At 39.7% G+C, this 121,896-nt stretch overlaps 1 protein-coding gene across 1 annotated transcript; it reads right to left on the bottom strand.

Moving 5' to 3' along the window:
• Positions 1–1,070: 1,070 nt before the first annotated feature.
• Positions 1,071–113,431, bottom strand: LOC126183587 (E3 ubiquitin-protein ligase RNF170-like). The gene is made up of 6 exons (XM_049925685.1): positions 113,131–113,431; positions 106,752–106,840; positions 67,948–68,034; positions 50,328–50,404; positions 39,397–39,531; positions 1,071–2,543 (listed from the first exon to the last, which is right to left on the bottom strand). Exons 1-6 carry the CDS (start codon positions 113,295–113,297, stop codon positions 2,262–2,264), a joined length of 837 nt encoding a protein of 278 aa, XP_049781642.1. The 5' UTR covers positions 113,298–113,431; the 3' UTR covers positions 1,071–2,261.
• Between the last annotated feature and the right edge of the window lie 8,465 nt (positions 113,432–121,896).

The raw sequence follows: 121,896 nt of genomic DNA, 5'->3' as shown, positions 1-121,896 counted from the left end.
TAATAATTATACATCAGTGGCAGTTTGTATTTCTAAAATTGGGGAATTAAGATAATTTTTTGAAGGTCACTGGATGTGGTAGTATGCCAATGAAAGACCTACCCTGTTGACAGCTGTGTAACAAGGTGCTCTGATTTATGAAATAAGGGAATTTCCTTAACAGTCTTAAGTCTTCAAGTGTGTAAAAAGGGTTTTCCTTAAACCTCTTATGAGTCACATTTTTTAAGGAGATTAAGCAAGGCATTACATGCCTGGAGAGGCAATGTACTGATAGCCTTGTATCTAAATATTCATAACTGCAGTGTGTTTTCTTAAGTATTGTAGGTATGTTTGATACATATTCCTGTAAAATCATATTGATACATATTATCTCTGAAATAAGATCTACAAGACATAATTTTTTGCACTTCCAGAGATACAGCAATAGCTATTACTATAGTGATGACTGGAATGTTACCTATGTTGGTTGTTTAATGAAAGACAGAATTCGGATGTGTGTGTCAATTTTGGACTCCATTTTGGCGTTATAGCCTCAACTCTTATGGCCAATTTTGTCAGTTGTCTTGATAGATCCTTAAGGCTTGTCAATCAAAATAGAGAGTACTATTCCATTACGATTGTTAATAGTCTACCATGGAAATAGAGACTGGATTTCCTGATCTCCAAAATAACAGCAAGATACTCCTTGATTTTACAGGAATTGTTCAACAACTTGAAGAGTATTCTGTAGCTAAGGCAGTCATATTTTCAGTACCTTCTTAGATTTACACTAGATCTGTGCCTATCATATAACTGCTAGCAACAGTAAGTTTTTCTTTCTTGGCATTGTTGTCATGCACTGCCAGGACTGGGGAAGGTGTAAACTCCTCTCACTCCTCATTCACCTTCAAAATTCTAAAATATTTCAAGAACTGAATCTAAGTATATGATTGGAAAACAGCACATGGTCTAGAACATTCTGGCTATCGGACACAGACAGAAGTTCCCTCTGTGTGTAATCATTGCTATGCACTCAAAAGGCACAAAGTTTTAAAAGATAGGAGGCATGTGCAGAAAATAATGCATTTTCAGTATCTCATTTATTTAATTTATGGTTACAAATAATAAATAAACTGGTTCACAAAACAGATCATGCACCTCTGTTTACTAAACAAGTCTGACAAATATTTACTGACATATTCAGTCAATGAATTTATCATCATGGGAGCTACTCCATAACAACACACACAAAGCAAAAAAAAATCAAACAACGTAAGTCACTTAAAACTCTTCCCTTCATCATTATTTATTTCCTTCTAGTAAACAGGAAATCCTCAACCAAATAATATCACAGTGTTATATTTTTATTATATTACATAATGCAGGAATAATTTACATTTTCTGTTCTGAATCTGCAAGAGTACAACGTTCAGGAGTTCTCTCTGTAACCTTCTTAACCTTTCTAAAGCATTCTGCAGTATCGTCAGTTACTACAAATGCACGAACAGTTTCTCCATCATTACTCTTTCTGTCCCAATTTTCCATACTTAGGGAGAAGTATTACCAATACAGGTAGTACACTGTGGGCCAATAAATTCAACAGTTCTTCACTCTGCTTAGCTATTGCTCAGTTCGTGTGTATTTCAACTTCTATCTGTCATGTGCTACAGGTATGAATCTGCAGAGCAGGAATTCCACCATTTGACATTCGCTCACTGTCAATACTGTTAACTGCATAAGTCAATAGGTCAATAACCATTAATCAATCAATGGTTACACATAGCAAGAGAAACCTTGCCCACTGAAACTTGGTCCACAGTTATAATAAAACGATTCAAGGTCAAGAAAGCGAGAATTACAACAAGATTAACCTCTTACCTCTACTACTTCAGTACATGAGCAGATTCTGACAGCAAAACATAGTGTCATTTCAATAAGACCACATGACAAAACTCCTGAGAGCTGAACATCAACATAACATAAAAAGAGAAAGAGAGAGAGAGAGAGAGATCAAGTATAACTAAAGATATATTCAGTAAATTTGTATTAAAAATATTTAGATGCAATGTATATCAGCTTTAATTTATCACAGTTTTGCAGTTTAGCGTGGATAAATAATATATACATATATTTTGAGCAAACCTATAATAATATTTTGACAAACTTGTCAGATGAAGATTTCAAGTCTCTGTCCCTAGTATCACAATCAATCATGCCAGTAAACAGAACACAGAGAACACTTACTGTAACAGTCTTTATATGCAATAGTAAGTGAATTACAATTAGTATCTGTGAGGCAGGAACGGATCATTCAGAACAAGTCCACGATATGCAACACTTACATACATACACAATAACACAAAAACAAAAAGATCATCAACCAAACCTAAAATGCCATAAACAGATTCAGGAATTATGTCCAGTGGTGACAACAAGTATGCAATTGCAACACTAATGCAGAAACCCATTCGCAACTGGAAGAGATAGAAGAGCCCTCTCACAGAAAAAAAATCTGCTGTGAAGTTGCGGATTAAAAAAGGAATATCTCTGATAAACTCTGGGATCTGAAACAGACACAAAGTAAAAATAATGAATATTAGATCATATATAATAACCACACTATCTTGTGAAGTCATTCTGGAATATGGGGGAGGGGGGGGGGGAGATACTGAATGGCTATCTCTTGTAATACCAGGGCTTCAACTGTATATAAAGAAATATTTCATCTAGAAGTTACATGGAATACAATGCTGTCTTCACAAAACTTTTATGAAAAATACTTCTTAAACAGTTTAATTGGTGGTACAGCTGATGAGGATTTGTGTCTGATAAAGGTAATTAGTTCAGCATGCCCACGATTAGTAGTCAAATTTGTTGAATCTATTCTATTTGTTATCAATATTTTGTATTTTTCAACAAGACCAAAACCCACTAAACCAGCTGATCAAGCCTTATGATGACAAAACTACTTTGGTAAATGTTATTCCACAACTGACTTGATGCAAGAATACTGAACAAACATTGAAACCATCAAAGAAAATTTTATATCCTACTTACCTTTTTATTTTTGACGTATTTCAGTTTATATTTTGTTTCTTTCTATGTCTAATGAATATCCAGAAAAGAAAAGGGCTTTTTCACCTCCCTCTTCTAAATTCATCTTTCCAAAACTCCCACTATCATCATAATCATCTACAGTGAGCTGTTACCATTTATTAGCCTCTCTAACTCATCACAGACTACTTCTCCTTCTTCCTCCTCCTTACGATGTTTCAGTATACCTTTTGCTTATTTTTAAAACAAGCCTTGATATTCTGTCCAAGATTCAATCGATAATGGTAATTCCTACACCCCCTCCAGCCCATATTGTTTAAGAATCAAGCCTACACTTTAATTTCCTCACGCCTACATTCCTCTAAAATAAAATAGATGTCTTGCTTTTAATTTTATTTGGTCTTGATTTTATCACTGCAATGCTGGTAACACAACTACACCTGATCACATGCCAGAACAGCCCTCTAGTCTCTATCCAATATTGTCATTTGGCAGTCAAGAAGTCAGTCGTTCTACGCGTCACGTTTATCTTTGGAGGCACGAGTGCCTGGACTCTCAAAAATTCATGAGGGGGTCTATAAGACTGCTACCTCAGAACAAAAGCTATATATTAACACAAAACTATCACATAACAATGGGCTTGGAGACAAGGAGTGAAAATGAAAGTATTTATTATGATATTGTGACCTTCATTTTAGGATATGAAACACAATATCATAAATTAGGTTATAATTATCCTGAGATAACAAACTTTTCAGTTTTACTGGCCTTACACCAGGAGTTCAGCTCACACTAAAACACACACACACACACACACACACTCACTCACTCACTCACTCACTCACTCACTCACTCACTCTCTCTCTATTGACACTATATTCTTACAAATATTTTATGCATTTGCGGTATGTTTGACGATATTTTTTTTTGTGTAACCAATGTGGGCACACAAAACATCATATATTTGTGATAGTCCATTTCCAGAATCTTCAGTTGTTGGTGAGTAAAAGGTGCCATGGCTTGTAAAACATTATTCTGGAGGGGTGTGTTGCTGACCCTTTTCTCCACATGAGGGTGTACTGTTTCTTATCCTAACTCCTTCAGGAAAATTCTCCATTTATCAGATCTGTCCTCCTGGTAGTTAGGATGCTGCTGTGAAAATAATTATAGGTGCTACATCCATTACATTTGTCCATAAATCAAAAGGCTATCCTCTTGACTGTCACTTGCATTTTAATGTACATGCCTTCTGGTAAAGAGCATCAACTCCTGATTTAGTTTTATTATTGAATAAAATTCTCTCTGGATTCTTTTTACGTTCTTCATCTACCATGGCACCGTGGTGCAGAGAACTGAACTGGATGACACTTTTGCTCTTTTTGGGCACATAACCTACTGTTGTCAAATTGGCTTCAAAACCAAATAGTCAAATGATGAAGATGAAACTTCTCTGGACTATGAGACCTTCATCTCTGATGGAATTTCCTCATCATTTTGTCACTGCTGTAATCTTTTCCTGCAATAGTTCTTCAAATGACAGGAAATGTGCAAAATTTTCCGTTCTAGTATTTGTTGAGATTCCTCTCAATGTCTTCGTTAGTGTTTTCACTGTAGTTGAAGCAACACTGGTTTGTTTTTGTGATCAGACTGAAAAAAAAAAAAGAATTCATTTCCTAAGATTAATATTCTGCCAATTTTTTATTGATAACAACAATGTACCTACCTTCTAAACTAGTACAATGCACATTTTCTTCCTTCTTTGTGTAATAGTCCCATGTTTTCTTAGTGTGACAGTTACACTACCTATTATTGAATCAGGTGGAATTTCCATGATATTGTGTACTCAAATTTTGCTTTAATCCAGTCAGTTCCATCATGACCAATAAAGAAATCAGCACTTCTGTTGGCTATCTTCACTTGAAATGCTACAAGATGCAGAATCATTATCCTGGGGACTATCACTGTCTGAATCACTGCCATCTTCCTGACCAAAAAGAGATGCATCTTCAAGCCACTCAGGAATTTTTGATTCAAAATTTTGATCGCTTTTGCTGAATTCAGATGACGTTGTTTTGCTTCCAACAGATTATATGGAATGCCTAAATTATCTTGCATAATTATTTTGTTCATGAAACTAAACTTACAATCACCTGAAGCAACTGTGGCATACACAAATACACTCACCTTTCAAAAGAATACTCAGTTGTTTGCAGTACTTCCACCAATGAGTGTAGGTGTGCCAAAATGCTATCTCTTGGCAGTAATCTTGCCAAAATGATGTACAGTTCATACCAAAGACAAATAATCAATTACTATTCATATCCAAGATAAATAAGCTATTTGAAGGATGGTTTGTTTGTTAAAGATGTGTTACTCAAGGTACAGCTGTTGCCTGCAACTGTGGCTGGGCCTGCCCACCGTTTATTGCTCAGGTATACAGGGTGGTTCATTGATCATGACCGGGCCAAATATCTCATGAAATAACTGTCAAATGAAAAAAACTACAAAGAACAAAACATGTCTAGCTTGAAGGGGAAAACCAGATGGCGCTATGGTTGGCCCCCTAGATGGCGCTGCCACAGGTCAAACGGATATCAACTGTGTTTTTTTTTTTTTTTTTTTTAAATAGTAACCCCCATTTTTTATTACATATTCGTGTAGTACGTAAAGAAATATGAATGTTTTAGTTGGACCACTTTTTTCGCTTTGTGATATATGGCGCTGTAATAGTCACAAACATATGGCTCACAATTTTAGACGAACTGTTGGTAACAGGTAGGTTTTTTAAATTAAAATACAGAACGTAGGTACATTTGAACATTATATTTCGGATGTTCCAATGTGATACATGTACCTTTGTGAACTTATCATTTCTGAGAACGCATGCTGTTACAGTGTGATTACCTGTAAATACCACATTAATGCAATAAATGCTCAAAATGATGTCCGTCAACATCAATGCATTTGGCAATACGTGTAACGACATTCCTTTCAACAGCGAGTAGTTCACCTTCCGTAATGTTCGTACATGTACTGACATGCGCTGACGCATGTTTTCAGATGTTGTTGGTAGATTATGATAGCAAATATCCTTCAACTTTCCCCACTGAAAGAAATCTGGGGACGTCAGATCTGGTGAACGTGCGGGCCATGATATGGTGCTTCGACGACCAATCCACCTGTCATGACATATGCTATTCAATACCGCTTCAACCGTACACGAGCTATGTGCCGGACATCCATCATGTTGGAAGTACATCGCCATTCTGTCATGCAGTGAAACATCTTGTAGTAACATCGGTAGAACATTACGTAGGAAATCAGCATACATTGCACCATTTAGATTGCCATCGATAAAATGGGGGCCAATTATCCTTCCTCCCATAATGCCGCACCGTACATTATCCCACCAAGGTCACTGATGTTCCACTTGTTGCAGCCATCGTGGATTTCATGTTGCCCAATAGTGCATATTATGCTGGTTTATGTTACCTCTGTTGGTGAATGACGCTTCGTCGCTAAATACAACATGTGCAAAAAATCTGTCATCATCCTGTAATTTCTCTTGTGCCCAGTGGCAGAACTGTACACAACGTTCAAAGTCGTCGCCATGCAATTCCTGGTGCATAGAAATATGGTACGGGTGCAATCGATTTGATGTAGCATTCTCAACACTGACGTTCTTGAGATTTCCGATTCTTGCGCAATTTGTCTGCTACTGATGTGCGGATTAGCCACAACAGCAGCTAAAACACCTACTTGGGCATCATCATTTGTCGCAGGTCGTGGTTGACATTTCACATGTGGCTGAACACTTCTTGTTTCCTTAAATAACGTAACTATCCGGCGAATAGTCTGGACACTTGGATGATGTCGTCCAGGATACCGAGCAGCATACATAGCACATGCCCGTTGGGCATTTTGATCACAACAGCCATACATCAACATGATATCGACCTTTTCCGCAATTGGTAAACGGTCCATTTTAATATGGGTAATGTATCATGAAGCAAATACCGTCCACACTGGCAGAATGTTACGTGATATCACGTACTTATACGTTTGTGACTATTGCAGTGCCATCTATCACAAAGCAAAAAAAGTGGTACAACTAAAACATTCATATTTCTTTACGTACTACATGAATATGTAATAAAAAATGGGGGTTCCTATTTTTAAAAAATGTAGTTGATATCCGTTTGACCTATGGCAGTGCCATCTAGCAGGCCAACCATAGCGCCATCTGGTTTCCCCCTTCAAGCCAGACGAGGCTTGTTCTTTGTAGTTTTTTCATTTGATGCTTATTTCGTGAGATATTTGGCCCGGTCACTATCAATGGACCACCCTATATAGTTTAGGTTTTTATATGTCCTATGAATCACATTTGAAAAAACTTGCTATGACACAAAATATGTCAGCAGGTTTTAAAATGAACCACATTTTCTCTATGAAAACGTTGTTACAAGCTGGCCATTTATATAACTAGATTTTTTTTTCTTAATCTACAACAAAATTTAATAAATATAACCAAACCACATAAAGATACTATCTATTTAGTAATTCTTCTATGGAGCAGGAGGAAATATCAAGCACATGTGGTTTCAGTTTGTGTTTTAATTTAATTTTACTATCCACAAAATTATTTTACAATCAAGTAAATTCTTAAAATCACTCAGTAAGAAACCAAAGATTTTTATGGCTGAATACCTCACTCCTTTCTGTACTACACGATGACAGTGATGTACAGTGTATATCAGTTCTCCTTCTAGTATTATATTTACGAATGTTACTGTTGTTTTCAGAATGTGATTCACTGACAACAAACTTCATAAGAGTGTAAACGTACTGTGAGGAGGTTGTCAGATCCTCAACTGTTTAAAGAGCTGTCAACAAGAGGTTCTGGGTGGACACCACATATTATCTTTATTATTTGCTTTTGTGAAACAAACACTTTCTTCACCAATGAGTGGAATAGGATGCAGTGAGACATTAGTGAATGAAAGTAGGAAAAGTAATTAAACTTTTTCTTACACTTGCATCTCCAAAATCTGATATAATCAGTGATGCAAAAGTTGCACAGCTAACACATTTAAGGAGATCTGCAACATGTGACTTCCAGCTCACGTTCATATAAAAATAAACACCAAAGAAGTTACAAAGATTCTGTTTCATTTATTGATTTACTCTCACACATTATTTCTAATCCTGTGGTCAGGCCTGAATTGCATGTATTGTGTTTCAGCTAAGTTCAGTGACAGTCCATTGGGAGAGAACTAATTGTTAATTTTCAAGAAAATATTACTTACAGTTTCAAGTGTTGGAGTTACTCTATTACGCTTGATTATTATACTTAAACAATGAAAAATCCAGGATGGAATAATGTCAATATTATGAAAAGAATACACTACTACTCACTATATAGAAGAGTCACCAATGTGCGCTCCGACACACACACACACACACACACACACACACACACACACACACACACAAAACACTACTCATTTATCCATCTCTGCTATATGGTGAGTGGCAATCTATCCTTTTCATAATATTGTGATTATTATACTTGTAACAGCAGCAAAGCAAACTACATCTGATTCTTGGATATATAATGGAAGACCATTTATATATAACAAAAACAGTGGACCCAGTATCGATTTCTGTGGCACTTGTAAACATGTAGACCATTTACCAACATGATCTACAAAATCACAATATCTGTGCTTCTCCAGGAGAATACTGTGAACTAAACAATCAAATGCTTTCATCAAGTTACAGAAAAAAGTTGGTAATATTTTGTCATTAAAATTTGTATAATTGGTGAACGACAGGCAGTATGTTCTTTGGAGACCCCCTTCTGAAATCCAAATTGATGCCAACTAAATTTTGAGACAGGTATGCTAAGGTTCTTACACACACAATTCTTCCCAGAGCATTCCACAAGGAGGTAAGTCGTGAGACTGGTCTGTAATTACTAACATCTGTCTAGACAGAATAATAATGACTCAAATTTTTGTAAGAATATTTGAAAGTTTCCCACTAGGAATCTATATACTGTAACAGCTATAAATGACTTTTCTGGTAGCAGCAATTCACATGCAAAGACATCCAATTGTTGATCAAAGGAGAAACTACTGGTATCAATAGATTTGAACTTAATGTTATTTCCAACAAACATGACGACTCTTCCGATCTCCTTATTTTCATTAAGAAATGTACTGCTAATTTATGGTATTCCAAGTTCAGCACAAATGGATTCCTGTATTGAAAGGACGCTCAGGCAGACATAATACATCCAATTACTTTTGACATTCGAGACTGTGTAAACAGACAAGACTTTCTTTACTTTTGTTTTTCAGTCCTTTAAAATTCCAAAGCATGATGATAAGGTTATTCAGACAAGTGTGACCATTTATCTGGACCTATTTCAAAGCAGTCGGCTTGAATGAGGCAACTAAAAAAAACTTGTCTCGCACCTATAATCACAGGAATTCTGCAATTGGTGGCAAAGTCCACACTCCTCCACTCCTCCCTCCCTCCTCCCATGTTTAGCTGTCAGTTCAGATAATCTATCTTTCCCCTTCCTGTTATTGTGTAGGCCATGTCTTGTATAATCCTCATCTCCCAACAGCAGCAACTGGCATAGTACTAAAGAGAGCTCCATCCCAAGTCAATAACAAATCAATCAGTTCCAGATTAACTCACCCGATGGCTTCATTCATCCAAGGTTTATCATGCCACTGCAGAACCTCAACAAAGCCCATGTTTGTGTGTGATGATGTTGCCTGTAGATTCTCCGGGTCACTCCTGATGCTTTATTCTCTATTCTTTGCCTGGCTGTTGCCTGCTCCCCAAATTATCAATCCCTGGTTCTTTTCACTTAGATCCCTAAACAGTTCCTCAATATCCACTATCATATAACCCAGGCTAGCGCTAGGTTTTACAATACTTGTGACCTAGTACCTTAATCCTCAGTTTTCCTGCATATATTGGCCGACCCAATTCCCATACTGCTTCCTAGCAGCAAGACCTTTTTTCTTCCTGAACTTAGTTTCTGACCTGTCTTCTGAAACCTGCAGCACCCTTCTTTCCTCTACAGGTCAATCGAACTTCTTCATAAACTACTCCCTTTTCACCCCTCTCCTGTTATCTTTTTTCATACCTCACTGTCTTCCCACCCCTTGATATGCTATAATTCAATTTTTGCAGCCTCAATCTCTGCCTTAATGGCAAAAATCTTAACCTCTAACTCCACACTCTTCCTGTTTACACAGTAACTACAGATCCATGGGACAGCCTTGTTAGAAATGCCTTCTTTTGTCCCACTGCATTCGCCACAGTGAAACCACAATTTACAATCCCCACACATCAATCCTAAACTATGCAGCATGCACATTTGTTAATCTTGGTGACTACTGTTTTATTGTTAACAATAATTAGCTGGGTTAAGTGAGACCAGTCACTGAGTTGTTTACTGACTGTTTATTTTTTCTCGAAGATCCTAAATTTTGTCAGCTTTTATTATAACTGTTGTGTCATCAGTAAATAAAATTATTTTGTGGGCTGCAATATTTAATATCATGTCATTCCCATAGTTAAGAAGAAGAAATGGTCCCACTGAATTCATTCATTTGATAATCCCCTAATGCAAAAGTTTTCAAATTTCCTAAGGAGAACAGTGTGAAAAGAAACTTCCTGGCAGATTGAAACTATGTGCTGGACCGAGACTCGAACTCAGGACCTTTGCCTTTTGCAAGCAATTGCTCAAGCACAGAAGTTTGGAAGGTAGGAGACAAGGTACTAGCACAATTAAAGCTGTGAGGACAGGTTGTGAGTGTGCTTGGGTAGCTCAGTTGGTAGAGCACTTTCCTGCGAAAGGCAAAGTTCCCGAGTTTGAGTTTCGGTTAGGCACACAGTTTTAATCTGTACGGATGTTTCATATCAGCGCACACACTGCTGCAGAGTGAAAATTTCATTCTGGAACCATGTGAAATGTTTTCGTTAAGTCTAGGAGTATTCCTGTTATTTGCCTTTAGCATCCACAATTTTTGCAAGATTGTATATAGAGTCATATATAGCAGCCACTGTTGGTTTCTTGTTTCTGAAACCCTGCTATGAGTGAGATAATATATGATACTTCTGTCACTAGCAAATAGCACTATTTTTGTTACATCAGTGTAAGATGGAAGGCCATTGATACATAGAATGAATAGAAGTTCTTGCAACAACCTTAAAGTTTATTTGAATACCACAGACCTTTTTACTATGATTGGTCTTTTGGAGATGGCATTCTTGTGCCCTCCTAGAATCTTTATAACTGATCTACCCAGTCAGGTATAAGGGGTGGGGGTGGGGACCTACAGTTAAAAATTTATTCTGAACTGTGGTGCTACTGGAGGACTGAAGTAATCACAAATACACACACAAATCCTTTTTTTCCACATGTGCATTGAGAATCGCATAAAATGTAACACACTTTTTATTTTGTGAACAGTTCACAGAATGAAAATGAGGTTTTCAGTATATAACGTATGGCACTTAAATAACACAACTGTGCAGCATCTCCTACTGTGCAGCCACATGGGACAAGGCTGGTATTGGAATACAGTTGACCTTGAACCCTGTCTGCCTTAGTCTGCTTCTGAGTTTTGGTTGTAGAGCAGTGTGTTAAAGAGAGAGAGAGAGAGAGAGAGAGAGAGAGAGAGAGAGAGAGAGAGAGAGTGAGAGTCGTCAACAGATTGTTTTCATTTGTTAAGGGAGAAGTATGATGATAATACTATGTCACGAATGCAAGTTTCTCAATGGTGCAAACGGTTTTCAGAAGGTCAGTATGAGATACAAAATGAGGAATGCCCCAGTGAATCCACTAGTTCAAGAACTGAAGCAACATTCAGAAAGTTCTGAGGAACAGTCAATGTCTGAGTATTTGGATGATCACAGACATTCGATGAACATGAACAAAGAGACACCAAGACAACTTTTGCATGATGAATTAAACATCTGCGGAAGAATGAAACGTGGATTCTGCATAAGGACAATGCGTCAGTCAACAATGCCATATTTGTGAAACAGTTTTTTTGTGGACAAGAGGATTCCTGTGCTCAAACAGCCTACATATTCACCAGATTTGACTCCTTGTGACTTTGATCTGTATCCAAAAGTAAAAAGTACATTGTTGGGAACACATTTTCAATCTGTTGAAGAGGCAGAAGGAAAACCAGCACACTTGTGGGAGAGGGAGTCAAAGTGGTGACCTACAGCACAGCTTTGAACAATGGAAGACACACACATGCAGTGGTGTATAGATAGGGGAGGGATGTATGTTGAAGGGGATAAAAGTTAGTTGTAACTTCATTTGCAGTAAATCACATTCCTGATACCACTCTCGTTATTTAATTGCCACATCTCATATGATAGCAAACAGAGAGGCATTCAATTTTGTGTTGTACTTTACAATCTTAACTATTGCATCAACTGAGAAATTCAGCTAGATATATTTTATTACAGCCCCCCCTTTTTTTAAAAAACTATTTATGATAACAATTATGTAATCCTTGCTAAGTTTAACTTTGTAACTTTTCCAAAAGTATCTGCAAAATGTGCTCAAAATGAGAGCACACAAACAAACAAGGTTCTCTACCAGCCTCTTTTCATTATATCAAAGCTTTTGTCCTTTTAACTCGTTTGCGTTGCAGAAATAATAAGAAATGTCACATATCAACCTGCCTACTATAACACACACATTTCTACTTCAATATTTTTTTGTGTGCTGGCATGTACATGAATGAGAAGTTAAATAAGCTACTTGGATATGATCAGTGTCACAGAAATTTTGGCAGAACAGTACAACAGTATACGGATCTCTCTCTTCACCACCAATGTCTGTCATGTCACGTATTTGCATACGTTATCAGGACACTAGTGGGAATGGGCTACATGAACAACAGTGGATGAGAACTACATATGACAGAGCACGCAAAGAAGCTGTTCTGGCTATGATGCCTATCAATCCATATGGTGAAACAATGGAACGGGATGTGTTGGCATGGACTGTGGACTCAGCCATTCGTAAGTCATTCTTATTTTGCAACAACATAAATTCCAACCATTTTGTACGTCAATATATCAGGCGCTCTACGGATATGGTTTCAAATGTTGTATATAGTTTTGGCAGTTTGATCAGCAACACAGGAGATGCTATAGTATGTTTTTAAAAAGTGTGCTTCACTGACAAAGTAATAGTTACAAACCATGGAAATCTAAATTTAGATAGCTGAAAATGCTGTCCCCATCAAGGTATGTCAACAACACCTGTTGGCAGCTGAGGGTTTCAATTAATTATCATTTATTCTAGAGAAGCTGCACGGTCATCAATGGTATCTGTTCTTTAGAGAACAGTTACTATCTTCACATATAGAAATCTATCTTGTTTTCATTTGACGTGAGAGCAGTAAATGAAGAGGAAACAAAAAAATCAGTAAATGTAAACATGCGTCACACGGAGACTACCCACCCCCATAATAACTTGGACTGCTCTGCATATCAGAACATCACAAATTTAGAAAAAAGAAGACTTTTCAAAAATAAGTTCATTTTGTAGCGCACGTCATTCTGAAGAGTCAGAGACATAAAACATATATCTTCGAGGAAATGTAAGACATGTTATTTGGCCTTAAGTGTACCGAAGTGCAGTGTCACGCCTCTTCAAACAACATTCTTATACCGCTCTGTGGAACTCAAACGTGTATATTTTGTAATGGATGCCATCAAACTATTTCAGGACAGTGGAAATTAAAATGGCCTGTAGTGTCTCTCCTGCTCCCAGTCGGCCGGTTTGACATCTTGCCCCATTTTAAAAATAAACTAAATAAATAAATTAAAAAATCGCAATTAATACTGGATGGGATTATTTGTAACCAGGAGAACATGAACTCTTCAGAAAATGTGGACTCTTTATTGCCTATTAGCTAATAACTTGCTCTTCTATGTGACATAAAATTAAATATAGGATACCTAAAACCAGTAAAGGCAAGAGATAGGCAAGACAGTACACATTTCTTCAATACTTAGGTCCTAGCGATTGTTCTCTCTGATCTTGCTACAGCTTTACATGGTGCGTTTTCCTTTTTTTTTTTTTTTTCCCCCTGTCATCAGTCTACTGACTGGTTTGATGCAGCCCACCACGAATTCCTTTCCTGTGCTAACCTCTTCATCTCAGAGTAGCACTTGCAACCTACGTCCTCAATTATTTGCTTGATGTATTCCAATCTCTTGTCTTCCTCTACAGTTTTTGCCCTCTACAGCTCCCTCTAGTACCATGGAAGTCATTCCCTCATGTCTTAGCAGATGTCCTATCATCCTGTCCCTTCTCCTTATTAGTGTTTTCCACATATTCCTCTCCTCTCCGATTCTGCGAAAAACCTCCTCATTCCTTACCTTATCAGTCCACCTAATTTTCAACATTCATCTATAGCACCACATCTCAAATGCTTCGATTCTCTTCTGTTCCGGTTTTCCCACATTCCATGTTTCACTACCATACAATGCTGTACTCCAGACGTACATCCTCAGAAATTTCTTCCTCAAATTAAGGCCGGTATTTGATATTAGTAGCTTCTCTTGGCCAGAAATGCCTTTTTTGCCATAGCGAGTCTGCTTTTGATGTCCTCCTTGCTCCGTCCGTCATTGGTTATTTTACTGCCTAGGTAGCAGAATTCCTTAACTTCATTGACTTCGTGACCATCAATCCTGATGTTAAGTTTCTCACTGTTCTCATTTCTACTACTTCTCATTACCTTCGTCTTTCTCCGATTTACTCTCAAACCATACTGTGTACTCATTAGACTGTTCATTCCGTTCAGTAGATCATTTAATTCTTCTTCACTTTCACTCAGGATAGCAATGTCATCAGCGAATCGTATCATTGATATCCTTTCACCTTGTATTTTAATTCCACTCCTGAACCTTTCTTTTATTTCCATCATTGCTTCCTCGATGTACAGATTGAAGAGTAGGGGCGAAAGGCTACAGCCTTGTTTTACACCCTTCTTAATACGAGCACTTTGCTCTTGATCGTCCACTCTTATTATTACCTCTTGGTTGTTGTACATATTGTACATGACCCGTCTCTCCCTATAGCTTACCCCTACTTTTTTCAGAATCTCTAACAGCTTGCACCATTTTATATTGTCGAACGCTTTTTCCAGGTCGACAAATCCTATGAAAGTGTCTTGATTTTTCTTTAGCCTTGCTTCCATTATTAGCCGTAACGTCAGAATTGCCTCTCTCGTCCCTTTACTTTTCCTAAAGCCAAACTGATCGTCACCTAGCGCATTCTCAATTTTCTTTTCCACTCTTCTGTATATTATTCTTGTAAGCAGCTTCGATGCATGAGCTGTTAAGTTGATTGTGCGATAATTCTCGCACTTGTCAGCTCTTGCCGCCTTCGGAATTGTGTGGATGATGCTCTTCCGAAAGTCAGATGGTATATCGCCAGACTCATATATTCTACACACCAACGTGAATAGTCGTTTTGTTGCCACTTCCCCCAATGATTTTAGAAATTCTGATGGAATGTTATCTATCCCTTCTGCCTTATTTGACCCTAAGTCCTCCAAAGCTCTTTTAAATACAGATTCTAATACTGGATCCCCTATCTCTTCTAAATCGACTCCTGTTTCTTCTTCTATCACATCAGACAAATCTTCACCCTCATAGAGGCTTTGAATGTATTCTTTCCACCTATCTGCTCTCTCCTCTGCATTTAACAGTGGAATTCCTGTTGCACTCTTAATGTTACCACCGTTTCTTTTAATGTCACCAAAGGTTTTCTGCGAAATAACTATTACCTCATCAAAGCTCGTCAAACGTTTTGCTACATGAAAAATCCAAATGTCGTTGTCTAATACTGAAAAAGCTGTTAATACAAACAGGACCCAAGACTGTTGTGGTTTCTCTATATGATTACTTCTATTTTGTCACCATGTGCTGGATAAAATGAAATAGGCCTTTCTAATATTGCAGCAATTGTAACCACATCAAATAAGCAAGACTGTTTTGGCAATAATGATCATTTTTATAGTACAACAATATAATTCACGAAGTACCAATACGAAATACCTATTTGGTGTGCTAAATCAAAAAGCTTTATGTTAGTAAATAGTTTCACATTTCATTCATACGCAACAGTTTCTTATGCACGAGACCGAAAAGTGGTAGAACGAAATTTTTGTATAATTTTGTAATTGTTATATTCTTCCATATTTGTGTGATATCCCCATTTCTTCTCCTTCCTCATTCTAACAAACAAGCTCGTCATCGCTAATTCTGTAACTATTCCTACCACTGTCAAAACTCATTCTCTGGTTAACTTTACTAACCCTGCCATTATCACCAGTTTAGTTATCCTGCAATTATTCTCTGGTTAGGCGTTGTTACATGTTCGTGCAATGCTGCTAGCCGGGACTACACGAGAAGATAATACATAATCTTTCTTACCTGTTATTCCTGTTAGTCATTTATTTCCACTCTGGTAGTCTGACTCTATGGGTTTCACTAGTAATTATAACAGCGCCAAACATTTGCAAACCGAATCAACCACTTGAACAAGCAGCAGTTGGTATTCACCGGTTCAGCTTTATTCTGATCAGCTCGTATAGCCCCATCCCATTTTGTCTGTGGGAAAGTTCATTTCTAGATGTGACAAGGGTTTCCCTGGCAGAGACATCATGTTCACTATGCACGCATTCAAAAATCAACTTACAATTCATTCAAAAATCAACTTAAAGGCTGTGTTCAAAAATATCCAAAAACCAGCAGGGGTGTGTGTTTCAAAATCATATGAATAATCGATAGCCCGATGTGTGCTGGATGCTAGGTGCTTTGTAAAACAAGGTTTTTCTCCTCAAGAATATGAATTTTCCCCCTCCCCCCGAAATTGCTGCCAGGTTCAGATACCCCGGTTTGCTAACCCCCCTTCAACCCCCCCACCCCCCACTAGATCCAGGCCTGCTGCGCACGAGTGAATCTGGCAGCTTGGGCATGCCAGTAAAATTTTTTGGGGTACCCCATGTGGTGGGTTGCTGCAACTGCTGTTTACACAGCTAACAGCCACACTTCTGTAGCCAGAAGAGGGGGAAAGTATTACACGTATGCGACTCAACTGCATGCGTGCATGACCCACTCGTAACTGCTTATATGAATCTAATGTAAACAGTTGTGACGTCACGCTCATCGGAGGTAATTTGTTGTTTTGAAGCATTGCACAGTCTTCCTAAAGTCTTTGACATATTTTGCTGTTGGCAGACGCCTGTACGTGCACTGTGTTATTTTATATGGCACATTTACTTAGCAATTTAAGTTTCATTTTAGTGTTTTTTTTCTCTCATTCATGTTTTAATGCTGCAGTATTATTCTGCAGTAGCGGGGTACAGTAATATCCTTTGTTAGAGTATCTGTTCTTACCAGTCAAAATTGCAAAAATTTAACTGAAAACTAAAACAACGAAAAATTCCCAGAATTCTAAAAAATTCCCAGGTCTTTCCCAGTTTTCTCCCGGATGAAAAAATTCCTGAGTTTATCACGGATCTCCCGGTTGTCCCAGGTTGTATACACCCTTCACACTGCAAGTATTAAAAACTGTTAAACTCTGCCAAATTCCTAGTTCACCAGGCAGCTGGAGAAATGTACACCCCTTCTGTTGCTGTAGCAGACAGCGCATGCCCAGTATGGGTGGTTCATAGCCTTGGTTAATGTCACATTGGTAAGAGGATAAAATGGCACAACACAATGGTAATCTGTAAAGGAAATTTCAGTTTCTGTTGATAGTATCTGACAAAATTGTTCACAGTTACTACTTGCTCAAATCTGCAATCCATTTAAATTCCATTATAATTTGCAGTTGTCTCTACAGTATCACTAAGTGTTAACATCGTAGATAAAACTGAATTAAAATCGTCTCTGTTTCCTTCTTATATGCTTGCTGATAGCATCTGTCCTTGTGCGGTTTCCACAGTAATGTGGAATACAATTAATGTCTTCAACCTTGCAAAGAGGACACAAGAATATGTGGTATGCAATTGAAATCACCTACTTCTCCCAAAGACCTACATATGTGTTATTAATTAATTTACTGGATATTCATTCAAATGATGTCAAAATTTCATTAGAAATTGTGGAAATATTGGCAGAAATAGGAAATAAATCTTACAATTGCATGAATTGCAGTTCAAATCATGGTATTTGTGCTAATTAAAGTCCAGATCAAAAATAGAATACCTTCACAGAACAAAGTATACATTTACTGTAATACACAGAAGTGCCAAAGAAACTGATATAGGCATAATATAGACATGTAAACAGGCAGAATATGGCACTGTGGTCAGCAATGATTATATAAGACAACAAGTGTCTGATACAGTTGTTAGATCAGTTACTGCTGCTACAAAGGCAGGTTATCAAGATTTAAGTGAGTTTGAATACGATGTTATAGTCAGCGCATGAGCGAGGGGACAAAGCATCTCTGAGGTAGCGATGAAGTCGGGATTTTCCCATACGACCATTTCAAGAGTTTACTGTGATCGTGAATATAAGAAATCTGGTAGACCATTAAATCTCCAACATGACTGTGGCCGGAAAAAGATCCTGCAAGAATGGGTCCAACGACGACTGAAGAGAATCGTTCAATGTGACAGAAGTGCAACCATTCTGCAAATTGCTGCAGATTTCAATGCTGGGCCATTAACAAGCGTCAGCATGTGAACCATTCAATGAAACATCATTGACATGGGCTTTCGGAGCTGAAGGCCCATTCGTGTACCCTTGATGACTGCACAACACAAAACTTTAAGCCTCCCCTGGGCCCATCAACACTGGCATTGGACTGTTGATGACTAGAAACATGTTACCTGGTCAGACGAGTCTCGTTTCAAATAGTATCAAAAGGATGGACGTGCACAGGTATGGAGACAACCTCATGAATCCATGGACCCTGCACGTCAGCAGGAGACTGTTCAAGCTGGTGGAGGCTCTGTAATAGTGTGGAGCGTTTGCAGTTGGAGTGATATGACTCTGACGGATGACTCATATGTAAGCAGCATGCCTGACCACTTGCATCTATTCATGTCCATTGTACATTCCAATGGACTTGGGCAATTCCAGCAGGACAATGTGACACCCGATATGTCCAGAATTGCTACAGAGTGGCTCCAGAAACTCTCTTCTGAGTTTAAACACGTCCACTGGCCACCAAACTCCCCAGACATGAGCATTATTGAGCATATCTGGGATGCCTTGCAACATGCTTTTCAGAAGAGATCTCCACTCTCTTGTACTCTTATGGATTTATGGACAGCCCTGCGCAGGATTCATGGTATAAATTCCCTACAGCACTACTACAGACATTAGTTGAGTCCACGCCACATCATGTTGCGGCACTTTATGGTCACGGGAAGCCCTACATGATATTAGGCAGGTGTACTAGTTTCTTTGTCTCTTACGTAAAAGTCTATAAATTTTTTGGTTAAACAAAGGCGGGAGAAAACACACAATGTTAAGCACAGTGCAAAGCCTGTTTCATTTTGTAAAAGCTGAATTTGAATTGTATAAATGGAAGAAAGATTTACATGAAGTACAAAAAAATGCTGCTAAATGAAACTAGCCATAGTGTGAAAGAAAAACTGTTCGAAAGATTTAGAACTGCCCAGAAGAGTCAATGTACCACTGCTGAGCAATGAGACTGGGCCCTCTGAATTGCAAATGAGGCAAACATTACTGATTTCCAGAGTTTTTCTACTTGGTTAAACAGATTCAGGAAATTATATGGAAAAGGAAGTCATAAAATTACCAAGTTTACTTAAACTATATGTGTAGAGGAGGTATTATTAATAGATAACACTATGGAGAAAATTCATAGCTAATGTGAAGACAAAGCTACTTGTCATCCCCTAAAATGCTGTGCAAAAAGCCAGCCAGTCAGGTTATGTCCAAGAACTGCATGCAAATCGCACTTTATCATTTTGAGTGGGGGAGGGGGAGAACACACAGAGTCGCTTGTGCAGCTGATGAACGATATGACACATTCGTATACAATGCGATTGGTAATCATCAATAGATTATTGTTTCCACAGCTATACACCTGTCTTCAGGAACCTTAATGCTAATCAGGACCAAAACTTTAAAAAAGGACTGCGTAGTTATGAAAAATCTTATCATCATCATCATCATCATCATCATCATCATCATCATCATCATAGCAAAATATGGAAAAATGGGAAATAATAATTTTCCATATTACATCCGAAACAGAAAATAATTCATCACTTTTTTTGGACCTTTGGCCTGGACACAAGGCAACTCTCTCTTTATGACAACAAAAAGAATGTCAATGTATGTAATTCAGATTCCATCTGGAACTAGTAGTGTGATTCAGCCTCTCAATAAAGAAATTTTTTGACAGTGTCACACTTTCAGAAAATTGTCAGAGAATACAATTTCCGATCGCTCTTTGTCATTTCAGGTTGTAACACTATTATCGATATTACCTATAATTGTCTTACCTAAATTCTTTGTCTGTTTTTATTTAATATGACTTCTGTATAGCTATGTTCTTTGATGTAACATCCATGTAAATGTTTTATTAATTATTTATGATAATTTATGTAAACGTAATTAAGAATGTAATATCAAAAGTAACGTGCTGTTAAAGAATGTAAAAGTTAAAAATTTAACTGTAATATTGATTCATGCATAGGGAAAGTAGCTCTGTAATCATATAAAACTTGGAGGGAAGTCCCTCTACAATGGAATTTGTTAGGTGGGAATAGAAAAGATAGATCTGGTGGTCGAACTGCGAGGCTCCTGTGTGGAATGAGTCAGTCGGTGGCTATCACAAAGGGTGCACATCTTGTGAACTGAAAGAAGTGAGAATAACTGCAAGATTATGTAAGATATCCTTGGATGTGGAAATAATTCGGCTTATTATTAATGACATACTTTGGTTAGTTCTGTACAATGAAAATCCGACATTAAGAAGAGAATTTCCAGAGCTTGTTACACTGGAAGAGCCATGAATTCTTTTGCCACCTTTTTTAAATAGCACATGAGGTCAATACTGCCACCACCTTCATCTGAAACTATCAGTTGAATACTGTACAACTGCATGAACCAGTTATGTGGTTCTGTTTTCAATAATAAGTCTGTGTTCTGTAAACTTTGTGTTGAGTTACCATATTTTATCCTTAGTCATTTACCTAGATAGGGTGCTACCCAAAGTGATACGATGAATCTGAGTATCCTATCTTACTGAACTGTAAAGCAGTTATTTTCCTTAATAGAAGTTAAAAACTTTTTGATGTTGTGTAGTATATAATTATTTAGTGAGCATAAGCTTTGAAATACTCCACATAGCCTTCATAAATGGAAGGTTAAAGTATTCAGTTCTAAGATTCTTCTTACTGAAATAATAATGTTTACAATTTCATGTATCATGTAGTTAACAGTGATTCCCAATCTTTGTTGTGACTAAAGTGTTCAGCCTCAATCTGAGTCTATTGATAGATTAATTGCTAGGTCCCCATGCTAATAGTTGAGACAGATTTAAATGTCGTATTAAAAAACAGCAATAAAGAAAGTGACTACAAATATTCAAACTATACTAGATCCAGGTGTCACATCTTCCACTTTAACTAAATAGTAGAAGTAAGTGAATATTCTTTGAGAATGCAAATAATAATCAGTACAAAAGATACAATTACTTCATAACTATTTCAATAATAGTAATTTTCCATAATTAAACTAACAAAAGACTCTCTTGTCAAAGTCATTAGTGCTCCACCATTAGTATTCATTTACCTATAACTATCATTAGCTTCCAACTGTAATGCACAGATTGTAAGTATTAGGTGAGAGCCAGTTTTTACTGAAACATGTTAGTACTACTACTGTGTAGTTCCCCCCCATGAACCATGGACCTTGCTGTTGGTGGGGAGGCTTGCGCGCCTCAGCGATACAGATAGCCGTACCGTAGGTGCAACCACAATGGAGGGGTATCTGTTGAGAGGCCAGACAAACTTGTGGTTCCTGAAGAGGGGAGCAGCCTTTTCAGTAGTTGCAGGAGCAACAGTCTGGATGATTGACTGATCTGGCCTTGTAACAATAACCAAAACGGCCTTGCTGTGCTGGTACTGCGAATGGCTGAAAGCAAGGGGAAACTACAGCCGTAGTTTTTCCCGAGGGCATGCAGCTTTACTGTATGATTAAATGATGATGGCGTCCTCTTGGGTAAAATATTCCGGAGGTAAAATAGTCCCCCATTCAGATCTCCGGGCGGGGACTACTCAAGAGGATGTCGTTATCAGGAGAAAGAAAACTGGCGTTCTACGGATCGGAGCGTGTAATGCCAGATCCCTTAATCGGGCAGGTAGGTTAGAAAATTTAAAAAGGGAAATGGATAGGTTAAAGTTAGATATAGTGGGAATTAGTGAAGTTCGGTGGCAGGAGGAACAAGACTTCTGGTCAGGTGACTACAGGGTTATAAACACAAAGTCAAATAGGGGTAATGCAAGAGTAGGTTTAATAATGAATAGGAAAATAGGAACGCAGGTAAGCTACAACAAACAGCATAGTGAACGCATTATTGTGGCCAAGATAGATACAAAGCCCACACCTACTACATTAGTACAAGTTTATATGCCAACTAGCTCTGCAGATGACGAAGAAATTGAAGAAATGTATGATGAGATAAAAGAAATTATTCAGATAGTGAAGGGAGACGAAAATTTAATAGTCATGGGTGACTGGAATTCGAGTGTAGGAAAAGGGAGAGAAGGAAACGTTGTAGGTGAATATGGATTGGGGCTAAGAAATGAAAGAGGAAGCCGCCTGGTAGAATTTTGCACAGAGCATAACTTAATCATAGCTAACACTTGGTTTAAGAATCATGATAGAAGGTTGTATACATGGAAGAACCCTGGAGATACTAAAAGGTATCAGATAGATTATATAATGGTATGACAGAGATTTAGGAACCAGGTTTTAAATTGTAAGACATTTCCAGGGGCAGATGTGGACTCTGACCACAATCTATTGGTTATGACCTGTAGATTAAAACTGAAGAAACTGCAAAAAGGTGGGAATTTAAGGAGATGGGACTTGGATAAACTGAAAGAACCAGAGGTTGTACAGAGTTTCAGGGAGAGCATAAGGGAACAATTGACAGGAATGGGGGAAAGAAATACAGTAGAAGAAGAATGGATAGCTTTGAGGGATGAAGTAGTGAAGGCAGCAGAGGATCAAGTAGGTAAAAAGACGAGGGCTAGTAGAAATCCTTGGGTAACAGAAGAAATATTGAATTTAATTGATGAAAGGAGAAAATATAAAAATGCAGTAAATGAAGCAGGCAAAAAGGAATACAAACGTCTCAAAAATGAGATTGACAGGAAGTGCAAAATGGCTAAGCAGAGATGGCTAGAGGATAAATGTAAGGATGTAGAGGCTTATCTCACTAGGGGTAAGATAGATACTGCCTACATGAAAATTAGAGAGACCTTTGGAGATAAGAGAACCAATCGTATGAACATCAAGAGCTCAGATGGAAACCCAGCTCTAAGCAAAGAAGGGAAAGCAGAAAGGTGGAAGGAGTATATAGAGGATCTATACAAGGGCGATGTACTTGAGGACAATATTATGGAAATGGAAGAGGATGTGGATGAAGATGAAATGGGAGATATGATACTGCGTGAAGAGTTTGATAGAGCACTGAAATACCTGAGTCGAAACAAGGCCACCGGAGTAGACAACATTCCATTAGAACTACTGACGGCCTTGGGAGAGCCAGTCCTGACAAAACTCTACCATCTGGTGAGCAAGATGTATGAAACAGGCGAAATACCCTCAGACTTCAATAAGAATATAATAATTCCAATCCCAAAGAAAGCAGGTGTTGATAGATTACCGAACTATCAGTTTAATAAGCCACAGCTGCAAAATACTAACGCGAATTCTTTAAAGACGAATGGAAAAACTAGTAGAAGCCGACCTCGGGGAAGATCAGTTTTGATTCCGTAGAAATACTGGAACACGTGAGGCAATACTGACCTTATGACTTATCTTAGAAGAAAGATTAAGGAAAGGCAAACCTACGTTTCTAGCATTTGTAGACTTAGAGAAAGCTTTTGACAATGTTGACTGGAATACTCTCTTTCAAATTCTAAAGGTGGCAGGGGTAAAATACAGGGACCGAAAGGCTATTTACAATTTGTACAGAAACCAGATGGCAGTTATAAGAGTCGAGGGACATGAAAGGGAAGCAGTGGTTGGGAAGGGAGTAAGACAGGGTTGTAGCCTCTCCCCGATGTTATTCAATCTGTATATTGAGCAAGCAGTAAAGGAAACAAAAGAAAAATTCGGAGTAGGTATTAAAATCCATGCAGAAGAAATAAAAACTTTGAGGTTCGCCGATGGCATTGTAGTTCTGTCAGAGGCAGCAAAGGACTCGGAAGAGCAGTTGAACAGAATGGACAGTGTCTTGAAGGGAGGATATAAGATGAACATCAACAAAAGCAAAACAAGGATAATGGAATGTAGTCGAATTAAGTCGGGTGATGTTGAGGGTATTAGATTAGGAAATGAGACACTTAAAGTAGTAAAGGAGTTTTGCTATTTGGGGAGCAAAATAACTGATGATGGTCGAAGTAGAGAGGATATTAAATGTAGACTGGCAATGGCAAGGAAAGCGTTTCTGAAGAAGAGAAATTTGTTAACATCGAGTATAGATTTAAGTGTCAGGAAGTCATTTCTGAAAGTATTTGTATGGAGTGTAGCCATGTATGAAAGTGAAACATGGACGGTAAATAGTTTGGACAAGAAGAGAATAGAAGCTTTTGAAATGTGGTGCTACAGAAGAATGCTGAAGATTAGATGGGTAGATCACATAACTAATGAGGAAGTATTGAATAGGATCGGGGAGAAGAGAAGTTTGTGGCACAACTTGACCAGAAGAAGGGATCGGTTGGTAGGACATGTTCTGAGGCATCAAGGGATCACCAATTTAGTATTGGAGGGCAGCGTGGAGGGTAAAAATCGTAGAGGGAGACCAAGAGATGAATACACCAAGCAGATTCAGAAGGATGTAGGTTGCAGTAGGTACTGGGAGATGAAGAAGCTTGCACAGGATAGAGTAGCATAGAGAGCTGCATCAAACCAGTCTCAGGACTGAAGACCACAACAACAACAACAACAACAACAACTGTGTAGTTCAAATAAAATCACTGGTACATCACTTGCTAAATTGTGCTACTGTCTTGTATCTTATCAGCAAAACAGAAGTTCAGTATCAAGTAAAGTCAATCTCAATAGTTAACTTTCTTCATGAGCCACGCTAGTACTGGGTACAACTTTGCCTAAATAGGCTGGCGACCATTTCTTTTTACTTAATTACAGTTTATTTTATTACTAATAGAACTTTGATTCAATTAGTGTTTGTTTCGTTGTTGTTTCCTCTCAATAACAATTTTTCCAGAGACAAAAAACAATCTGATACCTTTCCATTATGCACAGTCACAAAAATCCTAGGTGTATTGCTAATTATAAGGTGTATCAGCAGCACAGTATTGTTAAACTTCATTCATTTGTGCATTGTCAGTTTGCATCACCATGGCTTACGTATTTGATCACGCATGCCTGGTACAGAACACAATAAGTGGAACAATGGACATGACCATTTTTTACTCCATCCCAGTTCAGTCCAAGTACTATTATTAATTACTGTGAAGTGCCTGAATGTATTGATTTTTCTTATATCAGGTATGCCAGGTGTAAGGGAGTGTTTGTTTTCATTATTGAATAGACACATCACATTTTTGTGAGGACTACAGGGAATACACAAAAAACTGTTTCAATGTTAGTGAAATACACATTACTAAAAAATGATGATAAGAACTGTGCTACAGGGTTGTAACAAAATATTTCATGGGAACAAATTAAAGTCTGAATTGAGGGATGCCATCTGTAATGTAATATGATACAATGACTTGATTTTGTTTCCTCTACTAGTCACTAGATTAGATGGGTAGATCACATAACTAATGATGAGGTATTGAATAGAATTGGGGAGAAGAGGAGTTTGTGGCACAACTTGACCAGAAGAAGGGATCGGTTGGTAGGACATGTTCCGAGGCATCAAGGATCACCAATTTAGTATTGGAGGGCAGCGTGGAGGGTAAAAATCGTAGAGGGAGACCAAGAGATGAATACACCAAGCAGATTCAGAAGGATGTAGGTTGCAGTAGGTACTGGGAGATGAAGAAGCTTGCACAGGATAGAGTAGCATAGAGAGCTGCATCAAACCAGTCTCAGGACTGAAGACCACAACAACAACTAGTCACTAGTGTAACAATTACATCTGTAACACTTTATCTATTGATATGAACAGCAATTTATTCAAAAAATTAGTTATTTGAAACATTTATGGTATAGTTTAAGTACTTAAAATTCATGAGTGTGCACTTTGGACTTTGCACTACACGGCACTACATTCTCGTCCCAGCTGCGTTTGCTTATTCATGCTTTCCATGCACTAGACAGGAAGGGCTATACAAACCACTGTTGTAAGTGGTTCTTCTCAAGGCAAAAATCAGTAACTTTAACATTTTTTTTAAAAATAGCATTTCTTTCGATGTATTCTTCCTGGGTGAAAAATTTCAGGGTAGGTTTCGACATGTTGGATTGGATCATTCCCTTGCTGGTTAAAAATACATGCTTGCAATGGCAAATAAAAATCCCAATATTCAGTTTCTGATTGTATAAAGCAAAACAACAAACACAGACAATGTCTTTATCTCAATGTACTAAATGGCACAACTCTCCACTCACTTTCTGTGGGACTACATAGCTCTCAACACATTTCACAGTATGTAATGTAAAAAACAAAAAAGTAATGTAAACAACTGATGATTCACACAATCCGGACATGCTGTTACTAATTAATGCAGTCAAACTCTGAAGGTATCTCATATAATTAGCAGAAAATTGTTATAACATTGTGAGATAATAAAAACTATGTAATACAACTTTTGAGCAGTTTATAAGCTACTCTTCTCCTTGAATTCTGTTATTCATGAAACTGAAGATATTATAAGATAATCATAGAGTGAGTGAGTGAGTGAGTGAGTGAGAGTGTGTGTGTAGCACATTATCACCAACAACATAAAGACTACAGACTACAGTCAAACCATGAAGTCTTGCCAAGTACTGAACTTAATTCATTGAGGAGTGTGGTTTCATCGTTGTCTTCCTGAAGTAAATTCCTTTCTGTTTCTGGCATGTAGAAATGAGTCAATACTTAGTTAAAGTCCAATCTCATATTCTGACAAAAACACCAAGGTCACTGACACAGCACTAGACTGGAAACTGTTTCACTTACTGATAGTAAACACACTTTTTTTTATGTTTACAGTTTTCGTTCAAGATGATTTACTCATTGTATCTGGCACATACTTCAACACACTCCTATTACAGACAAATTGTAAGAAACATTTTCCTACAATCCAAGAGCTACATGCCTCAAGAGATGGATGACACAGTAGAATTCCAATTACTTTCTGCCTTGTATTAATACACTTATTTACAGATGACCCTATCACATTGGATATAAGAATACAAGTGATTGGTTGTGGAGGTGCTGGTGGTGGGAGGCCTGCAAGGCAGTAAAAATAAAATCTGATTTTTTCCTACTTTCAATATATTTATAGTAAGATGCAGAAGGAGTGATGAAAAGGGTTTCACCATGCAGCTATTTCATTTAATATATGAAACAGTACGACATGCTATGAAGAAAAACTTCATCTGAGAGAGAGAATAAAATTTATTATTGTTAATGTTTACATGCTGTGAACAGCACACATGGATCACTTACTTAGAGCTGACAATGTTAAAGAGGGAAAAATGGTTATGGCTTTGACTAAAAATCCTTCCCATCATTCATCTGGAGTGATTTAGCAATACCACAACCATACTGGCAATCGACCAGGGTCCTCTGAAATACGAGTCCCGAAAATGAACTGTTGTGTTAATTTGTTTAGAAGAACAGATCTATTATAAGAGTACTTGCAGTACTATGGGGAAAAATCAAACAAACACACACACACACACACACACACACACACACACACACACACACAGTGAGAATGTTACCAATTGGGAAAATAAGCCACACAGCATATCTTTATTCTTCATTCTCTCCTACTGTTCAAAATAACCCATAATCAATATTTAACTACCTCAGTTAATATTTATTCACAGTAATGTTTGTTCCACTCCATTTTGACTGTCCAATGGAGTAATTGGTTATGAATATTTTGAATGAAAACAGTATCTGTAACAAAATTGTTTTTACTAATGACTATTATGTATTTCACACTTGTAAGGCATCATCACATTATCTGGAGACAATAGAACAAAAATTAATATGACAAAACAGTAAATACAATAAGACATGGTTCTAAGCTGTGCAGCTGTGCTTACAATGAACATTAATATTTACATTAACTCATAAAATGTAGTATGATAGGTTTCATCCATCAGTAGCCACTGAACTGCATTAAATAAGAATAAGAAGTGTGGATATGATATCTGGTCATCAAGTGTCTTATCAGATATGTGAAGAACATACAATGCGTTTAAAATTATTTGCGAATGTTGATGTTTCACTGACCGGAGGGGGATATGACGCTGTTGCCCAGATAACGACAGTGGTGAGCTGGCTTTCCCTACCATGCAGCCAGCAGTTCAGCTGGTAAAGTGCCCCTGTTGCCACATCATGAATGAACAGTACCACATGGTGTCACACATTAGATGCATCAACGTTCATCAGCTCTCATTGTAAAGTTGTATTGTGTGGCATTGAAGTGTTGTGTAGCCATTAGGTATTGTGAACAAATTTTTTGTGTTGGCTCTAGATTAATAACACAACAGTGCAGTACATATGAATACAAGATTTGAAATAAAAGTGTTGTCTGAGAACAGGTTCATCAGCTGGGAAGATAATGTTCTGATGCAAAACATTCCTCAGAATTCCACAATAGTAATGGAAAAATGCCATACCAATCTGTTGTGATGCACAAAGCTCCACCAACACAGTGGAGGAAAGTGGATAGTTTGCTCTGGGTACACAGAAATGTTCCACGAGATAAACTGAATCCAGTATGTATAAGGCGAAGTTAGTGGAACTTTTAGTGTTGTACAAGCCAAAACTTCACGTTACCAGTCAATGAGGTACAGTTTAATCAGGCTCCTTCCACACCATGCTCATTTAAATCTGACTTGAGTTATATGGCCCTAGGTGAAAAGTAATGTGGCAAAAAACAAAACCAAGCTTATGCTCACTGTACACAGCAGAGTTTAGAAATATTCATCTCACTAACATTTTAATGCAGTTGAAATTGTGACAGAATCCTGAAATACTCTAATATTAAACTAACAGCTGAGTACCAGTCAGGTCAATAGTTTATGAAACAGCCCATTCTCAGTATAAAGATAAACGTGCAACTTCTTCACTTATATTGTTACAAGACCCATGGCAGTTCTCATTTCACCAGCGGTTGAGAGCCCTCAATAATTACACAATTTCACTGAAAAAATCTGTAGTCACTTGAATATTGTGGTAGATATTGAAGTTTCGCATATTAATCAAATGGCAAAGCACTCTTGTCTTTCATGCTACTATTTGCCAAAATCTTGTTCTGATATCTCAATACCATTTATGAGATATGAGGAATTAATGAATATTTCATTCTAGTTTTTTCACTAATGCACGGTTTGTGACAGTGCTTTACATACATTCTATCTTCTCAAAATTGGAAACAGACAGCGATATCCTTCCACATTTAATATGCAGAAACATGTAACCTAATGCGCACCAACACACAAATTCATAGTGACACCTATTTTTCACTACAAACTAAAAATTTCTTGCAGTAGTTTACCAACTATCAAAATATCACAATAACTATGACCATTAACAAATAGGTGGTTCATCATGAAGCAGACGAATTAAATTATAAGATGTGTGAAAATGAGAATCACTGAATAGTTTCTCTCAAATCATTTGAGAAAGATTGCAGATCAGCCTACATGTGCCGCTTGCTGTTCACACAGTCCAGTGAGCCTGCCAGGTTCTGCACCCAGTAGACCTGGCATTACACTGTGGTCAACTGCTAACACACACAGCACACATTGGAAACCACACTTCCCTCCACTCATTCCATACTGAACTGTCAAAAGTTGCAACTTATTTTCAACACACTACAAATAGGAAGCACACACAGAAAAGTAGAATTAAAAAGGATTAGTGAAGGGTGGTGGGAGAAATGGCATCTAAAGTAGATAAAATATCAGATCCGTTAGGTACCTTATGTGCTTTGTGTGTACTGAAGGAGGCATAGTGTACACAGCTCAGAACCACATGTACAGCATGTGGATGTAGAGTAGAAAACAGCTGACTAAGCAGGCCCATCCAGCACAAGACCCCATTTGGGTATGAGGTGTGCAACTGGATATGCTGTGCTCATATGATGGGTATGGGCTGGATGGCACAATAACTCAAATGTAAATGATGACACTAATTGCACTGCTTAATTTCAACAGTTTAACAACTTATTAAAATACATGTGATATCATTTAAAGCGAGAACAATCCCACTGTAAAGAACTAGCGGAAACTTGCTAATAATGGTTATATGTAATGGATGCGTAAAAATACACAAATAATGTAATAGCACCAGACAAATCAGTGCCACATCCAATAAAGCTTATAACAGTGAGATAAAGTACAGCAATATTAATAAAATAATTGCAGATTCATAAGGGAGTATTTGATGCGGCTGAAGAAACAGTTAGTACAACATATGTGTCACAAATGCTGGAATGTTACAGAGCCAACACATTAATTTATAAATTGCTGTAGTTTCTGAAAGGGTCCAAGAGAACCTTAAATAAAACCATATAGAAGTGAAAAAACAGTAGCTATCATAATAAATGTCCTCCCTGCATTCATGTTGTTTATGACACACAAGCTAGACCATCCCTTATGCCACATCTCTAACAGAATAGGAAATCCAGGTGAACTGATCCCCAAATATACATTGGAATTATTGCATCAAAAATTTGTATTTGAAGATAGTTTCACCATCTGCAACAGGAATGATCTGGTTAATCTGCTTAGTGGTATAATCTTTCCACCTACCTGTACCTTGTTATCTTTCGATATAGAAAACTTATACACAAATGCCTCGTACACAATGATCTTCTTAAGCAATGTCTAACAACAACGTATGAGATTAACAAAAATGCACTTTTATCCTTAGATCACTTACTTCATGTAATTATTTCTCACACAATAATCAATATCACAAGCAAAATGAAGGCCTAGCCATGTTTGGTGGGTTTCGTGGCTGATGTCTATGTCAACCACTTAGAATGAAATTACTTTAGGCACAACTTGGACAGACAAAAGAAGGTCCTTTTCCTGATTTTGTCCATTATAAATGGTTATGTGCGAGATTGTGACTGTGAAAGCAATGGGTTTGTTATTAAATAACTTTTTCTGCTAACAGTCACCGTTTTCTTTCAGTCTTACTTTGCATGGCACATTTTAGGAAATGACTCCCATTTTCAAGTATATTTTCACTTTGTGCTATGCCATTTTTACATAATGTTTTTGATGTGCGAGGTTCTGCTTTGTTTTGCTAAGTTTTCTTATGGTCAATTTGTGCAGAGACACATACATGTTAAATGTAAGTTATTTTTGATATATAATGTGCACTGAAAGATGTGCGAGACTCTGCACAAATTGACCATAAGAAAACTTGAAGTCAACAAAACAAAGCAGAACCTTACACATTGAAAACATTATGTAAAACTGCAAATGGGGATCATTTCCCGAAACGAATCATGTAAAATATGAATAAAAGAAAATCTTAACTGGCAGCAGAAAAGTTATTTACAAACAAACCCACTGAGGTCCTTTTTTATCAGCGATATGTAGATGACATTTTCATTTTCTTTAACGGTTCTGCAACCGGCATCCCATTTTTGGTAGATGACTTCAACTCACTGATCCCAAACATGACTTACTCATGAATTAATGGATAACAGCAAAATTCTTAATTATTTGAATCTACAGTTGCAGATCGATGGGGGTAAAATCCAATTTGATATATTTCATAAGACCATCACAAGTGATTCAATTACACACCCTTCCTTGTAACTCTTACTGGTATAAGATCAGTTACTTCAAATCAATAACACAGTGTATCAGCGAACTTCCGCTATGCCTCTCATCTATTGCTGAGCCACTCATCTATACAGAAAAAGTTAGCTATCCTAAAACATGTGGTTAGCAATGATTACAACCCAAAATTCCACAAGACTTGTCAGTCTCCAGTATGAAACTTGTGAAGATGCTCTTTGCAGGAAACCTGTCATATGGCATTGCTAAACCATTTGAGAAGCAGAGCATGGAAGTTGTTTGTTTCATTTGGTTAACAAAGTTCTGAAATAGTTATACACATAACACACAACCAAGCAAGCAAACAGGCAGGATGTTTAGAACTACATTTCATGAGCACCAACTAAATAAGAGAGGACAAGTTAGGCATCACCCAGTCATTACTGAGCATCTGATATCAAGTGATCATCAGCCTCCAACATTGAGCAACATGAGCATGCTGCATACCACTGGCAAAGAGAAGAAGATGAATTTGTTAGAACAGATGGAATCATTAAACACTAATGTGCTATTAAAGAAAGGCTATTGAATGATCAATTGGTTAGTAAAAACCAGTTTTATTACAGTGTAATGATGCCAACTATAAGATCCCTCCCATGATACTGCTTACCCCCACAATTGGGCAGCATAACTTTTGTTCACTCTCTCTTCTATGCTAATAAGTGTTTTTGTCTTAGCACTTATTCTTTCGTCTCTGGGATTTTAATGTAAATCAAAATTTCTTAAAATGTTTTTACTCTGTTTATGCTGTCCTAAACAACAGGTATGCACAGATGATATTTATTATGTTAGTTACTGTTTTTCAATTCTATGTGGTTTTAGTCAAGGTCCTTTTGGAACCTTTTAGAATATATCACAGTTCATAAATTAATGTTGACTCTGCAGCCATCCAGCATTTGTGATACATACATCGCCGAACATTATTTCTTCAGCCATGTCAAAAGATTCACTTATGAATCTGCAATTATTTTACTAATGTTGCTGTACTTTTGTTTACCTTGCTATTATGAGCTTTACTGGATGTGGTGCTGATTCATATTGTACTATTACTTTTTTGTGTATTTTTATGCATCCATTATGTCTAATTGTTATCAGTAAATTTCTGCTTGTTCTTTACGGTTTGTTAACTGCAATGGGATTTGTTCTCTTTTTAAGTGGTATCACATATATTTTAACAAGTTTTTAAATTGCTGGCATTAAGCAACACAATTAGTGTCATCTGTTATGTTTGAGTCTTTGCACAACCTAGCCCATACCAGCATATCCGGTCACACACCTCATAGTCAGTTCTGGTCTTACGCTGGACAGACCTGCTTAGCCGATTGTTTCCTGCTCTACATCCACATGTTGTACACATGGCTCTGAGCTCTGTACACCATGCCTGCTTTAGTACACATAAGGTACAGAATGACAGTTATTGAACTATACGAAATAAAATCATTGTAACTTCTGAATGGTTTGTGTTAGGTTATTCAAACTGCACAGTAGGTCGCAGGGCATGATGAGAATTAGTATGGCTTGGTTTAGTGACAAAGCTGACTTCCATTTGGATGGGTTAGTCAACAAGCAAAATTGGCACATTTGAAGGATTGAGAATTCGAATTTTGAGATCGAGAAGTCTCTTCACCCTCAAAAGGTGACTGTGTGGTATGGAATGTCCAGTCACAGAATAATCAGTGCGATATTTCTTGATGGCATGCTGACTACTGAATGGTACGTAAAGGTTTTGGAAGATGATTTCATCTCCATTATCCAAAGTAACCCTGATTTTTACAAAACGTGGTTCATGCAAGACGAAGCTCAACCCCATCGAAGCAGGAGTGTGTTTGATGTCCTGGAGGAGCACACTGGAGACAACATTCTGGCTCTGGAGTACCAAGAGGCCCCTGGAATGGGCCTCAATTGGCTGCCGTATTCTCCAGGTCTGAACGCATGCGACTCCTTTTTGTGGGGCTATAATAAAGATGAGGTGTACAGCAATAACACCAAAACCATTGCTGAGCTGAAAACAGACATTCAGAAGGTCATTGACAGTATCGATGTTCCGACTCCTCTGCCGTTCATGCAGAATTCCGCCATTCATCTGTGCCACATCACCACAAATGAACATATCATAACCTAAATCTGAATATTTGTAATGACATTTACACGTTGAATAAAGTGTGTGCACACCATTGTTTGTAAATAATTTATGTTTCTTTTCATATAGTTCAATAATTGTCACCCTGAACCTAACTGGTCTAGTATTTTATCTACTTTAGATCCCCATTTCTCCCACCATCCACCATTAATCTTGGTTAGTTTTACTTGTTCATGTTTACTTCCCATTTAGGGCCTTGTTGTATCTGATAAGAGACTCGATGACTGGATGCTATATCCAGACAATTATTATCCTTAATAAATGCCCTTCAGTTGCAATTGATGGATGAAGCTTATCCTACTGTCTTTTATGAGTTTATGTATGTATTACTGTCCTTTATATGCATGCCTGCACAGCTTACAGCTATGCTTTATTCTATTTACCGTTTTGTCATATTAATTTTCGTTCTACTGTCTCAAGACAATCTGCTGATGCCTTACAAGGGCAAAATGTGCAATTGTAACTTAGAAACACAATTTTTCAACCTAGACTGATTTCATTCAAAATATTTATATACAGTATCAAAAAATTAGTACTGCAGTAATCTCAATTTATTGAAGAGGTCACTGCAGGCACCACCACAGAGTACATTTCAGCAAGTAAACAACCGAGAATGAAATTTTAAAATTATCGTGACAACTTAAGATATTGAATATTTTCTTGAAAACATTGTACAATAAATAATAGAAAGATGATTACTGAGTGAGAACCTCACTCAGCTTTTAATATGTAGTGGCAAATTTTGGTTTCACACAGGAAACTGGAGAGCTCTGAAGTCCAAAAAAATATTAAAGGTGGCTGAAAAGTAAAATTTTAACTGCTGTCTACAGAAGCAGACACGACAACACAACTAAAAACAGACTTTCTTGTTTCCACAAAATCCTCATATGACAGTATAAGCACAACCTGGCAGGTTAAATAACTAATTTCCCAGCTGACAACATATACTGCATTTTCATATCCATCCATATGATGAACCAGAAAACTGAAAGATGCTATCTTGGTAAGACACAACAGAAGAGATGAGTATAAACTGATACCGAGGGGTGATGGAAAACAAGCCAATTTTTTAAAAAAACATGCTCGTCTGTGAAGTTATTGTACTACATCTGGAAAGACAGCTCCACCTCTCCCAAGCGTTGAAGCAGGCATGAGTATTACATTAATAATTATGCTCTTCATGTCAACTCTAACAAACATAATCATTTTCTGTCCCCAGTAGCATAAAACACAGACACTTCTATCGGTACATGGAAATCTTTCTAGATTACATCATCACTTACTGACTTTACAGGCAGAGAGAGTTAAATTTACTAGATAATGTCACCACCACCAACAACAACATAACTTATGCGTACCTTCATCCAGTGTAAGACAAAGATCCTCAACAATTATAACTTATTATCAACTGAATTGGGTTCACTAACAATGAAATTACTGATGGGGATGAAATCAATGCAGATGCAATGAAATGAAATGGTACCAGTGAAAACAGGTCAGAAACACTGAACTTACAATGTAATGAAAATGTTATAACATGTAAATTCATGTTAAGACTGGAACTCAAACACTGATTTCTTGAGCATCCCTGCGGGTCGGACTCAAACTTTTATTGCCACTTATGTTTCCCATTCCTAATGTCTGAATACTACAACCAGCGGTTCTCTACAAGGTATGTGGGAATGGCATCATTGCAAAATAATGGATTTGATGGACTATGGATTATCCTGCCACAAGGAATATGTAAATACGGCACAGATTTTCATTTGTCAGGATATACTCATTAGATTGCCAGTTCAGCATTTCTGAAGGATTTTTCATGTTCATCTTCACTGATATTATCCCCATTAATTCTTTCATTTCCAAGAATCTAATTACATTAATACATATGCCTTGTGGCAGGGAAAGCCACAGACCTCCACTCAATGGTGCTACTCCCACATATCACATGGGAGACACTCTGGTTGTAGTGTTCATAAATCATAGGTGTAACCAACAATGAAAATGAAACTTTGAGTCAGGCCTGCAGGCATACTCAAGGCCTGAGGACATGTTCAGACAGCCTAATGGTTAAGGCAGCCACTTGCAGTTCAAGCAGGAAATCTGGGTCAAAAACCTTCTCTTACATTATTGTCATTAGTTATGACACATTCACAGGTTTACTACTATTTATGAGTTATCTTGTCTCTCTTCCAACTATAAATTTCCATTATGTATTTTCATCAAACTGAAAATATCAGCTGCCCTTTAACACCATCTAAAGAAATAATTTTTTGTCTGCAAGAAGCATAGTCATGTTTTTACTCAATATATTCAACTGCCCTATGTATAGAAGCTTCTTTGGCTTATCATCACTAATTTTACTCTCTTTCTGTACATTTTTGCAATTTTCCAGACCTGGTTGCAAAAGTTTCAGCTATTTCAAATAATATTTCAGCTATATACACTCCTGGAAATTGAAATAAGAACACCGTGAATTCATTGTCCCAGGAAGGGGAAACTTTATTGACACATTCCTGGGGTCAGATACATCACATGATCACACTGACAGAACCACAGGCACATAGACACAGGCAACAGAGCATGCACAATGTCGGCACTAGTACAGTGTATATCCACCTTTCGCAGCAATGCAGGCTGCTATTCTCCCATGGAGACGATCGTAGAGATGCTGGATGTAGTCCTGTGGAACGGCTTGCCATGCCATTTCCACCTGGCACCCCAGTTGGACCAGCGTTCGTGCTGGATGTGCAGACCGCGTGAGACGACGCTTCATCCAGTCCCAAACATGCTCAATGGGGGACAGATCCGGAGATCTTGCTGGCCAGGGTAGTTGACTTACACCTTCTAGAGCACATTGGGTGGCACGGGATACATGCGGACGTGCATTGTCCTGTTGGAACAGCAAGTTCCCTTGCCGGTCTAGGAATGGTAGAACAATGGGTTCGATGACGGTTTGGATGTACCGTGTACTATTCAGTGTCCCCTCGACGATCACCAGTGGTGTACGGCCAGTGTAGAAGATCGCTCCCCCCACCATGATGCCGGGTGTTGGCCCTGTGTGCCTCGGTCGTATGCAGTCCTGATTGTGGCGCTCACCTGCACGGCGCCAAACACGCATACGACCATCATTGGCACCAAGGCAGAAGCGACTCCCATCGCTGAAGACGACACGTCTCCATTCGTCCCTCCATTCACGCCTGTCGCGACACCTCTGGAGGCGGGCTGCACGATGTTGGGGCGTGAGCGGAAGACGGCCTAATGGTGTGCGGGACCGTAGCCCAGCTTCATGGAGACGGCTGCGAATGGTCCTCGCCGATACCCCAGGAGCAACAGTGTCCCTAATGTGCTGGGAAGTGGCGGTGCGGTCCCCTACGGCACTGCGTAGGATCCTACGGTCTTGGTGTGCATCCGTGCGTCGCTGCGGTCCGGTCCCAGGTCGACGGGCACGTGCACCTTCCGCCGACCACTGGCGACAACATCGATGTACTGTGGAGACCTCACGCCCCACGTGTTGAGCAATTCGGCGGTACGTCCACCCGGCCTCCCGCATGCCCACTATACGCCCTCGCTCAAAGTCCGTCAACTGCACATACGGTTCACGTCCACACTGTCGCGGCATGCTACCAGTGTTAAAGACTGCGATGGAGCTCCGTATGCTCGGCAAACTGGCTGACACTGACGGCGGCGGTGCACAAATGCTGCGCAGCTAGCGCCATTCGACGGCCAACACTGCGGTTCCTGGTGTGTCCGCTGTGCCGTGCGTGTGATCATTGCTTGTACAGCCCTCTCGCAGTGTCCGGAGCAAGTATGGTGGGTCTGACACACCGGTGCCAATGTGTTCTTTTTTCCATTTCCAGGAGTGTATATGTAAGCGGTATCTGTTACATACAATTTGCATTTCATTACAATTAACCTCTTCTACAATGATGATCCAATAACCAATCTAGCTGAAATCCCAAATCCTTAAATATTTTTCTATGTATGGACTCAAACTACTTAATATGTCTTCCTGTCAAAGTTGACTGAAGTTTTACCTGTTCACACAGTCAAACATAACATGCAAATGGAAAATCAGTTACAAAGAACAGAACAGTTCAGACGGAAAATTCATCTAAATAATGTAAAGGTAGTCATCCAATTCTCACATAGCAGCAGACTGATTATAGCCTTAAAAGCTATGTGACCCAAAATATATCAAAACTTGTAGTTTTTCTTTCTGTCAAAAAAGGGGGGACTTTCCCCAAATTACATCCTTTACTGTTGTCTTTCTTCATTGTAAATCACAGCTGATTTTGCTGTGTAATACTTTTCATGTTCTATTTTCCTTCATCCTCTCTTTTTAACACACTATCCCAAGTTCTGAAACTAGTGAGTATCATTCTTTTGTTGGCACCAATCTGATATCACCTGGTAGGTAACAAACCATTATGTTTATCTTTTGCTGTTATAAGTTTTCATATTACACCATTTCAAATGTTAATTTATGACAAACTGCAAGTACAACAGCACAAACCCTTGCTATTACTTTGTGATCTGGACACCTAGAAAAATTCTGTATTGATCAACTTACACAACACTGCTTGACAGTGTGCTTTTGCTAGGTTTCAAATATAGGTGGTTCAACCACACTGCATGCAGCAGAAAATACAACATAAATCACAATATGGGACATTCACAACATTTAATTGATCTTTAAACATAAAGTTTTTGTTGTATTGTGTTATAGCAATGATCTTGCAGTGTACAATTTTTCAAACAACATCTACAAACACTGGATGCTTACTGATATTTTAGTAATAAATCTGATTCAAAATGAATGCCATTCACACAAAAGGAGTTACTATACTACGCACATTCTGATTCTCAGCACACCACACAACGTGAAGTCTTGTACAACTTGTTCATAATAAATTAAATGAATTTAACACAGAAATTACCGATCTTGGCACTCCATATGACTGCCTGTTGTATGCTGTAACGAAGTTCCGAATTTCTATACGTCTCTGTGCTAGGTCAGTGCCATCTTGTGCCTGCCTTTCCTCTGGAGTAAATCGAGTCATAATCAATGTCACCTGTGAGAAAAATGAAAAGACAATTATGTAGCAGTAAGATGAAAGTTGTTAACAGCAAAAACGAGAATCATTATGGTAGCAGATAGTCAGTGCTAAACACACTTTCAAAAATTGTTGGAAATAGTTATAACAAAGGTAAGTCCAGGATGGAATAACAGGAATTATGACAGAATGCAGCTCACCACTTTAAGGATTTAATATTGTTGCCATTGGACACAATCTATAGCAGATTAGAAGGATTACAGATAGTGTATGTCAGGCATCACTAGAGGCAGAATCGATGAGTCACATGGTCCTACCCGACCGACAGCAGCATGGGGCTAGGCGAGTGGCTACGGCTGAGTCTTATATAGTATGCGCTATGAGCTCTTTCATATCTTTGCTATCAGCTATTAGGATACTGATCTGGCTGTGGGTTTGGTGTCTTCTGGATTTTGTTTCTAGCATATCTACTGCATCCAGATCACGACAATCTTGGCTTGTTTATGGATTACACAATCGTATCAGGGTCAGACACTTACATCGTGATAAGTTCTTAGGGTCATACCCTATCACGTTTTTGGCAACATGTTCACATTCAGTGCCAGCACTACGGACACAAAGTTTGTAGAACTTTGGCAGCAACAGCAGCTATCCCAATTGCAACAGTTTGCAGCTCTCAGCAATGGCATAAAGAGCAGCATGCTGCTGTGCTGCAGCTCGTGCCATAACAACAACAACATTCTGTGTTTGTTTTATTTTAGGACACAAAAACAACTAAGGTCATAAGTGACCACACAACAACATTCGGTGTCCATGTCGTGGCTACATTCTAACCACCATTCACTGCCTTCTACAAACCTTCAGAAAGCTGGGACATATTCCTTCATCAATTTGATCTCCACTAGTTCTCTCACAGGTATAACACTGGTGGTAGGCAGCAAAGTGCTTTGCTTTTGTCTTCTAATGGCAGTTCATACAAAGCAGTGTAGAAACTGCAAACACCCTTCAATCTTGGTGACTTATCATTCAATGATCTCTGTGTTCTACTAACTGAATACTGGGTCAGCAGACACATCTGATTGTGGTTAGGCTCCAGGTTAACCATGGTCATAAACAACAGGGCCAGACCTATGCAGCACTGGCTGATGACTTGCAGGGTCTTGCTAAGCATAATTTCAAGTGCTAGAACTGTTAACACTCATGTGTGGAACCATTAATTTGAGATGTAATTGTGTACCTCTCACCTGACAGAGAAGTCACAGCTAAAGCAAGTCCAAGTCTAGCCTTGGTGACATGCTTAAACAGGAAAAACGTTTTGAGGTTGCTTCGGCATCTCAGCATGCTTTCACAAATGAAATGCATGTGTGCCAAGCTGTTAGTCACCATCACGAGCAGTGGTCATCTGATGATTCTGACTCATCAGCCTCTAATTCTGCATCTAAGTCTCATCCAAGTTCATAGGCACCCAGATCGTGGGCATCTCTTGAGAGATTTAAGTATATTGATGACTCTGCTTGCCTTCAGTGGTGAATGACATTTTTGCAATGTTAGTCGGGCAGATCAGGAACGTCCTCCTTCCTCAGCAATCACACTATATCATGTACCTCAGAGAAACTTCAGTCCTGTCCTGACTGCAGTAGTGTGCATACCAGAAGCTATTAATTGCATCATGCAGTGGACTGCTGGTCCTGCAGTGAGCACGGTCACCTCGCTCTAATGTCAACAAGTGGCCCACATGTTGCGTGCTCTGAGGCAGCATGGGGACAACACTGTGATCCACACAGTCATGACTGCAGAGCGGGAAGTTCCCCTGCAGACACAGAAGCTCACTTTGAAATTGATGACAGTCCATGGAATTCCAGCTGGACACAGGTGCTGAGATGCGTCTAATGATTCAAGTCTGTTCCCCTCCACTGCAACAGGCCCAGTGCCAGGTCCTGTCTTACTACAGCACGTCCAGGCCTTCCCTCTGAGAACTGTCACTGGTGGCTAAGTGCAAAAACATTGAACACATACTAATCGCCTTTCCTCCAGGGATTCCTATTTGAGTTCCCAAAGCATCCTCGTACTACTTACGTGTTGTTGGAAACTACTGGTAACAAATGTTGCAGGCCCCCTCTGAACTGATTCAATGTTTTCTTTTAATTTGACCTGGTGTGGATCCCCAACACTCAAGAAGTGCTCATAATGGGTTGCATTGGTGTCCTATATGCAGCCCCCTTTACAGGTAAACCACACTTTCCTAAAATTCTCCCAACAAACTGAAGTTGACCATTCAGCTTCCCTACTACAATCCTTACATACTTCTCCCATTTCATATCACTTGCAACATTATTCCCAGATATTCAAACGATGTGATTGTAGTGAGCAGGGCAATACTAATGCTGTATTCGAACATTATGGGTTTGTTTTTACTACTCATCTGCATTCAATCTCATTTTTATAGGTTTCGATCTAGTTGCTGTTCATCACACCAACTAGAAATTTTGTCCAAGTCATTCTGAATCCTCCTACTGTTACTCAATGATGACACCTTCCTGTACACCATAGAATCATCAGCAAACAGCTGCAGATTGCTGCTCACCCTGTCCACCCTATCACTTGATATTTCATGTCAATTACTAATTTCAAATATGCCTTTTGGCTTATACAGGTAATATTGCTCTATGAAAATGCCAGGATGATTCCTTCAAAAGGACAGAGCCAATTTCCTTGCCAAACCTTGACACAATCCGAGGTTGTGCTATGTCTCTTTGATCTCTATTTCATAAGTGTATTAAAATTTAATCTTTCTTTCTTTTTAAATTGGTTTACACTGTCAGTTGGAAAAGTGCTGTTTGTTTGTCTGTGGGCAATTGAGAGGATTACAGCTTGAGAACATATAGAAATGGAACCACTCCCTCCTTCATAACCTTCCTTCACCATGGTGGCACTAGAGCAGCCTCATGCCATGGTTGCACTATCACCCCCTGCAGTTCTCGATCAGGCCTCTTGTGTCACCGCAGTCCTTCACTGGGCATCCTGTGCCACCAGAGTCCTTCACTGGGCATCCTGTGCCACCACAGCGCTGAATTGAGCCTCCTGTGTCATCGCAGTACTTAACTGGGCCTTCTGTGCCACTGCAGTGCTTAATTGGGGCTCCTGTGCCACCGAGTGCTTAACTGGGGCACCTGTGCCAACGCAGTGCTCGACTGGGACTTCTCTGCCACTGCAGTCCTCAACTGGACCTTCTGCTGGGGTCAGACTAAAGCCAATGGTTCTAGATCTGCTGGTGGAAAGTGCTGCCTCTCCACTTCCCATCGCTGGCAATGGCTGGGCCATTTTTGATCATATGTGCAAAATTCAAGGGGGAAGGGATTTAATAGCTGTTGGGATTTAATATCTGTAACAGCAGACACAACTGACAGTGAATCAAAAGCATTACAGTTAGCGGCTGTCAAGTGCCACCACGTGAACAGTCACCAGGTCACATGGTCCTGCCTGACAGCAACATGGCGCTTCGCAAGCAACCACGACTCAGTCTTATGTAGTACACTGGGTAAGGGTGGAGGAAGAAGCTATAGTGCTGCTAGTGCTACCTATAGAAGCATACAGGGACAGGGTGGGGAGATTGTGCTGGAGAGAGGGAGGGAAAGGAGAGAAGGGGAAAGGACTACACAAGTGCAACAAGGGCACAGAGGACTCATGTGAGGCTGTAGTGGGAGCACGGAAGGGTGTAGAGGCAAGTGGGAGAACAGGGACTAGTGAAGGTTGAGGACTGGGTGGTTATGAGGACAAGGGATGTATAACATGGGGGAGTTCCTACCTATGTAGTTCAGGAAACCTGTTGTTGGTGGGCAGGCTACAGAAGACATGGGCTGTGAAGCAGTCAATGTCAAGAACACTGTGTTCTGCAGAATGCTCAGCAACTGGGCGATCCAGCTTTCTATGGTCATAGTTTGCTGCTGGTCATTCATGCCGACAGACTGTTTGTTAGTGGTAGTGCCCATGTAGAATGCCACACAGTGGTTTCAGCTAAATTGGTAGGCCACATGGCTGCTTTCACAGATGGCCCTGCATTTAATTGGGGTAGTAAATTTCTCTAACAGGACTGGAGTAGATGGTAGTGTGAGAATATATGGAACAGGTCTTACATCTACATCTTTAGGTACTCTACAGGGATTTGAACCACAGGGCAATGGATTGGCAGCAGGGGTGGAGTAGGAACAGACGAAAATATTACATATGTTGGGTGGGTGTTGTAATACCACTGTGGACAGAGTAGGTAGGATACTTCTCATTTCAGGACAAGACAATAGGTGGTTGAAATGCTGCCAGAGAATGAGGTTCAGCTGCTCTGTCCTGGATGATACTGCGTCACAAGGGAAGAAGGGAAGGGACAGGAGGGGGGGGGGGGGGGTGCACTCCTTTCTGCCCGGTCCATAGATATATACACAAGGGATGGTAGGTGACAAGGGAGACACAGAAAAGGAGATCCGTTTCTGGACAAGGTGTGGAGATTAATTATGGTCTGTGAAAGCCTCAACAAGACCATCGGTGGATTTGGAGAAGGACTGCTCATCACTGCAGATGTGACAGCCACAGGTGACTGGGCTATATAGAAAGGACTTCTTGGTGTGGAGTGGGTGGCAGCTGTGGAAACTGGGGTTTTTTTTTTTTTTTGGTTTGTGGTTTTAGGGCGCAAAACTTCTATGGTCATTAGCGCCCATGGAAACTGGGGTGTTGCTGGTGGCTGGAAGTACTGATGGAGCCATCTGTGAGGTTTAGATTGTCATTGCTGAAGGTGACTTCTTGGGCTGAGGACGACCAGGTGAAGCGAATGAGGGAGAAAAGGCTGAGGTTCTGGAGGAATGTGGATAGGGTGTTCTCACCCTCAGTCCAGATAATGAAGATGTTATCAGTAGTTTTGAACCTGATGAGTGGTTTGGCATTCTGAGTGGCTAAGAAGAATTCTTCTAGATGGTCCATGAATAGGTTAGCATAGATTGGTGCCAAGTGGGTGCCCACAGCTGTACCATGGGCTTGTCTGCAAGTGATGACTTCAAAGGAGAAGTAATTGTGAGTGAGGATATGGTTGGTCATGGTGTGCAGGAAGGGGCAAGTTCCCCTCATGACTCAGTACTACCCAGGACTGGAGCAAATGAACCATGTTCTTCTGGAGATGATGACAACCATGTGTATATGAGTTGTGTATGTAAGAATGTGTGAGTGTTTTTCTAAATTTGAAGGCGAACTGTGTCCAATAGCTTACTCTACCTCTAACTGCATTTCTAAATATTGCTATTTGTCACTCAACACTTCGTTTGTTGTTAAAAAATAGCCATAGTACACACGTACATGGCACGAAATCATAACAGATAAGAAATAGGGATGTGAACCGCTTCAAGCTGGTAAACATTTTTATCAAACAAAGAAGAGTCTTCAGGTATTGGTCTCTTCTGATCAAAATTATGCCGATTTCTCTTCCTTCAAATAACTGAATATTTGTTAGACAAGCTGCTCACTCTTGTGCTCACATAAACACTTTCTCCCAAAAAAGTGAGGAAAATCTGTAGAACTGAAGAGGATGGTGATGTTTACTCAAACTATTCCCATTTGTCTTAATGTCTTCAATACTCAACTAAGACTGCAGCTTTGTCTGAAGTTTTCCTATATGAAGTCCGATATTAAACTCTACCTCTTAAGTAACAAAAACAACCTGCATCAAATCTAATCAAGAATGGTAATTTTTTTCCATACTTGGCGCTGCAAGACTGAGCTTTTCTTAGCTCTCTAATGGTTTTGTCAACTGCATTGTTCTACTGACAAGCAAGCAATAGTATGCTGTACAAGTAACTGAAAAACAGAAGACTAGTTTCACCATAGTTGGTAATGTTGGATAGCTAGTGACACCAACTTGTTCCTACCCAGAGGTTGGAATGGGGGAGGTTTGATAAGCTCCTTTTCCAAGTCACCTTTGTGGTTGACTCTGTCTAATATTCTAGGGCAGGAAGATGTTCCTGACTGCATAAATGATCATGCAGTATGATATTAAGTCCTGAACAAATTGAAGACACTGTTGAAATCCAAGTTCTTTTACTGAAGCAAGGTATTGGTTGGTTGGCTGGTTTAAAGGCGGGAGAAGGGACCAAACTACAAGGTCATTGGTCCCTTGTTCCTAATAAAACAATGCCACAATTGTGAGAATAAAACAGACGAAACATATAACACAAAACAGAAAGAAAGAAAAAGCCACAAGAACAAAGCGAAGGCAACGAACACTAAAAGGAACAAAAGAGGACAAGAAAACAACAGAGAGATGCTAGAAACAGAAGAGAGTGAAACATGAAAGCAGATTACAGTGGTTGGCCAATCATGAGAATAAAAAGGGAAAGCCAGCCACTCTGCAACACATTAAAACCTCCACCCAAAAAAGCACTAGAGTGGAGGACACAGAGGGACAAAGGACATGCACTAAAACCTACATAGAAGTATAAAACCCACTTTCACGGATAAAACATAAAACAAAACAAAAGCTGCATTATCATCCAAAACTGAAGGCAGGGTGCTGGAAAAGTTAAAAGTCTGCCGCAGAGCGGCTAAAAGTGGGCAGTCCAGAAAGAGTTAGACGACTGTCATTTGGGAGCCACAGCGACACTGAGTCTGGTCCTCGCGACGGAGTACATAACCATGTGTTAGCCACATATGGCCAATGTGGAGCCGGCAGAGGACAACTGATTCCCTGCGAGAGGCCTGCATGGAAGACTTCCACACATTCATAGTCTCCTTAATGACACACAGTTTGTTGTGCGTGCTGTTATGCCATTCCGTCTCCCAAAACCGGAAAACCCTGCGGTGTAAGACAGAACGCAGGTCAGCTTTGGAGATGCCTATCTCCAGAAGCGGTTTCCAAGTCGCTTGTTTGGCCAGCCTGTCGGCAAGTTTGTTGCCAGGGATTCCAACGTGTTCTGGGGTCCACACAAACACGACGGAACAGCGAGACTGTTCCAGGGCTTCGGTGGACTCCTGAATGGATGCTACCAGAGGGTGGCGAGGGTAGCACTGGTCGATAGCTTGTAGGCTGATCAATGAGTCAGTACACAGGAGAAATGACTTGCCAGGGCACGAGCGGATGTACTCAAGAGCACGAGATATGGCCACCAGCTCGGCAGTGAAAATACTGCAGCCATCTGGCAAGGAGTGCTGCTCAATATGTCCTCCATGAGAATATGCGAAGCCTACATGACCATCAGCCATTGAGCCATCGGTTAAACCGCTTCAGAGCCCCGGAACATGTCAAGAATCGAGAGGAAGTGACAGCGGAGAGCGGTGGGGTTAACAGAGTCCTTAGGGCCTCAGGTCCAGACGAAGCTGCAGCCAAGGTGTACACCATGGAGGTGTACATGAACGGACCACAAGTAGAGGTGGTAAAGGGAAGGACTCCAGTTCAGAGAGAAGGGACTGCACGCAAACCGTAATTGTTAGCCCCGATCTGGGCCACCGATGGAGGAGATGGACAGCCGCGGGCGGGAAAAGAAGAAGGTAATTTGGATGCTCAGGGGAACTATGAATGTGTGCTGCATAGCTGGTGAGCAGTTGCGCACGTCTGACCTGCAGTGGAGGGACACCTGCCTCCACCAGTACACTGGTCACCGGGTTCATCCTAAAAGCTCCTGTCGCTAATTGAACCCCACAGTGGTGCACAGGGTCGAGTAAATGCAATGCTGAAGGTGCTGCTGAACCATAAACCACACTCCCATGGTCAATATGGGATTGGGCAAGGGCTCTGCAGAGCTGCAGCAGCGTACAGCGATCTGCACCCCAATTGGTGTTGCTCAGGCAACGGAGGACACTGAGGTTCTGCCAGCACTTCTGCTCAAGCTGACGAAGATGAGGGAGCCAAGTCAATCGAGTGTCGAAAACCAGTCATAGGAATTTATATGTCTCCACTACAGTGTGTGGATCGTCATTAAGGCAAAGTGCGGGTTCCGGATGAACGGTACGCCACCGACAGAAATGCATGACACACAACTTTGTGGCTGAAAACTGGAAGCCGTGGGCTAGAGACATGACTGCGCATTTTGGATAGCTCCCTGGAGGCACCGCTCAGCAACAACATTACTGGAGCAGCAGTACGAAATGCAGAAGTCATCTGCATAGAGAGACGGTGAGATGGAGGGCTCGACAGCTTCTGCTAGACCATTAATGGCCACTAAAAATAGTGACACACTCAATACAGAGCTCTGCGGAACTCCATTCTCCTGGGTATGGATGGAACTATGGGATTCACCAAATTGGACACGGAAAGTATGGAGCGACAGGAAGTTTTGGATAAAAATCAGGAGTGGTCCCCGGAGACCCGACTCATACAATGTGGCAAGGATATGATGTCGCCAAGTCGTGTCGTATGATTTACGTAAGTCAAAAAAGATTGCAATCAGGTGTTGCCATCGGTAAAAGGCTGTTCGGATGGCAGACTCTAAGGACATAAGATTATCAGTGGTAGAGCGACCCTGGCAGAAGTCGCCCTGACATGGAGACAGCAAGCCAAATGACGCCAGGACCCAACCCAACCGTCGACGTACCATACGTTCTAGCAGCTTATAAAGAACGTTGGTGAGGCTGATGGGCCGATCGCTATCCACATCAAGAGGGTTTTTACTGGGTTTGAGCACCGGAATGATGGTGCTCTCTCGTCATTCCGATGGAAAGACGCCATCGCACCAGAGCTGGTTGAAGATGATGAGAAGATGTCGCTTGTAGTCAGATGAAACATGTTTAATCATCTAGCTGTGGATGCCATCAGGCCCAGGAACTGTGTCAGAGCAATGTGCAAGGGCAGTGAGGAGCTCCCACTCTGTAAATGGGGCTTTATAGGATTCACTGCAGCGTGTAGTGAATGAGAGAACGTTCCCTTCCAGCCGTTGTTGCAGTGTGCGAAAGGCTGGGGGGTAATTCTCCGATGCAGAGGCTTCGGCAAAGTGCTCGGCAAAGTGCTCGGCAAAGTGCTCGGCAAAGTGCTCGGCAAAGTGCTCGGCAAAGTGCTCGGCAAAGTGCTCGGCAAAGTGCTCGGCAAAGTGCTCGGCAAAGTGCTCGGCAAAGTGCTCGGCAAAGTGCTCGGCAAAGTGCTCGGCAAAGTGCTCGGCAAAGTGCTCGGCAAAGTGCTCGGCAAAGTGCTCGGCAAAGTGCTCGGCAAAGTGCTCGGCAAAGTGCTCGGCAAAGTGCTCGGCAAAGTGCTCGGCAAAGTGCTCGGCAAAGTGCTCGGCAAAGTGCTCGGCAAAGTGCTCGGCAAAGTGCTCGGCAAAGTGCTCGGCAAAGTGCTCGGCAAAGTGCTCGGCAAAGTGCTCGGCAAAGTGCTCGGCAAAGTGCTCGGCAAAGTGCTCGGCAAAGTGCTCGGCAAAGTGCTCGGCAAAGTGCTCGGCAAAGTGCTCGGCAAAGTGCTCGGCAAAGTGCTCGGCAAAGTGCTCGGCAAAGTGCTCGGCAATCGTGTTTGCATTGGTACATAACTCGCCATTTATGGTAACACTGGGGACAGCTGTTGCGGCCTGGTACCCGAAAAGACGTTTGATCTTTGTCCAGACTTGGGAAGGTGACGGGTGGCACCCAATTTATTTTACATTTTGAAAAGCCCTTCAAAGTCCCTTACGAATACAAAAGTATCACATTCACTGAAAACTTTTACTTTCTTCTTTAATAGTGAGAAAGATAGAGAGGAAACAGTCCTTTAAATTCAGTCATTACATTTTTAAGATAACCTCCTCAGGTCTAACTATCTGGTACTGGTAAACTGTATATTTGCTGACAATCTATCCAGACACTGGGAATTCACACATCTTCAGAGTTTGGATATACAATAACATCACAAGCAGCTAGGTAATTCAAACTCTGAAATATAGCCTCAAATGCCTGAGTAAGCCCAAGGCAAATAGGGTGTAAAAAGTGGCCCAGAGGTTACACAATGATAAAGTTTTTTGTCTATAAATGAATTCACTTACTCAGAACATATCCCACTTTCAAGCTTGGTGGTTTGATACAGGTTTCTATGTATCTCATAATCAAAGCCCAGAACCACAAACTCTGTAATATCAATGTTCTACAAATGTAATAATGCAAAAATAATGACTCCTGAAGTATGCAAAAAGTTCATATTATTACAGGACCAGTGCTACTTATTAACTGCAGCTTTGGCCACCCAACTGTCAAACTTAAGGTGAGCAAACACAGACAGTGAACTGTAATATGTGAAATACATAAATTAAAGCCATAATGTCTAACAATCCTCCTCTAATGACTGGCGTAACAGCAGTGTAACATACATGGTGGTTGCAAGTGCTATATTGTAACATTCAGTGGTAATTGCTTACTTAAGGCATACAAAAAGTTACTTTTGTAACTACAGATAATCTGAATAACAATGTGATGTTTCATTCTGATCAGATATTTTTGATTCATGTGATAAAATGGGGAGAATGCAATGAAGCAATAGAGAATACTGAAATGGGAAAAAATCTTAAGGGTTTTGTTTTTCTTTGAATTTGGCAGTGTGTATGGTCATTAAGTTTTATTGAATGTGTCGGCTCTGTAATGCCATTCTAACTGGTAACATTTGTCACTTTTTCCTTTTTCATCACACACACACACACACACACACACACACACACACACACACACACACACACACACACACACACAGAGAGAGAGAGAGAGAGAGAGAGAGAGAGAGAGAGAGAGAGATGTCCTTCACAAGCACTACATTTTGCTTACTGCTACATGCTGATGGGTCTTGGAAATCTCTAGTCTTTAACTATATCTTACCAAAAATCACATTTACTTACATTTGCTCTACACAATGGACATGGCTTGATTACTTCTATTAGAGGCCTATGGCGAAAAGTTTGCAGCAGACAGTGCCCTGAAATTAATCACATGGCAGTTTATATTTCGGTAATACACTAATGTGACAGAGATAAAAATTATCTACTACTTCATCCTCAAACTGTAAACCGTAATTAAGCACAAAAAGTAATAACATACAGATGTAAATACACATGAGGTCAATGGCTTATGAAATTCCATTATCTAATAGCATGTTGCAAATTTGAAACAGAGAAAGCAGTAATTATAAAAATCAGCAACACTTTGGATGAACTGAAAAAATTAGAAAATGGTTACATATCAAGGACAAAATATCATCTCTAAGCAACAACTCACCAAAATTTATAATTTTCTGTAGGTCAATTTGATATTTTCTACAAAATAAACAGCAGCAAAATGACATGCTGAACAGAAAGTATTCTGAAAGCTGCATTTGACATGCAAGAATGTATAGATACAAACTAAAAGCAATCCTTATGAAACAACCAGTGAATGTGCTGAGTAAAACTATTTCAGGGGGGAGATGGATGACAGACTCAGTGGTATAATACGGTTACCCCTTGCAACAATACCAAAACTACGTAGGCAGATGTCATGCCAGAAGAGCAATGGGGTGGAAAATAACTGAAGATAAAAAGAAGTGAGATGAGGGATAAGACATGAGAAGGGAGTGGTAATGGCGTCACTCAGGAAGGACACTATCGCAGGGTAGGATGTGCTGGAGGGACACGACTCACCTTAGCATTTCAGAGGGGCACTCAGGTATTAAAAACCTTAGCCACATTCCTTGTCAGGGTCTGACCATTTTACCATCTATATCTACATCCCCACTCTGCATGCCACTGTGAAGTCCCTGGCAGAACATACTTAGAATTGTGCCACATGTTTGGGTTGTTTCCCCATTCCAATCATGTATGCAATGTGGCAATAATGATAGCTTAAATAACTGTGTATGCTCTAATAAGTCTAACCTTATCTTCACAATCCCTCAGGGAGTAATATGTAGGAAACTAAAGAATCTCTCTCAATTGTTCATGTAATACATATTCTTGAAACTTTGCAAGCAGGCTTTCATACAATAATTGCTATTATCTTCCAGCATTTGACAGTTCAGGTTTCTCAGTGTTTCAGTGACTCTTCCCCCATTGGTCTAATAAATCCGTATGCTTTGTGCCACCATTCTTCATATTGTTTAAGATTCCCTGTTAGACTTACTTAGTATGGTTTCCACACACTTATGTTATATTGTAAGATAGGACACAAAGTGATTTGTAATCTGTCTGCTTTGTAAATTAACTGCATTTCCACAGTATCCTGACAACAAACTGAAGTTTGCCGCTTGACTTACCTGTGACTTAGCCTATGTGCTTACTCCATCATACGTAAGATCTGTTAGCCCAGGTATTTGTATGAGTTGACTGATTTCAATTGCAACTCATTGATATTGTTTTTGCATTTTGTAAAGAACACAAATTTCTGACAATTTAAATCAAATTTAAAAACTTTGTACTACTATGAAATAATATCAAGATTGAACTGGATATTTGTGCAGCTTATTTCAGATTGTATTTCATTATGGGTAACTGCATTATCTGTAAAGGTTCTAAGGTTATTATCAATAGTGTCTGAACAAAAATTGTCCAAAACACTTCCCTGTGTTGAAGTTATTTCTACTTCTGTTGATGACTCTCTATCAAAGATAACATGCTATATCTGCCCTGCCAAGACATACATTAATAACCATTGGAGAAATACTGCGTCCATCTGATTGCCTTGACTCATAGCCTTCAGGATGTCGCTGAGAGAAGTGGACATTACATGAGCAGTATCTTCATATAGAAGACGTCATTCTGTTTGAGATATCTCATTACATTTGAGCTCCAAATATGTTGAAGTAATCTATAAGTGATGGATGTCAAAGACGTTGGAGACTCATTTTTCAGATCACTTCTGCTACTCTGCTATCCTTCCTGTAGGTGGATGTGACCTGTGCTTTCTCCCAATCACTGGGCACAGTTTTCTGTTCACACACTCTAAGAGTATATTATGGTTAAAAATGGGACATAACACAGCTGTAAATTCAGTACTGAATCTGACAGGGATTAGACTGGGCCCAGGAGCCTTGTTTAAATTTAGCATTTTCAGCTATATCTTAACATAATTGATACTAATAACTACCACTCATCTTTGCAGTAGTGCAGGAAATAATCTGGGGCAATACTTCTGTATTTTGCTTAATAAAGAGACACTGGAAAACTGAGTTCAGCATTTCTGCTTTCACTTTGCTACCTCCAATTTCACTTTCGGTGTCATCACTGGCAACGTACTTATGATTAGAATTTCTTCAGGATGGATGGATAGAATATAGTGTTTTAAGGGGCCAAACTGTTATGATCATCAGTCCCTCCATAATGAGTATGTTAGAAACATGGGAGATGAGGAAAGGCCATTGAGTTTTAAACCACAAGCAAACAGGAGAGGGGTGGGGATCAACGACTGTTATAGGACAGACACAAGAGGCATTAAGAATGAATTATTAAATGAGTCAGGGGGTAAAAGATAATAGTGTAGAATATATGTCTGCTGGGAGCAATTCAAGGCTCTCAACAGCTTATCACACAATGCGAGATGCATCCCACCAGACTAGGCTCCCGTGGCCACTGTACCACATTAAGTCAACAGGACAGGTGTTGAACCAGCCTTCCATCTGGGCAAGCAGCCCGAGATCCCTGGGGCTAAAAATGTAGTAGTAGGTGACCCTCTTCCCCATCTGGCATCTGGCAGCTGGCAGGACCCTAACAATGCACGTTTCAGATAAAAGTATGCTATCCACTGCAAGGGATAAAATTTGAAACCTGATTTTCTGCCTGGACATTATCAGCTAGGACTTCAGGGAGTGTCTTAGCCAACCGTGAAGCTCAGTCTGCAGCAGCTAAGATGGGACACTCCAGCCGTATATGAGTGACTGTCAGGGCCCGACCTTCAACTGCAATGGATGGGTCAGACGTGTAACCAACATTGAGGTGGCAGAGAATTGTGGTTTCATGACAAGATGGACAAAGAAAAGACTGCCACACACTCAGACAGTTTGACAGTCTGTAATTTATTTGGTTGTGGCTGAAACACCCCATTCACTGTTCCATACTACTAAGAGTCAGTGATATAATATTGTCTGCATGTCAGATCCTGGCACTTTTATTTCCAGAGCATCCTTCCTGGTAGCAGCATTAACGAGCCAGGTCACAAGTGTATTCCCCAAGATCCCAACATGACTGGGGGCCAAAGGAATACTACTGTCTTCCCACTGTCATAGAAGTCTAAAAAGAGAGCTTGTATTTGTGTTATCAGTGGAAGCCAGGGCCAACAGAGGGTTATACCATTTATGTTGCTCAATTAGTCACTGTAGGTAAGGAAAGACTCATGTAATTGGGTGCAGTTGAACTGAAACACACACAATTGCCACCAATTCAGCCACAAAGGCACTGCATTAATTAGGCAGGGAGGGTTGCTTGCTGGTTCTAAGGCATGTGAAGGTTGTAATGTAACAACGTGCCATTCAGTGAAGGCCAGGCATAGTCAAGGCGCAACGGTAGAAAAAGTGGACGCTTATGCCATCTGTGGGCCAGAATCGAAGGCAAAGCGGAAGTGCTTCCGCCTGGTGGCAGCTAAATTAAAGAACGCTATGTGGGAGACAGTGTCTGGCTTGTGCTGCACTCTGACAGCGAAATAACATAACAATTAATCTAAATAATATTGTTACGTGTAGTAAAAATATAAATGTAATATTACTTTAATATATGAAAATGACTGTAATTGAATATTGTAATGCTATGGTATGTTTAATTGTAAATACAGAACTTGGCGTAATGTAAAATAATGTTTAGGTGTGGGGGGAATCCCCGAGAATGATAACAGTGTACAGGTTGGCGCGTAATATTGGTGGTAGAAGCAAGTTGGCTTAGCTCTGAGGCAGAACAAGTGTTAAGTGGCGTAAAAGTGACTGACGGTGTGTGCTACGGTAACGTTGCTAACAGACCATTTAGAAGTGAGCTGAAAACAGATATGGACTTCATTTATCATATGGCTACAAGCTAAATGGACACTAAGGCTTGTAAGATGCAGTATTTCGATGGAGATGGACTGTGAGCGGCAAAACAGTACAGTTTCCCGCTCTGGGGTACATGGCACTGCACGGTACAAGGCTGCGTTAATTGCGACGAGTTTCTTATGCCAACAGTGAGGTGTGAAGGGACCAGTAGCCGCATCCAGCGGTGTATTGTGATCTCAATAACTGATGAGGTCCATGGGTGAGCTCACTTCGGTAGCAACGAACTAGAAGTTATCTTACAAGAGTATTATTATGAACAGTGGTTGTTATACCGACGCCAGTACCAGCACATTTATATTTTGTTAATCAGTTTGTGTAATAGTCAAACCAAGTTCTCTACAGTGTGTAAAGTTTGGAGGCAATAATAATTTTGTGGTTTAAATTGCATTCCCCGAGTGTAATCAATTATTTAAAGGAAACAGCTCATTATTACCCCATATCCAGTGATTTCTATGTGCTACAACATCAGTGAAAAGTTATGGTGCGTGAGTATTGGCGTAGCTATATTACAAGAGAAAATAGTCAGAATTAACGCCAAAATTGCCAGCAGATGCTGCTTCATGCAATGGATGGAAGATGCCAGATACTGTGCCACCTTAATTACTATCCAGCTCGATGTGGTGGCTCTTCAGTACATTGCCATAGTCAAAAATTACTCTGTTCCATCCGAGCAACGTAATTCTCAATTAGTGTTTTCAGTAACTATATTGACAAGCAGATCTATATTGTTCTGTAACTAAGCGTTCAAGGAAATTGCTGCCACCACAGTAAACAATGTGCCTTCAGCACAATGCAAGCTCAATAACATTAAATTCAGTAATTACAATTTGTGTAGTTTACATTAACCTATAACAAGTTCAAGTGTTTATCATGTGTGTTTATGTATTGTGAAACGATTTCAGGCTGTGGTAGTGTTTTAAATGAATAATGTCCTCCTGCTGGGCAATATCAAACATACAGAAGTAAGTGCTCCCCGTTCAGTTACTTCAAAGAGATTATCACTCCTACTACTAACCAAATATAGATGTAAAAATAAGTTGGTTGCGTGCCATTATCATTATTTATTCAAAAAATTCCATGTAGTAGTTGGATCACCATAGGGTGTCTATTCAAATCTATTATACACAAGAGCCGCTTTCTGGAAGTCCGATGCCGCGTGGTCTAATAATAATACAGTAAATTTGGGTAGTGGCATCGCAAGGTATAGCCTGTCAAGCCTCCAATTCTTGAAGCACTTGCATATACAGTACTCACCGAGTACCAAAAGGAAGAACTGGCAAACAACCGAAGGGTCTATCACATCCTTTCCACTAAGAGAAAGATTTAGACAAATTTGAAGGTAAGGGATGCACAACTGGGGGTGTTTCAAGTGTGATGTAGTGATAGGATTGAGAGGATGTAAGCAAAAGTTGGAACTGATGGACTGTTTACCAGGATAATAATGGAATTTTTTGACCAAGGCTGCTTTTCTGGAAGTCTTACACCCCTATCAGGAAACAAAAGGTATTGGTTAGGATTTTCTGGATGGCTAAGACTATGTATGTCATAGCTGAGGCGTAATTAGTGGTTCCTGGTCCATAAGGGGCAAATCTCTGCCTCTATCTGGTGGTGGTCTACAGGGCTCATCTGGTAGGCACCAGTTGCAAGCCTGATCCCACAATGGTGGATCGGGTCTATGAGACTCAAGGCCAATGGTGCTGCTAATCCATAGGACAGCCTTCCATAATCCGTATATGATAAAATGAGAGCTTTGCAGAGTTGCAAAAATGATGGAATGGTCCACACCCAAGGAAGAGTTACTGAGACAGAATAGGACGTTTAGTTAAAACTGATGTGTCCACTTAAGCTGTTGTGTAAGGGATAACCAACTTAACATAAAAAATGAGCCCTAAGAAGCGATATGTCTTGACCACATTAAGTAGCTTATTATGTAGGTAAAGTTCTGAGTGTGAATGAACAGTTTTACATCAGCAGACACACGTGGTGCAAGTTTTGGTAATGGAAAAAACATGATCAATATTTTGCCTTCCTTACTGCAACCTACTGTTGTCCCTCTGTTGGAAGAACTATAGTAGATGCAGAACTCATTATTGCATGAGGATGGTGAGACTATACATCCCACTGCCCCTGCAAATTCATTGAACACTATCAGGAAGAGGATCAGACTCAGCAGAGAGCATTGTGCAACACCATTTTCTTTTATGTGGGAGGCACTGTAGTAATTGCTGATTTGAATTTTGAAGGATCACTGGGAGAAAAAATGTTGGATGGAAACCATGAATGATCCACAAAAACCCTACTCATATAAGGTGGTGAGGATGTGGTGTTCCATTTTACACAGGTCAAAGAAGACAGCAGTGAGATGCTGATGACAGGTAAAAGCCAATCTGAGAGACTCCAGGCAGAGCAGCTGATTGCTACTGATCAGCTGCCCTGAAACCCACACTGTGAGTCAGACAAGTGATCCTTGTTTCCAGGGCCCAGCACAGATGTTGCCTTGCCAAACAATCAAATCATTTGCAAAGGACATTGGTAAAGCAGATTATATCTGCTCCATATGGGGTCTTCCCTATCTCAAAACTGGGGTTATCATACTTTCCCTCAATTCCCTCTAGCCAGATGCAGTTAAGGTTGATGTGCCTGCATTTTATAGACAGATGGTGTGACATTTAATTTTGTATTCTATAAGGACCCAGAGCTGCATTTCAATAAATTGTAAGAGCACTGAGGAGTTCCTACTCAGCGAAAGGGGTGTTATACAGTTCCAAACATTGTGTGTAGGAACACAGGGTGACATTTTCCTAGCCTTATGAGGAGAAGGAAGGTGGATTAGTTGTCGAACACTTTATGCTCATGCCAATTGTATCCCCAGATGGTAAGCAAAGGCAATAGGGTTGGATTTCACTATGACAATGAGTCAGCTATCCAGAAGATAATTAGCAATCAAATAAGCAGTTGGCAGGGATCTGACGCAACTGCTTTGTTTGATGCTTCAAGTAGTTTATTACTGTGGGGTAACACTTGTACACAGCAACAGAGTGGTATAATGAAAGTCTACTTCATTATTGTTTAATTGAACAATGCTTTAGCTCACACAACGTAAGTTTATTTTATTACTGTTTAATCAAACTTTAAACTGAGATGTTTACCTTGGTAATATAAAGACAGCCATTCTTTACATGTGTATCAAGTATACCACAGACCCACTTCTGTTAAGAAAAATGGCATGCCCGCTTATATTGTGAAAAATGGTGTGCCCACTCGAGAGTTCGTTAAATCTCCTCTTAAATAAATTAGCATAATCTATATTTCTGATTTGCTACTTGAAGAGTTTGTAACTGTCTTGTTTTGCATACTGTTTTACTGTCAATTTTACTTGTCTGTGACCAATTGAAATTCTAAAGTAGTTAAGGACTTTCACATTTAGTACAACTAAGTTGTTATTTGATAAAATATGGTCAATTCTATTTGGTGCTTGTCAACTTAACTTCCTATTTCCCCCTCCTCCTTCCCTCCCCAGTAGAAGATTGAATCATACTGCTCTCATCTGCCATTTGTGTTGTCATATTGAAAGATAACCACTAACGATTTTTTGTTTACTTTTCTACCTACATTGCATTAAAATTGCACATTATCTTGTAGTTGGATATTCTGCCATTTATTAGTTTCTACATCTCTATGATACTTTTGAATCCTCATCAGAATGTGTGCATGTTGGTCCATAGATTTGAATGATTACTGTGGAATACCTTACATTTACCTTAAAACAAGTCTTGCTAATCTGTCTTTCATTCTTTCAATATAAGTTGCATTGATTTTCAATTTTCTTGCTTTATAATAAAGCCAACACAGAAGTTTCTTTCCTGTTCTTCTGTAATAAAATTTACTGCTCAAAAAAAGTTTTGCACCACATGCATATCTGCAAAAATAAAAGAAAACTATGAAATAAGAATAGAAAAATAACCAAAATACTGGCAGTCTGCCTGAAAGTGAGCACCTTTGCTCATCTCTTAAACCAAAATCTGTTACTGAGTAACATTCAATATTATGTTGGTCCACCTCATGCACTGTAACACACTTTGATCCTCCTCGGTGTTCTCCCCGCAATTGGTAGAGATGTTGCTGCTCAAACCTGTTCCATCCTTGGGATCATCCAGTGTGTAGGATGGTTAATATGGTGAGAAGCTGCAAGTTCAACTGACCTCAAGCCTGCTCCATTGTGTTCATGTCAGCATATACAGAAGATCATTTTGTTCTGTTGATTACTGCCTTGTGAAAGAAGGCACTGTGTGCTCATGCATTACCATCTTGAAAGTATCCCACTGTTGAAATGTCAAGTGTTAGGCTGGGAAATAGGTCAGAGGATCCTATTCTGTTTAATTGACACTGAAATGTAGGCCAGTTTGGTGAGCAACTTCCCATACTGACAACCTTTCTTCTCATAAAGCAACAATGTGCACACGGTCAACACTTACATCGATTCTTCACTGCATGTGAAAGATTAGATAGTGAACACAAGTAATATTGTTCCAGTCACCACTGGAGACACAACATGCGCACTATTCAACTTCTCCAATGCCACATAGCAAACAAGGCCTTACATGTGTGGTATGATAGCATGCATCTTGAGCTTATGCCAAAACAATAATTTAGTCTTCAGTGAAGACAATACACTGAGACTTCTTTGGCAAATCATAAATACCAGACACTAAATTTCATTATGAGATCCAGCTAATACAATGAACTTATTGAGAAATACATTTTTTACCATTAAGTTAAAGTTCAAGACAATTTTTTTTTCTTTTTTCAAATATATTGCATCCTATGTAAAATACTGACCATCATTATGGCAAAGTTTTCTTTGTGCCAATTTCATTTTATCATGATAATGTTTTACACAACACTATTAAGTAACCAAAATTAAAAAAATTAAATCTCATACTTCCGAATCACTGTCAAAATTCAACTAAAAACTTTTGAACAAGTACATAATTATATCTAGGAACCTGCAAAATTCGCACTTGCGATAAATGCAAATTCTGCATCAAAATCTGAAACTGTGAATACATGTAATAACCTTTATTTCAAGGCAAATTGTATCCAGATGAATTATATTATCAGAGATGGTTTGAAACTGAGTTATTTTCTACATTTAAATATTGAAAAAGTAACCAATTTTCAGTTACTGATACTGCACTTCATCTGCTGGAGCCCAATTTGGAAAGAGAATGTGCATAATAATGTACTTGCAACATAAATAGTGTATCAGTGCTCAAACACAGTGGTATATAAGTGCGTTCTGAAGTTACGCTCCAGCCCCACAGCAAACAGTGGGTGTCTGAAAGGGCTTTATAAGATAGATGTAGCATTTGACAATGTAGGACTCAGCCATGGGACTTAATATCTCAGCACAGAGAAATGTGTGTGTTTTTCTGCTAGCGAAAGTTGGTATTGTACAAAATGCCAGACACTATAAAGTGGTAGTTGCATGTGTAGGGTGTTTTGAACTATGGTTGCACAACATCCAGTAATGGTCAGGCCTGAACCAGCTCATTTACTAAGTTACCAACCTCACCAAGCAATTGCATGGTAGCTGCTACCAAATGCTTTTTTACCTCACTTTGCTTTGCATTGTACACAACTCATTATTTTGTTTTCTCACTTTGAAATGAGTGAAGAGCATAATTCTGGTCCATCAAGGGGTCCAAGTACAACTCTCATGACACCAAGAGAGACAGGCAAACAATGTGTCAACTCCACTTTCATAGAAACACAAAACAAAGGTGTAGGCTGACTAAAGAGAGAGACAAATACAAACAGGAAGAACAATACAAGACAAACCTAAATCGTGACATTTGAGAAAACTAAATATGCGATATTCTTATCAGATCAATAGCTAGCAAATGCTAAATGGTCAACCATTTGCTAACACTATTCACCCTATCCTAAATAATGACAAAATAGCAAAGACTGCTGTTCAGCTTTTAAGTCACGTGGAAAACAGTCAGCCCACACCCAGCAATACCATTACAAATGTTTGTTGAGAGCAAATATCATACACCTGTATGAGATCAGTTCTTGAAAGACAGCTTGAGAATACGCAGCCAACTGGACCAACTGCAGATTGTTCCTTTATCATCTTCAATATTGGCACTATCATACATAATTCTCACCATACACAAGTAGGAAGCCTACCTATATGTCCCCAAGTATTAATGGGTTAAAAAAAAGAGAGAGAGAAACTGGAGTATCAAAAGGTCACTCACAAAAGCAAAAATCAGAAGATTGCAACTTCACGCTGACACCATATGACAGGCAGAACTAGAACAGCAAAAATGAAACCATAAACAATATTCTCTATAACATATGATAACAATGCACAGACAAAGTAGGATATGTAGTGAGAATATGAGGTACTAACACAGCTTACAAAACCAGCAATTTGGTACAGAAACATCCACCAAAACACAATGAAGGCTCTACCAACTAAGCTATTAGAAATACAAGAGATGCAATGGCCAGTCGAACTGTTGACATAATATACAAAGAACACACAATGTCATTTAAATACAAAGCCACCCATTGGACACTAGTGAGACTATTACACAAATAAATTACACACCAACAAGAAACATACATGGATATAATCAGAGGTAGTAACAGCAGACATCTCACTCTTCTGGAAAACTACCACGCACGAACATCAATAGCATAAAATCATTTCAAATACACTGAATATATTTCAGGGCAAATAAGTCTATGACTACAGACACAAACCACTCAAGGACACTCCCCCTCCTGCAACAAAAAATTATGACTAAAACAAAAAAACAGTCCAAAGTTCCAAATTTTACTTTTTATTCACTCAGTGGCTAGTTTTGGGCTGAGACCCATTTTTAAATCATCTTAACATAGTCAAAAACAGCACATCTTTGAAAGTGCCATTTTCGACTATGTTACGATGATCTGAAAATGGGCCTTGGCCCGAAACTGGTCATTGAGTGAGTAAAAAAGTAAAATTTGAAACTTTGGACTGGTTTTTCTTTCTACTGATTAACAGAAGTAGCTGCCCCACAGCTAATCCAGCATGCTTGAAGTTCATACAAAATTATGAGCTAAGGAGGCACAAATGCAACCAAATAAAGGTGCTGATTTCTTGTAGCGGGCAGCGAAACTACTAAGTATTCATTTATCTGTTTATACTATGCACTTCAACAACAGTTTTCTGTTTAATAATCTCTGCATTTTGCCATTTTCCAGTAGTTATTAAGAAAAATTTCCTCGATTCCATTAGTGAATGTTACAGAATTCTATCAAAAACTTATTACTGTCCATATATAATCAGGAATTAATTCACTTCCTGTTCAACATCTGTTAACTGGTAATGCTTTGGAGAGATACGAAGGGCAGGTACGATGTTTGTGGGGAGGGCAAATGTTCTGAGTTGTTGCTTCCTTACTTTTCCAACCTACTGCACAAGTTTCCCATAGTATACTTTTTTTTATGCAAATAGCAAACCTATGAAATTAAGAAAAATATATAAAATGGCTCTGAGCACTATGGGACTCAACTGCTGTGGTCATAAGTCCCCTAGAACTTAGAACTACTTAAACCTAACTAACCTAAGGACAGCACACAACACCCAGCCATCACGAGGCAGAGAAAATCCCTGACCCCGCCGGGAATCGAACCCGGGAACCCGGGCGTGGGAAGCAAGAACGCTACCGCACGACCACGAGATGCGGGCAAGAAAAATATATTGTGCTTTGTCTGTTGCAACTTTTACTGTGAATAAAACTTCTAACTGCCACATATTTACATTAAAAAGCAATCTAGTTACCACAGAATACTCGCCAGGAACAAGTTATACCTCCTGGTCACAGAAACCCAAAGTCTCAGAAACCCACTTCTTACATAATATTCATAGACTGGGAATTTCAAAATGTGAACTTTCCTGTTATTGTCATAATTACTGATGTGTGCTACAAACACAACACTTGTTCACCACTCTGATGATGATGAGCGTTTGGCGTCATTGGCCGGGAGGCCCCTCGCGGGGCAGGTCCGGCCGCCTTGGCGCAGGTCTTATTACATTCGGCGCCACATTGGGCGACCTGCACGCCGGATGGGGATGAAATGATGATGAACACAACACAACACCCAGTCCCTGAGCGGAGAAAATCTCCGACCCAGCCGGGAATCGAACCCGGGCCCGGAGGACGGCAATCCGTCACGCTGACCACTCAGCTACTGGGGCGGACACCACTCTAATTAGTAACAATCAGTTGCTAAAGATAGTGTAGACCCTAAAAGGCTACTATGATGCACAAAAGAACATAATGTCTTTGCTAACAATATAAGGCATCAACAAACATCCTATGTTACTGTCACCCACACAATGCACCTGCTTTACTTGCAATATGTGATGCCACTCCCTACTAATCAGACAGTTGTGTGAACTTGTCCTGTAACTTTCCTCCATTAGACAGATGGCTGTACACTGTGATTTCCTGTGGTCAAAAGACCACTGAGAAAGAGGTTTCCAATAATAATAATAATAATAATAATAATAATAATAATAATAATAATAATAATAATAATAATAATAACAGTAAAGATAAAAAGGGATGGGCAAACTACGTAAGTCTTTAGATCTGCATTTAAACCATAAACTCCCACTACATAAAAACTGGTTGAAGCACATAGGTTCCAAAGATTAATTAAACTTTTTGTAGCAGTGTGGGTGGTACACAAATAGCTGGGTCTGTCCAAGGCCGAAAGCCATTGCTCGATTTTCCTCTGATGGCTACCTTCAATTTTCTTGCACCTGAACCAGTATACTGATATCACAGAAACTTCAAAATGTACCAGTAGTGTCTCCAACACCTAATTACAGTACACTAGGCTGAAGGGCCCAAAGAGTTTAGCAATTCTCAAACTGTGCTATACTTCACCGTCTACAGCAGTGTCAGGCCAAGACTGAATGATTCTAAATCTCAAAGCCTGGAGTCAACACAACAAGGAAGTGATAGTTCACATGCCAGGCAGTGGCAGTCATATGCTAGGAGAGCCCTCAAGTCAACGCTATCATTTAGCAATTAGTTTGTCTGCGTGAGACTCCTAATGCTTTCAAATATTGTTCAGAGTGTTGCAGATACTGACTCACACAATCTTTTGCAGTATGGAAGAATGAACAGCCCATCCACATTTGTTGTCCACAGAGTAATCCATCATGGTGGCTACCTTAAGGGTACTAAAAGCTGCAAGATACAATGCTGGATAGGACACTGGGCTCCATCACCAGTTAATCTGCTCTAAAATGTACTTAAGGTCACTGCCAATTTCAAACATACAGGTTATAAAAGAAGATTATGCTGAGTTGTTAATAAGTTGTTTTATTTTTAACTGGTGAATACAAAAATTCAAATACTGCCGCACCAAATGCAATGAACTCAGTGAAGATTAGATTCAGAAATAACATTGCACTGTTATGCTGCTCAGTACACACTTTTAATTTGCCACATATCATCAACACAGTATATAATTCGCACAGAAACTTCCTGGCAAATTAAAAATATATGTCAGAGTGGGATACAAAAACATTGCTTGCCTTTTGTTGCAGTGTGAAAGATTCCCACTGTAATCCACACAGAGTAAGATGATAAACTCACAGTGGGAAATCGGAGATGAAATAACAATATCAACAGGACAGACTGCTATTCACCACAGGGTGGAGGTGTAGAACAGCAGATAGTCACATTTAAAAGTAAACTACTGGATATCTTTTTTAGCTATTGGACCAAATCATTCATCATGTAAAGTCAGTCTCAGTCAGTCAGTCAGTCAGTCTCTCTCTCTCTCTCTCTCTCTCTCTCTCTCTCCCCCCCCCCCCTCCCTCCCTCCCCCATTTTCAGGCACTGTTGTCGCACTGGGTTGAACAGCAATCTCGGCTGGGGTTGGTAGTGGGAGTGCAGAACATGCATGGGGTAAGGAGGAGGAGGAATAGCTGAATGCGTCATGCAACAAGTTGTTCTTGACTTCAATGGCTTATCCCTTTTGTGAGCCGTGGGAAACATGTTTCCCACTAAATGAACTCGCTCCTAGCCCATGGGATTCACAGTTCCCACCTCTTACGGTACTGCCACCTAGTGCACAGTATAGGGTACTACTTCCAATCGGAAGTTCCCGCCGTTTTTGCTGTATCTTCGCGCAGAGGCATTGTATGGCTGAGTGTTGTTCTGTAGAGGAGCCTTTCAGCGCTGTTCGCGAGGGATTTTGTTGATTTTTTTCTTCAAAGCTATAGTATAATGTAAATACTTTTGATTTTTGCTATGGTGTCTTATTATTTGGTGTTCCCTGTTTGTTGTAAAATGTGTTTTACTTACATTACTTGTGGACTTTACTTGTAGTATTTGATTTTGTTGGTGGTAAGTATCCTTCCCACCACCTCTTTGGTAGCCCATTGTTTTATGCCTCTAGAACGAATATTTCTATATTTTGCCACATTTATTTGACATTTTTGACTGAGTGGGTTTCAGAAATAATGCACAGATCATTATGTTACTAAGGAATGTCAAGTTTACCATATCAAACCAAGTGCTTGCTTCCGTTGAAGCAGTCATAGTATTTTTTTACACTCTCCAATTCTCTATTTCTTTGCATTGCTTTTCTTTCAGATGTCTCATTCCCTAGACCTCAGAAATCCTAAACATGTTGACGAAATTTGAAATATATTATTTTCATTACCTGATGAAAGTGATTCAGAAGCTGAAGGAGATGAAGATGCTGCAGATGAACTGAATGTTCTAGATAACACAGTCACCAGTGATTCAAGGCATGTTTCTGTGAAACAAGACATTTATGGTGATTAACATGACAGTGAATCATTTGTGTTTCCGACTGTTGCCAGTAGTGATACGTTGGACAGTGAAAGTGAAGAAGAATGGAATGGCAACTGTTCTTTCTTTGACAATGTGAAGAACAACTTTGAAACACGAATGGAAGGAAAACCAAAATTTCTCTGTAGTGCCAGTAACCAGGAGCTCACTTAGAAAAGTAAGTTCCTTGAAAACGATGTTTTCACTCTCATTGTAAATGAAAAACTTGTATGCAAAACAAAATCGTGGTAGTAGATGTCCATCAAAAACCTGGGTGGACACAACTACTCAAGAAATGAGAGCTTATATAGGATGTCTTATTCTAGTGGGAATTCACCAACTTCCTGCTCTCTCTAACTTCTGGAGTTCAGACCCTACACTAAAAGTAGAGACAATTGCTAATGTAATGACAAGTAAAAGATTTAAAAAGATTGTGGAGAATGTTCACTGTAATAACAACGAAACTGCAAAGCCAAGAAATCATCCAGAATATGATAAAATGCATAAATTACGGCCATTGGCAGAAAAGCTTTTGCAGAGTGAGCCCTAATCATTTATTTCAGTGGATGAATCGATGGTTCCTTTCAAAGTACGGTCATCTATGAAACAGTAGATGCCAATGAAATGAGGCTACAAAGTATGGTGCTTGTCAGATTCACTCACTGGATATATAATGAACTTTGATATTTACACAGGCAACTGTAAGGCAGATAGTGACTTGACACTGGGTGAAGGGGTTGTAGTAAATCTAACAAAGGAAATACATAATAAAAATAATGTAGTTGCATTTCACAGATTCTTCACCACCGTGAAATTGAAGCCAACACTTTTGAAGAAGGGTGTGTATGGATGTGGAACAGTGAATACCAACAGGAAAGATTTACCCAAATTTATGAAGGAAAAAGTAAAACTGGAATGAGGAGAATTCCAGTTTGAAACAAAAGGAGCCATTTCTGCAGTAAAATGGATGGATAACCGTCCAAGTCACTCTCCCGTCCTCAATTCATGACCCAAGAGAAACAGCCACAGTGAAGAAGGAAAAACAAGGATGGTATTAGTACAGAGATTTCTTGTCCTGAGGTTGTGGCAGAATACAACAAAATAATGGGTGGTGTCGATAAGTTTGATCAGTTACGAGAAAGGTATACTATTGGCAGATGTTCTGTAGAATGGTGGCACAAAATATTTGATTTCCTGGTGGACATTGCTACAGTGAACAGTTTTATCCTGTGGAAAATAAGTAAAAGAGAAAGTGGACAGCATGATCAGCTCACATACAGGATCCATCCACCCAAACAATTGAACGCTGGCTTCTCATCCCGAAAACGGCGTGGACAAAAACCTGTCTTTCTGGCAAAAAGGGGTAAAGTACCTGAAGATGTTCGTCATGTGGCTGTAGGGGAGCATCAACTCATTTTAGGAGAAACCTACAGGAGGTACCGTCACTGTAGTACCAAAGCTGCAGAAAAGCGCACTCATTGTGTTTGTACATATTGTCAAATACCACTTTGCATACAACCATGTTTCGGAAAATTTCATGGCAGGTAATTGTGAACAATCGTTGTAACAAAAGAAGTAAATTTATCAAATAAATACGACATATATTGAAAAAGTTGTTTTTATCATTTAACTCCAAGGAAGGGCAGTGGAAAGAATACTTCCCACCTTGTTGTGTGACCTCACTTTCACAGTTGGAGCAAATTTGATATTCTGTATGATAAATATATCTATCTGTTGACTACTATCTGCTCTCCATTCATTGAAAAAATTGCTCAATAATTTTGTCCATGAAAGGGTTATTCACAGCCCATGCAATCTGGATCTTTCTCAACAACACCAGCTTTTCTGAATTACACAAGTAACTCTCCACACAATTTATCCTTCACTCCTGTAACTCCCCTGGCCTTAACTTTTGCTACTCCATGTCCCTCACCTCCTCCATCTCCTTCCCTGATCCCACTATAGCCTCATACCAGCCTAGTACCCTGCTGCTCACATGCATACTCCTTTCCATTTCCCATCTCTCCACTCACCCATTTCCTCAGCACTACCCACACCATCAAAGATCACTAGTCATCTCAGGGAGGCCAGAGTGCCTGCAGATGACATTTTGCATGTGTGTGTGTGTGTGTGTGTGTGTGTGTGTGTGTGTGTGTGTGTGTGTGTGTGTGTGTGTGTGTGTGTTTCTTTGTCTGAAAGGTAAAACTAATATACGAAAATCTACTTTTAAATATGCCTGCCCATTGCCTCCTCTATGTGGTGGGCACCAACCTATCAATCAATTCATATAATTCAATCACAGATGTTTGTTTTTGTGAAAAGTGTTCCTTACTTTTTTTATTTTACCAAATACATCAGTATGCCCTTTTAAGCTCTTGGTTTGGCACATAAAAACGTCACACGTTTAATAAGTGTTCTATGATTAATTTGTTCCATAAAATTATTTTCCTAAGCCTGTCATTGATCTCTGTATTAGCCCAGTCTTTGTACGATAAATTACTAAAGACATAAGAGAAAATCAGAGGTCAGTAATAAAAGAATTTAACAACAAAATATAGGACAAATATAGAACGCCATATCATCATGTAAGTTTACCACAAAAATGATGTCCACAGTTTGTCTCCACTGCTACAGTAAGTTGTTCCAAACAAATACAGCAGCTGTGCTCAGGAAGTGGACGATCTGAAATTAAGAAATAGTTACTTAGTCTTATTGTAAGATTATTAATTGTTACACTAATTTATTTATTTACTCTTTTACTTGGGAAAAAACTTTACTGTGGCTTGATTAAATATGCAAGGGCATGATGTAATGGATGAAGAAGAGAGCTGGGACAAATAAGGACATCCTGTCTTGAACAGGAATAAATAAATCTATAGGTATAATACATGCATTTAAGGGAATGGGTTAGGTACTAAAAATTTTAAGCTTAAAAGAATTGTGTGCAGTTGTTATGCACTTGACATGTTCCACATCATAACAGTTACCATGAGATTGATCAGTGGAACATTAACTAACAGGTTTCAAGGTCTTGGGATCCAGTACAACTATAAATGAATGTAACAGAGAGAAATTCTGCCATAATAAAATGCCACATTAGATACAAAGGTAGTACATCAATATGGCCAAGTGAGGCACCAGATCCTGGGAATATAGAGGCAACAAGTGCAAAGATACGACTGTGTGAATTATACTTTTTTTCCTGATAGTGTTTAATGTCTTAATAACGAGAAGATCACCATAGACAAAGCTCTAGCTCAGTTAAACCACAAGAGGACACTATAGACATTCACCAATATCTGACAAATGATATATCTGAATCAGAAGGTATAGGATATAATGTGAATCCAAGTTCTCCACTGTTACAGCATTGTCCACTTGCAAGTGAATGGTCAGAATTGTTGGGTGTAAGCCTGTTTCATTGTTATTCAACTTTGGGAAAACTCTATACACAAAATTTTAGTTGCTGACATGAAGAGGAAGGGACAAAAATAAATAAATAAAAATATGAAATAATACATTTTTCATATGGTTTCCACAGTTGATATTGCCTGGTGAACAGCACTGAAATCTTGTACTACTCAACACAACATGCTTTTGTCACCATTTCCATTGGTTTGCAAGACGACCTCTAAGCTGCCAATAAAGAGATCAATACATAGCTACATATTCATAGAGAAATGCAGTGTTCATTTGCAAGACTAGAGTCTCACAGTGGTAACATTGACTAAAATGTTCTCAGGTTTCCAGCTGCATCAAGTGGCTAAAATTGCAAAAACTTTCAACCAAGCACTCCCTGGTCATTATGAAGTGGAACAATTGCTGACGGGCTGCTGGTATGATTGTACACACTCTAGTTCACAGTTGTGACACCACTAGTGCTCATGGCATCACCATATACAGGCACACATGGGCTTCATGTTCTTGCGTTTGCTTCAACCTTGCAATCATTGGAGCCTAAGCTGTGCTGATCCGCAAGAAGTCATCTCTATTAACGTTGTTATCAGTGATTTTTATTTTGATGACTTCTTTAATTACACGATCCCAGAGGCTGTTAGTGCAAGTCAAGACAGAGGTTTCATCAAATTTGATCCGGTGACCATTTTCCAGAGCATGCTCAGCAACAGCGGATTTTTTGAAGCAGCATAGATGCGTGTCCTTCCTGCATCATTTGACAGAGTGCACTGTTTCTATGACATAAGATTGGTGACACTCACAAGGTATCTTGTAGACCCCATGTGTTCTGAGACCTGCTACATCTTTAATTGGTCTCAGTATTTGTCAGACACATGAAGGTCGATTTGATTTTGTATTTTCAGGACAACTGAGCTCCTTAAATGCTCTTTGCTGGAAGATGATGTGGTCATACATTTTCTCACAAAGGCATCTAGACTGCATGCTGTTTACATTCTACCAAAGATCCACAAGGATTGGATTACTGACATGTGAGCTGGTGAAGTACTTGGCCAACCTCCGCACACCACATGTGAGTCACTGTGATCATCATATTAAGAACTCAACTGACTTTATCATTAAAATTAGCCGAAAGCAAACTCCAAGGCGTAACAGTGAGTAGTGTCAGTGTCGTCGTAACAGCCGTCCGCTTCACGTCTGCTGTGCAGCGAGCTACCTTAATTTAAGTATTAACTGTATTTTTCTTAGTTGTCACTTCTTCTTCCGTGTGTTTTTGCTTTTAGGAAGCTTTAATTGTCGAGTGCTATTAATAGTTCCATAGACTTCGTGTTTGTTTTGAATACAGTCAGAGAGAGTCCCTTTAGTCAACCATAGTGCCAGTAGTGTTAGTGTTTGTTTTCAATACAGTCCAGAGACAGGTAGTGCTATTTTCATTGTTTTCTACAAGAAGTGGCTAGCAACCACAGTTTACCGTATTTACTCGAATCTAAGCCGCACTTTTTTTCCGGTTTTTGTAATCCAAAAAACTGCCTGCGGCTTAGAATCGAGTGCAAAGCAAGCGGAAGTTCTGAAAATGTTGATAGGTGCCGCCACAACTAACTTCTGCCGTCGAATATATGTATTATGTAACGCTACACAGGCATCCTTTGTAGGCACAAAGATAAATACTGGCGCCAAAACCTCTGCGTCAGTAAATAAAATTAAAAAAAAAATTGGAAGACGAGAATTTTTCTCCGCCCGCGTTTCGACCACTGCATTTTCATACATTATCCAAAGAAGTAAATACAAATTCCGTATTGTTCATCTACGAATTTCAATGTACTACCAAAATCCGACTGGTAATACTGGGATTTTTGTCAATATGGCCAACTCTACGTTCTGAATTTTTTCCTACCTGTGAGAAGAGATGGTTGCTAATAGGAACCTGATGAAATGTGAATCACATGCAGTATTCTCTTCACCATAAGAATAATACGAATATAAACATTTTGCCATGTATTCTTTCATGTTTGCTTCTATCTCATTTAAATCCTGTCTGCCAAATAAACTACGAAACTAGAGTGAGACAACAGCAAACGCGGAAGAATATACGTATCGTGTCATGTTTATATTCGTATTACTCTTATGTCTAATAGTGATACAGTCAGAAATGAAGCACGGCAACTCACTAGATTTTTAAATCTAAGATGACTAATTTCTGTGCAGAATTTGATGTACTAAAGAAGCGGCCGCAAAGATTTTCAAACGGAGAAAAATTTTCGCCAAACTCTCGTTCAGAACATGTTCTATCATACGCAGTCTATTATTTGGTTCTTGTTGATCATTATCAAAGAAAGCAGCAGTGTAAGTAACAAAAAATAGCAGTCTCCTGCCATTGGTTCTTCGCTAATGAGACGATTCCTCTCTTTTTTAAATTGTAGGCAGTGGTAGCGCACACAAAAGCAAGCCATGCCGCGAGCAGTGACAGGCCGTAAACACGCACTATCAGAATGCGACAAACAATGCATGACACAGTATAGTAATGCATTTTCAGCTTCGAGTGACTGACGTAAACACCTATAACACAGAAAAAGGCACTTATCAGATCAAAGCAAAATAAGCAATCGATTCAAACCAGACGAAGCACGTGAAAAAGGAAGGGTATCCGTATAAATACGGACGGAGCGCCTGACGCATAGCAATGGCTACCTGGTAAAGCTTAACTGCTAAGCTTTCGACTCGAACCAAACTACTGTAGCTGTATCGTCATTCATTCGACCTAAATTGGGTCTCATATTACAATGGACCAACTTTGTTTCGATTTGGAGGTGCGGCCTAAAACTTTTCTCTCCCCTTGAATTTCGAGTCTCAAATTTCAGGTGCGGCTTAGATTTGGGAATTTTTTTTTTCCTTTATTTCGAGTCTCATTTTTCAGGTGCGGCTTAGATTCGAGTGCGGCTTAGATTCGAGTAAATACGGTAGTCAATAAACAGCCGCCTTTAGTGAATTAGCAGTCTAGTTAAAGGCTGACTAACTCTCTTCAGAAAATTGATTCCTTAGGATGGATAGGATGTGTGACTGCTGTGTACGGACGCAGGAGGAGCTGGCCACTGTTCGCGAACAGCTGAGCGTGTTGATGGCCGCTGTCAGCCGTCTTCAGGCTGCTGCCTCGGAGTGTAGCGGCAGTGGGGAGTCTGGTGCGTCGCAAGGTACACCCCAGGTGTTACATGCTTCACCCACTGTCCCTGCTGTTGAGACATCTTCGCGGGTACCGGGCACGGTTGGACCACCCTCTCCCTAAGGGGAGTGGCGGGTTCAGCGGCATTCGCGGCGCACGAGGCGGAGGGTCAATGTGGAGGCTGGCCGTGTGGCATCGCCCGCTCTGACTGTGAGTGGACATGTGGCTGCTCCTTCAGCAAGGTCCGAGCAGGCACACGGGGGAAGGGGTTTATTAGTTATTGGGAGCTCCAACGTTAGGCGGGTGTTGGAGCCCCTTAGGGAAATAGCGGGAAGGTCGGGGAAGAAGGCCAGTGTTCACTCTGTCTGCTTGCCGGGGGGTCTCATCCGAGATGCGGAGGAGGCCCTACCGACGGCGATAGAGACCACTGGGTGCACCCAACTGCAAATTGTTGCTCATGTTGGCACCAATGACTCATGCCGTCTGGGTTCAGTACAGTTCGTACAGGCGGTTGGCGGAATTGAAGGTGGAAAGCCTCGCTCGCAGGGTGGAATCAGAGCTAACTATTTGTAGTATTGTTCCCAGAACCGATCGCGGTCCTCTGGTTTGGAGCCGAGTGGAAGGCTTAAACCAGAGGCTCAGACGATTCTGCGGAGATCTGGGGTGCAAATTTCTCGACCTCCGCTATCGGGTGGAGAAATGTAGGGTCCCCCTGAATAGGTCAGGCGTGCACTACACGCCGGAAGCAGCTACAAGGGTAGCGGAGTACGTGTGGAGTGCACATGGGGGTTTTTTAGGTTAGAGAATCCCCTCCCTAGGCCCGACAAGACGCCTCCTGAGATGCGGCAAGGTAGGAGTAGGCAAAATGCAACAGGGAATAACAATATTAATGTGCTAATAGTAAACTGCAGGAGCGTCTATAGAAAGGTCCCAGAACTGCTCTCATTAATAAACGGTCACAACACCCATATAGTACTAGGGACAGAAAGTTGGCTGAAACCAGACGTAAACAGTAATGAAATCCTAAACTCAGATTGGAATGTATACCGCAGAGACAGACTGGACAGTGAAGGGGGAGGCATGTTTATAGCGATAAGAAGTGCAATAGTATAGAAGGAAATTGACAGAGATCCGAAATGTGAAATGATTTGGGTGAAGGTCACGGTTAAAGCAGGCTCAGACATGGTAATTGGATGTCTCTATAGGCCCCCTGGCTCAGCAGCTGTTGTGGCTAAGAACCTGAAGGATAATTTGGAAAATATTTCGAGTAGATTTCCCCACCATGTTATAGTTCTGGGGGGAGATTTTAATTTGCCGGATATAGACTGGGAGACTCAAACATTCATAACGGGTGGCAGGGACAAAGAATCCAGCGAAATTTTTTTAAGTGCTTTATCTGAAAACTACCTTGAGTAGTTAAACAGTGAAACTGACTCGTGGCGATAACATATTATACCTTCTGGTGACGAACAGACCCGAACCATTTGAAACAGTTAACGCAGAACAGGGAATCAGCAATCATAAAGCGGTTACGGCATCGATGATTTCAGCCGTAAATAGGAATATTAAAAAGGGTAGGAAGATTTTTCTGTTTAGAAAAAGTGACAAAAAGCAGATTTCAGAGTACCTGTTGGCTCAACACAAAAGTTTTGTCTCAAGTACAGATAGTGTTGAGGATCAGTGGACAAAGTTCAAAACCGTCGTACATTATGCATTAGATGAGTATGTGCCAAGCAAGATCGTAAGAGATGGAAAAGAACCACCGTGGTACAACAACAGAGTTAGAAAACTGCTGTGGAAGCAAAGGGAACTTCACAGCAAACATAAACATAGCCAAAGTCTTGCAGACAAACAAAAATTACGCGAAGCGAAATGTAGTGTGAGGAGGGCTATGCGAGAGGCATTCAATGAATTCAAAAGTAAAGTTCTATGTACTGACTTGGCAGAAAATCCTAAGAAATTTTGGTCTTATGTCAAAGCGGTAGGTGGATCAAAACAAAATGTCCAGACACTCTGTGACCAAAATGGTACTGAAACAGAGGATGACAGACTAAAGGCCGAAATACTAAATGCCTTTTTCCACCTTCTCTAGATTGTCACACAGATGACAAAATGGTAGATATCGAAATAGACGACAGAGGGATAGAGAAACAATTAAAATCGCTCAAAAGAGGAAAGGCCGCTGGACCTGATGAGATACCAGTTCGATTTTACACAGAGTACGCGAAGGAACTTGCCCCCCTTCTTGCAGCGGTGTACCGTAGGTCTCTAGAAGAGCGTAGTGTTCCAAAGGATTGGAAAAGGGCACAGGTCATCCCCGTTTTCAAGAAGGGACGTCGAACAGATGTGCAGAACTATAGACCTATATCTCTAACGTCGATCAGTTGTAGAATTTTGGAACACGTATTGTGTTCGAGTATAATGACTTTCCTGGAGACTAGAAATCTACTCTGTAGGAATCAGCATGGGTTTCGAAAAAGACGGTCATGTGAAACCCAGCTCGCGCTATTCGTCCATGAGACTCAGAGGGCCATAGACACGGGTTCACAGGTAGATGCCGTGTTTCTTGACTTCCGCAAGGCGTTCGATACAGTTCCCCACAGTCGTTTAATGAACAAAGTAAGAGCATATGGACTATCAGACCAACTGTGTGATTGGATTGAGGAGTTCCTAGATAACAGAACGCAGCATGTCATTCTCAATGGAGAGAAGTCTTCCGAAGTAAGAGTGATTTCAGGTGTGTCGCAAGGGAGTGTCATAGGACCGTTGCTATTCACAATATACATAAATGACCTGGTGGATGACATCGGAAGTTCACTGAGGCTTTTTGCAGATGATGCTGTAGTATATCGAGAGGTTGTAACAATGGAAAACTGTACTGAAATGCAGGAGGATCTGCAGTGAACTGATGCATGGTGCAGGGAATGGCAATTGAATCTCAATGTAGACAAGTGTAATGTGCTGCGATTACACAGAAAGATAGATCCTTTATCATTTAGCTACAAAATAGCAGGTCAGCAACTGGAAGCAGTTAATACCATAAATTATCTGGGAGTACGCATTAGGAGTGATTTAAAATGGAATGATCATATAATGTTGATCGTCGGTAAAGCAGATGCCAGACTGAGATTCATTGGAAGAATCCTTAGGAAATGCAATCCGAAAACAAAGGAAGTAGGTTACAGTACGCTTCTTCGCCCACTGCTTGAATACTGCTCAGCAGTGTGGGATCCGTACCAGATAGGGTTGATAGAAGAGAGAGAGAAGATCCAACGGAGAGCAGCGCGCTTCGTTACAGGATCATTTAGTAATCGCGAAAGCGTTACGGAGATGATAGATAAACTCCAGTGGAAGACTCTGCAGGAGAGACGCTCAGTAGCTCGGTACGGGCTTTTGTCAAAGTTTCGAGAACATACCTTCACCGAAGAGTCAAGCAGTATATTGCTCCCTCCTACGTATATCTCGCGAAGAGACCATGAGGATAAAATCAGAGAGATTAGAGCCCACACAGAGGCATACCGACACTCCTTCTTTCCATGAACAATACAAGAGTGGAATAGAAGGGAGAACCAATAGAGGTACTCAAGGTACCCTCTGCCACACACCATCAAGTGGCTTGCGGAGTATGGACGTAGATGTAGATGTAGAACAGAGAAGAGGGACGTGCCCCATATTGGTGGTCAAAGGAGTCAGCAAAGAAAGAGGCATAGGATGGGTGGCCAGACATGGCAGGCAAAAGGCAGGCATATCCACTGAGGAGAACATCATGCTGGTATGACAGTGGTAGTTAGGCAGCTTCTACACAGAGACACTCAACTGTGCTAGTGTGAAAGGTGCCAGTGGCCAAGCGGATTCCATGATGGTGGACTGTATTTAGACGGTACAAGATGGACGGGCATGGACACGCATAAATGAAACACCCATAGTTGAATTTTGAACAGACAAGGGATCGGTACAAACTGGGGAGCGTGGTCCGGTCTGCTTCCAGAGAAGTACTGTTAGGACACGTAGCACATCGAGGGACAGGGTCATCGGGTGGCCAAGTAAGACATGTGGGAGGACCTAGAAAATTTTCTATCAAGCATGAGCCCCAGGAATTTCGTAGTTTCAGCGAACATAAAAAAAACATGGCCACAGTCAGGTATTTCCGCAGAAAACCATTCATGACATGGGTTGACAAAGTGATGAGATGCTCGACTGCAGAACGACACACTCAAAATCCACAATGTGGAGTGGTTAGTACATTGCGAGACTCTATCCACCATACCAGCTGGTTATGAATCATACAGTCCATCATCTTGTAAACATAATTGGTAAGAGAAATAGGGCAGTAGCTAGAAAGATGATGATTATCCTTACCGGGCGTAGGTATGGGTATCACAGTGGCTTCATGCCAGCATCTGGGAAACGTGCCATCTGCCCCGATGCAATTGGATGTATGAAGGAGAAAGTGCTTGCCTGCAAGAGAAAGGTGCTGCAACATCTGAAAGTGAACATCATACGGTCCTGGGACAGAAGTTTGGGATGAAGGGAAAGCATTATCTACCTCCCTCACAGTAAATGTGGTATTGTAGTATTCATGGATCTGAGACGAGAAGGGTATCACCTGAGCCTCCTCCACTCATTCCAATGGAGGAAGGTAGGGTGATAGTGGGTGGAGCTTGAAATCTCTGTAAAAATAGCAGCCTAAGGTGTTGGAGGTAAGAATGAGGTCCACAATGATGTCATCTGCTATAGTAAGGCCAGAAATTGGGGAATGGACCTTGGTGCCAGAGAGCCATCAGAGGACGGCCCACATGATGGAAGAGGGAGTGGAACTGTTAAATGAACTAATAAATGAAATCCAGCTAGCTTCTTTTTTTTTTTTTTTTTTTGAATACAGTTTGCCATCATAGGATGACAGTTAGAAATGTGTAGAGCACATCTCCATCTGCAAACTGTGTTGCAGCACGCCTCAGTCCACCAAGAGACCAGGACAAAGCACGGTAAAGAGGAAGCGCGAGGAATGGAATGTTCTGCAGCAGCAAGGATAACATTTGTAAAGTATTCTACCTGGTCATCACAACTGGGGAAATGTTGTTTGTCGAAGTTGATAGAGAGGAGTAAAGCCTCCAGTCAGCCTTAGAAAGCTGCCGATTGGGTTTACATATAGGTGAGATAGGAGTCAGCAAAGGGATAGCCCATGGAAAATTGTTGCTCGAGTATGTGTAAGAGAGAACGGACCATTCAAGACAATGGGCAAGCTGGACAGTGCAGAACAAGAGGTCCAAATGGGAACAGGTGTGTGTGGACATGGGTGCTCCAGTGTTAGGGCAGATGAGGTTGCGTTGATTGAAAAGGTCAGCCAAGAGGGCACCCTTTCAGACAAGGTCTGGATGAGTCCCAAAGAAGATGAAGTGCATTAAAGTCACCAAACACCAAAAAGGGGTTGGGGAGTTGACCAATAAGCTGGAGCAAGTCTTCCCTCGTGAAACTGACTGATGGAAAGATGTAGATGCTATAGAGAGGAAAGATGAAGCGAGGAAGGAAAATGTGAACTGCAATAGCTTGCAGTCGGGTGTTCAGTGAAATAGTTTGACTTTGAGCATCATCCTGGATGAGTAGCATGACTCTCCCATGAGATGGAATGCAGTCCTCAGGGCAAAGGTCAAAGTGGACCAGAAAAAAATGCAAGAGGTCAAAGTGGTCACGAGGATGCAGTTTTGTTTACCAGAGGCAGGAAACAAGAGGACGCTGTGATTCCAAAAGCAGCCGCAATTCCTCCTTGTTGGATCTAAGACCATGAATGTTCCGCTGGGGGAGACTCATGATGGGGAAAGGGGAGGCGGGAAAAAAATGAAGGGTTGCCACCTTGGCGGCTGCCGAGTGAAAGTCTTAGAAGACTCACTGATACAGGACGCAGAGGCTGAAAGATCCTGTTCCAAGAGATCGACAGAAGCATCGACATCTCTATGGGTCGGCCTGTGGGTTCCAGAGCAGAAAAACGATTTGTGATGTGCATCGGCAAAACAGAGGTCAGTGGGATGAGTGTATCACACGACGACACCATCAAAGAGGATATCAGAGTTGGCAAAGGAGAAGGCCATTTGTCTTTGATTTCTTAGAGCCTTTGGGACTGGTACATGTTTGTTGGCTGGAGGGACATAAGTAGTCTTTGGGGAAATGTTCCTTTTGTTCTTTCCGGCCTGCCAATTGTGAAGAGTGGGATTTCGCCACTGGGGGCAAAGATTAGGTGGCTTGTTCCACAGCTGGAAGAGAAGGAGACAGGGATGCTATTATGACACTGAGTGGTTTTATAACTGCAGAACTGTATTTGAGATCACAAGTCTGCATGGCCATGTCCTTCATGGAGCAAGGTGTAGCAAGAGCGGTACTGTAAGTGCCAGATGATAAAACACAGGGCTTTCGACTCGCCAACAACTGCAAATAACAGGATATGGTACTTTTTCCTTCACCCGGATCTCCTGGATGGCCCGCTCATTGAGATACATGGGGCACTCACGGGATGAGGCGGTATGGTCTCCATTACAATTGATCAGTTGGGAGCAGGCGGCAGGCAATTGCCCCCGTGAGCACCCCTACCACAAGTAACACATTTGGCAGTGGTTTTACAGGACAGTCAAATGTGGTTGTAATGTTGACACTGGTGGCAATGCATTGGGTTTGGAATGTACAGTCAGACAGCGATTATTTCATAGCCTGTTTCGATCGTTGATGGAAGCACTACTCAATCAAATGTGAGAAAAAGAGTGCACGTAGGAACTAAGGTAGCATCAACCGCTTTAATTACCCAATGGACTGCGGTGATGCTCTGATAAAAGAGGTAAGATTGGATTTCTCCCTCAGTCAGACCATCAAGCAGTCCAGTTTAAATAACACCACACAATGAGCCTTGACACAAACAGGATAGCCATCAAGCAAAGACGTTGTAACCAGTTGTTGGACTTTAAAATCACTATTGGCCTCCAAAACCATAGTCTCACTACGTAAATGAGACCAAGATTTCACAGTGCCAACAATTGCATCAACACCTTTCTGAATAATAAATGGATTACCAGTAGTAAAGGACTGACCTTCGATATGTGATACCACTAGGAACCAAGGTGAGGCTGGGAGAGTCTTTGAATCTTTAGCCTCATTCCATTTACATTTAGTAGACACTGACTGAGATGAAGATGAGTGGCTCATTGCAAAAAAATCCCCCAGGACTGCCAGCATCTTCGATGGTATGCTGCTTCCAACAACTGGGGGACCCCCTTGGAGCGGGGCTCATTCGCCTTAGGTGATTGTTAGATTGTTAACACCTCAGGTCATACCTTCCGAACTTCTGTCAGAGGGAACAATCGGCAATTTGGGAAGGTCGTGGCTCGGGCAATCACCCATCCCTGAGCCTGGCCTGTACCAGGGGGTACATGTGAAGCCTACGTATCAGCCCGGCACTGGAAATTATGCATTACCCAGCCACCTGTTATGTATCAATAGCATGGACCATCCTTCAGGAGTGCACAGGGAGGAAGAACAAACAGAGTAAACTCAAATGCTAAAACAAAGGATGGTATGACATGGAGAATGATGAATGAAAGAAAAAACAGATGAGGTGCTGTTCTGATGTCAGGCTATGAAAACCTAGAACAAATTCCCAAAAATATCCCAGGCATGTTTCCCAAGGAAGGGGACAAAGGATAGCAGAAGGATAGACATGCAGTACAGAAAGAGAAGAGGCTCTGCAAAGGCCGTGTGGTAGCCAAGTAAAACCTCACGAAAGAGTGGTGAGCCCCTGGTGGGATCAATGTTTGTGAGAGACAGACTCATTTGAGGAGATACTCCATCAACCGATACTTGTAGAATTGTGATACGTGAAGGCATATGTGATTAATATCACATGATGATCTCGATCATCCTGCACGAAAATCTTCTGACATTTTTTCTTCTTCAACAGGTGCAAGGATTAAATCGGACTGACTTTTATCCAGGAATAACTTTCTGTCAAAGCCTGTTAGGGCTGTATGTCATGTTTCTGCAGTTCTTAGTATGTACCTTATTCACTGATGAGACTGATTTTTGCATGACGCAAGCTTCAGTTGCCACGACAATCAAATCAGACCTTACAAAAAAACCTCATCAAGTGTGACAAGATAGACATCACCATACGTTCAGCCCCAACACATGGGGTGGAATCATTCACGATCATCTTTTGGCCCCTACTTCTTTCTATGTCATCTTACTGGACAAACATCTGGTTTCTAAGGTAGTTGCTTCATTTACTTGATGATGTACCTCTAGACATATCTAACAAATGTGTTTTATGCATGATGGTGCTTCATCTCACTTTACATGGATAGTTTGCCAGTATCTTGATAACCACTTTCCGAACAGGTAGACTGTTCCCCCTACTGCCAGATGTAAATCCAAGGAATTTTTTGTTTTTGGAACATTTAAAATATGTAGGGTATCCAACTCCCATATCAAATGTTGATGTTCTGAGCCAAGAGCTCAAATTGTGAAGAAAGTACAACACAGCAAAACCAGTACAGATATTGGCCCTAATTCAGAGAGATAGAGATAGAGATAGAGACAGAGACAGAGACAGAGATAGAGATAGAGAGAGAGAGAGAATATCATACACTTCTGGGCAACAGACTCCTATGTCTGAGCATGATGGCCACCAGTAAGACAATACTGTGCCACAGGTTGCTTATGCCTGAGAGTGCAGGGGCCAAAACAATGCAAGCAAAACAAAGTGTGTCAGTGTGACAACAATAATAAAACAAGCCACGTTATGGACTGCAACTGCTCCAGACGCCACCGCTGGAACTCCATACGCTAGTCTCGCCGACAGACAGCAGTGACATTCTACTAGGAGGTGCAGTTAGCACGGACTTTTTGCTTTACGTTACGCAATACGGAGAGGTTTATTATCGAAATTACGAGAGAGCACATTCCGGGAAGAGATGGGCAACATATTACTACCGCCCACATATATCTCGCGTAATGATCACAACGAAAAGATCCGAGAAATTAGAGCAAATACGGAGACTTACAAGCAGTCGTTCTTCCCACGCACAATTCGTGAATGGAACAGGGAAGGGGGGATCAGATAGTGGTACAATAAGTACCCTCCGCCACACACCGTAAGGTGGCTCGCGGAGTATAGATGTAGATGTCGTCACAAAATTTTGTGAGCAATTCATCCTCCTGCTGGTACTTAAGACATTGCCTGGCTCATTTCCAGCAGTTGCTACCAGCCAAACTGGGATCACCACCTTCTGGAGCAAAAGGAGGCACCATCAACCTTTGTACTGGCCGAACTTCGGTATCTCATCTCATTAATTTGTGTTTCGAGAAAGTTGTCTCACCATGTGGTAATTAAGACTTTTACTATCATATCATTTGTGATATCAGTTTTATGTATTGTGTAATGACTTTTGTGTTTACATTTCTGGTAACAGTTCTTGACAGGCAATTAAAATGCCAAAAAGTGAGAACTTAACTGATCAAACTTCGCTTAAAATCACACCCGTTCACTTCACTATCCCTGATGTTTACTGGCTGAATCACATTCCAACACACATAATGTAAAATTATTAGCAGACAAATTTTTATCTTAAAATCCTGATAGATACAAGGAATAAAAACTTCAATAAGATCTCAGGAAAATTTGGTTGAGTGGTCAGTTTTACAAAAAGATGGATGAGAAAATCATGCTGACTTCATACTATGCATCAACAGAAAGTATCTACCAATATTTTGACACACAAAAGATCCTTCACCAAATCTAATGACATTCACAAGGAATTATCCTGTCCATTCAGATACTGTAATTGACAGTAACATAGCCGAGCAGGTAAATTCCAACTGTTGCATGATACTACTTTATATGACAGAAAACAATTACACTCATCCAACCAACAAGCTTGTGAAGTCCTTCAATTTGTGCTATTAATGCAAATTTTCTGATTCATTTGGACAGCTTATAGATTGAAGTATTAGAAAGAATTTGAAACATTTGGCCACAATTTTCTCTCTCTCTCTCTCTCTCTCTCTCTCTCTCCCCCCCCCCCCCCACACACACACACACACACAAATATATTGACTACAGCAACAGTCACTGCTAGCAAAGGAACCATCATGGAAGACTGGACACAGTATTTGCTATGCATAATGCTTACTCTGCTTCTACAGCTGCTTAATGGCTTCCCTGAATTCTTAAATGTCCTGTTACCCAGCACTATTGTATCTCCTTGCCTAGCCTCTCTATTTGGAGAAAGGAATCCTGGATGATCTTTTACCTATTGGGTACATTTGAGCATAGCTTGCAGGACACTCAAGAAATTAAAGCAGACGAGGAATTTCACAGCGAGAAATGTCTTGTCTCTACTAGAGACCTCATGATTCCATGTGACATTGCATAGAAATACCACAAATCTATTTACTAGAAGGATCTTGAAAAGAGACACTGGAAAAATAACAGATCAGTAAAGTGGAACTCTGCTGCTGGGGCCCATTCGGTAATATTACCAAACCATCCGCAAACAGAATGCCGGAAGAATGACTCTGTGAATGCTGGAATTTATATAATCTTGTCTTTGCAGTTCCTATTGGAGAAACTCCCAGATTCTTCATATAACACTGGTTCTTCAAACTCTATACGTAGTTTTTTGCAGGACAGTTGACTGGTATCTACCAGTTCAGGTTTTTCAGCATTTCTGTAAGGCTGTCCTGTGGGTCAAACAAAACTGCAACCAACCACACTGCCCCTCTCTGAATACGTTCAATATTCCCTTGTAATGTGGCAGAAAGAAACAATAAATTAAGAATACTACCAACACCATGTCAAACTGCAAACTATGGTACCAAATGTTTGTCACTGTAAAGGTGCATTACAGGGAATTATCTGTTTTATATATGAATTTCAATGCACATAAGATCACACTGGAATATAAAAGGCCAATTTTCATTACATACTCAATATGTATTACTCATTAAACTTTGTAATCCAAATTGGAGTGTAAACAGATGCGGATATAACAACTTCTAAATTGTTTAGGCAGAAGGACAGTAATTTAATTTGAAGCACTCAACATTATAATATCGAGAATAAATTCAGAATATTAAAATCTGTCTAACTCAAAAATTACAAAATATTTACAATTCACTTGGCATGAGGGACAACCACAGCCATGATGATATATTTCAAATGATGAAAACTGCAACATCTGCATCAAAATGATTTATTAATGACGACTAATTTAATGAGATGATGGTCACATCTTCAGGTACCAAACTGTTAACCTCAAGAAAATACAAAAATCATACTTAGAACTACCTTAAATCAGGAACTGCCATATTAATATAGTGTTAATCAGCAACTGAGGTACACAGACAGTTTAACAAACAAATTGAGAAAGTCAGCAGTAATGCATGAGTCCACGTCTGGCCCTTATGCAGGCAGTTATTCGACTTGGTATTGACTGATAGCGTTGTTGGACCTCCTCCTGAGGGATATCATGCCAAACTCTGTATAATTGCCACTTTCAATCATCAAAATCCTCAGCTGGTTGGATAATGTTCCAAACATTCCCAATTGGTTTGGCAAGCACGAAGAAAAGCAGTACAAACTCTCATGATGTGCAGGTGGCCATTATCTTGGTGAAATGTAAACCCAGGAAGGCTTGCCATGAAGTGCAACAAAACGGGTTGTAGAATATCACTCATATACTGATGTGCAGTAAGGGTGCTGCAGATGACTACCAGAGGGGTCCCACTATGAAAAGAGATGGCCATACGGTGCAAGAACCAGGATTGATGGTTTGGGGTGCCACGTCTTTTCGTTAACAGGACTCCTTTGGTAGTCATCCACAGCTCCCTTACAGCACAATAGTATGTGGATTATATTCTACACTCTTGTTTTGTTGCCTTTCATGGCAAGCCACCCTGGGGTTACATTTCAGCACAATAATACCTGCCTGCACACAACATGAGTTTCTACTGCTTGTCTCTGTGCTTGTCAAACACTACCTTGGCCAGCATGGTCACCAGATCTCTCCCCAATTGAGAACAGGTGGAGCATTATGGGAAGATTTTGCTGATCCAATGTGCCAGTTGAACAGAACGTGGTACGATACTCCTCAGGAGGGCATCCAACTATTCTATCAATCAATGCCAAGCTTAATAACTGCTTGCATAAGAGCCAAATGTGAACCAGCATGTTACTGACTTGCTCAATTTGTGAAGCTCTTTATCTTGAATAAATCTTCCAATTTTTCTGAAACTGTAATCATTTAGTTGCCCTTACACACACATCACATCTGCCGATTTTCATCCCATTTGGATAACTTCTTTAATGGCGTGTCTTCCCCCCCCCCCCCCACCCCCCCTCCCCACCAGAGTGTATGTTGACCAACTTATAAGTGTGCTAAGGGAAACTATGGGTTTTCCTAGTAAAGTTGTGAAGAACTCACTCTTACATATGAATTCTTGTGCACCTACACTTGGAGCTAAGTTAGATACATAAACTAAATGTGCCCGCGAGACAAATCGTTAACACATGTAGTGGACTGGGATACAGTATTGAAAAAGTTTTGGCTAAATATCTGAATCAATATTACTTAAATCTTTATTACTTAATAACATCAAGCACAGGGATCATCATATCACAATACTGAATGCAATCAGCATTCCACTTGGAACCCACACTGTGTCTCTTGAGATTAAGAATATGTATACTACTGTCCCCCCAATGTTGAATTATTTAACTTGGATTGCACTGAACCAACACAAACGGCAGACCAAGTGATTAAGTAGTTCTTGATGATAATTATTTTAGATTTGTTGACCCATGTTACCGACAGCAACTGAAGCTTACTGTTTAGATTAGATTTACTTTCATTCCAATTGATCCGTAATGAGGAGGTCCTCCAGGATGTAGAACATGACAGAAAAACAATAATACATGACAAATATTTACAACTCAAACAAATAAGCTAATGTACTATTCCACAGGTCCCAAATGGAATGATCATTTTTTTAATGAACACTATATGAAAGAATCATTTTACAAACACTAATGCACTGAATTTAAAATAAAAAATTCTTTTTTTATTTACAAGGTAATAAACATGTAATAGAACTACTATAATACTTATTTACAATGAACACATTACTGCACTGAAATGATACAGAAGTTAGATTGTACTTACACACACACACACACACACACACACACACACACACACACACACACACCAGTTGGTTCTACTGAGAAATTCATCAATGGAGTAGGAGTTGGCCACCAATAAATCCTTTAGGCTTCTCAAACTGAATTTCATTGGTGGTTAAGCTTTTTATGGCTGCTGGCAAGCTATTGAAAATGTGTGTTCCTGAATAATGCACACCTTTCTGTACAAGAGTAAGTGACTTTAAATCCTTGTGAAGATTATTCTTATTTCTAGTATTGATTCCATGAATTGAGCTGCTGGTTTGAAAAAATGATACATTTTTAATGACAAATTTCATTAAGGAATAAATATATTGGGAAGCAGTAGTTAGTATCCCTAGTTCCCTAAACAGGCTTCTGCAGGATGAGTTCACACAACATATAACTCTTACAGCTTTTTTTTTTTTGCCCGTAAAATTTTAGCTTGGCTTGATGAATTACCCCAAAAAATAATCCCATATGATATTATGGAATGAAAGTAAGCATAGTAAGCCAGATTTTTCGTTTTTATATCCCCTATGTCTGACACAACTCGCACTGCAAATAGAGATTCGTTAAGACGATTCAGCAGTTCTGTGGTGTGCTCCTCCCAGTTGAATTTATTATCAAGCTGTAATCCCAAGAATTTAACACTGTCTACTTCTTCTATCTGCTTGTCATCATATGTTAGGCATATACTCGTGAGACACCCCTTACGAGTTCTGAACTGCATGTAGTGTGTTTTTCAAAGGTTAGTTACAAGGAATTGGCTAGGAACCAGTGATTAATGTCCACAAATATTTTATTAGCAGATCTTTCTAAAACTACACTTGATTTGCTATTTATTGCAATGTTTGTATCATCGGCAAACAAAACGAACTTGGCATCTGGTAATGTTACTGATGAAAGGTCATTGATATACACATGAAAAACTAAGGGCCCTAAAATGGAACCTTGTGGGACCCCACATGTAATTAGTTCCCAGTTGGATGATGCCTGATAGCTTAATACATGTCTCTTTCCTAATAACACCCTTTGTTTCCTGCCAGAGATGTAAGATTTGAAACATAAAATCACTTCTAGCATATTGTCTGGCTAATATTTTTATGACTAATTTTGAACATCAGATTAAGACTCTGCTTCCTCATTTCGCCGATAAAATAATAATCTGGAATCACTACATGGCTGACGTGTTATTGCTCTACCAGGGTACTAATGAAGGCTGTGTATCTTCCGTAGATTCTCTAAATATGCAAGATTCTTGTAGGCAGTTCACGATAATAGCCAAAGGAAAAATTTCTTGCCTTGATTTGCTTGTTATGTTCGAAGAGGTATAAACTAGGTAATTGGTACTCCACATTAACACCATCCCCACACTTGTAAGATGGCTGGACTCAGGTCATTACTCAACAGACTGCACATTGTACCACTTAGCCCTTAAGCCTTCAACAGGAAATTAAAAGTAATTCAACATATTGCCTATGCCAATATTTACAATGCAGGGTTTATTACCAAAGTTAATAGAGGAGTAATTAGAAAAAGAATGAGTAGGTCTGGCAGGGGGACACTGATCAACTCAGATCAACTGGGAGCTACATCATAGGAGATACTATCAGATCCCATATCTCAGTGCAATATCTGAAGGAGCTGGCAAAGTACTGCATGCAAAGAACGTTATACAGCTTTTTTTGTTATACCTAAGGATCTTGGGTGCCTCCATTAAAAACAGAGATTTTTGGATCCAATTCCTTTAATGCTATGGGTGTTTGTAGTATTTGTCATAACTACTTCCCAGAAAAATATGTTGGTCAGACAGGGAGAAGTTCTAACGTTCGATTTAAAGGTCACTTTGATAAGATGAACTCAAAAACAGTGCTCAGTGCACACCTATGTACTGAGGGACACTCCATTATTAATGTTTCCAAAACTAAAAATTTTATACAAAGAAACTAAAGGCCTTTTATTTAACATTTTAGAAGAGGTAGAAATAATGAGCTCTGTTAAAACTATGCATAAGTGCACCCTCCATGGGCAGGTAGAACTATATCACTATTCCCTTCAGCAACTTTGACACACACAAGTGACGAGAGTGGGGCATACACACACATACGAAGTCTGTTCAAAAAATTCCAAAACATTCTTAATTTTGCAACAATGGTGTGTTGGAGTGAAATGCAGCTGGCATCCCTCCACATGCCTGTGTTTAATGTGTATCCGCTATATTGAGGAGCGCACCGTGTCACACAGTTTGTGAATTTCGAGATGGCAGAGTTAGAGGAGCAATGTGTGTGCAATTAAATCTTGCAAGAAACTTGAGTAAACCTTTACAGAGACACACCAAGTGATACAGGAGGCCTACAGTGATGACTGCTTAAGCCATATTCAGAGATACAAATGGTTTAAAAAATGGCCTTGTTCAGGATAACCTTCGACGTCTGCCAACAATGTTCATGTCAGGAACATCAACGAAATTGAGTATGCCAGTCTAAGACTATCTTCCCAAGGCAGGAGGAGGTAACATTTCAGTTGGATCATGTCATGAAATCCTGACACCGCATCTTGGAACGCATTTTAATATATGTGACATGTAAAACCGCATAGTCGTCTTTCATTTGTTTATTTCTTTCAAATAGTCTTTGTATGTTACTGGCAGTACAGTTAGCCTTCTGCCGCCGAGCAGTGTGTCAGCAGTGCACTAGTATCAGCATTACTGCATTTACTAGGCAGTTTTGTATTTTACTAACTGTTTAAATTTTTGTGTCAAATTGTTTGTGCTCTCTGTAGATTAGTTCTGACGTTCTTTGCACAACAGTATTTAGCATGGCTAGGGACTGCAACTGCTGTGTTCGGATGCGGGCTGAGTTGGCATCCCTTCGCTCCCAGCTTCAGGCAGTGCTGGCTTCGGTCACACAGCTTGAGGCTGTTGCCAATGGGCATCACTGTGGGGGTCCGGACGGGGGTTTGTTGGGGACGGACAGCTCGTCCCACGCATCCCCCAATCGGAATACAGCTGTGGCCCTCCTGGGATACCGCCCACATTGAAGCTGACCCCTCACCCATGGTAGAGTGGGAGGTCGTGTCGAGGTGTGGCAGGGGGCAAAAGACATTCTGGAGGGCTGAACGGAAGGCCTCTCCAGTTTGTCTGATGAACCGGTTTCAGGCTCTGTCTCCAGCTGATACTGATCTTCAGCCGGACATGGCTGCTTGTCCTGTTCCAGAGGTTGCCCCTCAGTCTGCAAGATCCGGGCGGTCGCAGAGGGTGTGCTTACGGATAGTTGGGAGCTCCAACTTCAGGCGCAAGGGAGGGGAAGAAAACCAATGTGCACTCCGTATGCATACCGGGGGGGGAGTCATTCCAGATGTGGAAAGGGTCCTTCCGGATGCCATGAAGAGTACAGGGTGCACCCATCTGCAGGTGGTCGCTCATGTTGGCACCAATGATGTATGTCGCTATGGATCAGAGGAAATCCTCTCTGGCTTCCGGTGGCTATCTGATTTGGTGAAGACTGCCAGTCTCGCTCGCGGGATGAAAGCAGAGTTCACCATCTGCAGCATCGTCGACAGGACTGACTGTGGATCTTTGGTACAGAGCCGAGTGGAGGGTCTGAATCAGAGGCTGAGACGGTTCTGCGAGCATGTGGGCTGCAGATTCCTTGACTTGCGACATAGGGTGGTGGGGTTTCAGGTTCCACTGGATAGGTCTGGAGTCCACTATACGCAGCAGGCGGCTACACGGGTAGCACGGGTTGTGTGGCGTGGACTGGGCAGTTTTTTAAGTTATATGGCCTCGGGCAAGTACAGAAAGGGCAACAGCCTCAAAGGGTGTGGGGCAAAGTCAGGACATGCGGGGACCAGGCAGCAATCAGTGTTGTAATTGTAAACTGTCGAAACTGCGTTGGTAAAGTACCGGAACTTCAAGTGCTGATAGAAAGCACCGAAGCTGAAATCATAGTATGTACAGAAAGCTGGTTGAAGCAAGAGATAAATTCTGCCGAAATTTTGACAAAGGCACAGACGGTGTTTAGAAAGGATAGAGTGCATGCAACCAGTGGAGGTGTGTGTGTCACTGTTAGTAGTAGTTTATCCTGTAGTGAAATAGAAGTGGATAATTCCTGTGAATTATTATGTTTGGAGGTTATACTCAACAACCTAGCTAGGTTAATAATTGGCTCCTTTTACCAACCTCCCGACTCAGCAGCATTAGTGGCAGAACAACTGAGAGAAAAATCTAGAATACATTTCACATAAATTTCCTCTGCATGTTATAGTCTTAGGTGGAGATTTCAATTTACCAGATATAGACTGGGACACTCAGATGTTTAGGATGGGTGGTAGGGATAGAGCATCGAGTGACATTATACTGAGTGCACTATCCGAAAATTACCTCGAGCCATTAAACAGAGAACCGACTCGTGGAGATAACATCTTGGACCTACTGATAACAAACAGACACGAACTTTTCGACTCCTTAAGCGCAGAACAGCGAAGCAGTGATCATAAGGACACTGCAGCATCCCTGAATATGGAAGTAAATAGGAATATGAAAAAAGGGAGGAAGGTTTATCTGTTTAGGAAGAGTAATAGTAGGCAGATTTCAGACTACCTAACAGATCAAAATGAAAATTTCTGTTCCGACACTGACAATGTTGAGCGTTTATGGAAAAAGTTCGAGGCAATCGTAAAATGCATTTTCGACCGGTACGTGCAGAGTAAAACTGTGAGGGATGGGAAAAACCCACCGTGGTTCAACAACAAAGTTAGGAAACTATTGCGAAAGCAAAGAGAGCTTCACTGCAAATTTAAACCCAGCCATAAACTCTCAGACAAACAGAAGCTAAACGATGTCAAAGTTAGCATAAAGAGGGCTATGCGTGAAGCGTTCAATGAATTCGAAAGTAAAATTCAATGTACCGACTTGACAGAAAATCCTAGGAAGTTCTGATCTTACGTTAAATCAGTAAGTGGATGAAAATAGCATATCCACACACTCTGAGATGATAATGGCATTGAAACAGAGGATGACACGTGTAAAGGTGAAATACTAAACACCTTTTTCCAAAGCTGTTTCACAGAGGAAAACTGCACTGCAGATTCTTCTCTAAATCCTCACATGAACAAAAAAATGGCTGACATCGAAATAAGTGTCCAAGGAATAGAAAAGCAACTGAAATCACTCAACAGAGGAAAGTCCACTGGACCTGATGGGATACCAATTCAACTCTACACAGAGTATGCGAAACAACTTGCCCCCCTTCTAACAGCCGTGTATGGCAAGTCTCTAGAGGAACAGAAGGTTCCAAATGATTGGAAAAGAGCACAAGTAGTTCCAGTTTTCAAGAAGGGTCATGGAGCAGATGCGCAAAACTATAGGCCTATATCTCTGACATCGATATGTTGTAGAATTTTAGAACATGTTTTTTGCTCGTGTATCATGTCATTTCTGGAAACCCACAATCTACTATGTAGGAATCAACATGGATTCCGGAAAACCCAACTCGCTTTATTTGTTCATAAGATCCAAAAAATATTAGATACAGGTTCCCAGGTAGATGCCATTTTCTTCAACTTCTGGAAGGCATTTGATACAGTTCTGCACTGTCGCCTGATAAACAAAGTAAGAGCCTACGGAATATCAGACCAGTTGTGTGGCTGGATTGAAGAGGTTTTAGCAAACAGAACACAGCACGTTGTTCTCGATGGAGAGACGTCTACAGACGTTAAAGTAACCTCTGGCATGCCACAGGGGAGTGTCATGGGACCACTGCTTTTCACACTATACATAAATGACCTAGTAGATAGTGTCGGAAATTCCATACTGCTTTTCGCGGATGATGCTGTAGTATACAGAGAAGTTGCAGCATTAGAAAACTGCAGCGAAATGCAGGAAGATCTGCAGTGGATAGGCAGCTGGTGCAGGGAGCGGCAACTGACCCTTAACATAGACAAATGTAATGTATTGCGAACACATAGGAAGAAGGATCATTTATTGTATGATTATATGATAGCGGAGCAAACACTGGTAGCAGTTACTTCTGTATAATATCTGGGAGTATGTGTACGGAACGATTTGAAGTGGAATAATCATATAAAATGAATTGTTGGTAAGGCGGGTGCCAAGTTGAGATTCATTGGGAGAGTCCTTAGAAAATGTAGCCCGTCAACAAAGGAGGTGGCTCATCAGTGTGGGATCCATACCAGGTCAGGTTGACAGAGGAGATAGAGAAGATCCAAAGAAGAGCGGCACGTTTCATCACAGGGTTATTTGGTAAGCGTGATAGCGTTACGGCGATGTTTAGCAAACTCAACAAGTGGTAGACTCTGCAAGAGAGGTGCTCTGCATTGCGGTGTAGCTTGCTGTCCAGGTTTTGAGAGGATGCGCTTCTGGATGAAGTATCGAATATATTGCTTCCCCCTTCTTATACTTCCCAAGGAGATCACGAATGTAAAATTAGAGAGATTCGAGTGCGCACAGAGGCTTTCCAGCAGCCGTTCTTCCCGCGAACCATAGGCGACTGGAACAGGAAAGGAAGGTAATGACAGTAGCATGTAAAGTGCCCTCCGTTACACACCGTTGGGTGGCTTGTGGAGTATAAATGTAGATGTAGATCATGCTGCCGCCAAGTTTGTCCCATGGCTCATGAGTCAAGACCAGAAAGACTTTTGCCTTGCAATCTGTGAAGAACTTTTGAATTGCACAAATGAAAACAAGATGCTCCTTAAGAGAATCTTAACTGGTGATGAGACGTGGGTCTACGGTTATGATGTAAAGACCACAGTCCAATCTTCACAATGGGCCGGGAAAGGTTCTCCAAGACCAAAAAGCTCATCAGGTCAAGTCGAATGTCAAAGCTATGCTGATAGTTTTATTTGACTTTGAAGGATTAGTTCATCATAAATTCGTGGCACAGGGACAAACTGTTCATCAATGCTATTGTCGGGATACGTTTCAACACATGCGAGAAAATGAGAGAAGGAAACGACCTGAAATGTGGTGGACAATTCGTGGCCCTTGCATCATGGTAGCACACCCACACATTCATCCCCGTTGGTACGTGATTATTTCACAAAATAAAGAAATCACTGTGCTGCTTCATCCTCTGTACTCTCCACACCTGGCCCCTGCAGACTTTTTTTTTTTTTTTTTTTTGCAACAATAGATGAGATAAAAGAAAATCGCGCGATCCAGCAAGAGACATACCAAGGCTGCTTCCGGAAGTGGAGATGGCATTTGGAGTGGTGTATTAGTTGTGGATGAGAGTATTTCAGAGGAGACCAAGCACAATAAGTAAAGAGTAAGTGTAGAAAAATTTTGTGGATGAAGTTCTGGAATTTTTTGAATAGATCTCATGATAAGTAAGTTACCCTTTTTCTGTGCTTTCCGAGGCATACTTTCCATTCTCTTCCCGTGTCTTAACATTTTGCATGTTATTGTGGTACAGTATTACATTACTGTAGTATCTTCTTGTTAACTGTAAAGTTGGCAACACCTGCTAGCAGAGCATTTGTTGTGTACAGAGGTTTCTGTATCTTCCAAAGCTTACATGCATTCATACATTTGGCTCAGTTTGGCATTTTGCTGCTGCTTTTCATGTTTTTTTGTGCCCTCTGGCCCACTATATCAGTTTCCCCTCGTTCTGCACATGCACTGCTGCACATTCTTCATAGCAGGGGTCTCCTTATTCAGTCTATGTTGTGCTAGTGGTGCTGGCGCCTGTACCTGAGAGCACATACCACATATGTCTCGTAAGGTTGGGGGTCCTTTTCAGTGTTTTATAATGACAATTCCTATTCAAAATTTTTTCTATACGGGTATGTCTTTCTTTAGTTCCAGTGGCTATTTTATTTATGATGGTTTTTCTATAGGGTTATGTCTTTCTTTAGTTCCACTGGTTATTTTATTCATGATGGTTACATACTTTATGACTCCAGTTTTGTGCAAGAAGATAGGGGACTTATATTATTTAACCTTGTGGAGATTTTAAGGACATATGTCTTAAACAGGGATACCCCACTTCCTAATCTACATTATATTAATTTGGTAGTTCCTCTTTTGGGATAGTTCTACTAATGATTTTTGTATCTTCTTTAGGTTAACAATTGGGGACCTGAAGATGTGACCATCATCTCATGAAACTAGTTCTGATTAATAAATCATTCTGATGCAGCTGTTGCAGTTTTCATCATCTGAAATATAAAGGTTTCTTTTAATACATCGTTAACTCAACCAATGGCACATTATTATGAAAATACATGTCTCTATATAATCAACATTGTTACTGTATGTTGAAATCTATGTCAAGGCCAAGTTTAATCTATCACCAAAGTTTTCAGATGTTAAATCATTAATTGTAAATTATAAAATGTAGAGAATCACAAATGTACATTTACAACTTTAATTACTGTCGATTTCTAAAGGCAGGATATTTATAGCCATGAAGTGGCAGTGCTGGAACAGTATTTGTGACAAACTCTGTGATTGTCTTTGTTGTATTTTAATAAACAGTTAAAAATTAAAGTTTATGGTGTGGATAATGTTCTCCAGTAATTGGTGTGCTACAAATTGTCCTCATACTATGTGAAACCAATGTCAGGAAAGTTAAAATGCAAAAGTTATCATCTCACTGAGATGTACCAGCAACACTAGAAGCTGAAGATCTACAAGATGAGTATTGAAATTATGCTCATGACTACAGTTGGCAGATTTCACCCTGACAGTGCAATTTCGTATGGATCCCACATGAATACACAATATTCTAAGATACGTCAAATAAGTGTTTTGTAGGCCATTTCCTTTATACACTAATGGCATTTCCCCAGAGATGTATCAGAGAACCAATGCCTCCAGGCCATCACAATCTGCCCCAGCCAAACTCTCATACATCGAGCACCATTCCCATTCTACACTCGGACAGCACACTCACTGATACTACATGCACTGTGCGTATGTCTGGTCATGCCTCACCAGGTGACATTGCTAGCACCTGGACTGTTCATATTGATAGCAGGTTGGTGGTCATAATGTTCTGGATGATCAGTGTACCTGCAACACACTTCTCTGAACCACTTTTGGAGGTACTACTACATCTGTCAATCAGTAAAACCAAGATCATATGCTGGGACCTCAATACCAATAATTCCTCAATCCAGGTGCAAATTCTGTTTGATACCCCATATGACCAAACCTTTTTAACAACCACTGGAATGATACTAAGTCAAATTCTTTTTGGAAGTTAAGAAATACTACATTTACCTGATTGCCTTGATCCATAACTTTCAAGATATCTTGCATGATACAGGTATCACATGACTGGTGTCTTTGTGGTTGGTATGGAAGAGGTCATTCTGTTCAAGATATGAAGTTTGAGTTCAAAATATGTTCTAAGTTCTACAACCGACAGGTATTGATGATACTGGATGGTAGTTTTGTGGATCTCTTCTGACACTTTATCGCACTTTCTCGTATACAGGTTTTATCTGTGCTTTAACTCAGCTGAAAATTCTCTAAAATCTGCAGCTCTGGGGCCTTGTGAAATTTTTATTATTACAGGTGTTTCTCAGTGTCACTGACACTATTATCTATATCACTCACCTTTGCAGTGTTGCAAGGATTAAACTATGGAAGTACTCCTGTACTTGTAAAGGAACATTTGAAATGGGAGTTACACATTTCTGATTTTGCTTTTCTACCCAAAATGTCGGCTCCCGTGTTATCACTGTCTATCAGTGCACAAAGTTTCATGTCACTGACAGACTTTACATATGACCAGAATTTATTTGGGCTATGTGAGACCTTTTAAGATTCTGGTATTCTGGTATATAATGCTCTATGCAACAGTCACTACTTCTTCTAAAGTTTTTTTTTACACAGCCTGTATACCATGTAGGGTCCCTTCCACCATGAACAGTGCTACGAAGTACATATCTATCCAATCATTGGTCAAGCATTCTTATAAACTTCAGTGACAGCCTCTACAAGCACCTGCCTAGAGCTTAATGTTTAAAGTTCCACCTTGACATATGACACCACCATCTCTTTATCTAGTATACAGCATGTTTGTAGTTTTCAGAGAAGACATTTAGTATTGTTTTTCAGGGTTTCTTGTCACACCCACTACTGATAAAACTAACTATCCCAATTGAATGTTGTGCAACTAATGTCTCCTCCAGTGATGACATTATGATTGGCCAACATAACACATTAGTAACCTGAGGTTCTATTTAAAGTTCTTGGCAGAATATGGAGCTGAGCCTTCTGAGTGATAGAAGGGCCCAATTATTATTCTATGTCTACCATTGATTCTGGGTCGCACACAAAAACAAAAGACCTCACATGCAGAATGGAAATTTATCTCTGAACATCTGAATCCTTGTCTACAGTGACACCTCCCAAATTTTCCATTAGCCTATCCTTTAGATATACACTCAGATTTAGGACAAAAATCTCACTATCATCAATTCTGAATTCTAGTCAGCTTTCTGTACCTAGTATTATGTTAGCTTGTCATCAATTCTGAATTCTAGTTAGCTTTATATGCCTATTATGATGTTAGTATGCTGCTTTTTAGGATTGCTTTGAACACTGGCACATGTTTTGGCAAATGATCATTACACTCTGATCAAAAGTACTTGGCGATTGAAAGATTGCAATGGCAGTGTTGTGGTGGGGAGTAGAGGGGGACAGTGTTGCTAGCCTGTAGCCAGCCACACTTCACAAGGCACCATCCAAAACAAGCAACACAGTGAGCATGAAGAACTATGGCTGGATAGCATCTGACCCCTACCACTCAACTTGCTGAACCATCAATCAAAAAGCAATTTCAATTGAGTATATGATTTTAATAGTCATCTGCAGGGAGTACTTCTTTCGGTCTTTCACGAATACTTCATGGTATCGTACAGCTATAATTATCTTGACTGTATGGAGACTTGCCTAATCTAAAAAGTCCTTTTTGTGAACTCTGTACACAGTAAGCTAACTGAGGAGCAGTATCTGATGCACAGTGCACCACTGACCCATTTATGTTCTCAACTGTAAGATAAGTCAAGATAGTTGTAGAGTAACTTGTCAAGAAACCCCCAAAGCCAGTTGTTCAAGCCTTCTATTTGACTCAGAACCAGGTCACCATGACCAGTTCCAGTGAAAATGCTGCAGATTGTGAACTTTGCTGTAATTCCATGAGCAAGGCTAGAATTCCCCACAGCAGGTGCATGTTGTTGGAATAATCAAAGTATGACCTCGGAGCTCAGACAACAGCAATTAACTGGTTCTAACATACACCACTATCTGCAGATGTTTGTACCCTGTTCCCTCAATGGTTGCTATAACAGACTCTTTGGCATATTGAGAGAGAACCCCAACCATATAAACTGATTGCACAAAGCGAGCCTTCCCATCTCTTAGTGTAATTTCTCTGTGGAATACCATTATTCACTGTATGTTTGAACTGATTAGGATTAACAAATCATTATCCTTTTGAACTTTCCTCCCCCTGACACTGGACATAGCAGGATTACCAACAGATGAAGTATGCAGACTGGCTCAGTTACAGTTTCAGTGGATGACATAACCTCAAACTTGTTGGTAACGGTTATGAGTGTAGTAACCTTTTTCCTCTGGTCCCTGCTTCCTTTCTGTATTGGGTGCCTAGACCTAAAACTGACACCTCACTGACAGTCGAGCCCACAAATAGAAATAGCACGCTTATTTGATGGAGAGGAGACAGTATCTACGGGAGAGTATGATACCTAAGTACTTTTGGTATCTCTGGAACATTATTTTGGTAGTTCACCCAACATACCGACTCACAGCTGCCTCCAATTGCTTGACAGCAGTCGGTATGACTCCCAGCTGCTTACAAACAGAAAGAAACTCTTCTTAACTTCAGGATCTATTATGTTATTAGCGCTTGAAGATTCCCTATAAGGACTGAGCTACAATCTCCAAGAAAGTGGTTTACATAACAACAAGAGAAAAACCTGGGATAAAATTTACTGGTTCCCTAAAGCTAACTTGGTGTTTTAAAATACTGTTTTGTCGAGGTTTAACAACTTTAGTACCTAATTTAAAAATATTAGTAATTTACAACAATGCAGACAATACACAATGAAATTAGAATTATATATTAATACCTTCAGCTGCTGACAGGTATTGATATATATTGATGGGGACAGGTGAAAATTTATGTCCCGACCGGGACTCGAACCCGGGATCTCCTGCTTACATGGCAGACGCTCTATCCATCTGAGCCACTAAGGGCACAGAGGATAGTGCAACTACAGGGACTATCTCGCGCATGCCTCCCGCGAGACCTACATTCTCACCTTATATGTCCACACACTACATTCGTAGTGTCCCTACCCAACACACTCATTACTCGTGGAAGACATTCTTACCAAGTCCCGTAAGAGTTCGGGTGATATGTGTGCATCCGCACAGAAGGAGGAGGTCATGGCCGGTATTGCCAGAACTATATACTTATACGGATATGGTGCCTGTTCTTTTGGACATGTCCGAAAGAACAGACACCATTGATGACCTGCAGCAATCTAGAACGAAATTAAAATTACATATTAATACCTTCAGCTGCTGATGGGTGTTTATATATATCAACGGGGACAGGTGAAAATGTGTGCCCCAACTGGGACTCGAACCCAGGATTTCCTGCTTACATGGCAGATACTCTATCCATCTGAGTCACCGAGGGCACAGAGGATAGTGCAACTGCAGGGACTATCTCGCACGTGCCTCCGGCGGGACATGTCCGAAAGAACAGACACCATATCCATATAAGTATAATACACTATGATGCTGAATGAGGAAACTAAATGTAACATGATATGACAACTATAATATGTGCGAAAGACAATATTAAGCTACAGTAGCCAACTTAACAAATTGAAATACTTAAGTACCTAACCTGCAATTAAGAGTACTGATTTTCCACAATTTGACATTCCTTCCAAAATTTTTGAAATTCATAACTGTAGCTCACAACCACTGATTTACTACAAAATATGTTACGCACAACACAATGGGTAGGCTGCCATATTTTATTTAACATAAATTTTTCCATCATTTTCAGAAGCTTGTGAGCACTGTAAATCACTACCTTTTTCAAATTTCTTGTGTAAATCTGTCAAGAAGCAAAAACTCAACAAAACAAAATTCAAGACAAAAAGTTAGCTTCTGGGCATCAGTAAATTTTATTCCAGATGTTTCCCTTAAAGCACAAACCACTTTCTTGGACATTGTAGCTTCAGTTCTGGAAGGGAGCTTTAAATCCTTCTAGCTTAACAGACACTGAAATTCAAATAGAATCAGTGTGGTTAATTTACAATTATTTCTTTACTATATATATATATATATATATATAGCAACCTCCACTTAGATTTACTGCTGTTCTTATCATAAAATAACCCACATAGAATTTAAATGTGGTATACTGCAATGTGTTTACAACGTGCACTGATTGGGCCTCTTCCCAATGCAGAAATCCACAGTACAGAAGATTACACACTTCACAGAGATGGGTCATTGACATTCTGTCCGATCTCTGTGACCAAGAGGAGGATCAGTTTGGAAATAAGTGTGGTTCCACCCACTACAGCTTATTGCCACTGTTTTCAGGCATCATATGAAGATGGTTTTCAACACTTACTTAATAATCACACAGGAACAGCACATTGCACTGATTAGATGATTATTTAACTGCTGTCCTGCTTGCTTGTTTTTCTGGATCCCAACATGACCTGTTACCCAGCAAACTTATGTAACCGCCTGCAGTTTTAACCGATTTAAGGAGCCATGAATCATCTGAATATTTTTTTCTGTTGAGTAAATCTGATTGGCTGGAGGGTACTGCAAGAAGATGTTTAGTGCCTTCAGAGATCTTGTGTTCAACCTGGATAGCTTGGAACTGAATACAAACTCCAGAAATTATGTTGAACCTATAAAAATGAAATCCATGGGTATTCTCATTTGCAGATCAGATGAATAGAATAAGAGTAGTTAAATTTCTCTGTTTCCGCCATTCCCCAAACTTCCAAATGGTCAACTCCAATGGATGGTGGTTGTTGTATTGTTTTAAGAGGAACAGAAAGCAGCAAAACTGTCTACAAGTAACAAGCACTACATTGTATTATATTTCTTGCTATGGCATTTGAGATTGCCTTGTGTAAATTAGCAGTAACTTTTGCTGACAAAATTACTCAATTTTTAATTTGTAAATAAATGAAAGCAGCCTATGTTATCACCATTAACTAAAGCTGTCCAAACCTTAGTGAATTCTGCATCTATCTTTTGGGGTCATGATTGTGCAGGCAACCCCTCTAACTTAGCTGTTGCAGTTAGTCACCATAGAGAACATACATTTATAATGTTAAGAGTTTTCATTTCTGTTAGTTACTGGTCAAAATGAAATTGCACTGCTTAGGTTAATTACTTCAGCACCATTTTAGTTGCTCCACAGTGTATATGACTGTGACTGTGGTAAACTACAGAGTGATAACTTGGATAACTCAGATATTGTGAGCAACAAGATGGATGTCACTCTGACTTACATCACACAGGCAATGTGTGTATTCTGCCTGCGATGATTCCAATGGAATATTACATGGCAAGCAATGGTTGTTGCACATGGTGAACCAAATGTGAATACAAACAATTTCTGTAGAGAGTTTAGAATCAATTCACAGTGTTTGTTATGGTATCAACGTGAGACTCTGTGATATCAGAAACACAAAAACAATAAGAGATCATGACAGTAAAATGTTTTGCAGGCATATTTAACTTTCTCGATCAATCACTAGCTGAATCCAGGGAGAGGATGGGTTGGGGGGGATAAGGGGGGGGGGGGGGGGGGGGGGGGAAGAAGATAAGGAGGAGATGGAAGCACTCATGATGGCATTAGATGACAACAAAGCAACAGAACATATGGTTATGAGCAACTGACAACCGAGTTTGGTTATCCAACTGAGATACATCACAATATTTCACAGCACACAAAGCAGACAACAAAATCAGTTAAATGGCATGCAGCATAATAACAGGAAGTAAATTTATATAGTGAATGTGTGAACAGTGTTATTAAAAGGGCAATAAAATGGAGTAAGATAGCAGAGAAATTTTGTAAAGAGAAAGAACAGGGAATACGTCAAAGCAATTATGAAATCCTTGTATTGTCAAATGCAGGAAAACAGCAATTCACAATGCCTTTACAAAAGTTGATAAGGCAAGGAACTCATTTACAAGAAACAATGTTAAAGGCATGTGTCATGGAGAGGTAGACAAGGGACAACAAAGTCAACTAGTTCAGGAATCAATATGTGAAGATGGGTGTCAATGTATAATGAAATATGTTAGATACAGAAGCAAAAGCAGCACACTAGAACACCAAAATAAGTTCCAGAAACACATGAGAAAATATAGAAAAGGCAGGAATGACCAGCTCAAGCGCCCAAAAAGAGAGAGGTAATGCAATAAATACTCAAAAGATCAGAGGAGGAGCAAAGCAAAAGCAGAAGTGCTTAACTCTGTTTTCAAATGTTCATTTACAAAGGAAAATCCAGTAGTATCAGCCCAGTTTAATTCTTTTAACATTGAAATGATGAACAAAATAGATGTTAGTGTAAGTGGTATTGAGAAGTAGCTGAAATAATTAAAACGGAACAAAGCCCCCAGACCTGATGGAATTCATACCAGATTCTTTATCCAATTTGCAGATGAGTTAGCCCCTCTATTAAGTATAATCCATTGGAGCTCCCTCAAGCAGAAAACTGCACCCAGTTGTTGGAAGAAAGCACAGGTCACACATGTCTACAAGAAAGGTAGTAGAAGTGGTCCATAAAACTACTGTCCAATATCGTTTATATTCATTTGTTGCAGAATCTTAGAAATAATTCTGAGCAGAAACATAATGAGGTATCTCAAACAGAATGACCTCCTCCATGCCAACCAGCATGCATTTCGGAAACATAGGTCATGTGAAATCCAACTTGCACTTTTCTCACAGGACATACTGAAGGCTGTGAATAAAGCCAGTCAAGTAGATGCAGTATTTCTCAATTTCTGAAAAGCATTTGACTCAGTGTCACACACCTATGTTACTTAACAAAATAACTGTCATATGGGGTGTCAGACAAAATGTGAGACTGAATTGAGGATTTCTTGGTGTGGAGGACACAGCATTTTATCTTGGATGGAGAGTTACCAACAGATGTAGAAGTAACTTCAGGTATATCCCAGGGAAGTGTGTTGTGTCCCTTGCTGTTCATGTCATATATTTATGATCTAGTGGACAATATTAACAGTAACCTCAGGCTTTTTGCAGATGATGCAGTACCTGGATAGGATTTCAAAGTGGTGAAATGACTGGCAACTTGTTTTAAATGTTCAAAAACATACAACTGTGCACTTCACAAAATGAAAAAAAACATATCCTATGAATATATAATACTAGTGAGTAAATCTGTAAACTCGTACAAATACTTCACTTTAGCATTTAGTACAGACATGAAAGTGGAATGATCGCATAGGTTCAGTCGTGAATAAAGCAGATATCTGACTTCGGTTCACTGGTATAATATTAGGGATATGCATCACTCTACAAAGGAGATCGCTTACAGATCACTTGTGCAACCTATCCTTGAATATTGCTAAAATGAGGACTAGCAAGGGATATTGAACATACATAGAGAAGGGCAGCACAAATGGTCACAGGTTTGTTTGACCCATGGAAAAGGGTCACTGAGACATTGAAAGAACTGAACTGTCACTCTAGTGGGGAGAGGGAGGGGAGAGAGGGAGATGGGGGAGAGAGAGGGAGGGGAGGGGAGGGAGGGAGGGAGGGAGGGAGGGAGAGAGAGAGAGAGAGAGAGAGAGAGAGAGAGAGAGAGAGAGAGAGAGAGTCTAGTGACAAAGTTTCAAGAACTGGTTTTAAATGATGACTCTAGGAATATACTACAACCTACATATCACTCCCATAAGGATCATGACAATAAGGCTATATTAATTACATCATGCACAGAGGCATTTAAACACTTCTTTTTCCCGGACACCATGTGTGAACAGAATGGGAAAAAGTCCTAATAAGTAGTACAGTGGGACATATCCTCTGTCATGTATTTCACAATGTTTTACAGAGTATAGATGTAGATGTAAGTGAGGAGGAGCAAACTAAAATATTGAAAGAGATAATAGAGTTCAGAATAGAAACAGAAGAAACAAGATCAATGGAATGTTCTGAAACAAGACACAATAATTAACAGGCAGTCATCTAAGCAAAGAGTAAAAGAGACACAACAAATTTACATTTCTGAAAGCTAAAAACTGATAAAACAAATGAATTAATTTGTTGAACAGGTACCTGCATTGATAAATTATATTATAATAATGTGCATGTGGAGAGGGCTGGGAGCAGGGTTGTACTGATACCTATCTGAAAGGGTTATAATGGAAATAAATAGTAGGAATTTTGCATAACTTTGTGACTGCTGTTTCTGTGAATTGAATGTTAAGGGGAAGGTACCAGTCACTTGAGCTGTTTCTCAGGCTCCACATGCTTGCTGTGTCTCCTGTTCTGCAGGCACAAGCAGCAGAGCCTTGCCAGGCAACACGGACTGCACAGGGTGGAAGGTCCAGTTGAGGAAGTTGAGAGGGTAGGGGAGGAGGAGGAGAGCCCAATACACAGTGACTTTTGCATGAACCATTCTGCCACTATAAAAATATTGCTATGAACATAAAGAAAAGCTACATGTACTGCTGTTGAAAAATTTAAGGCAACCATCAGTAATAATTATGGACAATGTCTCCTACCATTTAACAATTCTTGTTAAGGTACCTACAGTAGCGTCAGAAAACAAGGCATTATCAACTGGCTACAACAAAAAAATATACTTGTACCAGATGATGGCATGGCTCAGAATAAGCCACCTTTGCCTCTACATGTTGTTGAAGAACTGGCAACAAAATTCGGCCATAGGGTCCTCAGACAAACACCCTATCAACAGAACTCAGTTGTGTTTATAACTGATAATGAGAGTGCATGCCATTTAACTAGTACAGCTACATGTGCGGTCAGTACAGAAACATGGCCCCACATTTACAGACTGAGCCACAATATTAGAAAATTGCTGCTGTTATTAGTGTATACTCAGAGGAAGATTGTTTACTATTGAGTTTGCTAAGGCACCTCAATGCGTAACTAATAGCCCAGTCAATGAAGACCAAGAAGGTCGAATGGGGAAAAATGTCCATGTAGTTCCAAATTTTTGTGCAGTGGTAGTGGGGAGTGTCATGGTCAACATACTAAAAAATGCTAAGCAGTAGATGGTGAGCACGGGGCGGGATGGGTGCTGGGGTGTTTAAAGGTAACTTTTCGTGTTTTTCTTGAACATATCAAAAGCTGTGGCTCCTAGTGAAAATGTTTCCCAATACAAAATTAAACTGCATTAAATTTCCTACAAAAAAGGTCCTCACCATTTTTCCCATATGACTAATAGTTTCCATGTTGCATGGTACACAAAAACCACAGATTATTAAAAATATAGTCTTCTAATGGTAAAAAAACTGATGAGAGTTGGTAAATGAAGTGGGTTAAGAACAAATATTAAATGTGTTTTCCACATGTAAGTGTAGGAGAACCATATAAAGAGATTGTGTTCTGAGGGTGTAATAGGGTGGAAAGGCTGGGGTGGAAGTTAGAAGCAGGAGTGAAGATCGGTTGCCCGATTGTGGCCATGCACTGCCATCCTTCACAGGTCTGCAAACTGAACAGCCCACTTCATCACAAAAAGCAACTACAGGGTGTTTCACTAGCCTTCCACAGCTCGCCTCATGAATTACTGGCGATACAGTGTGCAGATATTCCCAGGGGTGTTCATTTTCCACAAAATGCATTAACATTACATGAAATACAGATACGAATTACTAATAATACTAATGCAAGAAATGCATAAGGACAGACTCTACATAAATCTCTGCACATTGTTCTATGCTGCTAGAGGGTAAATTGATTGTTAGTCATCCTGTATGATTATATAGTGGAGTTATTTTCAGTTTATTAATGAGTACTTATGTGCAGTTCTTAATTGAGCATTTTTGTAAAATATGTTCCTACAAACAATGACACAAAAGTGCTTAATTTGTAAGTGTGATGTTGTCAGTGGCCTATGTGGTGTTGATGGGAAATGGATTGGGTTGGTACATATAGCATCTTGCTGCTGTCCATCACTGACAGCATGTTGTAAGACCATGTAACTGTGTTGTAGTCACTTGGTGGTGAATTAATGAATGACCAGAAAGTTACAATACTTCTCTTATCATTAATTGTACTACTTGTAGATGGCATAAATCTCTTCAGTTCAGGAACTGATGGCACCTGTAAAGTGGGCTGCACTGAGTGGAGCCACTTACCACACCTCCACAACATCTTGCAAGAAGGGTGTCAATTTGTCTGATGGAATAGGACTGATCATGCTCAAATCTAGACCAATAATCTACTGTACTGCTTAGCTCCAATCTTGAGAAGGAGCTGTCCGTAATCATACAGCAAATATAGAGGGGGATCCTCCTCTGGCAGTGTACATTTCCCCTCTAGTAGTGTACAACACTGTGCACAGATGTATGCACATTATGTCCTTTCCATTGTCTTTCATTAGTTTTATTAGTAATTCACACACACACACACACACATATATATATATATATATATATATATATATATATATATATATATATATATATGGTTAGGTTAGAATAAACACCCTTGGGCATATCTGCACACTGTGTCACTGGTGATTCATGAGGCAAGCTGCAGAAGGCTCAGTATAACTTCGTGGAACATCCTGTAGTTGCTTTTTGTCAAGTAGTGGGCTCTGCAGTTCGCAAACCTAAAAAGGATGGCAGTACATGACCACAATGCAGCAACCTACCTTCTCTCATGCTTCTAGCCTGTAACCCCGCCTTTCCACCCTGTTACACCCCCAGAACACTGTCCCTTAACACGGTTTTCCTACACATTAATATTTGTTCTTAACCCACTTCATTTAACAACACACATCCATTTTTTACCATTATAAACTATTTTTAATAGTCTGTAATTTTTATGTCCAATCCTATGTGGAAACTATTAGTCGTAGAGAGAAAATGAAGGGGACCTTTTTTGTAGGAAATTTAATGCAGTTTAAGTTTTTATTCAGAAAATAATTTTTGCAAGACAATGCAGTTTTCAAGATATCGAAGAAAAATATAAAAAGTGACCTTTAAATGCCCCATATCCTACACACACACACACACACACACACACACACACACACACTCTCTCTCTCTCTCTCTCTGTGTGTCTCTCTCTCTCTCTCTCTCTCTCTCTCTCTCTCTCTCTCTACTGGTCCAGATATTTAGGATGTTTTTTATCACACTCCCCCCTATCACTGTACAAAAATTTGCTGTACTTTTTCCTTCACTGACTGACCTATAATATAATGCTGCAACTTTTATTTTTGCTACATTTGCTGAAGCAATGTTGCAGGAGGTCACCACTGGAGGTGGAAAATCATATCGATCCACTGAGACACTATTCAAGTAAAAATTAGCAGGGTGAACATGGGCTTTGTATGAGGACTGTGAAACTGTTACACTATAATCCTAAATTAGCAATGACTAAGTGTTTCTATAAATTAAATCAGAACAGCAAAGTGCTAAGTAGGAAGTGTTCCAGTGCAGCACATTTTTCATTTCCAGAGTTCTACAATGCAATGTACCGTACCTTATGTGCCAACAGAAGTTGTTATACCACAGTGTTTCTCTTCTACTGAACAATTTTAACAAGAATCTGCCTTCCTTCAAACATGCGAGATTGTGTTGATAGTTCCAACCACTGAAAATCTTTTACCAGTTTTCTTTTTGCAATTATTCCTTTCAGCTGAGCATACAAAATTAGAAGCTTAAAGCAACACATTTCAAAGCAAAGGTACATGGATGACAAGAGCTCAGAATGCATATTTGTGTCATTAAATGTGGGATGAAAAGACCAGACACACACTATGCTCTGAGCTGTTAAAATGTAAGACTACTCAGCACCCAAAAAGCATGTATTTTTAGCATATGGAGGAAACACCAAAAGTTTAGCACACTATTGAAATGATTACTGGGAACACTTGTGAAAATTAACAGCACATTTTGCTGTATATGCTCATCAATAACTTTTAATTTATATAGCCTAAAAAAATGAGAGTAGTAAAATGTGTTTGTGTAGCTGACCAAAGTTGCATAAAAATTACCAAATCATTCATTAGAACTCTAAATTCTGAAGGCAGTCTAACTGAGCTGCCACTTGACCATAGTGAACGTAGGCTAGGCATGTTACAAATGTTGGTTTGTTGAATGTGTGAGCTTACTTTTCTCCATTTTCTGAAATTCAACAGAAACTTCCTAGGAGATCATCTAGAGAAAAACAATGTACTGAAGAAATACAACATTTGGGTCGATTCCTTGATGAAAATCTAGTTAAGTAGTACAATGTGTGACTACAAGTACCTCATCAGCTAACTAATTTTTATTGCTTGTAATGGTATGAGAGAGTTTTTAACAGCACAATTTTAATTCTATGCGCCTGAAATAGTGATTGAAAAACTTACCTACTACGTCTTCGATAGCATCTTCTTGCTGGCTTTGCTCTTCCTCACCAGAATCACTGGTCTGCAATCTCTCCCAGATATATGCTATCCTGTAGTAGAAACATTGATAAAACAATAGACACATAGTTACTAGACAGTATTAGTAAATAACTTGTTATAAATCACACTCTTTTTAACAATGACTCTTGAAAGATTTGAAAATACTTGCTTAGCCAGAACTGACAATGAATTTGAAGATCGGCATGACATGCAATCTGCCAGAAGTCTTTCCACATTATACACAATACTGTAACTTATGAAAAAATTGCAAAAATATCCAGGAGTATCAGTATGTAAGTCATATGCATTAAATAATGGATTGGTCTGTGAGTAAGAAGGTGAATATTTTAGCTAAGTTTTTAAAACAGCATTGTACTCCTGGAATTGTTTAACTGAGGTGAGAGGTTGTGGAGCCACTGAGCAGAGGCAAGGGATAAGTGGCAAGATGTGAGATTCAAGTATAGTGAGTGGTTGCTTTTACTCATTCTATTGTTTGCATTTCATCAAGAGTGCCCATTACCATTTTTGTATCTTAAATTGACAGCTCAGACAATCTCGTCAGCCATCACATTCACCAAAACACAGAAACACTGAGAGAACGTGCTTTTCATGGAATATCACTGTGGACTATAAAAAACAAGAGAACATGAAAAGGCATAAGGGGCACAAGAAGCTGAACTCACAATCAGATGAAAATAGCAGCACAATACACACAACAGTTCATAGTCTGTTTGTAATCCGGGCAACGTGTACACAAAACACCGTAACTCACAACACATGAAGAAGACAATTGTCAAAATACTGTGCAGAAACAGAAACACAAACTCAGCTGGACACCCAGAAGTACACCATTAATCAAGCACACAAATAAAACCTTAAGGAGCATGAGGATAGCTTTGCTTTACATGATACACCTGAAAGTTGCTATTCACCTTTGAAATAATGGCACATTTTTCCACTAAGCTTGGATTTCAGATAGGTTGTTTTATTCTGACAACTATTTATACATTCACCAAACATAAAATACAACCAAGTGATGTGGCACAGTCGTTACAGCACAGGAGTCACATAAGAGAGTATCAGAATTCAAATCTCCACATGAGCATCCACCTTCAGATTTTTTGAGGTTTCCTTAAATCACTTATAGCAAATGCAGAGACAATTCATATCAAAATTTCATTCTTCATTTTGGAATACGAAGGTATATAAACCAAAACTTTACCTCTATGGTGATGGCAACAATGAAAAGTCAATGCTGATAGAGAAAGTTGTAAGTCACCAACAAAATGTACATATGTCATATTCTTCAGAATATGGACTTTGTGGTTAAAAGAAGAACATTCACAAAGTGATATTGCTTCAACAATTTGATTGACATGGTGGCAAAACTCATATACTTTCAAACATATTGTTGCAGGGCAGCCCATGACAGTGAATGTAAAAAACTGTACTGGTTTAAATGTCTGTCTTTTTGGGCCTTATATATTCATTTATAATGAATTTGTTATTAGTGATGAAGGTTTAATATACAGTTACAAACTGTACATGCTAAATCTCATATTATTTACTGGAAGAACTGTTTTACACATATGCCACGATTCTTATCCATGGTTTTCTAGATGTCATTTTTTTTCTAACACAAATGAAATGAAAGTAAGAAAGAGTATGAGAATTAACTTAAGCGTTCAATGCCACTTCATCTCTGAACCAAAATCTCATGTTTCAATCTAACCCAGGCCTCTGACTACACTTCAAACAGTATGTTACTACATCTAAGATTTTGTATTCATGTTCTTTGGCTTCACCAACTCTCAAATAAACTGGTACCTTCCTACCTAACCTTGGAGCTACAATACAGATAAGCAAAACATACATTTAAAAAGAAACACATACTCAAAAGATATTTTGTCACTGTTCTGGTCTCTTTCTTATTGTGCACATACGATACCACACACAACAACATCATCATGATACAAGGCGAAGCTGACATCTGGTATCAGTTAACTGGGTTGACCAGTATTTGTAGTACATCGCTTGACTAGTTTCAGTAGTATTTTATAGAAAGTATATATACATACAAATATATGTTCAATAAATAATTGACTTTCAGAGGTAGAAAGGCATGTTCTGAACCTTGAAAATGAAGTTTACTTATCTTTAGGATTAAAATACACACACAACAGCATTCAAACGTGGAGTAAACTAACAGATGGATAAAGTGGTATTGCATTTTAAGCTTGTAAAGTACAGCCTGAAGAGTTAAATAAATAACTAAGATTTTGCACATTTTAAAATAGCTTTTTCTGTAGGAATAACTGTCAACATTACAGACACAGAAATCAAGATTGTCACACATCAAGCACATTCCTGTTCACTGCTACCCTGCTCTACAAAGTTGGAGGCTGTTCTATAGTGAAGCAAAAAGTTTACACTTTATTAAAAACGGAAATACGGAAGCATCCGATCCCACCCGTCTGCTTTGACCCATGACGTCACAAATATAGCGGAAACAAAAACAAACACACACACTTTCCACAAGAAGCCTAATGACACTAACGGGACAAGTGCGGGAAATGGGGTGTTTTGGGTGGGGGGCAAACTAAATATAAACAAATTTAGACGCCTTGCGTAGCTACAACGTGTAAGTGAAGACAGCCATGCATGAATACCCACCCACCTCCCCAGGGGTCGTAACCCCTGCAACCCATAGAAGATAAAGATGCTTCAGTAGCCGATTAGCGTTTTTTGTCTTTTTTAAAAAAAAATCTCACGGGATAGAACGAACAGATCAGAAAGATAAATATAATAAACTAAAACAGAAATTCGAGGAAACAGATAATTAAAATAAGTAATAAGTGTTTTTAAATTTAAAAAAAAATCTCACGAGATAGAACGAACAGATCAGAAAAGTAAATAAAATAAGATAAAACAGAACTGGAGACAGCCACACTCAAACCAAACTCCGCGCCGTCATGACGTCACACACGACAACACCCGTACGTCACGGGTCAAAGCAGACGCGTGGGATCGGACGCTTCTGTCGACCCTTAAAAACAGTAGGAATAACTAAGAGTTCAAACCATATGTCTCTTAGTATTTGGTTAAACAATTGGGAACATTTATAAGCCTCCATCAACATCAACAGTATCAACTAATTTTATTCCAATTGCAAAATAACTGTGATATTTACAAATATACCATTATAAGAGAGTATATCATTACCACACCCAACCCAAAAAACTTTAACTTATGATGCAGTGCAATTCAGAGTTGAAAACGTAGTACTGCTACATATTTAAGTCAAATGGGTAACAAATATGGTTAATAATAGATTAAAGTTACTTTTTCCTTAGTAACTCATCTTATATCAATCACAAGCTCTTTAAAAGAAGTAAATAACCATATCATACATCATGGGTAAATGACCAACATGTAGATGTAACCACCTCTCATGAAAAGCTGTATGACAACTAACACATTCCACACAATAATGCAGGTCATGAATGTAATACATGTAACATGAAATTAACCAACAATAATTCTGGTAACTGAATTTGAATAAAATGTTGAACTGACAGGAGTATAAGTAAACTCAACTTTGAACCTCAAATATTACTTCAGTAGAAGTTATAATTAATATCAGTGTTTTACACTGTGCTAAATGCAAACAGCAGCATATTAAAAAATAAACATAGCTAACTCAGGCAAAGAAGATAGCATACTAGACATTGTGGAGGGAGAAAAAGTAGGGGGAAAAAACTGACAGCCAGGTTTCTAGCGTAACATGTTGAGACAAGAGTTATTAAGCCTACAGGTTTCTGAAACAACAAAAAGTATTTGTGGCAAAGTTTAAAAGAGAAAAAGGACAAATGGAGGGAGAGAAATGTAAAAGAAAATGAAAACTACTCATTTAATAACACCAAACTCAAGTTTTTGAAGACGTATCCTTATGTAAATAAACATCAGAAGACCACACAGTACTACCAATATGCTTGTGATGTTCCCAAATTATTAGTGCTCAAGCAATAATAATACGAATCATCTGGGGAAAAAATGGTATGACACACAAACATAAAGGGATTTTAATTCTTTTACGAACTTCTAGGGATGATGAAGATCAGTAAATGTATCAATTTGAAGTAAGATACCATGGTCCGGAAACGATCAAGTCGAAAGTTATAAGTGAAAATCGTTTTGATACCTATGGCAGTCGAATAGATTTACCAGTACTGATGTTGCTAAGACTGTATGCAGTGTACTCAACTTTCAGATGTAATACTATAGACAATACAAGAAAAAAGTCTAGTAAACATGGGCTCTACAATGTATACCTTAAGAGCTATGGACACTACTTCAGCTTCACTTCTGTGAAAATTGATAAAGTTACCATTCTAAATCATCTCTGAAAGTCTGTGTCATCATCACAGAAATTTGTATATTTCTTTCTTTCATATGACCAGTTAAAAATTGCAATAGTGAAAGTTTAGATGTTGTAGATTACATTTTGAGTTCTCTTCTGACACATACATTAGGCAGATTAAGGATCTTGCAATAAAACAGGTATAATAACTCAAATCTTTTCAAGTGATGTTTATTCACAGTAGCTCAACACAAACACTTTATCACACTGAAAAATGGAATGTCATTCTGGGAACCTACTGTGATGCACACACACAGTGACCTGACATTTATAAAACAAGAACTGGTCTTAGTAATATCTACTGATCACTGCAACAACTTCAACGATCTGTTATCCTCAGATTTGTAATAAGGGGAAACCTACTTACATATATCACAACAAACCTCTGATACTCCTTAGGAAACCACCAACCAAATTTTCGCTTTTCGACATAACTTAGGCATCAGGCTATGTTACATATCAGTATTACACTACAATTACGATTCCGTATTCATATTCGATGGCTTCGCCAACTCACGATCAAATTTACACTTTTCATCCTAACCTGTGACTAATGCTACGTTACAGATTAGTCTGTCACCATAATCCATATCCAAAAACTAATACTGGTGCAAATGAATTTTGACAGTATTGTATTCTTTTCTTGTTTGCGTGCATATGATGACACGTGCTACTACAACAACATCATCATCACGTCACAGGACGAAGCAGATGCCCAGTATCGGTAAGTTTAGTTAAACCAGTTTTTTCCTCTCAAAGAAATCAGCCTTCTAGCTTGAAAAACTTTCTTCCAATTCCAAGTCTTTCAAATACATGGCTACCTGCATGGGGAGAGAGGGGGAGAGGGAGGGGAGGGGGAGAGAGAGAGAGAGAGAGAGAGAGAGAGAGAGAGCGAGAGAGAGAGAGTTCTTTTCCTATGTTTGGTGAAATTACATCAACAACTGATTCTGTGCCGCCGCCCCCCCCCCCCCCTGTTGGCCTCCGACAATGTGTACTAATTTGAAAAATATGTAAAAATCTGCCAACCGGTTGCATAGATTTTCTATATAGGTACCTTGACCAGATTTCATCACCTCTAAGGGTGACTTCATCAGAAGGTAAGGTAATTACATGAAGAACATATCGTCAAAGACTCCTCACACGACACCAGTGTTAGTTATGTTTCAATGTTTGACTTTTTGAAGAACATTATGTCATATTTTAATGTATGACTTGAGCAACTCACCTCTTAAATCACTGTACATTTTTGACGATATGTTCTTCATGTAATTACCTTACCTTCTGATGAAGTCTCCTTAGAGGTAACGAAACCTGGTCAAGGTATATAGAAAATCTATGCAACCGGTTGGCAGATTTTTACATATTTTTCAAATTTGTGTATACGGTTGCTGCAAATGTCAGCCATGTTCAACTGCGTACTAACACGAAGAAAGGAAGCTGTACCTGTTCTGAACTCCGCATACAGATAACACTGATGCTGTTGCACTGCACTACAATATTTGTGGGCTATTCTACAGTCAAAATTTTGAAAAGTTATGGTAAAATGTCTACTATAGTTAAGTTTCCTTTCGTTGCATAAGGGTGGGTGTGTGTGTGTGTGTGTGTGTGTGTGTGTGTGTGTGTCACAGACTGGAAAGATTTTGAGCGTGAGTAAATGAATGGCGTACATGTAACGATTTGAAACCAGCACAATGAATATCACATGATTTTGACGCACAGAAATTCTGTATAAATTATTCTATAATACAACTGCATTACGAAACATTCTTCACATATGAAAAACGTCTTAAGAGTTGCAATGTAATACAAACGTGTCTTCAGCTAACGAAAATTGTATTTCACGTTACAAAGGCATTAGTAGACGTACAGTAAACAATTCATCGTGAATAAACGTAGACAACAGCAAACCACTTCACTCACCACTTGGAAACTGTCGTTATTAAGTGGAAAAACAGAACTAATAACGGTACGGCAACAATGATCAACGCCAACAACACTTCATTTCCCAGTCCTACAATCCACACGTCGTTCATAAACTCACTTATACCAGAAAACGGCATGGTTATATCAGCCACCCTATTGCACATAAATCCATTTAACACATATGTAAGCACTCTGTATGCGCAAACAAACAATCTACCACTACCCGCACTTCCCACATGTCACCCTCCTAGCCGTGTTTACGATTAACAAGTTAACAACTGACAGGTGTGTCCAAAGACAATCAGTGTGCAGTGAATTCAAAGAGTAGGAACAGCCCACAGTGGCTTCCCGTGGAGACGGCTGGCGAAACGTCATGAGGAATACTGCAAGCGACGTGGAGGTTCTTACCTCCATGACAAGCGAGAACACTATACGTACATTGTTAATGAAAGCAAATTGCCAAATTCATGCGTTGAAATAAATAAAATTTAGTTGTTTATTAGCTACCTTCTCTCTGGTCGTTTTATACTACTATGAACAAAATAAGAAACCAGTGCGCTATTTCTGAATTCAAAAATGCTCCACATAAAACTGCGGATGTCGATTACCATCGAATTCGGAAAGATAAGACAAGTATAGCGCAAAAGCCTCTCACGATGTATAAAAACTGATCCTGTTAATGTGAATGATGCAAGGATTTGCCGAAATCGTTTCCGTCCCGAAGAATATGAACGGGACTTAAAAAAACTGAGCTTTTGGGGTTTCCTTTGAAAAGATAATTAAATGGTGAATTTTTGCCACCACAATAAATGCCAAATTAGTATGGAGATGGATCTGAGGTTGACGCAAGCACCAGCAAGAACAACGTTCAGATAATTACCAAATATCCATCCTCTTTAGAAACACTTTTCTATGTATTACTGTTTTATTACTGGAATTATTCGCACATTATTTTTATAGAGTTTACAAACGTTTCATTTATACATCGACATTAATACTATACGAAAACAGATATGCTATTGTAAATAAATAACACAAGCAAGAGATCAACGATACGAGAAAAGTACACTGTCTGCTTTAGAAGCTTTGTCTTCAACGAAAATTAAATCAGATCAGTCGATCAACACAGAGGTAGTTCTCGATCTAGACGTTACTGCTGAACACGAAACAGACAGGCTAAAAACTGAGATACTGCTGCTGAGGAGATAAAACTACGTTTGAAATGAAGTAACAAGGTCTTGCAAGCCAGTTATTCCATGAGTGTTGTGTAAGTAAATAGATATGATTCTTCTAGATGTACAGTCGTGCTCAAAAGTATCCGAACGACCTGAATTGAATTTCGCCTGATTCGCATGCAACCCACATAACGCAGCTGTCTAGCAGCTCCTCTAATCGTTCCTCAGGACAGTCGTTTGACTATTGAAAATGGTTCCAACAAGTCACCACCTGAAAACACTGCTCTGTATTGCAATAACTCAAAATGTAACGTTATACCACGACACTATAAATATCAGGGAACGCCTTATCACAGATAAGATTGTCCTTGAGGCTTGTAAGCTCACATTTATTACAATAAATGGCATACCTGAAATGTCACCACTCTCATTATTACGTCAGATAGGTAATGCACGTAGTAAGTTCGTCGTATTCATGATTTCCTCTTCAAAGTAACATACCGTACTTATTATTTAACACAAAATGACATAAAAAATTTAAGTTATCCACGAGCAGCTAGTTGAGAATATGTATGACCTTCAAATGACACGACGAACCGTCTCGTTCTGCATATGGATTCAAACCCAGGTCATGAAGACTAAGCAAAGATTTCGCAACTGACGGAAACTAACAGTCACTCCTGACTAGGCATACAGAGAGTAATGTACCTCGATTTTAGAGAGTATCAGTTAGCAAATATCAACTACGGCCTGGAATAAGTATGCATCTGATTCGCATTTCAGTAACTAGGTTTAGGGACTGGAGCGTAATTACTCATAATTCTCAGAACTGACTGCAAACTAAGCATCACAAATCAGTAACTTTCACAGTTGTTTCTATATTTCTTTCACGAGTGTACACAAAACCAAGAAATTCATCCACGGACGTTTTCTTGTCTCACTGATAGTCGAGCACAACAAACAAATAAAAATAAAAAAGAATGTGTATATGTGTGAGATAGAGAATATATATATACAAAAATAAAGAATGAGAGAGAGTGTAAAAAATTGTTGCAAATAAATTGAATCATGGTATGTAAAGAAATCTTTCATTAAAATGACATGTTCCACATCATTACGAAATGTCGTATTCATGATACATGGAACAAGTATTAATCTAATCTAATCATATTGCTGACTAGCCTTGAAGAGTAATGAATTTTCGCCAATATCAGAACCAAATCAAAACTTTAAAATAAAAGACAACAGTTTTTGTAATAAACCGGGACTCCTATCATGACCCTTTCGTCCCTGTGAGCTAACCACAAGTGATGTCTGATATACCTCCACTCAGAATTAATAAAGTGTGCATGCATTTAAAGATGAAGCGCATGATGTGAAGATCTGTGATGGAGTTGCGAACCCAACATGTAATCTGATTGTTAACAATGTAAAATCTAATGTTACGTATCGGTTATTCTTACCACCTGCTAGGTGTCTGAATCTAAAATAAGGATACAAATTATTGTGCCTGAGCGACAATCGAAACGTACACCTACCGTCCTTCTTTATCATCCACGAATATAGCTTAACTATCAATTGCTTACTCACCAGTAGTCAAATGTGTACGTGTTTGACCAGAAATAACGACACCTATTGCGATTGTTGACAACACATGAACAGGCATTAAAAATGCACCTTCATTTTCCACTAGGAGGCCGGTTTGCACGTGATAGAGCTTGAAATGAAATTATGAGTATTTTTGTACTGGATCAGGATTCGTACCCACATACTTAGCTTTGGAGGAGACCTAGTGAAGATTGCAGGCTTGAAAAAAGGAACAAAATGATTGAACTATACTGTTCAAAAAGATTCAGATCCTCGAAAGAGGAGATACGAATTCGAATCAAAGCCCAGCACGAAATTTTTCAACGTCTCTAGTTCAATCAAGTACAAGTAAAATAAGAGCTCTGTTCCTTAAGTAGCTACTGGTTCATCAAATAAAACAAAAATGTCTAATGTAAGTAAGTTTACTGGCGACAGTATTACTGTTTTGTTTACCATGACTTCCAACTATGTCATATCCCAAACTTAAACCAGCTCTGCACAGTTGGTAATGAAGGAATGTGATGTTTAATGCGGATTCTGGATTATAACGTCTTCCTCTTGAGGGTACCAGAGGTAAAGTAAATCTGTTTGTGCCTCCTAAAAGTAAACGCCTGAACCCAAGCATTGTACCTGTGATAGTTCGTTCCACCAGACCATTCTGACCACATTTCGCAAACCCCAGGAGTGTACTATAATGGATGATGTGCTTCGCTTATAAAATTAGTCACAGTGGAAAAAATGCGAGTCTATTAGATGGTTAAGTAGAAGCAAGCTTCTGACGCGGAGGGTATGCTATTTTCATGTCAGCAGGATGTAAAGACTCTTCTAGGCATCATAGCCTCATTGTGAAGCCATTTTGAAATTTTCACTAACTCAGCAAATTTCTTAGTTGGACAAAATCCACTGTGAAGTGTGAAGTTATCGGATAATTCGATTATTACCGTCATTATTACTATCATTTTGTTCATACTGCTGGTGGAACACATGTGCTTGAAGATAATTTAATGCATTTTGGTCATTATACAGGTAGTTGCCCAAGAACAGGTTCTTTCCCTGTCTACGGATTCCTTCTAATATTAATATCAAACATCAGCAATTACTCGTAGATTACATTAAAACTAAAGTAATTGATGAAGACGTTACTTTTAACAAAAACGCTCTGCCTTTCTTCATTTACTTCCGCCTAGAAATGGCTGTTGAATACTGTCAAACCGAATGCCAAGGGATCTTACTGCCTTGCGATATACGTCGCTGTCAGTTCTTCCGTATGATTTGGTCGACGTGACCTGTTTCAAGTTGTGTATGAGAGAATGTTTTAGGAAATTAATTGTTTTCCTTTGCAATAAACAGGAAGATTTTAATTCTAAGCTAACCAAGTTCAAAATTTTCGCACTATTAGTTGAGTTTTAATATTCGCTTCTATAAAGTAGAAAAGTATTTCACAGTTGCAAAACCTGCATCCGACGAAATACATTGTATATTCGCTTGAAATACACTGATGTCTTCAGCACCGAGAGGAAAGGGGCGATAAAATTTTTGTCGACGTGTGTTTTCGGTTGCCAGACGTCGTATTAGCTAGTCTCGCGTTTTACTTCAAGACTACAGTTTTAGTCAAGAGTGATGTAGTCAGACCGCAGTCAAGACTTCCTCCAGGAAGTGCTGCAGTCTACAATGTTGCCAGATCGAGCATTTCGCCAGACAGAATTCTGAGGGGAGCACGGCTGTATTGTCCACCTTACGTTAACGACTCGGCGGTCAATTTTTTGTCTAATACTGTATCTACAACACGTATGGCACGCTGAAGTCCCAGAAGAATTAAAAAAACGAAATTAGTTTTGAGAGCAACGTTAACTATAGCGTTCAAAGTATTCATAGTACTGTATACATGTGTGTAAACGCCTTCCAATGCCCACTCAAGGAAGGCAAGGATACACAGTCTGGTTTCAGTATTATAAATACTCCTCAGTTTGTTGACGAACGCAGACTTGATAACCATTTTAAATATTTAGCAGTACTGTACCCATTGGTGTTAAACTCGTTTTCAACCAATGATTCCCACAGCTACAGGGACACTACTTGTAGTACCTATTAGGCAAAATATTTACCCAGTGATATCAGACAAAAATATCAATCTGACCCAAACTGTGAGAAGTTTGTTTTACAATCTTTGTACCTGGATAAATAGCTTTCCCTATTTGAGATATCTGTTAACGTTGCTGCATAAGACAATTTAAGAACAAACTAAATTCCCTCAGCTACAACAATGTTTAAAGAAATCGTCTTAACGGCACTAAATCGTGGTTTGTGAATCCTTTACCGGCCGTACTCTTCTGCATTTCGCTGGTTGGAAGGCAAAAAGCTTACTGACAAATTTCACAGATGGAAAAGAGAAACGAAATGTCTCCCAGTGGAAGGTGATGTTGTTTTATTTAAATGATTGCGAAATCAGGTAAAACGAACAGTGAGGTTGTCAGTATAAGCACATTACTGTTGTCAGCATGATGTTGCAATGCCCAGGGCCTGTAATGATAAAGGGCCCGTATAGGTCAGGCATATTGTACACCGAAGTGGAAGAGAGAGCACCACTAAATTGTACAATCCGTGTGCATTGCATACACACAGAAATTACTGTTACAGTGTACTTATGGAGCCCAATGAGTGAATTGCGTATTTTCCAGTGAAAAAGAGCACTGGCAAACAGTCTTCCCTACATTACGTTACTTAAACTGGTGTCACTCTGTGCTAGAACTTATGGTCAGCGACTAAGTGTAAGGTCAATGAGTCGAATGCGGGTTTTGCAACTGTGAAATACATACCTACATTACAAAAGCGAATATTAAAACTGAATTAATATTGCGAAAATTTTGAACTTGGTTAGCTTAGAATTAAAATCTTTCTGTTTATTGCAAAGGAAAACAATTGATTTCCTAAAACATTCTCTCATACACAACTTCAAACAGGTCACGTCGACCAAATCATACGGAAGAACTGACAGCGACGTATATCGCAAGGCAGTAATATCCCTTGGCATTCGGTTTGGCAGTATTCAATAGCCATTTCTAGGCGGAAGTAAATGAAGAAAGGCAGAGCGTTTTTGTTAAAAGTAACGTCTTCATCAATTACTTTAGTTTTAATGTAATCTACGAGTAATTGCTGATGTTTGATATTAATATTAAAAGGAATCCGTAGACAGGGAAAGAACCTGTTCTTGGGCAACTACCTGTATAATGACCAAAATGCATTAAATTATCTTCAAGCACATGTGTTCCACCAGCAGTATGAACAAAATGATAGTAATGATGACTGTAATAATCGAATTATCCGATAACTTCACATTTCACGGTGGATTTTGTCCAACTAAGAAATTTGCTGAATTAGTGAAAATTTCGAAATGGCTCCACATCGAGGCTATGATGCCTAGAAGAGTCTTTACATCCTGCTGACATGAAAATAGCATACCCTCCGCGTCAGAAGCTTGCTTCTACTTAACCATCTAATAGACTCGCATTTTTTCCACTGTGACTAATTTTATAAGCGAAGCACATCATCCATTATAGTACACTCCTGGGGTTTGCGAAATGTGGTCAGAATGGTCTGGTGGAACGAACTATCACAGGTACAATGCTTGGGTTCAGGCATTTACTTTTAGGAGGCACAAACAGATTTACTTTACCTCTGGTACCCTCAAGAGAAAGACGTTACAGTCCATAATCCGCATTAAACATCACATTCCTTCATTACCAACTGTGCAGAGCTGGTTTACGTTTGGGATATGACATAGTTGGAAGTCATGGTAAACAAAACAGTAATACTGTCGCCAGTAAACTTACTTACATTAGACATTTTTGTTTTATTTGATGAACCGATAGCTACTTAAGGAACAGAGCTCTTATTTTACTTATACTTGATTGAACTAGAGACGTTGAAAAATTTCGTGCTGGGCTTTGATTCGAATTCGTATCTCCTCTTTCGAGGATCTGAATCTTTTTGAACAGTGTAGTTCAATCATTTTGTTCCTTTTTTCAAGCCTGCAATCTTCACTAGGTCTCCTCCAAAGCTAAGTATGTGGGTACGAATCCTGATCCAGTACAAAAATACTCATAATTTCATTTCAAGCTCTATCACGTGCAAACCGGCCTCCTAGTGGAAAATGAAGGTGCATTTTTAATGCCTGTTCATGTGTTGTCAACAATCGCAATAGGTGTCGTTATTTCTGGTCAAACACGTACACATTTGACTACTGGTGAGTAAGCAATTGATAGTTAAGCTATATTCGCGGATGATAAAGGAGGTCTGTAGGTGTGCGGTTCGATTGTCGCTCAGGCACAATAATTTGTATCCTTATTTTAGATTCAAACACCTAGAAGCTGGTAAAAAAAAACCGAAACATAAAATTTGATTTTACTTACTTAACAATCCGATTACATATTGGGTTCGTATCTCTGTTACAGAACATCCCATCATGTGCTTCATCTTTAAATGCATGCAAACTTAGTTGTTTCTGAATGGATGTATATCAGACATCTTTCGTCATTAGTTCACAGGGGCGAAAGGATCTTGATAGGAGTCGCAGTTTGTTACAAAAACTGTCGTCTTTTATTTTCAAGTTTAGATTTGGTTACTGATATTGGTGAAAATTTTGGTAATTCATGACTCTTCAAGGCTAGTCTGCAATATGATTAGATTAGACTAGCGGACCCAACAGACTTTTCCTGCATGATATTTCAAGCGATTAGGATATTAAACAAAGTATGAAATGTGTGGTGTCACCGCCAGACACCACACTTGCTAGGTGGTAGCCTTTAAATCGGCCGCGGTCCGTTAGTCTACGTCGGACACGCGTGTCGCCACTATCAGTGATTGCAGACAGAGGCGTTCCCTAGCTCCCCGCGGTCCGAATGGCAGGGTGCGGGTTGCACAACCTCGCCTGTTAAGCTCCCCACCTCGTCGCATACGTCAACATGGGGTCCTCCCCACGGCGGGCGGAGGCCTTATACCACAACCGTCCGCCGATTTGCGGGGGAGGAATGTGGTGTCACCGCCAGACACCACACTTGCTAGGTGGTAGCCTTTAAATAGGGCGCGGTCCGTTATTATACGTCGGACCCGCGTGTCGAAACTATCAGTGATTGCAGACCGAGCGCCGCCACACGGCAGGTCTAGTCTAGAGAGACTCCCTAGCACTCGCCCCCATTGTACAGCCGACTTTGCTAGCGATGGTTCACTGTCTACATACGCTCTCATTTGCAGAGACGATAGTTTAGCATAGCCTTCAGCTACGACATTTGCTACAACCTAACAAGGCGCCATATTCAGTTACTATTGATATTGATATTATGAATCATGTACCTTCAAGAGCGACGTTAATCATTAATGGATTAAAGTTAAGTATCAAACTAATTACGTCCGCTTTCTGAATTCTCATTCCTTGTCATGTTCCAGACCTCACGTCAGTATAGTTCTTCCCTCCTCACGTGAGCTAAAACGCGTGCATTTCGGCCTCCTCTCGTAACACAGTGTTGGCTCTTCTGCCAACACAACAAAATGAAAGACGAATAATATAATAATAATTTTATTATTCTTTATTTTGAAATAACATCAATTTTTCTTTAAACAATTCGTTATAATCAATAATGTTTGTTTAATTTTATCTTAATGCGAGTTGATGAACAATATTTTTAGTCAATTCTTGAGGAGTATAAATGAATAAACTTGACGGTTTTCCAACGCGAGAACACGCCACATATAATTGGACAGGTGAAAAGACCGGATTTTCTAGATCCAACCCACAAATCGAGACTGTTTGACCTTGTGGTTTATTAAAAGTCATTGCAAATGCCAAGCGAATTGGAAATTGCAGACGTCTAATTGGAAAGGGTAAGTCTGAAGGGATCATTGGGATTCGTGGCAGGAGAACTTCACCTTCAAATCTGCCGTTCAAAATTGTAGCTTCAAGAACATTGCCCATAATTTTCTTTATGACTAATCTCGTATCGTTGCA

Source organism: Schistocerca cancellata, chromosome 4, assembly GCF_023864275.1.
Source record: "Schistocerca cancellata isolate TAMUIC-IGC-003103 chromosome 4, iqSchCanc2.1, whole genome shotgun sequence".
NCBI classification, from domain to species: domain Eukaryota; kingdom Metazoa; phylum Arthropoda; class Insecta; order Orthoptera; family Acrididae; genus Schistocerca; species Schistocerca cancellata.
Note: the sequence above shows the minus strand (reverse complement) of the source record. Positions and strands in the feature narration are given on the sequence as shown.

Bases quoted from the DNA above. Each gene is read 5' to 3' on its own strand.
- LOC126183587 (XM_049925685.1), bottom strand. From the start codon at position 113,297: ATGTGCAATAGGGTGGCTGATATAACCATGCCGTTTTCTGGTATAAGT. The intron at 39,532-50,327 runs GTAAGTAAATGT...TTTTTCTCACAG, and splicing joins GTCCATTGTGTAGAGCAAAT to GTGACATTGATTATGACTCG. The intron at 2,544-39,396 runs GTAATTTCTGTG...TGTCTGTTTCAG, and splicing joins CATATGGAGTGCCAAGATCG to ATCCCAGAGTTTATCAGAGA.